The 115,269-nt window shown below is 44.8% G+C and overlaps 1 protein-coding gene and 1 long non-coding RNA gene across 7 annotated transcripts; one reads left to right on the forward strand and one right to left on the reverse strand.

The window, feature by feature from the left end:
* Window positions 1–15,857: 15,857 nt before the first annotated feature.
* On the reverse strand, window positions 15,858–105,507 carry HEG1 (heart development protein with EGF like domains 1). Of its 5 annotated transcripts, none has more exons than XM_010354814.2 (18): window positions 104,983–105,505; window positions 78,155–78,448; window positions 76,145–76,447; window positions 69,737–70,075; window positions 68,207–68,542; window positions 63,991–64,290; window positions 61,877–63,268; window positions 60,326–60,442; window positions 59,576–59,695; window positions 55,475–55,578; window positions 52,456–52,514; window positions 52,057–52,217; window positions 47,582–47,716; window positions 40,493–40,535; window positions 40,325–40,362; window positions 27,732–27,819; window positions 23,590–23,764; window positions 15,858–20,932 (listed from the first exon to the last, which is right to left on the reverse strand). In XM_010354814.2, exons 1-18 carry the CDS (start codon window positions 105,296–105,298, stop codon window positions 20,783–20,785), a joined length of 4,470 nt encoding a protein of 1,489 aa, XP_010353116.2. In that variant the 5' UTR covers window positions 105,299–105,505; the 3' UTR covers window positions 15,858–20,782. The 5 variants fall into 5 exon arrangements, with proteins under 5 accessions (XP_010353116.2, XP_030798182.1, XP_030798181.1 ...); XM_030942322.1 differs by lacking the exon at window positions 104,983–105,505 and adding an exon at window positions 81,453–81,642; XM_030942321.1 differs by lacking the exon at window positions 104,983–105,505 and adding an exon at window positions 79,403–79,569.
* On the forward strand, window positions 104,509–111,495 carry LOC115900734. Of its 2 annotated transcripts, XR_004060400.1 has the most exons (4): window positions 104,509–104,651; window positions 106,710–106,800; window positions 107,523–107,777; window positions 111,320–111,495. It is a non-coding gene; the product is annotated as an uncharacterized LOC115900734 (long non-coding RNA). The 2 variants fall into 2 exon arrangements; XR_004060399.1 differs by lacking the exon at window positions 111,320–111,495 and having other exon boundaries at window positions 107,523–109,969.
* The last annotated feature ends 3,774 nt before the right edge of the window (window positions 111,496–115,269 follow it).

Genomic DNA, 115,269 nt, shown 5'->3' on the forward strand with positions numbered 1-115,269 from the left:
TGGCAATGATGTGTGGGAAACAGGCCTCAAACACAGCAGTAGGGAAAGTATTTAAACAGCCTTCGGAAGAGGGAAATTCAGCAATATGTATCACAGACCTTTAAAATGGATATATCTCTTGATCAAGCAATTCCATTCTAGGAATTTATCCCAAGGAAATAGCCAGACATATGCTCAAATACATTTGTATAGATATATCATTATTGTTGTTGTTGTTTTGTTTGTTTTGTTTTGTTTTGAGATGGAGTTTCGCTCTTGTTGCCCAGGCTGGAGTGCAGTGGTGTGATCTTGGCTCACTGCAACCTCCGCCTCCCGGGTTCAAGAGAGTCTTCTGCCTCAGCCTTCCGAGTAGCTGGGATTACAGGCGTGTGCCACCACACCCGGCTAATTTTGTATTTTTAGTAGAAATGGGCTTTCTCCATGTTGGTCAGGCTGGTCTGGAACTCCTGACCTCAGGTGATCTGCCTGCCTCGGCCTCCCAAAGTGTTGAGATTACAGGTGTGAGCCACTGCGCCTCATTATTGTTTTTCAAAGAAAATTTTTTTTTTTTTTTTTTCAGAGACAAGGTCTCACCATGTTGCCCAGGCAGGTCTCAAACTCCTGGGCTCAAGTGATCCTCTCGCCTCAGCCTCCCAAAGTGCTGGGATTACAAGTGTGAGCCATCACGCCCAGCTAAAAAGTTGTAAAACTATGTAAATGTCTAAAAGTTGTGGCTTGATCAAGACAAATTTGGTGAGTTCATGAGAAGAGTGTTGTGTAGCCATTAAAACTCAGCTTATAGTTGATAGCAAAGGAAACTTGCAACAATATGTTGAATTTAGGTTTTTTTCCTTCATTCACCAAATACTTGAGAGTACCATGCCACTATCAGGGATAGACACTGTTCTAGGCTCTGGGGATACAGCAATGAACTAGAGCCATCATTCCTGCAGCAAGAACTGTGCAGGGTACTTTTATAAAGGACTCGTTCAGGATATGGTGGGAGCAGGTATAACAGGAAAACCTTACCTTGAAACACTGTGATGTTCACCGGTAAGAACAATACCCAGCAGAGGTAGGCATACAGTAGGTACTCAATAAATAGCCCTTGATTGAGTTTCTTTAGGGGCAAATATCCCAATCTCAGCACTACCCTGGTTAGCAGCTGCCATGCAGGTCAGGACCAGAAACCATCCTTCCCTCCGAGCTCCTGCCCTGATGATGGGCCTGACTCCCTCATGAGGTTCCTCCTTTCTTTATGGCAACTCCTCTCCAGAGGTCCTGGTTTCTCCTTTGCAATTTAGCCTTGGTCAGTGTTTGTATTTGTCTTAATATTGTTTGCAGAATTTAAGTCACCTCCTTCCTCAGAAAGATCCTTTAGTGTCTCTATAAATCACTAGAAGGAGGGTGAGAGGTGAGAGGTGGGGCTGGGGCAATACTGTCTACAGAACTCTCCAGAAGGGGTCACATCCTAGTGCCTGCTGTGTATTAAATAACCTGCCCTGCAAATATTTACAGTGCTCTGAAAAACATCTCCATAGTGCCAATAATGGCTTCCTAGAGGGTGACATAATATGTGGGTTTGTGAATTGAAAAACAAATTATTGGCCAGGCGTGGTAGCTCACGCCTGTAATCCCAACACTTTGGGAGGCCAAGGCAGATGGATCACTTGAGGCCAGGAGTTTGAGACCAGCCTGGCCAACATGGCAAAACCCCGTCACTACTTAAAAAAAAAAAAAAAAAAAAAAATAGAAAGGAAAAATTAGGCAGATGTGGTGGCACATGCCTGTAATCCCAGTTTCTTGGGAGGTTGAGGCACGAGAATCACTTGAATTCAGGAGGCGGAGGTTGCAGTGAGTTGAGATCGCGCCATAGCATTTCAGCCTGAAGGACAGAGTGAGACTCTGTCTCAAAAAAAAAAAAAGAAAAGAAAAGAAAAGAAAGGAAAAGAAAAACTAGTTACCAATAGGACATAATCTCTGGGATTCTTCCCTACCTTGAAAAAAACTTACATTTTCAATGGAAATGACCTGATGTTCTTACAGAGCTGAGCTCCCAGGGTGGTGTCCTCACATGGACCAAGTATGGAATAGTATGAATGATTGCTTTCCCCATTGCCCCAACTTGGAGAATTAAGAGTGAGCTGGATACCATTTCATAGTTGCTAGAATAACTATCAACAAAAAGGTAATTGCAAGTGTTGGTGGGTACGTGGTGAAATTGGAACTGTGATATACTGCTAGTAAGAATGTAAAATGGTTCAGCCAGTCTGGAAAACAGTATGACAGTTCCTCAAAAAGTTAGACATAGAGTTATCATTTTGATGCAATAATTCCATTCCTAAGTATATACTCAAGAGAAATGAAAATATGTCCACACAGAAAACTCATACATGAATGTACATAGCAGTATTATTCATGATAGCCAAAAGGTAGAAACAACCCAATGTACATCAATTGATGAACAGATAAACAAAATGTAGTATATCTATATAATGGAATACAGGTGCTCTTCAACTTACAATAGAGTTACATTCCAATAAACCCATTATAAGTTGAAAACATCATAAGTTGAAAATGCATTTAATACATCTAACCTACCACACATCATTACGTAATCTAGCCTACCTTACACATGCTCGGAACAGTTACATCAGTCTATGGTTGGGTAAAACCATCTAACACAAAGTCCATTTGATAAGAAGTTTTGAATATCTCATGTAATTTCTTGAATGCTGGTATTGAAAGTGAAAACAGTATGGGCACCACCGTAAAGTCAAAAGATCACAAGTCAAATGATTACAAGTCAAGGACCATCTATATTATTTGACCATAAAAAGGAATGAAGTAGTAACACAGGCTACAACATAGATGAACCTCAAAAATATTATGCTAAGTGAAAGGAGCCAGACAAAAAGACCACACATTGTATGATTCCTTTTATAATAAATGTTTAGTATAAGCAAATCCACAGAGGCCAAATGCAGTCTAGCAGTTGTCTAGGGATTGGGGGACATGGGAGGTTTGGAGTATGATGACTGAGAAGTTCAGGTTTCTTTTTGGAATGATGGAAATGTTTTAAAATTGATTGTGTTAATGATTGTGGTGATGCGCTGAATTTACTTTTTATTTTTATTTTTTAATTTTGAGATGGAGTCTCACTTTGTTGCTCAGACTGGAGTGCAGTGGCATGATGTTGGCTTACTACAACCTTGCCTCCTGAGCTCAAGTGATTCTCCTGCCTCAGCCTCCCGAGTAGCTGGGATTACAGGTTCTCACCACCACATCCTTCACCATGTTGGCCAGGCTGGTCTCAAACTCCTGACCTCAAGCGATCCTCCCGCCTTGGCGTCCCAAAGTGCAGTGTGAGCCACTGTACCTGGCTGATGCACTGAATTTAAATGAGTGAATTAAATTGTTTGGTGTGTGAATTATATCTAATAAAGCTGTTACCAAAAAAAAATAATAATAATTTTTTTCTTTTAATGAGTTAGGACTGATTAGATGGAAACCCCTCCAGGGCAATTTGAGAGAGGACTGTCTTAAAGGAAACTTTTACTCAGAAAAGGACTCCCTCTGCTACACATAATCTTTTGCAATGACCACAGAAAATAGATTTTGAGATATGGAAATTTCAAAAACTTTTCTTTGCACTTGCATTGGGGGCCAGAAAGCAGCTGTTGAGACGATAGTTTAACTTCATAAAATATGTCTGCTGCAAATTTGTGTGGGAAGGGAGATCTTGCTTCTCATTGTAACTTTTGACCACCTGTTAAGTACAGAAAACTGCTTTACATTACTTGTGAGTCATACAACATTAGTTGTTAAAATGACTTTACTGCAGGGTAAAATTTGCATGTAAGTGCTGTTTTGCCTTGTAATTGTAAGTTGAATTCATTAAGAAGCATTATTATCTGGTCAGGTGCAGTGGCTCATGCCTGTCATCCTAGCACTTTGGGAGGCTGAGGCGGGCAGATCACTTGACGTCAGGAGTTTGAGACCAGCCTGGCCAACATGGTGAAACCCCGTCGCTACTATAAATACAAAAATAGCCAGGTGTGGTGGCACACACATAGTCCCAGTTACTCAGAAGGCTGAGGCAGGAGAATCGCTTGAATCCAGGAGGCGGAGGTTGCGGTGAGCCAAGATCAGCCCACTGCACTCCAACCCGGGCGACAGCAAGACTCCATCTCAAGGGAAAAAAAAAAAAAAAAAAAAGAAGCATTATCTAACCTTCAACAAAAGATTATTTCAAAAGCCATCCAGTGTTTGATAATAGTGGTTGAAAGTGGTTCTTCTCACTCAAAATTTTAATCTTAGCCCTGTGCTCAAAAACTTGCAATAAAATCTTGCCACTACTAAGCCATGAAACTGCTGTACAGTAGGGTGAGTGAGAGTATTCAGCTTCTCTATCTGACAAAAATTCATGGAACCAATGATGGTTAAATCTACTTAGAGGGTATAAGGCTCACTCTTGACACTACTGGTTCAATAACACATGATATCTTCAAATATTTTCTGCAAAATACTTGCTCATGCGTGCAGTGAATAATCATATATTTTAAATGCCTCACAATTTTACAAGCTTTGCAAATGTGCCCAACTACAGATGGTTCTGTTCCAACATATTTCTACCACTGTCAATTGTCATACATCTTAGAGGATCCTACTTCAGTTTATACTGAAATATTGCATTTCTAAGTTCTTTGAAAATGTTCATTAAACAACAAAAAACCCAGCTTTATTGAGATTTAATCCACGTATTATAAAATTCACCCATTTAAACTGTATAATTTCATTAAAATTATTCTTGCCTATAGTTGTTCCACAGAAGTTATATAGGCTAATTCTTTAGTCACTTCGAACTTGTCATTGACTCAAATAAACAGCAGAGTAGTATTGGTAGCAACTGTCAGCTCATCAAGATTCAAAGAAAACCACTCAAAGGCACTTGCCTTGTTTTTAAGTTAACTATTGATACTGTTCCCAGTGATTTCAACTCTCCGAGCAACTATTCTTTCCAAAGCAGTCTTAAGCAAGTTTTGCATGGTCTTGAACAAGTTTCTTTCCTCTGGATACATTTCTTTGGCTGCTGCAATCAAACATAATATAATCAACTCATTCCTAAATGGCTTTCCTTGCTTGGCTTACAAATGAAACACTCAGAAACTTGCTTTGGTTGCAGCCTCATTTTCATTATTTAATTTTAAGAAGACATTCTGCTATGAAAAGACATTCCATTTTACATCTTCTGTTTTTTTCTATGGCTGCTTTTCTGTGACTTGGGAATATTGTGATATGTGCTTAGTGTAGTAATATTAACATGAACTATTATTTTAGCCTACCTATACTGTCATTGCATAGTACACGCAATGCTTTGCCATCTATTTTGATAATAAAATAATCCCTGTTCCACACTCCAAAATAATTCATACTGTGACTTAAATGCATGACATTTAAAGTCCCCTTTTCTCTTCTTTTCTTCTTTTGACACGATGGGTATGCATTGGTAATTTAATAAAAAGAAAAGAAAATGGGCTAGGCACTGTGGCTTATGCCTGTAATTCCAGCACTTTCAGAGGCCGAGGCGGGCAGATTGCTTGAGGCCAGGGGTTCGAGACCAGCCTGGTCAACATGGTGAAACCCTGTCTCTACAAAAAATACAAAAATTAGCTGGGTGTGGTGGCAGGCACTTGTAACCCCAGCTACTTGGGAGGCTGAGGCAGGAGAATCACTTGAACCCGGGAGGCAGAGGTTGCAGCAAGTCAAGATCATGTCACTACACTCCAGCCTCAGTGACAGAGTGAGACTTTGTCTTAAAAAAGAAAAAAAAGAAAGAAAGATAGAGAATGTCACAGTATGACCATATGCATGGCATTTGAAATATTGTTGAGCCATAGCTGCATCATGGGATGTGTGGTGTTCTGTTTCAGCATGCAGTGATGAGAGCATCACATACAATCTCTGTCATGACTACTATACTCTGCTATTATGGCACAAATGCAGCTACAGATTATATGCACACAAATGAGTGTGACTGTGCTCCAATAAAATTTTGTGGACACTAAAATTTAGATTCTATATAATTTTCACATTTTACAAATTATTACTTTAAAATTTTATTTTAGTGATTTAAAATGCAAAAATCATTCTTAGCTTGTGGATCCTAAAAAAATAGGCAGCTGACTGATTCTAACTCATGGCGTTATAGGTTGCCAACCCCTGATCTGGAGAGCTATCAGCTCAATGAGGATAGGTCCTCCCTCACCAACATAAGAGCTCATCATTGCCCAGCAGTGTCCCGAAGACTGACAGGGGAAATAGGCTCTCAATTTTAACCTCCTACAATGACCACAAGGCTTGACCTCCATTAGGATGTCAGAAACCACCATCTCTCAGAACTCTTTCCTGAGGCTAGGTTGAATATTATAAGACATCCATTGTCTCCTTTAACTCAACTCTGAGAAGTCAGTTTTATGGGCACACTTTTACTGATTAAAAAATTCAGCAATAGAAAAGTTAAGTAACAAAGGGATATGTGTCAGATCTGGGATTCCCAGGTTTCAAAGCCATGCTGTACTAACCAGGCCACACTACTACTATTCAATCTAGACACTTAATCTATGCCTGCCCCTCATCTCTGCCCATGTTCTCCAACCAGGCCTTCTTCTAGAATCACCGATGACATCTGCCTGTATCCTGCCTAGTCAGTCAACACAGCTGTGCTTGCAGGCCTGCCCTCTCCCATACACTTCTGTAGCTTACGTGCTTTTATGACACATACTTTCAATGACTACGTGTATCGCAGAAAGGATAATAAACTGGACTTTTATTCCAATCCTTCTATAAATCAGCTATGTAACCTGCAAAATACTTTGCCCTCTCTGATCTTTAGTTTTCTTGTCTGTAAAGGAGGACTGGGGAGTTGAATGATACCAACATTTCCTGAGCTCATTTCTAATTTTAGCCTTCCATGAGTCAATTGATTCCCTGTTTTATTACCCACATATTGCAACGTCACACTATTAGTAACTTACAGAAAGTTATTACCGCTGATAGACTAGAGTAGCATAGACCGTGAACCTTGTTTCAGGTATATGACACAATTGTCTATTAATAAACATACTACCCCTAAAATGTCAACTGGTTGGCACATTCACAAGGGTATTTAAGAATAAATTAACTGTGTTTCCTGTTGGGTGTCAAAAAAAAAAAAAAAAGAATAAATTAGTCAGAGGCCAACTTGATCTTTAATCTTTAGCCAAATACATGAACTAAAGAGGGTAGAGAATGGGGCATTATGGAATGGGGAGGGACTGAAATGAAAGCCAATTTTACAAGTACTTATTAAGCACCTACCATGTGTTAACAGCGGGGAGCAGGGGTTGATACCAAAACAAATAGGTAAGTAAGACTGAGGTCTTTATTCTTGAGGAGTCCACAGTCTAGTGGGTGATGACCAAGAAGCTAATAATAGAAATTTAAGAATAATACACATTTATGAATGAATAGCATTGATGTCAGTGAGTCTTTTGACCTATCTGCCACTGTAGAGAAGCAGGAGGAGAAAATTTGCTTTATTGTGATGCCTATTAACAAGGGGACAGAGAGAGGCTCAGTGAACATTCATGGCCTCGAAGTTCATTACCATTGAAGGTTACTCTGACTTAATTCTTTGGACACAAGCACAGTGTTGGGGGGCAAGAGAGTGAATAGGATGTGCTCCTTTCATTACAGTGTGCTTCTCAACTTGTTTCACAGTTAGGAGGTTGTTGAGAATATGCTAAAAAAAAAAAAAAAAAAAAAAAAAAGAAACACGTCATTATGTGAAATCAGCTACATAAATGGTGAAACCCAAGTCACAGTTCAGTTGATTGATTCACAGTGTGAACTACAAAATGTATTACATTTAACAAATAGGTACATTGTACATGTAATTTAATACATATGATTGTATTAGTAAATGCTGTATTTAGTGAATATTGACTCGTTCAATTCTCATAACTCCAACAGGTAGATTCTATTATTGTTAACATTTGAAGAAACTAAGGCACAAAGTGATGCAAAATAATGTGCCCAGGGTCACGGAGCTAGTAAGTGGGGGATGTGCACCCAGGAAGCCTGCATGAATGGCCTGTGACTTGGCACCGTAAGTCAGAGGCACCTGCCTAGGACTTGTATTTAGAAGAGAGAAATGGGCCGGATGCGGTGGCTCACGCCTGTAATCCCAGCACTTTGGGAGGATGAGGCAGGCAGATCACCTGAGGTCAGGAGTTTGAGATCAGCCTGGCCAACATAGTGAAACCCCATCTCTACTAAAAATACAAAAATTATCTGAGCATGGTGGTTCATGCCTATAATCCCAGCTACTCAGGTGGCTGAGGCAGGAGAATCACTTGAACTTGGGAGGCAGAGGTTGCAGTGAGCCAAGATCATGCCACTGCACTCCAGCCTCGGTGACAGAGTGAGCCTCTGTCTCAAAAAAAAAAAGGAAGGGACAAAGGAAGCAGACACAAACAGAGTCCTTTTTTTTTTTTTTTTTTTTTTTTTTGCCAGGGTCTGTGGTGGGTGCTGTGTGGTCCATGCCCTTTGGTGGTGGCAGTGGGGCTGTCTTCACTAGAGCCCTCCTGCAGAGTGATTTGACCCTTGCTCCTGTCTGCAGATCTTCCAAGACCCTCTGGAAATTCTGTGAGTCACCTGATATCCTTTAAATCAAACAGATTGGATGCTTACGTCTGCAACTAAGAACCCCAACTAATACAGGGGGGTATGATGGTTAGAATTTAAAGCTCTTATTTGCCTCCTCAAGAAAGCCATAATAATGGCCCTCAGCATCTATTGAGTGCCTACAATATGCCAGGAACTGTGCTAGGATATATATAGATATACACCAAAAATAAGCAGAAGAACATCGTATTCTTCTTTCCATACCTCCTGTTTTGTTGCCTATATTATTTTTACTCTATCAGGGTTTTATAACATATTCTATTTCCAAATCTTCATGCATTCAGTTTTTAGCATTAATTCTGTATCTAAACACATCCAATACTTATCCCTCATAGCTTTTTCATTCCCAAATTCTGCGTTTTGATTCCTCTCTTAGTTGGCAGATGTCCCCATGGAGTGGTTTTCCTTGCATGCCAGGTTCCCTAAAATCATTTCTATTGGACAAAATCTGCCTATTGCTTTCATTATTAAATTAATAACCTCATAGATGTTGACTCACTGCCTTCTGGCTTTGCATGCTGCTGTGAAGAAGTCTGATTCTGCCCTTTCAAAGGGCAGAGTTTTTTGAGACAGAGTTTTGCTCTTGTTGCCCAGGCTGGAATGCAGTAGCACGATTTTGGCTCACTGCAACCTCCGCCTCCCAGATTCAAGCGATTCTCCTGCCTCAGCCTAACGAGTAGCTGCAATTACAGGCACCTGCCACTACACCTGGCTAACTTTTTGTATTTTTGCAGAGACAGGGTTTCATGATGTTGGCCAGGCTGGTATCAAACTCCTGAACTCAGGTGATCCACCTGCCTCAGCCTCCCAAAGTGCTGGGATTACAGGCGTGAGCTACCATGCCCGGCCAGGACTTCCTTTTAATGCCTGGTTTTAAACTGTCCTGGTTTTAAAAGTAGCTAACAAAAGCAACAACTAAGATCTGAGAATTCCATGGCCTTGCCAAGGTCCTATCCTAGTAAATAGCTCATTTGAGCCCAGGATTTGCATCTAGATCTGTCTGTGAAGTCTGCTTTCTTCTATCCCACCATATGAGGATGTTTCTGTCCTGCTGGGGAAAATACAACCAGGACATTAGGAAACTTTGGATAAAGTCATTCAGCCTCACTGGGCCTGAAAATCCTCTTTTGTAACATGGCAGAACTGGACCACATTAGTGGCTCATAGATTTAAAGGCTTAGAAAAATTAGTGACATGTCAAAAAAAAAAAAAAAACTGATTGTGGAGGGGACTGACATGGAGCTGCTGACTAAGTGTAGATACAGAAAACTACCATCTTCTATCACCATTATAAGGGACATTTTTATTACCAAAAAAGTAGAAAGGATACTATCTCATATCAATGAGGTAGCATTTAAATTGAGTAAATATTGCTTTTAGAAAATCTCCCTACTTATTTTATGCATTTGACCTCTGCCCAGTGATAACGTCTTCCTGAATCAGCATCTGTCTCTCTCTCTATGAGCAGGATTTTTAAAGCCTTGGCCCACATGACCTCTCTAAAAAGTTGTCCAGGTCTCACATTCTGATACTTTGAGTAAAGGGGAAGCTGCTCCTATTTTGCAGGCTAAGATAGCTATAATCTGTCCCTTGATCTTTACAAAGGAATTAGCCTCAGTGCAAGATATGAAGCAACCAGAAAGGAAATGAGGGACAAGGGACTCCATATTGGGAGTGGTGGGTATGGACAGACAGGAAACTTGGACCTTGCTCCTGTTAACTTAATTATCACCAGGCTAAATATAGATTGAGTTCTACATGGATTATCAAATTATGACATATTGTCCAATACAGCTTTTGTCTTTTTTTTTTTCTTAAGACAGGTACTGACTCTGTTGCCCAGGCTAGAGTGCAGTGGCATGATCTTGGCTCACTGCACCCTCCACCTCCTGGGCTCAAGCGATTCTCCCACCTCAGCCTCCTGAGTAGCTGGAACTACAGGCGCACACCACCATGCCTGACTAACTTTTGTATTTTTTGTAGAGACAAGGTTTTGCCATGTTGGCCAGGCCGGTCTCGAACTCCTGGGCTCAAGCAATCCTCCCACCTGGGCCTCCCAAACTGCTGGAATTATAGGTGTGAGCCACCATGCCCAGCTGCTCTTATCTTATTGATGATAATAGTATCACAGTGATAATGCCTTACTTGTGCAACTGTGAAGTAAGCAGGAAGGAAGGGCAGAGGAATTAATATTTTAATTTTTTCTGTTATATAACAAGACAGCTACTTCAAGTGTGCCTACCACAGAGCCTAATACACAGTTCCTCACACCTGCTTCCTTTCAGGCCCAGAGCCTTAGATGCACCCATCATTTAGACACAATTTAGAGACATCCTATCATTTAATCCCTCAGCATACATCTAAATTCTCTAGTTTTCATTGCTTCTATATTATAGAGGAGGAAACGAATGACGAGTGATTAAGAAATTAATCAAGGTCTCATTGCAGTAGAGGGGAGTTTCAAATCTCGGTCCTTGTGGTTCAACAGCCCACTCACATCACAAAGCTTCACACAGCAGCTTTGGCAAATATTAGACATACAATAAGTGCTTCTGATTTAAATTTTTAAAAACAAATTAAAACAACTTGAAGAATGTTAATGATAATCATAAATGGAGCTGGGCATGGTGGCTCATGCCTATAATCTCAACACTTTGGGAGGCCAAGGCAGGAGGATCGCTCGAGGCCAGGAGTTCAAGACCAGCCTGGGCAATATGGCAAGATCTTATATCTATATATATATTTTTAATTAGGTGGGTATGGTGGTGCATGCCTGTAGTCTAAGCTACTCAGGAGGCTGTGGTGGGATAGGAGAACTGCTTGAGCCCAGGAGTTTGAGGCTACAGTGAGCTATGATTGCACTACTGCACTTCATCCTGGGCAATATAATAAGACCCTGTCTCAAAAAAAAAAAAAAAAAAAAAAATCTGTCTCAAAAAAAAAAAAAAAAAAAAGATAACATAAATGTCCCATGGCATTGAACTAGGAATCAAACAATCTGCATGAACTATAGTAACTAGGATTACTTTTGGAGAGCTGTACTCATCAGCACTCCAGCTAAGTAATGCTGCAGTAACAAGTCAAGTGATGCCTAAGTCTCAGTACCTTAACATAACAACATTTCTCATACCAGTCCCACTCTGGTCAGCAAGGCACTATGTTCGTCTGAGGCAGTCAGTGTCCTAGGCCACCAACGGCTCCATCCCAGCACATAGTTCCATGATTGCTGAAGCTAGAGAAGTGAACATCATACACAGGCTCTTAAAGCATCTTCTCGGGGTCGGGTGCAGTGGATCACGCCTGTAATCCCAGCACTTTGGGAGGCCGACGCTGGTGGATCACAAGGTCAGGAGTTCGAGACCAGCCTGGCCAATATGGTGAAACCTCGTCTCTACTAAAAAAATACAAAAAAAAAAAAAAAAAAAAAAAATAGCTGGGCATGGTGGCGCACACCTGTAATCCCAGCTACTCAGGAAGCTGAGGCAGGAGAATTGCTTGAACCTAGAAGGCAGAGGTTGCAATAAGCCAAGATCATGCCATTGCACTCCAGCCTGGGTGACAGAGATGCCGTCTCAAAAAAATAAAATAAAATAAAAATAAATAAAAAGCATCTTCCCAGAAGTGACACATTTCACTCCCATCTACATTTCTTTGGTCAAAGAGATTCACATGGCCACATTTCAAAGGGGTAGAAAAGTGTATCCTACCATGTGCCTGGAAGGAAGAAAGCTGGACATATTTGGTAAATAGCAGAAATCTCCTTCTCTACCTCCAGGCAATCAGTTCCTATAGTTTTATCTTTTCCAAAATGTAATGTAAATGGAAAAGCCTTTTGTGTCCTTTTTGTGTCCAGCTTTTTTCACTTAGCACACTGCTTTGAGACTTTTTGTGTCCAGCTTTTTTCACTTAGCACACTGCTTTGAGACTTTTTGTGTCCAGCTTTTTTCACTTAGCACACTGCTTTGAGACTTTTTGTGTCCAGCTTTTTTCACTTAGCACACTGCTTTGAGGCTTTTTGTGTCCAGCTTTTTTCACTTAGCACACTGCTTTGAGACTTTTTGTGTCCAGCTTTTTTCACTTAGCACAATACTTTGAGATTCATCTATGTCGTTGCCTATTGTAGTACTTTGTTCCTTCAAATTGCTGAGTGAGATTCTGTTGCACAGTTCCACAATTCCCCAGGGAAAGGACTTTCTAGTGTGTTTTAAAAGTCTTTCCTCCACAAATGTTTGCCTGGGCTTTGCTACAAGAGTGCTCCTGTTCAGTGATATGTCATAGCTATATATTTTTCCACCATCAGCCAGTCATCGGCCTGCAGCTACTAGAGGAGCTAGAACTCCAGAATCTTTAATTGTCATGATTTATTTATTTTGTTGGCTGATCAGTCTGCCCACTCACTCGTTCTTTGTTTTAGTGAATGCCAACTGAGAGCCAGGCACTGAGCAGATAGTATTTAACAAGGATAGGATTGGTTCCTATCCCCACAGGATTTATGATTTTGAGCTCATTAATCCCTTCATGACATAAGAAACAGGTTGGAGAAGGAGTAAAGGGGACATGATGAGAACACTTTGACCACAAGTCCAAGGTCTTCAGGGGCAGTTACTAGCATATCAGTATGGAGAGGACATTCAATTCTGCAACTGTCTTTCCTCTGTTTTGTTGTTGTTATTGTTTTGGTGGTGGTGGTGGTGGTGTCTTCCTCTGTCACCCAAGCTGGAGTACAGTGGCTTGATCCTAACTCACTGCAGCCTTGAACTCCTGGGCTCAAGCGATCCTCCAGCCTCAGACTCCTGAGTACTGAGACTACAGGCATGAGCCACCATGGCTGGTCAATTAAAAAAAAAAAATTGTAGAGACAGGGTCTTGCTTTGTTGTCTAGGCTGGTGTCTTGAACTCCGGGCTTCAAGCGATTCTCCCACTTCGGCTTCCCAAAGTGGCATCTTTTCTTCTTTTGGTAACAGGAGGGCCCTATTGAAGAGAACCAATGTGCTATTTCTTCGTAGTTTTCAATTCCTAGGGCTGGACTGTGGTAGCCACTTGGCACAATGAGCAGGAACTAGAGGTCAAAAAGATAAAAATATCCCAGGAGTAGATATTTATGTTGATTTGTATTGAAATCATAGGAGACACTCATAGTGTTTTCCTATGAATTCTCCCCTTTAACCCTCATGATAACTCTGTGAGGCAATGATTATTATCCCCACTTTACTGATCAGGACACTGAGGGTCAGAGAACTGGGCAGCCTCTTAGGCCTGATGTCATGATCTGGGAAAACAGCCACAAAATGGTTGGAGAGTGTCTCGTACCAGCTGATGGTGCTGCAAGTATGCATGGGGTCAATACACATCAACATAAATACCGTCATGCCTGGCATCTTTTTATCTTTCTGACCTGAAATTCCTGCTCACTGTGCCAAGTGGCTACCACAATCCAGCCCTAGGAACTGAAAGCTGCCACAGCCGTTCAATATCCAGTATGGGAGAGGACTCTGACCTGTATGATCTATGCATTGTGCCCCTTACCTTTGACTTCCCAAGCAACCAGAAAATGGCTCATTGCGCATTGCTGAGCTTTAGCCCAACAGTCTAAAACCACTTTTTAGCTCTTTATTTGCTGGCAATCAAAGCCTGAGGTGGAGGTTCTGTGTTGCCAGGTCAGTGGCACAAGCAGGATAAGCACTCAGGCCAGCTTATCGTGCACAGCAGAAGTTCCTTCCATTTTAGGTTCACAACAATTACCAGGGTGCAGCATTATTCACAATAGCCAAAATATGGAAACAACGTAAGTACCTATCAACAGATGAATGGATAAAGAAACTGTGGTGTACATTACCACATGTGGAATATTATTCAGTATTAAAAACAGAGATCCTGCCATTTGCAACAATGTGGGCAACAAGGAACCTGGAGGACATTATCAAGCGAAGTCAGCCAGGCTCAGAAAGACAAACAATGAATGATCTCACTTCCATGTGGAATCTAGAAACAAGTTGAACTCATAGAAACAGAGAGTAGAATGGTGGGAAAGTACAGAAATGGGGAGAAATAGATCAAAGAGTACATACGTGCAGTTATGTAAGATGAATCAGCCTCGAGATCTAATGTACGGTTTGAGTACCACAGTTAGTAATACTGTGTTGTATACTGAAAATTTGCTAAGAGAATAGATTTCAGGTGCTCTTAACACACACACACACACACACACACGAGATGATATAATAATTTGCTTGACTATAATAGCCATTTCACTGTGTATATTAAAACACCATGCTGTATACCTTAAATATATACAATTAAAAAAATAAAATACAAAAAAAAGCTAGTATGAGAGGAGAGAAAGTCTGAAAATGATGTGATGTTTATAAGTCTGCCTAAGCTGAGCGGGAGCAGTCCTGGGTTCCTGCTCAGACCTCAGTTGGGATTGTGAGCTGTGGGGCTTGGAGAGCTGAGTGGGTGGGGCTGGCTCAGGAGAGGAGAGTGCTACTGGCCACCTCCATTCATTTGGAAAGCGGTAGCCCTGATCCAACCTGCCAAAAGGTCACCTTCATGCCCCAAACTGCCATTATTGGCCTCCCCCAGTGCCAAGGTTTTTGCCATAAAGCATATGAGAGGCTCATCGTCCCCGACCTGCAAGGTATCCAAGGAAGCAATTCATTCACGAATGTGTATCTAGACAGGCAGCCACATTCCTTGGCCACCATGAGTGTAAGGTCCATGGCCCACCATCTTAAAGTTCTGCAGATTCTCCCCACCAGAGCACACAAAGGCTTACTTTCCCCTCTCCTCCAACCCATGAAGAGTTGGCATGGAAGGCATAGTGGGAGACATTGAGGAGGAAATTGTAAGTTTCTGAATTGGTCTCTTATGCTCTCCAATTCACATAAATAAAAGTAGATGTTATATCTAAGTTTGGCTTTCTGCCATTTAGGTCTGTTTGTCCCTCCCTCCCTCCCTCCCTCCATCCATCTATCCATCCATCACCAAAAGTGTACTTCCCCAGTACTGAGAATACAGAAATGGCTCAGCCTCCACATTTGCCATGTGGAAGTTCACTGTACAACTGTTCCATTGTTTAGGTGATGCCCTCCTGTAAAGTAACTTGTTGCATTCTAGTCTGGTTTTCTTGTTTGTAAGAGGAAAACACACAATGAAAATGATATTAATTTTATTGCATCATTTTGCTGACTAGAACGCCAGACTTATAGTGGATATAAGTATAAAAATAACCAAATTCTTACAAATAATATTTTACTGCTACAGTACTGAATAATTAGTGGAGGTTGCAATTATAATACAACTTTAAATAACATTCTCATAATAGGTTTAACACAATCAATCAGGGACTAAGGTTTAAAGGTTTACAAAGAGAAATCCAGGACAACATGAAAACTCCAAAAGTTCATATTCCAGCTACACGCTTCATTTAACCATCAATCCACCAACACAAACATTCACAAAACTCAGAGCAACTCATGATGAAATAGTCATTCTCTTTTTAGGACAGGGCAAGGTTAATAAAGAAAGGTAAATGAGTCGGATTAGTTTCCCAGGCAGAACTGATTCCATCCCATCCCTGGCCTATCCCATCCTCCCTACCCAAGAAATCTGTAATGAAGTATGGTTAAGTGCAATTTAAAAATCAGAATATGCAAATTCTTCAAAATGTCCCCTTTGAAAATGCCTAGGTGACAGACCCAGTCTCAGACCTGTCTCTTTTTAGACCTAAATGGTCCCCTTTGGTTTCACAGGGTTTCCTGCGAGCAGTTTACACCAGATATGATGGAGTATAATGCTACTGAGGATACTTTACTACAACAATTAATTGGCATTTAATACTTTCATGTTCCTACTATTTTAACCAGTTCTCTTCCTTGGAGATTTAAGAAAAAGAAAAAAGAAAACATACCCAAAGGCAAACTCTACAAAACCAGTATCTCTGTTTCCAAAAACACACATGAGAACCTCAGAATGACACTTTGTTAAGGGAGGAAATGAAATGTCCCTTCTCATCCACACAAATGCTTTCAGATAGGAAAAAAAAGATGATACTAAGGGTAATTTCAAGTAAAATACAAAATATTGAAATACTGAACTTTGCATTCTTCCTCTTTCCAAAGAAGTGCTGTAGTCTCAAAATTGGTGTTTTTTAGAACTATGGGTCAAAACCCTAGTTTTGGGTGTGTTAGGCTAAACTTAGCCAAGGGCAACTGGACTGGACAGCTCCTCTTCTTCAGGCAGAGTTAAATCGGCTTACAGGACACCTGGGTATTTCACCAGGGGGCAACACAGTTTCACACAGGCATCAAAAAGCCACGCGAGGTGGGTGACCCAAAGGTGCCCGCTCTGGGAACTTCCACATCTGAATAGGTGTTATCCTTCAACACCTTGGCTAGCCATCCAGCCTAGGAGTCCAAAGATGCTGCCTTCTCCCTTGGGCCCACTTTAAGAGTTACCTCTTCAAGAACTCAATCGTCACATCTTGAAGTTTTTGACCTCAGATGCCATCAGCCAGCTTGACTGAACCACCTATCAGCAATTTTGGCTCTAAATGACTTAGCTGCTTCTGAAAATATACTTCCCCTCAAAGGAGGAAGATGTGTCAGCGTTTAAGACATTCCACTGAATATGTTCCCAATTCTGAAAACAGTTCACAAAAATATGCTCCCAGTATGTGGGAGCTATGGCCTTACCATGGGAACAAGGCAAGCAGCTCTCAGATGGATGTGTACGTCTGACTGCGCTTGTCAGAAACCCAGGTCCTCGCCCTACACTTCCTATACCAAAGACACGTGCCGGTGTGCTTCTTGCTGAGCATAAGCCAGCCACTATTTTCTTAATGACAAGTGTCTAAGAAAGATATGTAAAAGCCAACCTGAAAGCACATTTTCAAAAGGGTATTCAGCATTTTTTTTTTTTTAATTTCATACCATTAGTTTGGTTACTCCTTAAAAATAATATGAAGGTTCCTTAAAAGAAACTTATTTTAAAAGCCCTTTCTCCCTTGCCCTCTTTGATATTTAAGGTACACAGGACGGTGATGGGTGTGCCAGGATAGTGAGGCAGGGGCTACAGTGGGCAGAGCAGCTGGGGGAGTCAGGCAGACAAGGATTTCAGTACTGCTTCTACAAGGCAAGCTATGTATCCTCTCTGAAGGTCTCTGTATCTGAGAAATGGGCACTTCCATGCCCACCTCTCGAGGATGCTGGAGCCTTTCCCAGAGCCTGGTCGTGGTAGGAGCATGACAGTTCATCTGCCTAAAGACACAGACTCCAGGGCCTTGGGCTGGCTCAAGGGGCAGAGGAAAAGACAATGCAATAAGACCCTCTGGAGCTTAAACCAAACCACTGATGCCAGGGAGCCAGCCAGCCACCCTTCCCTGCTGCAGTGTGTGACAGGACACACAGATGCCCTGCACCCGGCTCTTCTCTACAGAGGTTTAAGCATCTCTTGAGCTGTTACACATCACTTGCCCCTTCCTCTCACCTTCCCCCAGCTGTGGGACATTGCTGCAGGACTGTGGCATCTGTGAACGTGAATCACACACCCCAGCTGCAGGGGCTGACATGGAGCAGTGTCTGGGCGGAGAGCCTTGGTGTGCCAAGTGTGCATCCAGGCCTCTTCTGCTACCGGGTGTTTCCCCTCGGCCTAGGCAGGACCCTTCTGTAGCTAGGAACCCCATGCAGGAGTGCAGCTGGCCCTCCCTTCCTCACAGGCTCACAGCCATGCTTTATTCATGTCCCCTTAGAGCCTCATGCCCTGGAGGTGCCTTCCCCGCCCCCACACGCCTCCTGGAAACTGTGGAGACAGTGTGAACTCAACCTTGTGGGTGCCTCCTTTTTTTCTCAGTTAAAACAACAACAAAATAAATAATCCACTCCATACGGAAGAAACCCATGAAGAAGCAGCATTCTTGGAACTCACAGGACACCGTTTTCTGGATGTTGGGATTCTTCCCAAGAATGCTTTTGGGACAGAACACTTCATTTTGTGGAGCTGGCGGCTTCTGGCTCCAATAGAGATGATTTGTCAGCTGTGATGTCAGCTGAAGGCAGCAGAAGTGTGTGCCTGGGAATAGCCTCCCTGCATGGCTCTTCCCACAGCTGCGGGTCCTGGGGATGAGCAGGCATGCTGCGGAAGGAGCCAAGAAGCCAAGTCTGTGGGCTCAGGTGAGCTGCAGGAGCTCGGAGCTCTCCAGTTAGGTGCGAGGCCGTGAGCCACAAAGGGCCATTGGTTCTACAGAGAGAGGCAAGGCCCAAGATTTCAAAAAGGCAATACTTTGAAATTTTAGGTTAGCCTCCACTGATAAAAACAGTTCTCCTTTTATTTGTCTCATGGATGAGTACAATTTAACTACTAAAATGCACCTCCCCTAACTGGGGCTCTTGCTACAGCAGGGTGATGGTGAGTGGTGGAGACCACGGGACACTGGAGTTCATGCTTAAAACCATCAGGGCCAAGGATTATGTGAGAATAGGGATTATATTTAGAGGACCTTGAAGAAACCACCATGCCCGGGGCAGAACTGTCCCAGTGGCTGCACCATTTCCAGAAATGTGTGTGCTGCGGCGCTCCCCACTTCAGGGTGGAGACAATTCTTTTACCTCTGTATCCCTTCACTTCATCCAAAACCAGGATGCCCCAAAGCAGGCCAATAAACAGTTCCACAGGTGGTAATTAAAGACACCGAGTACTGGATGTCTCCCTGGCAGGACCCACGTCACAGGCATAATAAATAAGACGAGTGGAACTTCCTTCCGGAAGGTCAACCCTCAGTTCCTCGACCGACCGGAAGTCTTCAGTTCTCCCACACTGACTGGAAGTATAACCACATTTCTGGAGAGTGCGACATAGCCATATAAAGAGGTACAAATGACTGGGTAAGAAAAAAAAAGTTATTTCTTCAGCCGAATAAACAGCTTTGAGTGGTTGAAAGTTTACATGGGGTTTGTGGATGAGATTCTGCATACAAAGTGCTGCAGTAGCAGGTGAGCAAACTCACATGTGGCTCCATCTCGGCTCCCTGTTCTTCCTCAGGAATCCACGCAGCTTTCCAAAGCACTGTCGATGCAGGAAATCTAACCTGCCTATTCAGCCCATCCCTCTAAACACATCCAGCTGCAGGCGCTCATTAAGCTACTTTCGTAGAGTGGTGAAACCTGCATTCAGTTTGACATTTCTCCTCCTTACGCAGCTGCCTCTGGCCTCCACGATGGTGGTCAGAGTCCCAGGCCCCAGGCTGGACCCTCATGGATGAAAAATGCCCCCCTGCCTGTAATCGGCCTGCGGAGCCTCCAGCTGAAACCAAATGTAATTTGTTTTGCCTGATCCAGGCTTGTTTGAAAAAGTGAGATTTAACTGCAAAGAGATTAAAAAAAAATCTTAAATAAATGTGTCACCTTGACTTAAAAAAACACATTGCAATTGTGTGCTGTGCCTCACACATTTCCTCATTGTGGGGGTTGGCTTGGAAACTGTAGCATAAGACAACCTAGAAACATATGAAAACACTGTCCATTCAACGGCGACATCTTCAGACTTTAGTGGTACGCTCATCCTCATCTGTTGTTTAGCACACAGGCGCTGGGCAGGAAAATAATTAACAAGCCAGTATTTTGCTGCAAATGAATCACCAAATTGCTGCCTATGGAAGTGTCTCAGGAAAGGAAGCCTTCTTTCTGGAACAGTCTTGAAACAGATCCAAAAGGAAACCTCCCACCCAATTTACTAAAGTGCAAATGAAGGGAAAACCAGGTCCCTGCACTGATGTCTAGTGGTCTGCCCTGGCTAATAGTCGCCCTGGTGCCAGTGCCATGGTGCAGTCACTCAGAGAGACTCTCTTGATACTGGCCCACATTCACGTTCACAGTAACAACAAAGGTGCCAAATGAGCAGCCTGTGGTTCCACATCCACCTGTCCCCTCCACTGTGGTCACGCCCCGCATGCCTGTCCCTCTTCCTGCTTGCCACTCAGCGTGGCTCCGACAAATCCTGGGCGCAGCCTCCTGGTGCGGTCCTCTGAGTCAGAGGTCCCAGGCGACTGGCTCAGAGCAATGAGTCCCTCTCTCTCCTGGACTTAAAAGTAGTCTCTTCTTCTGCTTTCATCACTGATGAAAGACGGGTTATACTGTCCGGGGAAAATGCAAGAATGCCGTGATCCTGGCAGTCCAGTGTAGGCCGGGTAGAGTCCGTTTCGTTCAAGTTCTGGATTCCTTACACTTGTGGGCTGGTGGCCAAAGAGAAAAGAAGAAAAGTCAATTTATCTTTCTTGGGTTTAAATTACAGTGTTAAATCCCAATGATTTTAGACCAATGTAGGAAAAGATCTGGGTTTATCCCGTATGATGTGGTTCTACTGATTATTTCTAATTTTTTTAAAGTGTCTTTCTCTCTGGAGCACAACCCGCTTTAAATCTTTCCTGTCCCTGCCACCATGCAGAAGGCGACTAATGCAAATGGAGGAAATGACCTTTGTAAAGTCCTATGACCACCTAGTTGCAGGTGGAATTAGGACCCCAAACCAGGAGGCCAACAGCAATCCTCAAGTGACCAGTTTGATCTCAAAAAAAGGCTCTCTGGGAATAAGAGGGGCTACTTTGAGGAGGCCTTCATAGTAGCACCAAAGGTCAATTATTTTTTTTTTTTTTTTTTTGAGACCGAGTCTCACTCTGTCGCCAGGCTGGAGTGCAGTGGCGCGATCTCGGCTCACTGCAAGCTCCGCCTCCCGGGTTCGAGTGATTCTCCTGCCTCAGCCTCCCAAGTAGCTGGGACTACAGGCACACACTACCAAGCCCAGCTAGTTTTTTGTATTTTTTAGTAGAGACTGGGTTTCACCGTGTTAGCCAGGATGGTCTCGATCTCTTGACCTCATGATCAGCCTGCCTTGGCCTCCCAAAGTGCTGGGATTACAGGCATGAGCCACTGTGCCCAGCCTTTTTTTTTTTTCTTTGAGACAGGGTCTTGCTCTGTTGCCCAGCCTGGAGTGCGATGGCACAAACACTGTTCACTGTAGCCTTGACCTCCTGGGTTTAAGTGATCCTCCTGCCTTAGCCTCCTGAGTAGCTGGGACTACAGGGGTCCACCACCATGCCTGGCTAATTTAAACAACAACAAAAAAAATCTGTAGAGACAGGGTCTCACCATGTTGCCCAGGCTGGTCTTGAACTCCTGGAGTCAAGCAATCCCCATACCTTGGCCTCCCAAAGTGATTACAGGGATTACAGTCATGAGGCACCGTGCCTGGCTAGCCTGCTATTTTTGGAATAAAAATGGGGTTCATTTACATTCTTGACTATATTTATTTAAGGCAACTCTTTAATACCATGGAAACATGCAGTGAAGTTGGTTCCTATGATGCCACAGGCCTGTTTGTTGCTGGTTATTGTACCGTGCTGGGGCTGAGGGGTCCTGAGCAAAGGATGTCAGTGTGGGGACACACCAGGGTAAAATACCTGCTCAGTTATGGCTTCAGTTAGTAAAGGAAAAGGACTTTCCTGATAAACAGAGACACAAAGCCCTATGCAGAAATATTAATGGGAATATTTTCCCTAGAGCTAAGTTTGTATCTCTTTATGTTTTTATCCTCATTTGTAACTTTTTGTTCTTCCTTTAGGTTCAAAATTTTCAAAGAGAGTCCACGGAAATAAACAGCTCCTTAGCATGAATAAACTTGTCCCTCCCATCCAAAGTCTGAATCCTCATGGTTAATTCCTACAGCAACCCAGAGGGATTACGGTTTCTGTAACAAGATTGTCTAACACCATTAAGTCCCCATGGGGCAAGGTTTCACATTTATTGCTATTCCTTAAACAGCTCCACACGGCACGAGAAGTCACCTGATAACCATTTACTTTTCAGCTCAGATAAAGCTCGTGTTTGCTTTATGGTTGATACAGTGATATGAAATGAGCTGAACAGTTTACAGGAATATGACACAGGTTAAATTCAATGTGGGAGAGAAGCAGCAAGAGTTCAAGGTTGTCTCCTACCTTTCCATATGATGCAGTGCAGGCTGGACATAGCAAATTATTAAAGGCCTACTGAGTATACAATATTCTAAACCTGAGAAGTGCTTGTTGAGGATGACATTGAATTGTTGTTCTCTTTATACCTTTTCCCCATCCCCTAGTTGGTTTTTTTGGTTGTTTATTATTATTATTACCATTATTATTATTATTATTATTATTTTTTTTTTGAGATAGGATCTCACTCTGTTGCCCAGGCTGGAGTGCAGTGGTGCAATCTCAGCTCACTGCAACCTCTGCCTCCCCGACTCAAGCAATCCTCCCATCTTAGTTTCTCAAGTAGCTGGAACCACAGGCAAGCACCACCATGCCAGGCTAACTTCTTGTAGAGATGAGCGTGGTTTCTGTAGAGACATGGTTTCACCATGTTGCCCAGACTGGTCTCAAACTCCTGGACTCACAAGATGCTCCCACCTTGGCCTCCCAAAGTGCAGGGATTACAAGTGTGCGCCACTGTACCCAGCCATCAATCCCCTAGTTTTAAATACTTAACCACACAAGGTAAGCATGGCAGACAGGAGATAAAAATGAAAGGGCCAAAGCCTAAATATCACCAAATTCTTGCTCTACCTTTCAGTTTCCATTCCTATAACTTAAAAGCAAGTTTAGTAACAAGAAGGTTACTATTACAACCACATAAATATAATGTGCTTTATGGAAATATCCTTCATACCTCAATAGCAACACTGATAAGTACCATGCAAATAGACTGCAGGTAAACTGAATAGCAAATCAGAGGTTCACGCCACTACTCTTTAACCCTTAACTAACTGTAATGCTTTTACTACAACAAAACAGAATTACTTTACTTCTCAGAGGAACCAGGGGCCCTGGGGTCATCCTGACACAGGAATACACACCGAGTAGTACACATCCGTCATCTGGAGGAGGTTTTTGGTACTTCCATTCTCATGCATTTCAATAGCTTCTCGGCCCCATTCCTGTGAGCGAGGATTTTTGGGGTATTCAGCATATGGGGACATTTGGAAATCTCCACTTTTGAAGATGAGTTTGCTTATGTCGTTTTTATTCTTTCTGCGGGATACAAAAATATTTGTAAAGCTCAATTCTGTAAGGAAGTGATATCTGTGAAAGCACCAACTATGATTTTATAATGTAAATTCAACTGAAAGCTACCATTCCATTTCTTTGTAGCTGCCCACTGTGTATTATTAGTATTGTTTTATTTGGTATTTGCCTACAACAAGTAAATATGCAGTTAGGTGCAAAAAAAGATGCAAAAAGTCTTCCAACCCCAAAGGACCAGATTATCAGGGGTAGGGGGACAAAAACAGTGGCAACACAGCAGATCTAGACTCTTCTACAGGACAGAGATTACTGTGTCTTGGGGGTGGCCAGGAAAACGAGGGTCATAAATTCACAGAATGCTGGAGCCAGAGGGGCCCTTAGACTCATTCCAGTCCAGTGGATCCCGAGCTGCCCAAACATCAGAATTTACATGGGAAGAGTCTGAGTGTCCACCAGATTGACTGAATCAGGAGCTCTGGGGATAAGATACGGCAGCTCCAGCTCAGTAAAGAGACCTGACTTGTCCTCTTGGTCACCTTTTACTACTAGAAGGCTTGGAACTAGAATTCAGGCCTCCAACTCCCCGGGCAGTGCTCTTTCTACTACAAGAAGCAAATATTTCACAAGTCATAAAAACAGAATGGTTTATTTATGACAAAGCCCACCTATTTATAAACCTGTACAAATTCTCATTTCAGCAGGTTAGAGAAACGCTACTCATGAGATTTCCCTGATGGCGAATTGTTGGAATCTGCGTTCTTCACCTATCTAACCGGCCCAGGACCAGAAGTTTTAAATTATATTTGTCACGGATAGGATAATCCGAAGTCTTTTTCTTTCTACCTCACTTAATCTACAAATACGTTTTCTAGGGAAGGCATAAAGTGACTCGGGGTCATAAAACCGAATGCCCAGCATGTGGCTTAGGTGCTGGCTTTTTGTGGAAGCTGGGAATAGACCTGGCACTGTGTTGCTTCCTGGTGGGTGGGGTACCTGGGCTCAGACAAAGACATATTCATGCACAACTATCTTCTCTTCTCAGAAGCCAGCAGGCACAGGCTCCTTCCCCAAATGGGTACACCATATAGTACAGAACACGTAGCAAATATGAGGCTTCTGTCCCTTGAGTGCTCAGGTTATGTCCCTCTAGGTAACCATTCCTAGTCTCATCCCCTGAAGTTTATTTCCACTCATATGGTTTATCCTTGATGATTTGCTAGCAATTTGGAAAATGACAGGCAAAGGCTATACCATAAGGCCTGCATTGCTAGTTGGGTAGTTAGGGCACATTGCTCTCTGCTGCCTTTTTGGAGACAGAGGATATCTTAAAATGTCCTTTATATCAGCGGTAGAAAAGATAACTAGCTATTTTGGGAGGTTCCCCTCATCTGTTACATCTAGATAATTCCTGCCATTATTATCATCTAAGTCAGATGCAATAATTTTCCCTATCTGAATAGATCATCATGGAGAAGGGGAATCAATTTCCTCCTCTCCCTTCCTTTTCCAATAGCAACCCAATCTCAGTGGCTTCCAGGAAGCCCAAAGCATCCTGCACTGCTGCTACAACCTCTCTACTGCAAAAATATTTCATCTTTCTTTGTCTGCTTCTCTTTCTCTCTGTATATAGCTTTACAGAGAAACAGTTCACATGTCATACAATTCACTCATTTAATGGTTTCTAGCATATTCAGACTTGTGCAACCATCATCACAATTTTAGAACAGTTTCATCACCCCAAGAAGAAACTCCATAGCCCCTAGCCACCATCTTCCAATTCTTCCCTTTTTCCCACCACCCTGGCCCTAGACAACCATTAATCTACTTTCCAACTGTATTAGATTTGCCTATTTCAGATGAGTCATATAAATAGAATCACACAATAGGTGGTCTTTTGGGACTGGCTTATTTCACTTAGCATATTTTCAAGGTTCACCCCTGTTATAGTATGTATCAGTACTTCATTCATTTTATGCCGGAATCATATTCCATTGTAGAAATATACCGTATTTTGTTTATCTACTGACAAACATTGGTAGAGTTTTCACCTTTTGGCTATTGTAAATAATGTTTACATTATTGTAATGTTGCTGTGAACATTCATGTGAAGTTTTTGTGTGAGTACACCTTTTCACTTCTCTTGATATACCTAAGAGTGGAAGTGCTGGGTCAAATGGTAACTCTGTCTTTAACTTTCAGACTTTTTCAAAGCAGCTGCACCATTTGATATTCCCACCAGCAGTGTACGGGGGTTCTAATTTTTCCACATCCTCACCAGTGCTTGTTATTTTGGGTTTTTTTCTTTTTTTTTTTTTTGAGATGGAGTCTGGCTCTGTAGCCCAGGCTGGAGTGCAGTGGCGCGATCTCAGCTCACGGCAACCTCCGCCTCCCGGGTTCAAGCAATTCTCCTGCTTCAGCCTCCCGAGTAGCTGGGATTACAGGTGCCCACCACTATGCCTGGCTAATTTTTTATATTTTTGGTACAGACAGGGGTTTCACCATGTTGGCCAGGCTGGTCTCGGACTCCTGACCTGAAGTGATCCACCCGCCTCGACCTCCCAAAGTGCTGAGATTACAGGCTGAGCCACTGTGCCCAGCTGCTATTTTCTGGGGTTTTGTTTGTTTTTAATAGCCATCTTAGTGGGCGTGAAGTGGTGTCTCATGGTGGTTTCGATTTGCATTTCCTAGGTGACTAATGATGTTGACCATCCTTTTGTGTGTGCTATGATCAGGATATGGTTTGTCCCCACCCAGTCTCATGCTGAAATTTAATCCCCAGTGTGGAGGTGCTGGGGGATGGGGCCTACAGGGAGGTGTTCAGGCCACGAAGGCAGATCTCTCATGAAAGGACTAATGCCTTTCCTGGGACAGCTGGTTGTTCAAAAGAGCCTGATACCTCTCCCCCAGTCCCCCACCTCTTGCTTCCTTTCTCATCAGGCGGCTCTCTTCATCTTCCTTCAGGAGTTGAAGCAGCCTGAGGCCCTCACCAGATGTAGATGCCCAGTCTCAAACTTTCCAACCATCAGAATTGTGAGCCAACTAAACCTTTTTCTTGAGAAATTACCCAGTGATATGGTTTGGCTGTGTCCCCAACCAAATCTCATCTTGAATTCCCACGTGTTGCGGGAGGGACCTGGTGGGAGGTGGCTGAATCATGGGGGTGGGTCTTTCCCATGCTGTTCTCATGATAGTAAACGAGTCTCATGAGATCTGATGGTTCTATAAGGGGGAGATCCCCTGCACAAGTTCTCTCTCTTTGCCTGCTGCCATTCATGTAAGACGTATCTTGCTCCTCCTTGCCTTCCAGCATGATTGTGAGGCCTCCCGAGCCACGTGGAACTGTAAGTCCATTAAACCTCTTTCTTTTGCAAATTGCCCAGTCTTGGGTATGTCTTTATCAGCCGTATGAAAATGGACTAATATACCCAGCCTCAGGCATTCCTTTACAGCAACACAAAATGGATTAAGACAATGTGCTTACTGGCCATCTGTATATCTTCTTTGAAGAAATGTCTATTCGTTTTTTGTCCATTTTTAAAATTAGGTTGTTGAGTTATAAGAGTTCCTTCTATATTCTAGATACAAGTCCCTTATTAGACATATAATTTGCAAGTATTCTCTCATGCAATCCATATTTGCAAGTATGGGTTGTCTTTTCACTTTCTTGATAGTGTTCTTTGGAGTACAAAAGTTTTTAATTCTGATGAAGCCTAATTTATTTAATTTTTCATTTCCCGCTTGTGCTTTCAGCTATTCTTTTCTAATAAAGAGAATGAAGTTTCATTTACTCCCCTTCTTGTTCCTTACAGGCACCAACTATCGTGAATTCCCTTTTTCCTTTTATTAAAATGGGTTAGTCACATTATGATTTAATATTGTGAACCATCTCAAGTACTCTGTAAGAGAATAGAATCTGACCCTTGTATAGCACAGGCAAAGGAACAGGACTGGAATCTGAACTCTCATCACTTACCTGCAACAGGTAACAATCAGTGCGATGCCTAGGATGAGCAGGAGCCCACCTCCGGCAGCTGCGATCACCACAGTGATAAGCTGATAGGCTAAACGTAAAACAAACAAAAAAGCGGATTGGCTAGAGGTAATGAAGGAATGAGTGAGTTCTCAAGAATGGTCTCCCCTGACTCTATAGTCACCACCCTGCCTTGAGGAGTGCCCGCGCCTACAACTTCTTACTCTCTGGCAAGGGATCCTCAATGGCTATCTCCAAGCCTCTCCGTATTGAGAAAAGTTCTTTGTTTTTTTTGGAGAGAGTCTCACCCTGTCACCCAGGCTGGAGTGCAGTGATGCGATCTCTGCTCACTGCAACCTCCGCCTCCCAGGTTCAAGCGATTCTCCTGCCTCAGCCTCCCGAGTAGCTGGGACTACAGGCGCCTGCCACCATGCCTGGCGAATTTTTTGTATTTTTAGTAGAGACGGGGTTTCACTGTGTTAGCCAGCATGGTCTCAATCTCCTGACCTCGTGATCCACCCGCCTCAGCCTCCCAACGTGCTAGGATTACAGGCGTGAGCCACCGTGCCCGGCCAAAAAGCTCCCTTTTTTGGGTTGGCTGCAGTGGCTCACGCCTGTAATCCCAGCATGTTGGGAGGCTGAGGTGGGCGGATCACAAGGTCAGGAGATCGAGACTACGGTGAAATACCATCTCTACTAAAAATACAAAAACCACGGGCGCGGTGGCGGGCGCCTGTAGTCCCAAGCTACTTGGCAGGCTGAGGCAGGAGAATGGCGTGAACCCGGGAGGCGGAGCTTGCAGTGAGCCGAGATCCCGCCACTGCACTCCAGTCTGGGTGACACAGTGAGACTCTGTCTCAAAAAAATAAAAATAAATAAAAAAGTAATGCAGATAACGCAGAATCTTTTCTTGGCCACTTCCCACCCTTTGGTGTTGTTTAATTTTTTGAGTTAATGGTAATAGTAGATATAAAAATTCTTTTTTTTTTTTTTTTCCTAGATGGAGTCTTGCTCTTGTTGCCCAGGCTGGAGTGCAACGGTGCGATCCCAGTTCACTGAACCACCTCTGCCTCCCGGGTTCAAGCGATTCTTCTGCCTCAGCCTCCCAAGTAGCTTGGATTACAGACACATGCCACCGTGCCCTGCTAATTTTTTTTGTATTTTTAGTAGAGATGCGTTTTCACAATGTTGGCCAGGCTGATCTCGAACTCTTAACCTCAGAAGATCCGCCCGCCTTGGCTTCCCAAAGTGCTGGGATTACAGGCTTGAGCCACCATGCCTGGCCTAAAAATTCTTGATTCAGTTCTAGATTTTTACTTCATAAAATAAAAAGAAGGCAACCCTAGGTTAGACTCCCCAATTTTATAAGGAACATTACTGATCAGTTAAGTCTAGAGTCTGGGAATCACTGCATCAATCATACTAGGGACTGAGTAGCTCAATAAATACACATCAAATTTAATTACCAGAAATTAGCAGTGATTAAGCAAGTACATATCATATGTAGAAAGCAATATTAAAAGCTTTAGTTGCTTTTATATCTATGTATTTCTGGCAAAATCATATCTTCAATAAATTTTATTAAATATTCCGATTGATTTTTTGGTTGTGGAAATATAATGAAAATTGTGTTCTCTAGTTGTAGGATCCAGGATGAAACACCAGTAGCCGGATTCTCGATAGTAAGTTAAGATCGGAGCCATGCTGTCTAGGGTCTCATGCTCTCTTGTCCTTGTAAACAAGGTTGAGGTACAGGGCTGACACGCTCGTCCCCTCCTCACCAAGCTCCCAGAGCACTAGGTGCTGGTTGAGAGTGAAGACAGGCAGCAGGCAGACTTTGAGCAAATACAAGCCATGCAACAATTTACCTATCCTTTTATTTAAATAAATAGCATAGAAACCTGACTATTATGTAAAACCATCAGTATTAGGATACAAAAACTGTCAGTATTAAGATACACAGGAAACAAAGCCAAGCCACAGAATAAACACATTCTCTTCCTTACCTCCCAACACATGTATTTCAAAGTTTCTTTTTTAACAAAAGTGAAGACAGAAAACAAACCTCTTGAATTTATCCACTTTTCTTCATCTCCCCCAACATGGCTCTGAGCTACCATCATCCCTTGTCTGGACAACTGCAGCTGCTTCCCAATGCATCCACCTGTGCCCAGTCTTGTTCACTCACTACAGAAAGCAAATCTGATCTTGCCATTTCCCTGCTTTAAAAAACCCTCCGTGGCTCCCTTTTTTCCTAAAGACCAGAGTCTAGCTCCTGCTTATCCTTCCACACCAAGTTAAGTTTTCTCATTTCCAGCAAAAGAAGTAAGTATCCATTTTAGAAGTGACCCTTGCAAGTGGCTGCAGCTGTGGCAGGTTCCTGTTTGAAACAAGCAGTTTTGTCTAAAAAGAGACACAGATGGTGTAGAGCAGTGCTTCTCAAACTGTCTGTGGTCAAGGACCAGTTTTTTGGTTTTTTTATTTTTACAGAGGCTGGCTCCATCGCCCAGGCTGGAGTGCAGTGGTGTGATCTTGGCTCACTGCAACCTTTTTCTCCTAAGTTCAAGCAATCCTCATGCCTCAACCTCCTGAGTAGCTGGGATTACAGGCAGGTGCCACCATGCCCAGCTCATTTTTTGGTACTTTTAATAGAGATGAGGTTTCGCTATGTTGGCCAGGCTGGTCTCGAACTCTTGGCCTCCAGTGATCCGCTCACCTTGGCCTCCCATGGTGCTGGGATTACAGGTGTGAGCCACCGCGCCTGGCCTGGGGACCAGTTTTTGCTTGCTTGTTTGTGCTTCTGGTTATCCTTTTTTTTTTTTTTTTTATGAGACAGGTCTCACTATGTTGCCCACACTAGAGTGCAGTGGCACAATCACAGTTCACTGCAGCCTTCAACTCCTGGGCTCAAGCAATCCTTCTGTCTCAGTCTGCCAAGCAGCTGGGACCATGGACGCCTGCCAAGCAGCTGGGATCATGGGCGCAGCTAATTTTTGGTTTTTGTAGGGACAGGGTATCACTATGTTGTCCAGGCTGGTCTTGAACTCCTGGTCTCAAGTGGTCCTCTCACCCTGGCCTCCCAAAGTGCTGGGATTACAGGTGTGAGCCACTGCACCCAACCTGGATATTCTTTTTAAATAAAGAAAATAAAGTCCCATGTGCTCCTCCCCTCATCTGTCCCCACAGGTACCAACCATCATAAATTTAACTTTCTCATTTTTTTTTTAAAGGAGTTGACTGTGGACTGATATATTTGTAAAATATAATAAAACTCTTTTCCAAGGCTCCCATGCTTGGATGTCACAGTTATGTCAAGTTAATATAAACATTTCTAAGTGCTCACTCTCAACGTCTGTGTCATCTTGCCACAGTCCAGTAACACTTCACATGGCAGACTACAAGTTGCGTAGCACTGGCATAGATGAGGGCTTCTCAAACTCCCGTCTGCATCTCAGTCACCCACAAGCCTTGTTAAAACCCAGATTCCTGGTCCCTGCTCCAAGAGATTTGGTGCAGTCGTACTGGGCAGGGGCTCAGAACCTGCACTTCTAGGGGCTTCTATGGGATGGTGCTGCTGCCAGCCAATGGACCAGACCGTGGGTAGCACTGGTTTTGATTACACGGGAGAGGAAAGAGCACTGGGCTGAAAGCCAGGAGACCACCCAGCACACAAGCAGAGAGAAAGAGCCTGGGAGGGAGCTCACCAAAATGTCTGCACAAGTTAGTACTGCCTCGGGTAATGGTGGAGAACTTGCTTTCTTCTTTGTGCTTTTCTGCATTTCCCAAATTTTATTTGCATATTTACATACATGCACACGCACACACACACATACAAACACCCCTCCCTGAAATCTTGACATTGTGTATATATACACATACACATTTTTTAAAGAGTACATTTGAGGTTCTTTGGCAGTCATGTCACTGTAACCTTGTAATATCCCCCACAGATCTTCTTAAAATCACTCTACAAATGATCTTTTGGGGTTAAGTACTGATTTTAGATTTATGATGATGTAGAAGTGCACGGATTTGAATAAGTGCCAAATGAAGTGTTTCCTAGCTTCAGAGGTGCTCTGAATATTTATTTAGGTGAGACAGAGGCAGTGAATGTCATCTTAGGCTTGTCTGTCCTATCCTTTTTCTAGTGTGAAAAGATTTTCCAGAATGAAGAGCTTGGGATTCTTAGTCCTACTTTCTTCTTGGCATTTGTTGACATTTCAGTCTTTCTCAAGCAATGGCTCCATGTTTCCCTGATTCTTCACAGCTTGACATTGTTGTCATCACTGTTAGCATCTTTCATCAAACCAACAGCACATTCTGGGCCTTAGCCTTTCCTCAGAGCCGTATTTGTCTATGTTTATATGCTTATTTGGATGGGATCTACTGGACTATCTGCTTAGCCACCCCCCTTCTGAGAACTGTGCACCCCTTCCAACTGCAGCTGGGGGTGGGCACACTCTGACATGTAACACCATCCCCTGGACACAGCTGGCTGGTCCTGGAATAAACCCACCATCCAAACTGGATCCATTAGTTACTTCCCAGGAATGTGGGAAAGAGAGAGCCATCACTTTCAAAATTGTGAGCTAGTGACCTCCCCACCCCTGACCAAGAGCTGCTTGGTGACCCTATTTTCCATCATGTTGTCTGGGAAGGAGAGCCTGTGTACAGACACACGGCAAAGAGCGGAGACGAGACATGAGGATGCAGTCATGGCAACACGTGCTCTCATAGGAAGCCCCTTGCTACCCTCAGTTGCTGAGCTTCCTTCCCCCACTTCCTTGGTTCCTGCCACTCCTGATGCCAGGATCCTTCCAATAAACTCTCTTTGTCGCTTAGGCTAGCTAGGCTCACTTACTCCAGGAGAACCTTAGCCAACCTTCCTTTAAGATTCTTGAACACATTACAGAACTTTCTAGGTAGCCACATTAGTTTTTATCTTACAATGCATTCTGTTCTCTCCATATTTTTCCTCACCGAGCTCACTCATGATTTATAGTTAGAATTTTGCCTTTTATTTTTTAATCTTTTTTTGAGACAGGGTCTTGCTCTGTCACCCAGGCTGCAGTGCAGTGGGATGATCACAGCTCACTGCAACCTCAAACTCCCCAGCTCAAGTGATCCTCCCACCTCAGTTTCCCAAGTGGCTGGGACACGAAGCGCATGCCACCATGCCTGGCTGAATTTTTTTTTTTTTTTTTTTGGTCTCGCTGTGTTGTCCAGGTTGGTCTCAAATTTCTGGGTTCACGCAATCCTCCCTCCTCGGCCTCCTAAAGTGCTGGGATTACAGGTGTGAGCCACTGCACTCAGACAATTTTTGCCTTTAAAATCTTTCCATTCCTCTTCCATCTCTGTTCACAGCATTCTTATTTTCCCCTGTACCTTCTGAAATTCACCTTTTTCAAGTCTACAGGCATGGTATGAACATACCCAGTGCCCACCACTCTCCACTGTGACAGTGCCCCACATGATTCTGTCACTTTCTCCTGATGTTTTACACAACTCTATCCCTTCCACCTCACCAAACAGTTCTCACTAGTAGGAGGGTTGGGTACAGAACAGCAGTTCCTTCTCCCCAATCCCTGCCTTCCCCCATTTGAAGTGAAGGGAGGCCAGTCAAGACCGAATAAAATGACTGCTTTTAGCTGAATGAGACTTCCAGCTGCCTTCTGGGTAATATTAATAGATTCTCCCTCCTTCCTAAGCAGTTTAGTGCTGTCTTCCTGGATGTTTGTTCTGAGTGACTCCCACCAACACGCAGCACTTCTATTGGTTTAAGTCTTTTATAACACAAGGCAATGACTGGGTGAACACAACTAAAGACACCTTCTACACCTGCCATGAGACCGTGGGCTGGGCTGGGGAGACAGTGCAGAATGATATTTAAGCGGAATGTCTGACTTCACGGGAAGAGGGCTGTCAGCGCGGAAGGCAGACTCTCACTCCCTGCTGGCTATGCTGGGAGGCTGTGGGGAAGAGCTCTCCTCTGAAGAGGTGCAGACCATTGGAATGAAAAGGATGACCTACAAAAGAGACATGTGGCAAATATGACAGAGGGAAGAAAAAAGGTCTGTGGTCAGAAAAAAGTAATCTAGGAGAATTATGTGAGCTCTACAATCACAAAAAGACAAAAACCATGAAACAGAAAAATGGGGCCAGGTGCGGTGGCTCACGCCTGTAATCCCAGCACTTTAGGAGGCTGAGGCAGGTGGATCACCTGAGTTCAGGAGTTCGATACCAGCCTGGCCAACATGATAAAACCGTGTCTCTGCTAAAAATACAAAAAGTTAGCCAGGTGTGGTGGCGAGCGCCTGTAATTCCAGCTACTCGGGAGGCTGAGGCAGGAGAATCCCTTGAACCCCAGAGGTGGAGGTTGCAGTGAGCCGAGATCTTGCCATTGCACTCCAGCCTGGGTAACAAGAGTGAAACTCCATCTAAAAAAAAAAAAAAGAAATAGAAAGAAAAGAAAACCAAAAAATAAAACAAAAGCAAACAAAAAAAAGCAAAAAAAAAATGGCTTAGATGACAAGAATATTTTATTTTATTTCATTTTATTTTATTTTATTTTATTTATTTATTTTTTTTGAGACAGAGTCTCACTCTGTCTGTCACCCAGGCTGGAGTGCAGTGGCGCGATCTCGGCTCACTGCAAGCTCCGCCTCCCGGGTTTACGCCATTCTCCTGCCTCAGCCTCCCGAGTAGCTGGGACTACAGGCGCCCGCCATCTCGCCCGGCTAGTTTTTTTTTTTTTGTATTTTTTAGTAGAGACGGGGTTTCACCGTGTAGACCAGGATGGTCTTGATCTCCTGACCTCGTGATCCGCCCGTCTTGGCCTCCCAAAGTGCTGGGATTACAGGCTTGAGCCACCGCGCCCGGCCAAGAATATTTTAAAAAGAGACTTTTGAAAGGCAGTGAGAGGAATGGTTAAGCAAATTACAGTATGTCCATAGAGCAGAATTCCACAGGACTATCAAAAGTGACATTATAAAATCATGTAAGTGAAAACATTCCACAGTTTACTAGTTTTAAAAGCAGGTCACAGAACAGTATATTCAGTGAGATTCAATTTCTCTTAAAAAGACACACACATATGTATCTCTGGAAAAATATGTAATACCAGTGTTTCTCAAACTTTAATATGCATATGAATCTGCGTATTAACTACATTTATGGGCCTGGTGAAAATTCAGATTTGGATTCAGTGGGTCTGGAGTTGGGAGTCCGAAGCTGTGCATTTCCAACAAGCTCCAAGGTGACATGGATCCTGCTGGCCTATGCCCCACACTTAGTAGTAAGGAAATGTGGTGAACATAGTGTTTAACGGGTGGTGAGATTGTTTACTTTACTCTCCTCTTTCCTTAACTTCTATTTTCTAATTAATTTGGGTTAAAATAGGGGAAATCAATGGGCATGTGCTGCATTGTTATTTTTTTAAAAAGGAATTTATTTGAAAAACAGAAAAACAACCCAAAGTGTCATGAGAGCAATTATGAAACTGTGAGGAGGAACCAACGTCAGCTTCCAGCAACAGAGGAAATGTGCACGCCCTAAGAAAAGGGTGGAGGCAGGGGGAGAGAGAGACACGTCTGATGACACATTCCTAAAAGAATTCTGGGGCCATCTGGCAAATGGTATATTTGCTATTGGAACTGGTGGAATCTGGGATATAAACAGAGAGATATTTTACACGTTTAGAAAATTAAAAGGAGAGCAGTGATAAGAAAGGTGCAGACCTGCGCTGCCCAGGAACGGGCGCCCTGCTCCAGCAGAGCCTGCTCTTCCACAGGTGGTGAAGACTTGAGAGAAAGGCTTGTCCTGCCCTTTCCAGTTATTTATTCATTTATTTATTTTTTGAGACAGAGTCTCACTTTATCAGCCCAGGCTGGAGTGCAATGGTGCGATCTCAGCTCACTGTAGCCTCTGCCTCCCAGGTTCAAGTGATTCTCCTGCCTCAGCCTCCCGAGTAGCTGGGATTACAGGTGCATGCCACCATGCCCAGCTAATTTTTTTATTTTTAGTAGAGATGAGGTTTCACCATGTTGGCCAGTCTGGTCTCAAACTCCTGACCTCGAGCGACTCTCCTGCCTCAGCATCCCAAAGTGCTGGGATTACAGGCGTGAGCCACCGTGCCCTACCCTTTCCAGTTTCTCTGTAAGGAGTAAGGACTGAACCCTGGGCACAACTAGAAAGCGAACAGAAACTTCTACAGGAGTAGGACATAGGTTATGCCTAATGCCCAAATCTACTGGAGTTGGATGATTGCAAGGAATGTAGGAGCAAGAAAATCTTAAGACTGTGTGCTTGGCTGGAAAAAGCCAGCCTCCCCAGCCTCACTGGGCTTGGGTAGAGCACGTGCCCTAAGAAGTCTGCATGGAGAAGAAGCATTTCTTGCCTATGAAAAATCCAGCCTGAGTCACAGCCCCAGGAAGGCCCCTGCTGTCTTAGGTGGCAATAATGGGAGTAACAGCGGTGGGCGGTCAGAGCCCTGATATTTGGCACAAAACATTGAATGCTGAGTCACAGACTCCCAAGATGCTATCACCATAGAGAGGGATGAATTCCCAACTCCTTAACCAACACCCAGGTCTGGGCCCAGACCTCAGAGAAAGAGGCAGGTGGCAAGTGCTACTTATTATCAGCCACTATAATATTAACTGCCTTGCAACACTGAAACTAATAGAGATATCAAAATGATAAAGTGATATTTACATGCCATCGCAGAATAACAACAGTTACCACACTAATGATAAGCTGCCAGTTCCAAAAGGTGGCCAGGAGCAAACCATCCAGACAGGCCTCTGCCCTCTGCTGGACACAGTGACAGTGACTTGGACTAATGGGAAGGAAAAGGAAGTCTGAGGCATCAGAGAGAAATCTTGGCTACTTCCAGAACCCCACAAACATAATGGGGAGGGCTTGACTTTTTCCTGACTTAAGAATTTACAGACTAGTCAATGACATAGGGAAATAGCATCCCCAAACATGTATAGTACTTAATAATCTCCCAGAAAAATTACCAATGCCACTCAGAATAATGCCCTGCAGCTCACGCCCCTGCCCTGTAACTCTTTATAGACTCATGTTCCCTCAATGGATCACTCTTCCATTCGATGAGAAACATGAAACATTTTCTAATAAAACTTATTTAGGGGTCAGGTGCGGTGGCTCACGCCTGTAATCCTAACACTTTGGGAGACCAACGTGGGAGGATTGCTTGAGCCTGAGAGATTGAGGCTGCAGTGAGCCATGATCAGGCCTCTGAACTCCAGCCTGGGCAACAGAGAGAGATCTCATCCCTAAAAATAAAAAATAAAAACTAGGGAGCTGTCTGACCAAAGCAGGGTTAAAGCAGTAGCTCATTCTATGAGAGGCGTGTCAGGGATGAGAGGCCCCAAGAGGACTCAGCAGGTCATATCTCTTACCTCCTGCTCCCTGGCTCACCCGAGGGGCACACGTGGAGAACAGGGTGGCCACACCTCCATACCTCTCACCTGTCTCACTGGATCGCTCTTTCTCTGACATCAGGTGGATTGCATTCAGATGAGTTTCTTGCACATGTGATACAGGTCTGCTGCACCTTGAGCCTCCTTCCCTCACATTATTTTTAATCCATGCTGCATGAAATTGTCTAAGCTTCTCTGTTTCTAATACTTATAATATCTTAGGATCACGTCTGCAGGCTTGTGACGCAACCTCTACTCTTAGACTTGAAGCATCTCTTCTGAAAGACTATATATGTATACACACACACACACACACACACACACACACACACACACACACCCCATGTAGTTCCTGTATTCCAGCATTTGAGAAACAAGTCTCAAATATCTTAAACTTCTGTTCAGCCTCCTTTTTCCACATTGAAACGTTATAGATTTTCTCATCTATTTTTGTGCACAGGCTACTCCATTCTCTGATCAGTTTACGAGCTCTCTGTGACTCTGTTCTGGTTTCAAGTGAGAAATGAGATTCATACAAAAAAGTGAACACACACCACTCTGAAGACCAGGCAGCCCCTTTAAGGCACAGATAGCCTCCTAAACACCCTGAAAGCATAAAGACCCTGAGCCCAGCTGCGAAATTGACTTGCCTAAATGCTGATCTTTAGAAAAGGACATGTACTGCCATCCATACTGTTTTACATAGCCAAATCTCCAAAATACTCAAGCCTACCCTGTGAAGCATTGACACCTGGAAAGAATTCTGACTATTCTTTATTAAACACAAAAGCCTAAAATATGATAACTTCCTTGCCTTATTAAACTGAGTGTACCAAATACCATTTAGCGTGTGATAACTGGGGTCCATCGGAGTGAAGGGCCGTGCTCACGTGGTGCTATGGCCCCACAATGTCCTCTGGGACTTCTAAAGAGTACAGGCTTGTTTACTACACCACTTAGGGTTGCAGGTTGCTACTTAAAAAACAAACATCGGCGGGGCGCGGTGGCTCACACCTGTAATCCCAGCAGTTTGGGAGCCTGAGGTGGACAGATTACGAGGTCAAGAGATCGGGATCATCCTGGCCATCATGGTGAAACCCTGTCTCTAATAAAAATACAAAAATTAGCTGGGCGTGGTGGCGTATGCCTGTTTTCCCAGCTACTTGGGAGACTGAGGCAAGAAAATCGCTTGAACCCAGGAGGCGGAGGTTGCAGTGAGCCAAGATCACGCCACTGCACTCCAGCCTGGAGACAGAACAAGACTCCATCTCAAACAAACAAACAAACAAACAAAAAAACAAATATCAATTCTGTGGGCTCCTCCCTCTCTACTCAATAAGACTATACATATAATTGCTTCTAGAAGTGCCTCCCTAGTCTTCCTCTGAGACGATCTTCTGTAACCTCTTGCTAGTTTGCAGTCAAGATAAATCAGATGACCAAAGTCATCAGTAATCCTAAATGGATATGTAATTCTAAGTCTCCAGACTCTGGCCTGACAGTAGCTCCATGCTGGGTGCACCAAGAGAGTTTTATGTCAGTTTTATATTCAGCATTGAATGTGTTTGATTTTATTTCATTATTTTTATTTTTTAGTGATGCTCAAAGAAGGTCAATAATGAAACTTGCTAATAGAAAACCTTTACGAACAAAGAAAACACCACTGAAGAAATCAGATGTAAGGTATACCACTGGGGAATAGAAACAGGGGGCTTTTTTACACACATTCAATAAAATCATATCTACTTTCCTTCTAGTAAACTTAGAATACAGTCCACTGGCACATTTGTCTGTAGGATGAGAGACAAAGCTGTCCTAAACTAAAATCTTCATTGTTAGTATTTCTGTTACATCCTATGAAATGCTATATCCCCAAATTTAATTTTGCTGATAATTTCCATTTCTAATGTATCAATATAAGAAAATGTCAGTGCAAGCAATCTTAAATGAATCACAGTTGCTTTTCTCCAAGAACTGGATTAGGTGCAAAACACACCATGCTCACAGTCCCCACCAACACTCTTGGCTACTTGGAGTTCCACCCTCTACTTCCACTTGGAGCAGAGAGGATTCCTAAGTGTGTCTCTAGCATGCCTGGGGGGACTATGCTGGAAATCTCTAAGCTGCACCCCCACATTCTCCTCCGTACAGTCTGTTCTCAATGCAGCCCAAATTGCTTTCCTTGATCAAACTGCTTTCCTGCTCTAAGACTTTTGCCCTGCCTGACAGTTATTGGTTAGTCTACACTCCTCAGCCTGGTGATCTCAACGCCAACAGTTCAGACCCCATATACTTTGCCAACCCAAATCCTCTACTTTCTGCCTTCCTATCTTCCTATCCTCCAGCCACGTCCACTTACACACTGTCCCCAGAACACCAAGGGCCCATGGCTGCCTCAAGACCTTTGTCTAAGTTGCTCCCTCTGCCTGGGATGTCCTCCCCCCATACCCGCCAGTTTAACTCTTTCCAACTGTTCCTCTAATTCCACGCCCTCCAAGAAGTACTGTTGACTGTCCTCCCATTCTTTCTGTGTAGGGATGGGGCACAGTCCCTGCCTCCCCATCCCACACCCCATGTCTGGTTATCACAGTAACACTCAGCACACAGCAGGGCTATTTAGGAGTGAGTGTTTCTCTCCCTGCCCAGACCTTGAGCCCCTAAACAGCACCAGTCAAATCCTTCTCTCTCTCTTTTTTTTTTTTTCTGGTGGTTGTTGTTTTTTAAATGAAGTCTCGCTCTGTCGTCCAGGCTGAAGTGTCATGGCGTGATCTCGGCTCACTGCAACCTCCGCCTCAAAGGTTCAAGTGATTCTCTCACCTCAGTTTCCCAAGTAGCTAGGATTACAGGTACGTGCCATCACACCCAGCTAATTTTTTATTTTTACTAGAGATGGGGTTTCAACATGTTGGCCAAAATGGTCTCTAACTCCTGGCCTTAAGTGATCCTCCTGCCTCCGTCTTCCAAAGTGCTGGGATTACAGGCATGAGCCACAATGCCCAGCCTTTCTCTTTGTTGCCCCCATGCCATCGGCACAGAATCTAAGAAGACAGTGGGTATGAACTGAGGGAAGTGGGAGGAGACTGACACCTGTGCACTAACAACAGGGCCAGGCCCCTGCCCACGCATAATGGTCCACTTTTGTACACTTACGGTTTCCACAGTTGAGACCACCAAGGCCAAATGGGCAACTGCAAGCCAAGAAAGAAAAAAGGGTAAGAATTAGTTTCAAATCTCAAAAGAAATAAGTGAGGCAATTTACCTAAATAACTTCTAGATAAGATTTGTAACAAAACGAGACTAAATGAACTTTGAGCCTACCTCATGCAGGTTTCATTTTCAAGCCTATATCCATCTTCACATGCTGAAAAAGAAAAGGAAAATGCATGAGTGTGTCTGTTTACCTCTCCCAAACTCCCAGTTAATTAAATGCCAGCCACCCTAAAGTCCACAAGATTATTCTAGTACCAGAAGCCTGCAAATTGCTTTGGAATGATCCTCATTTAAATACTGTTGCCAGCGCAACTTTTTTTTTTTTTGAGACACAATCTCACTCTGTCGCCCAGGCTGGAGTGGGGTGGTGCCATCTTGGCTCACCGCAACCTCCACCTCCTGGATTCAAGGGATTCTCCAGGCTCAGCCTCCCAAGTAGCTGGGATTACCAGCATGTGCCATCATGCCCAGCTAATTTTTGTATTTTTAGTAGAGATGGGGTTTCACCCTGTTGCTCAGGCTTGTCTCGAACTCCTGAGTTCGAAGTGATCTGCCCGCCTCTGCCTCCCAAAGTGCTGGGATTACAGGCTTGAGTCACTGTGCCTGGCTTCAAATCTTAAACTTATCATGAAACTTTTCTTAACCTCTTTGTGGCTCTCAATCTCCAGCTATAAAAAGTATTTTATTGGAGGTGATTAAGTGAAATTAAGGCATTCAAATGGCTTAGTACAGGTCTGGTACACAGTAACCACTAAATCAATGTTTTGTAGTTGTAATTATTATTTTTTGAGATGGAGTCTTGTTTTGTCACCCAGGCTGGAGTGCAGTGGCACCATCTTGGCTCACTGCAACTTCCACCTCCTGGGTTCAAGCGATTCTCCTGCTTCAGCCTCCCAAGTAGCTGGGAATACAGGGGCCCACCATGAAGCCTGGCTTATTTTTGTATTTTTAGGAGAGATGAGGTTTCGCCATGTTGGCCAGGCTGCTCAAACTCCTGACCTCAGATGATCTGCCCACCTCCACCTCCCAAAGTACTAGGATTAAAGGCGTGAGCCACCGTGTCAGGCATGTAGTTGTAATTATTATATGACCAATGCAATTCATTTAGAAGTTCTCTATAGCTGAAGAATGTCCCCTGGGGAACCTCCTTCCATCGCAAAAACATATGGCTCACCTTCTTAATGTAAATCAAACCTGTAACCTGATAACGGCCCTGCTGACACCCTTCCATGAGAAGGGGGGAGCTGTGGGTGACATCTTCTGGGGCACAGTTCTGGTGTGTGCCCAGGTTTTCATAACAGAATGCTCACCCTGTAGTCTGTGTAGGGGATTTTGGACATATCTAGATGTGTGTTAATCGGCACCTTGCCCAAGAACAGAATTTTGAGCCCTTGGGTGGTGCGGCTCCTGGAACACCACTTCACTGAAGCAGTTGTGGCCCGGCCATTTCCCTGGATCAGCGCTTCCTGAATTTCTGTGATCACAGAACATTTTCAACACAACGATAAGATGACAGAACACCATGAGCTATGATGCATGCTTGAATGAAAGCAGACAATGAAAAACGGCCTCACAGACAAATTCTCTGCTGCAAGGAATGATAAAAATGTGATTCAGGGTTAATGTATGGGATACATCACATAAAAGATCCTGAATAAGAAAAGGTACAGAGTGGTAGAGCTGCAATACTTGATGGGATAGCAGACATGCTAATGGTGGGTTAGGGGGGCCAGCAGCATGCATGGCTAGGGGGTGAGAAGGGACAGGGGACTGGTGAGAGGGGCCCTGTGGGCTGGGTCCAGCATCCTTGTGCATGATAACTTTCCTCATGATGATGTGTTGAATGTTCTTCCTCCTCCTACTTTCTTTTTTTTTGAGACGGAGTCTCACTCTGTCGCCCAGGCTGGAGTGCAGTGGTGCGATCTCCGCTCACTGCAAGCTCTGTCGCCTCCCGAGTTCACGCCATTCTCCTGCCTTAGCCTCCCAAGAAGCTGGGACTACAGGTGCCCACCACCACGCCCGGCTAATTTTTTTTTTGTATTTTTAGTAGAGACGGGGTTTCACCGTGTTTGCCAGGATGGTCTCGATCTCCTGACCTCGTGATCCGCCTGCCTCGGCCTCCCAAAGGGCTGGGATTACAGGCATGAGCCACCGCGCCTGGCTCCTCCTCCTACTTTCTTAATGTTAGCAGCTGAACATCTCTGGCACCTGCTTTATTGTTACAGACTTTCTATTAACATATCACTAGAGGGTTGTGGAATACAGTTTCAAAAACAAAATCAATTGTAATATGTCTCACGGAAGATATTAGAGAGCTGTGCACCTGGACTGCACTGTTTTGGCCCCACAGAATCACTTTTCTGAGCTACAATCTCTTGTATTAAAAGCCTTTTTGTTACAAGCAGCAGCCATGGGAAAGTCCCTGTGGTATTTATTTGGGGATGTCATGGACTGCTTTGCTACAATACCACTCAGTAACCTCTTGATGAGGATGCCCCAGAGAAATTTCTCTTGGCCCCATTGTTTTAAAAGACAGGGATGCTCCTGAACAGCTGTTCTTTATTTTAGGGACCCTGACTCTTTTCAAAGTCATGTTTCTCTTTTTGCCTCAGTGTCCGGGAACCTCAGCACTTAAGTGAGGGGCCTTCTTTTACCAAGCGTGCAGGACCCTGCTGTGTCTCATTCTGCATATTCACTTTCCTTCTGGCTTCAACAAAACAGTCCGTTAATTTCCCTTTCAACCTGATTTACCTTTTACATATTTTTCAATCTTATTTTATCAAATCAATTTGCACTAGGTGCTTTCACTTTATGCCATGGGTAGAGCATAATTGCATCCCGTTTAGGGAAGGAGTAAGGAGGCCCCATCTCCCAATCTTTGATACCTGAGTTCTCGGCTGGCCTCACATAGGTGGGGTCTTCTCTAAGGAGGCAGCTGAGTGCTCCTGCCTCTCCCGTGTCCGGTGGCCCTCCTCCTGTGTGTGCCTCTGCCTCCTGCTGCAGCAGGTCGTGGGAGTGGGGGAAGCTGCCCTGGATGATCTGTGGATGGCTAAGGCTGCAGGGCAGCCACTGGGGATTGCTTACTTCTTAGTGACTCTTCCCCACCCATCTCGGCACTGAGGCAGGCTGACGTCACACCAGCCTGTTCTATTTTGAACACTTCTTCCTGGAAATGTTTTTACATCCAATCTCCCCACCCAACATTAGATTTCATCTGCTGGGTGGAGGCGGTCCACTCCATGGCTGTCATCCAGCCAGATGTAAGGTCCATCTGTTGTCCTGCCGCAAGCTGATGGGTTGGGCTGTTTTCATTTTGTTTCAGAAGTGACCTGGTTCCCTGATGTCATGATATTTCTCTATTTCAAATGGGCTCATTCCGTCATTCATCAGTGGTTGAGTGCTACTATGCCATGGAGCTGTTCTGGGGAAACTTGTCAGTGAGGTGCTACTGTGCTCCTTAGGACCCAGCTTCTCATCTCACTCACCCTAGAGCAGCAGTCCCCACATTTTTGGCACCAGTGACCAGTTTCATGGAAAACAATTTTTCCATGGACCAGCAAGGTAGCGGTCTCGGGGAGATGGTCTAGGAATGAAGCTGTTCCACCTCAGATCATCAGGCATTAGATTCTCATAAGGACCACGTAACCTAGATCCCTCACGTGTGCAGTTCACAATAGGGTCCATACTTCTATGAGAATCTAATGCCACCGCTGATGTGACATGAGGTGGAGCTCAGCTGTGCAGCCCGGTTCCTAACTGCACCTCCTGCTGTGCAGCCTGGTTCCTAACACACCACAAACCGGTAGGGTTGGAGACTCCTGCCCCAGAGGTATTCTGACACAGAGCACTGAAGATGAAATGAATGTGGCAACGGCTAGTATATATTCACAAACTGGGCTTCCCTTATTGCCATAAGGCACAAGTGAATTCAAGTCTTCTGGACTTAAAAATAGAAGTAAGTAAATAGTGACATCTTTTTTTTTTTCTTTTTGAGATGGAGTCTCGCTCTGTCACCCAGGCTGGAGTGCAGTGGCGGGATCTCGGCTCACTGCAACCTCTGCCTCCTGGGTTGAAGCGATTCTTCTGCTTCAGACTCCTGAGTAGCTGGGACTACAGGCGTGTACCACCACACCCAGCTAATTTTTGTATTTTTAGTAGAGACAGGGGTTTTACCATATTGGCCAAGCTGGCCTCGAACTCCTGACCTCGTGATCCTCCCGCCTTGGCCTCCCAAAGTGCGGGGATTATAGGCATGAGCCACTGTGCCCAGCTGACAGTGGCATCTTAAAAACTCTTGAGTTCCCTTGCAGGAAATTATATCTAGCCATGCCCATCTTTTCCTATCTTATTTGCTGCCTTATCCATTCATCTATTCAACAGACATTTGCTGAGCCCTGCACTGTTCAGGACACGGTTCTGGCACCTAAGGCACTGGCAGTCTGATTAAAGAAAGAGACATGCAAACAGGTTGTGAGAATTCATTGCCAGGTGTGGTGGCCCACGCCTGTAATCCTAGCACTTTGGGAGGCTGAAGTGGGTGGATTGCTTGAGCCTAGGAGTCTGAGACCAGCCTCGGCAACATGGCAAAAGTCCATCTCTACAAAGAATACAAAAATTAGCTGGACATAGTGGCAAGGACCTGTAGTCCCACCTACTTGGGAGACTGAGGTGGGAGGATCACTGGAGCCCAGGAGGTCAAGGCAGCAGTGAGACCTGATTGTACCACTGCACTCCAGCTTGAGTGACAGAGCAAGGCTTTGTCTCTAAAAAGAAAAAAAAAAAAAAAAGAATTAATCATGATGCCTGCATGATGGAAGGAAGCTAAGAAACCTACGAGAGGGATTAAGAGGGGTCTACTTTGATTTTATAGGTAGCTTTGAAAGCCTGGTAAAGACATTTTCTGTGAGACACCGAACACATTGTGTGTGTGTGTGTGTGTGTGTGTGTGTATGTGTATGCGTGCACACGCAGCAGAGAACATAGAGACTTTCTAATGTATAGCTTGAACTGCAGTGATTTAGAGAACACACACTCCTCTATCCTCTATTTATACACGGGATTGAGCCTTGATTTGAGGTGTCAGTGCTCCAGCACTGATGGCCAGAAGATGTCACTGCTAACCCATCAGAATCCAGCCTAAAGGGCTGTGGCCCAAGAAGCTCCGGGATCCACTCATCAGAGGCCTGATGGTGCAAATACTGCCAAGAAAGGGCTTCACTGGGTCTCAGCAACAAGCCCAAAAGCAAACCAAGGTTTCCTTATGCTGCTTCTTGGGTCCTTACTTGGTCAACATAAGGTGGCTGGTGCCTGTGTCAGCACCCTCGGTAAATCTTTAACAGCTATTGTTAATGCTAGCCTGTAAGTGAAACGATTATAAAATTGCTGACTTGGAAACAGAGGAAGTGGCGCAGGCCAGCCAGAAGCAAAGGTGATAGGGCCATTGTTGAGACACTCTTCACAGGGAACACCACAGCACCATGCCCATCCTCTGCCTACCTTGTGTCATCCCCTGTCAGCAGCACAGCACCCAACACACATGGATGTTAGCCCAGCCCCCTTCCCACGTGAAGATAGGCTCAACTCCCCATTTCTTTTTTTTTTTTTTTGAGACAGATGTTGCCCAGGCTGCAGTGGTATAATGGCGTGATCTCGGCTCACTGCAACCTCTGCTCCACCGAGTCAAGAGATTATCCTGCCTCAGCCTCCCAAATAGCTGGGATTACAGGCATGCGCCATCACACCCAGCTAATTTTGTATTTTTCGTAGAGACGGGGTTTCTCCGTGTTGGTCAGGCTGATCTTGAACTCCTGACCTCAGGTGATCTGCCCACCTCAGCCTCCCAAAGTGCTGAGATTACAGGCATGAGTCACAGCTCCCGGTTCAACTCCCCATTTCTAAGAGGTGCAAGGAACCCTCTGCATTAAAGCAGATAAGATGGCATGAGGAAGCATCATCTCTTTGTAGCAATGTGGCAGTCTGGCATGGCATTGAGACATGCTGTGTGCTAGTCACACATCAGGACCTAGGCCCAACAAGAGTTGGCCCTCCCCTTCAAAACCCATCACAGGTCTCACCTGGAGAGCTAATGATGAGCACTTGAGAACTCTGTATCCAAACCTAACAAAGTCAGAGGGTCTGAACCTCAGGATAAGAGTGCTGCCCTGAAATATATTTTTATCTGTGACGAACAAGTCCTCCAATGGCAAGTCCTGATAGAGAAAACTGGCATGTCACCTCGCCCCAGTATGTGATTTTTATTAGATTCCAGTAACATCCATTGACATCTATCACCAACAAGGTGTTGATTGAGTTAGGCAAACTGGCCATCCACGATGGCCTTTATATCATTAGTTTTTCTGGTGATTGCAAGTTGCAGCAGCCTTTTTGTAAGTCAGGGTGCGTGGTGCTCTGGACCTGAATTAATTTTATTTTAAAGCAGTATTCTTGGACTACATTCTTTGAGCAGTTTTTCCCTCAAACTAAATGAATTTAAGTCTCACCTTAAAGGTTAGTAGAATAGATTTCTGCTCTCAAACACTGCATGAGACCCTTAAAACCAGAACTCATTAATTCAACAACAACCTGGACCAAATACAAGAGCAGATGCTGATGGCTTACAAAGGGCCTCTATATCCACTGCTTTCCTTAACTCTTAGAATAAATAGCCAATAGAGGATCAGCATACCCATTTCTCAGAAGAGGAAACTGAGGCTCAGAGAAACAAAGTAACTTGCCCAAGGGGATACACGATCAGGGAGGCAGAGTCAGGCTTTGACTGTGGCCTCAGCTGCCTCTGAAAGATATAAGCCTGACTCTATGCCTGTACTTCCACTTTAAAAGATTAGCAGACAATAGATAAAGCTTTGGGAATTAAAACAATAATTTTTCTAACTTCCTTTAAGTGGAAAAAAAAAGAAAAGGCACTGCTACCACAGGCATTCCATTCTCTCTTCCTTTGAATTTAATTGGCCAGACCAGCATGCACCAGTCAAAGATAATGCTATTATTCCAAGGAGATAATGTATTCAATCCTGCCACGAGCAAAATAACAAGAACCAGTTACCCTCAGTTTAGAATGGTCACGCCTAAGCAGAGAGAGAGAGAGAGAGAGAGCAAGAGAGAGAGACAGAGAGAGAGACAGAGCACCAGGCAGAGTCCCAGGATGGGGCACAAAACCCCAGGCGAAGCTGTGTTTACCACGGCAGGAGTGGTCCATCTTGTTGAACTGAAAGTATCCCGACTTGCACTGGCACAGGGCAACGCCATCCAGGTCAGTGCAGATGGAGGTGTCTTTGTCACATTCGGGACTCTTCCGCTTACACAAGCTGCCCGCTGGAATGGAAAAACAAGACGATGAAACAAAACAAAACCTCCTCCACTTCAAACCTTAAAACCTCCTCCACTTCAAAGCTCATGCGTCTGCATGAACTTTCTATTTCAAGAGGCTGAGAACAGTTTTCCAAAAAGTCTCCACAGAGCAACACTCCTCTCAGGAGTCCATCTGCACTGCCTTCTGCCATTCCTTCTCTGATCAGCCGCAGGCTGTGTACCAGCCTTCGCCATTGAAAACACCCTCACAGCGTGCCACAGACCACCTGAAAAACCAAACTGGAATAAACAGGGCCCTGTTCCCTCCTCTGGTGCTCACTGCAAATACAACCCTTAATGACCTGGTATCTTCCAAAGGACTGCAGGGAAAGGATCAGCACAACCAGAAAATAAGGCCAAGTTCTTAGGAAGCCGAGACTCGGGCTAAGAACAGGAGTGCAGGCCAGACCTATCTCAAGTGGAAGTGCATGTCAGCTCTGTGTCTCTGCATGGCCTAAAAAGTGGCCCAGCACCACTCCCTGTGGCAGGGTGGCTTGCTGTCCTGACAGCGTGCTGCCTACATCACCCTGCCCACTGGTGAGGAGGAGGGGTCTGAAAGACAATCTACTTGCCCCGGGCTGCAGTGCAATTCTGTTTATCAGGCAGTCTGCCCCCACTCCACTGATGGGTTCTTGAGGCTTCTTCATCTCTGGGTCTTCAGTGCCTTGCACAGGGATTGGTTGGTACACAGTGGCAGCCTGTCACTGGCCAGGCAGAGAGAAACAGAGGCAGGCAGAGAAGGAGCCCATCTTTCAGGCTTGCTACAGTCATTCACTTTAGGGCCTTATTTATTTTATGGATGACAAAGAATCATTTCATTATTATCAGAAAGCATTTCCTATGGGGCATATGGCCCTCTGTGAAGTTGTCTACAGCAGACACAATAAGGGTGCATAGGCCTACTGTGTATATGGGGTACACAGAGAATGGAACAAAAATAGGAAACCAACTGGATAGTGGATAGTACCTTATTTACACCCATGTGCAGGGCAAGGCAAGCTAGATATTTGTTGTTGTTATTAGGGGGCAAGCTCAAGTTCAGAATGGGAAGAAAGATGCAAGAGGAAGGGCCATGTATCTATTGTGCAGGGAGGAATGGCTGCCAATTTTCTAGCCATGGTCTCCCATTTCCCACCCAAAGGAGGAAGCCAACCTATTCAGAAGCCAGGTACCCCTTTTAAAAGTGCAAAACTGCCCCTGCCCAGGCAGGTTTTGGTGACATGAGCTGCCACCCCACATGGGGTTCCTCACATCTGCCCCCTTTTGTGAGTCCTGAGAGCTCAGGGCCGGTGGACAGCCTGGTCACACGAGGTAAGCTTAGGACACAACTCCAGTTCTCAAAGCTGAATTTCCTGCCTTTATCAGTGGAAGCTGGCGTGCTCAATCAGAACCACATTTGTGTGTGTGATAGAATTTCCTTTGTTTATTGTAAAAAGTTTGTATTTAAGGGAGAAAAATTAAAAATGGAAAATCTCACCAGGCAAACACTGCAAAGCTGGCACCAGGGAGGTAATGAACTTCCACAATCCCTCATCTCAACTCTTTGAAGGCTTTGCCAGTCCTCAAGCCTTAATATAAACAAATTCCTCCAGGGCAGAAACCTGTCCAGGCTGACACTTGCCTTGTCCAGCGGCCAGCCAGAGTCGCCTGGCCTGATTAGATATTTTCTGGAAGCCAATGTTACGTTTTCCTTCTACCCTTCCCGTTAATCCAGCCCGTTGGCAAATCACTCTGCTGGAGCAACTGTACCCTGCACAGAAACAGATCTACGCAAAAGCATGGGACACAGGGCCCGCTTCTGCAGTGGAGGAGTCGCCACCCTACAAATTCTCAAAGAATATTCTACCATAAATCCATCCAATAGGACCACATAGAACCCCATTTTCATGTAAAGCCCGGCGATGTGACTTTGCTACATTCACAATTCCCATGGTCTTTCCTGGGCATAACATCCGCCACCACAGACAATGAGACTCTAAGTAAATCTAAAGCTGAGACATTCCATGGGGGATTTCCAAAGACTAAACCTCTGGAGACGACAAGGGCTACACTTCTTTGAAAGACAAGGAAGTGGATGTTTTATGAAGTGAAGACAGAAAATCCTCCTTTCCAATGGCAGTGTCCAGAGTAGCCCAGCACTGCCCTTATGCTGGAAACACCCAGCTATCAGAAGCTGTCAAGGCCACCTCTCTAGCACTCAGAAAGGTTAGCATGAGACCAGGCTGGTCTTGGCACAACCTGAAGAAGACCTGGGAGGAAAAACAGGGAAACAAGCCTGTTTTTTTCAGTCGATATGCATAGCTGTCTTTGTTCTCATGGGCTCTGAAAGGAGAAGTCAATAGGAACTGCAGCAAGGCAGCAAGGGTGAGAGGTACTTTCCCATAAACCATACACAAGCAGTTGGAAGAATGGGAGTCAGAGGGTGGGTAGGGCTGCCACGATCAGGCTCTTTCAAATCCAAATGACTGGCATTTGAATTGTAAAGGCAGGAATGCATTTATGGGGCACAAAAAGTAACCTGGTACAATGTTGATCACATAGAATGTACTCCATAAATATGTAGTGAACTGAAAGGTGACTCTCCTACTGCACTGGGGAGGACAGCTTGGTACCCTTGAATCCGTGGCAAGAGAAACAAAAAAGTAAAACCACAGAGTCTCAAAGTTTCGAGCATGATATAATGAGGCATGACCTTTCTTTTTTTTTTTTGAGACGGAGTCTCGCTCTGTCGCCCGGGCTGGAGTGCAGTGGCGGGATCTCAGCTCACTGCAAGCTCTGCCTCCCGGGTTCTCGCCATTCTCCTGCCTCAGCCTCCTGAGTAGCTGGGACTACAGGCGCTCGCCACCTCGCCCGGCTAGTTTTTTTTTTTGTATTTTTTAGTAGAGACGGGGTTTCACCGTGTTAGCCAGGATGGTCTCGATCTCCTGACCTCGTGATCCACCCGTCTCAGCCTCCCAAAGTGCTGGGATTACAGGCTTGAGCCACCGCGCCCGGCCGGGGCATGACCTTTCTACCTCACTCCCCCGTCAATAGTAACTTCAACTTCAGAGGTTTAGCTTTTTTTTTTTTTTTCAAATTAATAACTAGCCTTAAATGGGCCAAGCTCCAGCTCTTACCCTAGAATGAAGGGCTAACAATCTGGCTCCCAAGCTCTGTAATATACAGGCCCACTCCAGAAAGCTCTCTTGACCAGCAGTTACGGAACCCAGGCCCACTGGGAATGTCAATGTCATGGATCTACCAGCAGACTGTTACAATCTGATATCTTCTACTCATGTCCAGCATCTGGATGCCAGATGGGAGGTTTAGACTAGATTCTCCATCCTTTGCCAGCCCTACTTGTGTAGTAAAATGAGCTAACTTTGATCATATAGCATGTGGCAACAGGGACAAGACCCCTTTGCAAAGAAGTACTTTAGATTCCAGCTGAGTTTTCCTGTCCTGGAGGTGAAACTTCCCCTCCAAGACCCAAACTTCCCTTTTGAACTTGTCTCCAATTCTTTCTTCATTTGCCTCACACCAGAGGCACTATAGAAGCTTTTGACAAAACAGACAAAGCAAGAATGAGAAAAGGAAAATAATTGTTTATGGCGCCACTGTGGGCATTCTGGCCTCCATTCTTCTGGTCTCATTTCTGTGCATTTATAATGTGCAAACAAACACAAACAATGGGTAATAACGCACATGGGTTTGTTTTGTGTTTTTTTTTAAACCTAATAATGTATCACGATGAAGGTTTTGGTGGTGGTTGTTTATTTTGCTTTTTGAGGCAGGGTCTCACTCTGTGGCCAGGCTGGGGTGCAGCGGTGCAATCATAGCCTCGAACTCCTGGGCTTAAGGGCACCTCAGCCTCCCATAGTACTGGGATTACAGATGTGAGCCACTGCTTCTGGCCAGATGAAGGTTTTTTTGGATCATTGACAAGCATGTACATTCTATTTCCCCAAAGAGAGCTGGAACTTTTCAAGGGAAAAAGAGTGACTTCTGCTTTGTCACATCAGCTCCTATACCCCTCCCCTCCCACATCAACACTGGATAAAAGAAATAGAAGGAGCTGCATGCCAAGGACCAGGTGTCTTCAAGGCTTGTGTACAGGACTCTGGGTGTGTGTGTGCATGTGTTTGTACATGCATGCACACATAAAAGAAGATGCATGTGCACAAAGGTCTTTGACTTAACACCCATGCCAAAAATAGGCTCCGTGAGGGCCTTTCCTTGGTCTGAGCCCTGGATGCCTTGCATTTCCATCTTAGGTCTGTGCCTACCAATATGGGTAGGGTCCTCCCAGAGGGCTGCCCTCTTACCTCTGAAGATCCGCCTCTGAGATCCCAAGAGCTGGCAGACCTCGGCAGAGGACTTGCAGGAGTTGACGCATTTCTGCATCCTATCAGCCAGGTCAAACAGCGTCACATTGGAGGCCAGGGAAAAGGTTGTTTGCAGTGAGATCACCACCGCGCTGGACTCCCTATAGGCAAAGTTTGTGGGTTTTTAATAGCCCTGAAATGACACGTAGGTCCCAAGGCTTTTGGAAATGAGTGTCATCACCATTCTCCAGTGACGAAATGGGAAAGCATGAAGGTCAGTGACCTTGTCCCTGGGTTGCCCCATGGCTGGGTGAAAACAGCCCGGTTTTGTTGCTATCACCCATATTAGCCTTCCCTTTCTACAGACTAGTTCACAAGCAAATGTAATCTGTTACTTACCTAGAGGCGTGAACTGTAGATCGGATGTAACTAGGTAACGCTGAAAAACACATATTTAACTGAAAGGAAGAACAAGTCTGTCGTTAACTGTGAGTTAGACAAAAGCCTTAGACCTAGAACCAGTTTCCTATTTTCAGGATAAAACAGGCACTTTCCAGCCACCAAGTTATCAGCAGGCGGTTTTGCACAGAAGTGGTGTCCTTTTTTGTTCCCCTCTTAAATGCCTTTCTGTTGTTCCACGAGTACAAAGAGAAAGAGGCAGAGAGTAAATCAGTGGGGAAAATCTTGGCAGGAAATGATGTTCAGAATAGCACCCTTGGATGCAAAACATCTTCAAAGGAGCAGTTCTCTCCTAAGGCCCAGGGTTTCAAACAACTCAGAGGCAACTGTTTATTTGGACTTTGCATAGTGAACGAGCTCATTGGAAAGGCTCCTTTTAGCTACCCTAGCTCTGACAGGCCCTACATAGACGCCTTATAATCTACAATGAGTTGACCTAACTCAAAGACAAGTCTTCTTCAAAAAGGCTGTCCGTGAGAAATTACATTACGTGGGTCAAGAGCCCTTTTGTTGAGAGCAAATTAAGAGCTACTCTCCCTATGTTTGCCTTGTGCCCTTGGAGACAGTAGAAAATCCCTCTACAGCATGAAATATCAGGCCTGCTTCCCTGCTGCCCTGCACAATAGGAGCTATCGAGACTCCCTTCCCAGAGCGGAGGGTCTCAGTACTGGGCCCAGTGTAGGCCCACCTGTCTACATGCCACTCTACAGAAGATGGAGGCAAACATGGGACATTATCAAACCTTTTTGGCTTCCTATGACATCATTTTATAGCCTAATAGCAATGATTTATTATTGTTGTTTTATTATTAACCTGTTTTTCCAGGTTTGGTAAACAGAATAACATCTCGGGAAAGACCATTTGAGTGGCTTTCCCAGCCAATGATTCATTAATCTTCACTCTTTCTTAGGGACAGGTATGTCACATCACCAGTAAATTATACATTGACACTGGGCAAAAAATAGCAAGTCAAATAAGTCACTGAGCACCATGTAATGTGAAGGACTACCCTTCTGCATAGGGTTCTAAACCCTTAAACTATCTTAGCAGGAGATATCCACCTGCAGCACGACCAAGGGGCAGCTGCGGTGAAGGGACAAGGTGTAGGATCAGTAGACATAAAATTCTGCTGTGTAGTAAAGAATTTAACCTTGGCCCCAGGGAAGTCAGGCCTTTGCTCTTAGATCCTGGGAGGCCATCTCTAAGCCCTCGGAATGTGCTGTGTAATAAAAACTTCTTTGTTTACCTGGGGGTGCTGGGCCATGCCAGAGAGTCCAACAATGTGATTTATGGTGGGGTTGGGTAACATGGTATCAGCTCAACCTCTAGAGGGGCTAGAGATTGAGGTCAGCCACATGACAAAGCCCCAGTCAAGGCTCTGGAGAGCTTCCGTGGTTGGCAGTACTCCCTGCATACTGGACACACTGTTACCAGGAGGAGTTAACACTGTGCATGACTCCTCAGCGGGAGGACAGATGGAAGCTCTGTGTTTGGAACTCTCCCGGACTCTCTGCCCTCTCTGTCCTATGCATCTCTTTCCTTGGCTGATTTAAACCTGTTGACTTGCACTGTAATAAACTGTAGCTGCGAATATAATTGCTTTTAGTAAGCTCTGTGACTCCTCTAGTGAATAGAAACTGAGGGTGATCTTGGGGATGCCTGAACTTGAAGTTGGTATCAGTAGTAAGGGTGGTTTAGTGGACTGTTCCCCAACTTTGCACCTGCTGTGCATGGACTCAGGCAATGTCATTCACTTCCAGACCTCCCGGGTTTCTCTCTGCAGATGTGCTGGCAATGCCTGTTCCAGGAATGCGCCATCTGACATCGTCCCTATCATGAAGGGAATGCTCAGGAGACAGAGAAATAGAACTGGAGCTGCATTTTACACAAATAAAGTCAAAAGTCCCATAGAAATGTGTAATTCCTGGCTAATATACTAACTCTTATCCACAAAGAACAAGTAACATTGAGATTGGAAATCAATTCATCTCTAAAGTTTTTTAATGGTAAATTTCAATTTTCTGAACCTAGGGTTTAAAAACTCACTGTATAGACGAGTCAAATCTCTGACTCAGATAGCAGTTGAGAAGCAAAGTTTATTATATGAGCTTCATTTTCCTCTCTTCTTTCTTCCTCTCCATTTTCCTTTTTAGTTGTTGCTGTTTTGGGGGGTTTCTTTTGTTTCAGACACTGTCTCACTCTGTCACCCAGGCTGGAGTGCAGTGGTTCGATCACAGCTCACCACAGCCTCAACCTCCGGGGCTCACAAGGTCCTCCCACCTCAGTCTCCCGAGTAGCTGGGATCACACATGCATGCCACCAACCCTAGCTAATTTTTGTCTTTTTTGTAGAGATGGGGTCTTGCCATGCTGCCCAGGATGGCATTTTTCTTTTCTTTTCTTTTTTTTTTTTTTTGATTTCTGATAAAAAGCAGGCAAAGAGGGAAAGAAGCAGAACCAAAGGCCCCTCAGTCATCTACACAGTGAGTTCTCAAACCCTAGGGCATCAGGATTAACTGTTGCACCTTTGGCATTCCTTTGAGGAAAAAGAGTATCATTCCCCTGAGCGCCAAAATACAAGGGGAAAGTCACACAGCCTGTCAACAGCAGATGGGACCGTTAAGATTTTCTGGGCCCTTCTTCCTCACCAACAGCTCCTGCTGGTGCCTGTCATCTGCATGTCTGTGACTATGAGTTTGCACATGGAAAAGAAACACCAAGGTGCAGATAAAGGACATGACTGTGCATGAGGACACATCTGAAGAAACTCTTCTACTGGGCACCCACACCTCGCTTCCATTTCTGAAAGGCTTTTTAGTTTACCATGAAGTTTTCCTTCCAAATATAACAAAAGTGAAGAGCCCAGGAGACAGAGCTGACCCCTAGGCAGTTCCCTCTTGGAATAAAATCTGTTCTAGGAAACAAAAGACTAGTAGAAAGACGCCATTCAGGACACTTACCGTTTTGGTGATCTCATTTTCAACTTCTTGTAGGTCTGAATGTTTTTCCACAGTAGTATTAAGAAAAGTTCTCTTTAATTTAAACTCCGTCACAAAGGTTCTAACTGAAAATGAGAACATAACTTGTTAGATTACACAATAGAAGAACCTACACAAGGCTGTGTGTTTGCAAATCTCTGGGGTGTCTGGCTTTACTCTGCCTCACAGGATAATCTCTGTGCATTTCTTTCTCCTTATGGGTAGAGACCTCCTCTCCCTCTTCTAGGTTTTTCTCTAGCAAAGTGAGCATCTATTGGACTGTGCTAAAGGCTTAGATTGAGCAAACTTTTGAGAGAGAGAAATTCCAAAGAGCCTTCTGTGTATGTGCAAGGCTGCTAAGAGAAGGACCCTTTGCAATGTCCCTAGGATGGCCTCCCACATAATAGATGCCCAAGAAAGCTGCTACAAAGAAGAAAAACGAACAGGTCTAAACAATGTCATCCTAGGTGGAGGGAGGGAGATGTGTTAGACACTAAAAATGCTCCTCAGGCCTCATCAGGCTTTTGACAGAGGAAAGCTCTTGTCCTCCGAGGTCTCCAACTGAGTCATGCCCTCCACTTCAATGGGGTGCTTCAGGTTTCTCTTGTCCTTAGAGCCACCCCCATCCAAAACCCCATTCCACTTGGTCAGAGGAAATTCCCATTTTATCATTGATAAAGGGGGCTTTCAGAGGTCAGGCAACTTCCTAAGAAAGTTCACCCAGGCTCCCAAGGGCCACCACTGGCATTGGAGCATATGCGTGTCCATCTTCAAAGCTCTTCTTTCCCCTATAACCTCTGTGCCCTGAGGAATCTGATATCCTAAGGACACCCAAGGGGCTTGAGAGAAAGAAAGGTGCCAAGCATTTGTCTTGGGCCTATACTCCATGGGGCTGCCGACTCCATGATTAGAAGCCACATAATGAAAACAGCCCACATTCAAGACACTGTTGGGTTCGGAAATGAAAAAAAGCAGCCTCATTTTCAAGGCCCATTTCACTCATAAAATAAAATTCCAGTTAACATCAATTTGTGCTGATTGGGCCAGAGGGGAATGGGACTTACAAATGGGCAGGCAACCAAAATTTAGTATGGCGTGTTTTATCGCTGGCTCTTATCTTCCTTGATATTAAATGCTTATCTTTCCCTCCAGATGGAAAAAAAAAGTAACTCAAGACACAGAAGTCCATGAAGCTGCTCTTTCTCCAAAAGCTTGCATGCTGAATTGAGAAAAAGACCCACAAATGAGCCAGGGAAAACATTTAACATCTCACACTTACTGTCTAAAGCGCTTAATCCTTACTTAACATCTTTTTGCTTGTTCTACAGTTCAGTGAAGCCAGCTGCTTAGGACTCTTTCTGAGCAGCAGGGAGCTCTCTGAAAACATTCTTGGCCAAATGAAAGCATTTCAGCATGCTCTAATTTGCATGTTCCTCTGAGGTTTATGAACAATGAAGCTAAATGACTTGAAAAGGGAAAGATGATTCTGAATGCCATAGTGCTGTTCTCCTCCTCAGCCGTGCTACCTGTGGGACCCTCTGCACACAGGCTTCCAGAACTATGGTCCCGCTTCTTCACTTTTCCATCTCACATGTCTAGGCTGATACCCAGACTCTCTGTATAGAAATTCATATTGCAAATGTCAGGTTCATAGGTCTATTCTGAGTCAGGACAGTAAATGTGGCCTCTGCTTTCTGTGTGAATATAAAGATATATCAGTTTCATCCCAAACCCTGCACTCACTCCAGGCAGGGTTTTTATTGTTGTTGTTGTTGTTGTTTTTAAAGACACTTATTACACCTTTATGCCTGCAGTTACAGCACCTGGCTTTAAGTAGAATTTTTACTTACAATTTAAATGTTGATTTCCGTATGTTATCTAAATGATTTTTTTGGGAAAGAGCCATAATTATTACTTTGCACTCAGAGCAGTTTATTGTTTTCAATGCTTTCAATTCTGGTCCGAGAGTTTGAAGATTAAAGTTAAATGATACCTCCCATCTGGACAGCTCTTTACCATTTTCAAAGCTTGCTCAAATATATTACTTTATTTGATCTTCACAATAATCTTGAATGGGAAGCAGGACCGATGGTAATCTGATTTTACAGATGAGGAAATTAGGGCTCAGAAGCCATGTGCTATAGGTGGTGGCTCTGGAGCTGGAAGCAAATCATTTGAGTCTTGGGCAAATATACTTTCCTCACAATCCTTAAAAACAAAATCATTTCCAGCTTCTCTGTTCTTAAACTGAAAACTCCTGGCTATTTCTTAGGGTGTGGCTAAATAGTTTACTAAAACCCAAGTGCATTATTAGAATAAAATAAATTCTTTTTTTTTTTTAATTTTTATTTATTTATTTATTTTTGAGACTGAGTCTTGCTGTACAGCCCAGGCTGGAGTGCAGTGGTGCAAGCTCAACTCATCACAACCTTCGCCTCCCGGGTTCAAGCAATTCTCATGCCTCAGCCTCCCAAGTAGCTAGGACTACTTGGGTGTGTACTACCATGCCTGGCTAATTTTTGTAATTTTAGTAGAGTCAGAGTTTGACCATGTTGACCAGGCTGGTCTTGAATTCTCGATCTCAAGTGTTCAGCCCGCCTCGGCCTCCCAAAGTGTTGGGATTACAGGCATCAGCCACTGTGCCAGGCCAGAATGAGAGAAATTCTTAATTTTGACTGATGTCTCTATTTCTAGATCCTTCTTTTTGAAATAATGTTTTGACCCTGATCTTTGTGTTTTAAACAAATTTCAAAATCCTACCATGATTTTGGTAGGGTACTTCTTAAAAATTCCCTTCAGCCCACAGCTAATAGCACTTTCAAAGGATACAGGTATTTGCTCTCTCAAAAACACTGAGCACTTTTTGTGTGTTAAGTGTCACACTGGGCAATTTAAGACAATTGAAAGATGAGTTATTTTATCTGCCAGTTTCCTTACTGAGCTTAGAAATTCTGTATCTGGCCAGGCACAGTGGCTCACACCTGTAATCTCAGTACTTTGGGAGGTCAAGGCAGGCAGATCACTTGAGGTTAGGAGTTCAAGAGCATGGCCAATGTGGCGAAGCCCCTTCTATACTAAAAATATAAAAATCAGCCGGGCATGGTGGTGCACGCTTGTAACCCCAGGTACTCGGAGGCTGAGGCATGAAAATCGCTTGAACCTGGGAGGTGGAGGTTGCAGAGAGCTGAGATGGTGCCACTGCACTGCAGCCTGGGCAACAGAGTGAGACTCTGTCTCAAACAACTCTATCTTTCATTTCTAACTTCTTCAACAAGTTATGCATTAAACTTGATATTCTAACAAGGGTCACACCCTGCAAGCAAGAAAGCCTCTGAAATTAACACATTATGGTGTAATAGAAAGAGCTGTGGGCTGGAAACCAGGCTTCCCACCAACCCGTTAAGTAAGCTTGGCCACTTAGCACCTTGTGAGGGCCTTGGTTTTTGTTTGGTTTGTTTGTTTGCTTCTTAACTTGCAAAATGGAGATTATTTTCAAAATCCAACAGCTTCATGAATCTATCAAATTAGCGAACAAAATATGACAAATTGTGTGATACAATTAGGACAGCAGCTTTCTCAGAATGCATCTGCCTGTGAGCAAGAGCATGAAGGTCACTTTTAAAAACCGAAAGAATGTGTGAATGTGGTAGGACAATCAGAGTCTTACTCTCTTTTCTTTCTTTTTTTTTTTTTTTTTTTTTTGATTTTTTTTTTTTCCTAGCTCCAGGGTGGAGTGGTTAAGCAAATAATATTATACACAGATGATGGCATTATATGCATTCATTAAGATGTTTGTACAATGTTTTTAACAACATAGGAAAATGTTTAAGATATAAAGTTTATACAAATGTCCTATGATTTCAACTATGTAAAAATATACTGCACATCAAAAACATAACACAAAGTAGGGTGCTTTATCTCCACGTATTAGAATAACGGACAATAGCTTCCACTTTTTTCTATATTCCTTAAGTTTGTACCTTGGACAAATACTGATTTTGATTAGGAAGAAAAATAACAAACGTTACCTTGTAAAATATATTGTGGTACAGAATAAAGTCCGAAATAGACCAAGTCTCTTACCCAAATTGCATATCCCTTTTTCCAACTGGTACCCAACCAGGCATTTGCAGATAAAGGATCCCTGAGTATTGTTGCATGTGGCCGTGGATGGGCAGGGGTTTGACAGGCATTCATCCACATCTGTAGAGGAGAAAAAAGAAGACCATCTTAAATCTGTAGCAAACAGCAAAACCATAACCCCGTATAGCAAGTACTTAGTAAGGGCCAAATGTGCTAGGTGTTGTGAGACCCCAAAGGATGAATATGAGGACACCCTTGCCCTCAAGGGACTTGCCATCTATTGAGGGTGGAAGTGGCCATATAAACAACTAACTGTAAATACAAGATAAGATTTGCATATATGGGGAAAACAGCAAATTTTAATGGAGGGGAGAATTAAAGACTGTTTCACATAACATCTGGACTACAACTGGAAGGACTTTAATCAATAGATTAGGGTGGCAGCAGGGGGATTCTAGGCTGAGGCATCAGTACAGTAAAGTCCAGGGGCAGGAATAGGGTCCAGTGTGGCAGAAGTGTTGGGAACAGACACAGATCAGGAAGTCTGTCAGTGCCACGCTACAGTCCATGCCACACTACAGTTCCTGACATTCTCCTGCAGATCACAACCTACAAGCATGCTAACTCTCAAGTAAGCAGGGTATTAACTAAAACAGTGTATTCGTCCACATTTGGGAGGAAAAAGGAGTTTGTTGGGTAGCCTAATGTGGTACTATAGTGTACACCACTGGGCATTACTTTTTCTCTTACCTACACTGCAATCATCCCCTTGCCAGGAAGGCGGGCACCTGCAGTGGTAGCCACGGCTGGTGTTGTCTGCGATGCATTCGCCATCATGAAGACAAGGGTTCGTGGCACAGCTGTTGACTACAAACACATTCCAGGAGTAAAGCAGTTAACCACACAGGAAATGTAAAGGCGGCTCTAGGTAAATATTTAATTCTCCCAGCTAATATTTGATTCTTGCTTATTTCTGTTTACTTGCCCTGAAAGGCAACATTACAAAAGTAAAATGGGTTTCCCAGAGGTGCAGTGGGACAGCGTCCTGGTACTAGTTTGTGTTCAGATATAAATGTTAGACAATGGGATCTCTGAATGCAAGAACTGATTCTAATCAAATGCAGCTTACAGGTCATTCCATTCAGGATTGATGATTATATCACCTTGGTGACACTTAGAAAATTCTACTTGAATCAATGTCAATTGAAAGCACACTTTAGCGGGGAAAAGGATCTCTGATCAACTCATCCCCCTGCTAGAAGATTTACTCTGTGTGCGTGTGTGCGCACGTGCCCTGTCCTTTCTCTTGGGCTGGCACGGGAATGGTTTGCTTATGAGCCTCCAGCCCAGGTTGACTGTGGCTGACAGGTTGGAACTGTACTGCTCACTGAGCTTTCTGCTCCAGCCACTACAAAGCATCAACTCTTCTTTCCTTCTTCCCTAAGACGCCAGTTTCCATTTCACTCCTTCTCCAACAGCAGTTTTCCTTTCCCGTGTCTGGACAAGCCAAAAGTGTAATTTTGAACATGACATGAAAAGATGCATCATCCTACTTCCTTCTACTGTTCCTTAAATGACAAAGGATTATCTGGCTGACTTTACTTTCCTGGTACCAGCAACCTCAACATGGCTATAAAAACAACCCTAAGTGTGATATAAAGGAGCCCTGGCCGTGCAGTCATGGTGGGAAAAGGTTAGTTCACCATCTTTTCATTTACATGTCTCCCCACTCCCATTTATCAACTAGCCACACACTCTTTGGGAGACAAAGGAGCTTCGGCTTCCCTGGATCAAGAGAAACCCAGTGATGCCAAGAAGCCCCCTGGTGACTGGGGAGCCCTAACTCAGAGACTCTGAGATCTAATCCAGAAGCAGATACCCAGTTGATCCCTGTCTCAGCCAGGCCATCTAAGCTTCTTTACTTGAGTTTCTCCACCCTGCAATCCTGCTTCACTACCCTCCTCTGACCTCTGAGGAGTTAAAGTCATGCTTGAAAATCTCTTACAACTACAGGACACTAAAAGCTGCAATTGTACCATCTACTGATGTGACACATGGCCAATGCATCCTTTCCTCTTTATTCAGGAAGCATTATGCAACACAGGGGTGAGAAAATTAGGCCTACCCATGACCTTCTTTTACACTTTAAGAGTTTAAACAGGAAGCATTTTAGGTCACAAAACAGAGGCTATTTCAAATGCCAGCCATTTCTACAAATTCACATGAACCCCGAGCCCCATGTAGCTCTCAGTGCTGGACTGGGCCTTGCAGTTAACATGTGCTTGCATGACTGTGTTTTACCTGAGGCTGAAGAGGACAGTGTTGTTGGTGACCGTGTGCTGCTCTGAACAGCAAAGGTGGCAGATTTGGGAGCCAAGGCTTCAGCCGTGGAAACAACTGTGGTTTGGGGAGAAGGAGATGTTCTGAGGGAATGTGAAGCTGGGCTGTACTCTGCTGTAACGCCAAGTTTTGTGGTCAATTCTTTTGCTGATGTGGGTATACTGGTCAGAGGGATCAATCCAGTGGTAGCATCTACATTCACTTGGTTCCTTTCTGTGCTGATGCCACCTTCTGCTGAGATTTGAGGAACTAGAATTTCAGGATGGGTCAGCGAGAGCTGTTTTCCAGCTGTAGTCTGTACGGCTGTAGGACCAGTGACCAGAGATGCTGTGCTTGACAGGGTGCCAGGAGTGGTCATAAGAGGATGAGAGGTCTTCAGAATGGTGGTGGTGAAAGCTGGAGACATTTGTGCTAAGTTGGTGCTTGTGGCTGGAAGGGTTTGCTCTGTGGAGGACTCTGTTAAGGATGGAGGCAAAGGAGAGCTCGTTGTTATAGCTTTGGTGGACTCTGTGGGCAGAGACACCAGGCTTGGTGACTTTGATTCTGTAATGACTTTCTCTTGGTGTGGGGTGCTCTGGTTCTTAAGGTCTGCAGTTTGACTACTATGGAGCATTGTCATAAATGATGTCATTGTTGATGTCTGAACTGAAGTCACAGGAGTCTCCGTTACCCTGGGCAGGACTGGGGTAGAAGATGACTGTGGTAAGGTTGTTTGTGAGACAGAAAGTGGGGCAGATGTAGATGTTGTTAAGGATACTGGTAAAGGTGATGGTGAGGAAGACAATGGTGTGAATGCATCAGAGGTAGACTTTAGTAGATGCACAGAGGCCACAGTTGATGGTAAAATTGATGAAAATAAATGGTGGGATTGTGACACAGAGGGCAGAGGCAAAGGAGGTCCTGAAGAAGAAGAAGATGAGGAGGAGGAGGAGGAGGAAGAGGAGGAGGGGGAGGAAGAGGAGGAGGAGTCACTAACAAACTCAGCATCAGTGTCCAGGACAACCGAAGTGTTTGGCATATTAATGGTGGGTGTGTAGGATGGAAGGTTGGATGTATGCAGAACTGGCGACTCAGTAGAAGGCTGAGCATATTCCCCGTCATAGGATGAGATGTTACTTCTCTCAGTCTGAGCATGAGAAAAGGAGGAATAGTCTGAATGTGAAGAGTTTGAGATCTTAATATAAGAAGTTGAGCTCTCCACGACGTCTGAGGATGAACTGTTATCTGTAATGGACAGTAATGCCCGTTCTCCTTTGGTGAAAGTAGATGACAGGTAGGTGTGGTCTGTGTGGTCACTGGAAGTCCTTTGTTCAGTAGCTGTGCCACTCACTTGACCGTAGCTAATCCCAGTGACTGTAAAGGGAAAAGCCAAAGTTAGGTCAAATAAAAGAACAACAAATCTCTGAAATATACACTATCAAACAGACTTTCAGTGTCCTGGAACTCAATGAATTCAAGTGGGTGAAACACTTGCTTTGGAGAGGTGGTTTTCAATGGTGAGCACTCTGAACAAAGACATTGTGGGCAGGCAGGAGTGGTCAGTGTCTCCTCTGAGCAGACTGACCTTCTGACAGAAGCAGTGGTAGTGGCAGTGGAAATGGTAACAAAAGAGAAGTGGGGACTAAGAGTCTAAAAATGGAGAGGAGTTCCAAATTCCCTCCACATGCCTTTTTCGATAAAAGCAAACTGATATCTGAAAAGCTCTTAAGACCCCAAATAGAATAACTGTTATGCCTAAATGAGAAAAGTAAAACCTTCCCAACTTGCCATTCTGTAGAATGAGATATTTCTTTCCTAGGAGATTGACCTCAGCCACAAGTGGTTGGTCTCTTATTTTAAGTCTCCCAGCAGACACTATCCCAAATTCCCTAGGTGAGTGTGTGTGGAGGGCTAGGGGCGGGAATTGGGGAGGGGTGTTCACCTTCCTGACATGGGAGAACCTAGAAAGTTCTCTTCATAAAGAGCTTATAAGGCACTTTCTGGCTTGACAGCTAACCGAATCATCCCAGGACTGTGAGTAAATTAATAGATGAGCTGAAGGGATGTGTTAAAAGACACTGTGGAAGACACCCCACCTCCTAGGGCACTGGAGGCAGCCAGTGACCGTGAGACCAGGCCCATGTCGTCCGTCACGTTCACGTGCAGAGAGGCGCTCTCTGTTTCTTGGGGCATGGTCGCTGCATGGCTGCCCGCTTCCCCAGAAGTCATGCTCATGCTGGTGTTGGTGAGGGTGATAGACCGCAGTGTGCGTTCCCCATTTCCAGTTACAGTAGCCAAGGTGTGGGTGCCAAGAGAGGGCACCCCAGAAGTCCTGTCCTCTGCATTGGCGGAACTGTCACCAAGCGCTTGGCCCAGCTCTTGGCTGTCTTCCAAGGCTAAAAGTAGAGCGAAAGGGGATGGCTGAAAAATGCAGGGCTACAGCAACAGGATTGTGCACCAAGCCTCACTTCCTGGGCCGTGGGAGCCAAGACACTTCCCTGTACTCTTAGGGTCTTTATCTGAGATGTCTGTTGCTCTTGTAAACATGGCTCAGTGATTGAAACCTCAAGAGGAACTGTGGATCAGCACATCTGTTCAGGCACCCTGGATTTATAGGAGGGTATATTACTTTAGTAATAGGATCGATACTGGATTTTTGCTCAGTGATACATAATAAATAGAGTTTATGTCAGAGAAATTGGTAGTGGGGGTGACGAGGTAAACAGTGGGTGAAAGACTAATAACCCTACTGGGGCTTTAGACATTTGCACAAGGCCCAGGAGGGAGTCCATAGTCCTCCTTGGAAGGCTCTTCCTTCTGGAAGGACCAGGAATACATGAGTGGCCACAGGGCCAGTCATTCTAGAGCATTAGTACAATGGCAAAGAAATAGCCTGGGGTTGGGGGTGAAAGGCGGGCTTGTTTTTTGTCTTCTTTTATTTTTTAAAATGCATGTGTTTTATTCCATTGATGGGGATGGAATAGGGAAGATGACACATGAATAAATGTTCTTTTCATTCTCTTTTGGGTCTTTTGGAACCTAAAGGGTCTTAGAACTAATCTTAGATTGTTAGATTATCAGATAAACCCTTCTTTTCAGAAATGATGAAAATGAGGTCCAATTCTCCTTGGCCTAAATCCTTCCTAATCTGGCTGTACAAAAACAAAATGAAACAAAACAAGACAAACAAACAAACAAACAGGTTCTTTTCTGGTTCTTATTCACATTCCCAGCCCAGACTGGCTGTCAGTACCCCACGGCCATGCTTTGATGGAAAACAGTGTAAAGCTGAGTGTTGGCTAAATTCATTTTGGGATAGGTTTGAATTGACAAGAATGAGCACAGGCCATGAGCATCACTGAGAAAGCCAGAAGCCAGAGAGGGATGCAACTCAAACCAGGCTGAAGGGCTCGAGACCTGTGGAGAGCCAACCAGGACAGGCTCAAGAGCAGGATCTAACTGAGTATGATTTATCTGGGCAAAGAGAAAAAGGCCTTGGATAGGGAGATCCTAAACTCTCTGTTAAATGAAATTTAGGCCAATGACCACATCAGGGTTACAGGCTCAACAAAGTAGAGAAAGAGTCAGACGTGAAATGGAGGTGCTGAATCTGAATGCAGAAGAGGGAGCGGGTCAAGAACTCTAAAAGGCTGGAGTGCAGAACCCGTCAGCTTTGGGTGACTCTGAGGGAACAAGATAAAGCATTGTGTTAACCCACAGTGAGATGGTTTCAGGAATGTGGCTACTTTCTATCTAGCGCTTTATAACTGAACTCCAAGATCTAGATCACACTGAAATCATATATTCCTCTTGAACCAACTGAGCATTAATTGCAGAGAAGAGGGTACTGAAGAGACGTAAAAGGGAAAGGCTATGAAACTCAAGATCCTGGTTTGAGAAGGTAGAAGTCCTGACCCCCATAGTAGTGAGGGTGAAAAATGATTCCTTTTGCTTAGGAGATAGATAATGTGTTTTCCAGGCACAGACATAAAAGAGCATAAATATCCCCCGCTTGGATGTGTGGTATTCTTTCACGATAAATGCATGCTTTTCCACATCACATGAGTATTAATAAATGCTAATCTTCCTCATCAATTAGGATTCTCATATGGGGGAAATGAAGCTATTACTAGTGACTTGAGAAGTAAAAATTTAAACCTATTCAAAGATTAAATGATAAGCTAATACATTTTTGCTTTAGTCAGAATATACTTTACATTGATAAAAGACTTCTGAGAATTGTTTTAAAAAATTACCCCAAAGCATTATCAAAAAGAAACATCAAAAGAAAAATTTTCTCAAATTGACAAATTGGACTTCTTGAAATTTAAAAACTTTTATGCTACAAATGATTCCATCAAGAAAGAGAAAAGACAATCCACAGGAGAAATGTCTGCAAATTATATATTTGATAAAGGACTGTATCCAGAATACGCAAAGAACTTTTTTTTTTGAGACAGGGTGTCTCTGTCACCCAGGCTAGAGTGCAGTGACACGATCTCAGCTCACTGCAACCTCCGCCTCACAGGTTCAAGCAATTCTCCTGCCTCAGCCTCCGGAGTAGCTGGGATTATAGGCACGTGCCACTGTGTCTGGCTAATTTCTGTATTTTTAGTAGAGACAGGGTTTTGCCATGTTGGCCAGGCTGGTCTTGAACTTCTGACCTCAAGTGATTCGCCTGCTGCTGCCTGCCAAACTGCTGGAATTACAGGCATGAGCCACCACAGCCAGCCACAAAGAACTCTCACAATTTAATAATAAAAAGTCAAATAACCCAATTTTAATAGTCAAAAGATTGGAATAGACATATTCAAAGAAGACATACAAGTGGCCAAGAAGCACATGAAAAGATGCTCAGCATTATTAGTCAACTGGGAAATACAAGTCAAAACCACAATGAGATGCCTTCACCCCCACTCAGATGGCTATAATCAGAAAAGATGGATAATTACAAGTGTCGGTGAAGATGTAGCAACATTAGAACACTTGTACACTACTGGTGGGAAAATAAAATGATGCAGCCACTTTGGAAGAGAGTTCAGCAGTTCCTCAGAAGGTTAAAAATAGAACAGCCACAGCCACATAACCGGCCATTCCTAAAGAATTGAAAATTTACGACCACATACACACTTGCACCTGAATGTTCACCACAGCATTACTCATCACAGCCAAAAGGTGGGAACAACCCAAACATCCATCAGTTGATGACAACTGATAAACGAAGTGTGGCATATCCCTGCCATGGCATATTAGTAAGCCACGAAAAGGAACGAAGTTGTGATACAACATGGATGAACCTTGAAAACATGACACTAAGGGAAAGACACAAAGGACCACATATTGTACAATTTCATTTATAGGAAATGTCTCGAATGGACAAATCTACAGAGATAGAAAACACAGGAGTGATTGCCAGGGACTGGAAGAGGGGAGAATGGGAGGTGACTGCTGATGAGTTTGGAGTTTCTTTGTGGGGTGATGGAAATGTTCCAGAATTAGACAGTGGTGATGTTGCACAACTTTGTGACTACACTAAAAATCACTGAATTGTGTACTTTAAATGGGCAAATACTATGGAATGTGAAATACCTCAATAAAGCTGGTTTTTTAAAAACAGAGAATTTATTTGAATGAATGCGTCGACCACTACTAACGAGAAGGTGAGATTTTCACCTTCCAGAAGCTCTGTGACTGAGGCAGGTATAGAGTTATGGGTTGGCCACAGGGAATGAGAGGATGTGGACAGAGAAGTCCCTGAGCTGTGTGTGGGAAGAGGAAGTGGCAAGAATAGCTTCTCAGAGATGTACCAGAAAAAACTGGGGGATATATAGGTGTATCTGTATCAACCAGCCAGAATAAGGGCCTGGGAAATAAGGAAGGAAGTTGGAGGGGCCTGAGGAGTTATTTCATTCACTCATTTTTTTTTTTTTTTTTTATGGGAGAATTTCACTTTGATTGCCCAGGCTGGAGTGCAGTGGTGTGATCTCAGCTCACTGCAACCTCCACCTCCTGGGTTCAAACAATTCTCCTGCCTCAGCCTCCCAAGTAGCTGGGATTACAGATGCCCGCCACCACACCTGGCTAATTTTTTGTATTGTTAGTAGAGACGGGGTTTCATCAATTTGGTCAGTCTGGTCTCGAACTCCTGACCTCAGGTGATCCACCCGCCTCGACCTCCCAAAGTGCTGGGATTACAGGCGCGAGCCACCACCCCGGCCCTCATGCATGGTTTTAATATGCCACAGATTTCATAAGCATCGTGAGTCCCTCTCTCCTCCATGGGGCACAGTTGCACGCAAAGGAAAAACTCACTCGAACGTTCTCCACGTGGTGCTGATGAATTCAAGCTTTCCGAGGAAGATGTAGATGAAGACTCTGAATAATTCCTATCTCCCAACGCTGTGTGACTTCCTCCAGACTGTACAGTAGAGTCTGAGATCTGGGTCAACACTGATGCATTCACACCTTCAGGGTATGAAGCAGAGCTTCCTGTCACATCTGCAGATGTTGTGCTATTGGTCAAGAGCCAGTGTTCAGTGCTCACTCTACCTCTTGTGGGTGCGACTGACCTAGACACAGTCTCGGTCTGAGACATGGGACTTCCATTTTGCACCTCAGAGCTGCTGGCAAGCTGATGTTTTCCAAAGGCTGTAAGGTATCATAGGAAAAAAGGCCATTACATAGATACGAAAGAGATCCCTTGGCAACTAAGAAGTGAGACCTCTCTAGGGAAAGATTCTTTGCCAAGGAACCTGGCATGGTGTTTATTAAATGTATTATGCACTATCATATTCTAAATAATTATTTTAAAACTCTTGGGTGGCAGCAAGGTAGCAATACAAAAAAATATAACTTGCTGAATAGGGGACCTTTGAAACAGCATGTGCAAGTAGCAGAGTAACTTATAGGCTTGAGTGTTTCATTCTCTTTCCCATAAAAAGTGTTCCAGAGAGTGAGTGTGTGGTTACATACAACAAATACAATGCACATAAATATAGCGCACAGTCAGAGCACTTTCCTAAAGCAGTTCTCTTATGAATAAAGGTTATTCTAATACCAAAGTATAGCAAAAACAAAAATCAATTATAAGGATTAAGCTAAACCATGAATTTGGGAACAATATTTACATCTGCACATTTATGTGGAAAGACAATGTGTACACAAAATACCTGAAGCTAGTTTAAAGAGTGGGCCAGGCTGGGCACAGTGGCTCATGCCTGTAATCCCATCACTTTGGGAGGGCAAGGCGGGAGGATTGCTTAGGGCCAGAGCCCAAGGCCAGCCTGGGCAACATTGTAAGACCCCATCTCTACAAAAAACAGAAAAATTAGCTGGGTGGAGTGGCATGCACCTGTAGTCCTAGCTACTCCGGAGGCTGAGGTGGGAGATCACCTGAGCCTGGGGAGGTTGAGGCTGCAGTGCGCCGTGATCATGCCACTGCACTCTAGCCTGGGTGACAGAGCCAGACATTGTCTTCAAAACAAAATAAAACATAAAGAGCAGGCCAGCTCTCAGCTTGAAGACCATGCTGTAGAGTGAAAAGAAGATGGAACTGAGAACCCTGAGGCTAAGGTCTCAACTCTACTGAGTGAGCTAAATGGCCAGGCACCCATTATTTAAACCCTCAGAGCCATAGTTTTCTCATCTATAAGAAAGCAGGAGGAATGACACCTGTCTGACTAACTTCACAATGTTCTCGTAAGAGTGACCATGAAAATGCAATAGTGCCATTAAAAAGCATACTTTTCTCTGGAGATTACAAATGGTCTTGAAGAGATTCCCTAAGAAAATTCAACAATTTACAAACGTCCCTAATAGATCAAGTAAAGATGGAATACTTACTTGGGGAATCATTTTGCCAATGCAAAGATGTAAGTCCAAATTCATTTTCTGTAGATGGTTCAATGAATTCCCCATCCCCTGGATTCCCAGTTACTCTACTGTTTCTTCTCAATTCCACTGCAGAGGGTGAAAGATGGACTGAAGCTGAAGTCGTGGCAATTTTGGAGTCCTTGGGGAAGCCTTCTGTCTTGCTCACAGGTCCCAGACTGACCGTCAAAGATCGGAGTGTTCTCGGGCCACCATCAGTGAACACTGTGGCAACGTGCATTGTCTTTGTCTGACGGACTGAGGAGCTCTGGAGGTCAGTGGAGCTGTTAAGCTTCTCTGTACTTTCAGAAGCTACAACGGAAAAAGATATCCTTCAAAATTACTCAGGAGTGTAAGAAAATCACTATATTAGAGATACAAATGATGTTTCTTACATTTTGGTGGATACATCTAAATACCATGGACCTAATATAGATACAAACATATCTATACACACACATGCGACCAGGACACATGCCCGCACTCTCCCTTACTGGTTCTAATTCTCACAGAGGAAGGTGGAGAACACCGAGATCCCTCACCAGGCACAATGAGAAGCTTATATGTTATTTGCATTATTTGTTTTTTAAAAAGGAAGATGAAAATGTCTGCTGAATTTTACATTACAGCTTAAACAGGACTGGCCACTGTGATAAAGTTTTTGTTATTTTGCTCTGCTTTGCTTTAGCAATGTAATGCTTTTGTTCAAATGCTGTTATTGATTAAAATCTCATACATAAAATGAATAAAAGTGAAGCTGCTGCAAGGTGGCCCACCCCAGGTCACCACTAAGGAGGCCTAGGGTTTTGCAGAACACAGCTGGAACGCTCATGGCCTAGAGCAGTAATTCCCAGCCTTGTCACCATCAACTGGTTCTTTGTTATTCCCCACCTCATGGCCACCCTAAGCCTTATGTTTTGAAAGACTATTCACCAAACTGCATTTGTTAAATAACAGAATTTCTAATCAGCAGGAAATACTTATTATTACCCCACAAATTTAATTCCACCCAAAAGCAAACAGGCTTCATTATCATACTTCGCCCCATTAAGCTTTAGAGACCAGCTCTCAAATCTTCATACTACTCCAATGGGCCCCTCGGAGATCAAGGACTCCATGAGCAGTTTCTCTCGTTGATGGATGGCAGCCACGGGGAAACTGTCAAGAACCTCAAGGAGTGAATCAGACACTACTGGTCAAAAGGCGTAGTCTGCTCCACATAAGTACAGGTGGCTCCCTTCCATAAATAACTTTCTAAAGGATGCCCTGAGAACTGACCTCCAGAAAGGCTATTAAAATCTTCACTCCAAACGGGAATAAACTGCAGGAAAGCTTAGGGAATGGAAAGAAACATGGTGGGTAAGACTAAAGGCACAAAAAGAGAGTGTCTTTCTTCTTTTTAGGCTAAAAATAATAAAAAGTACTCTACACCTATATAATAAAAGGCTTTGAGCTGTTAATTATGGCCTAGAAAAGAGAAAAAGGAAGTTGTCATTACAAACAATTCCTTGAAGACCAGTCCTATGTGTAGTTGTGACTACAACCACAAATAAATTTTAAATATCACTACAGCAAGAGAGAGAGAAAGAGAGCGAGCAAGCATGGGAAACAAAAAGGTTGCTCTCGCTCTTGCGCAAAACCATAAAACTAGCTATATCTAGAACACAGCCAGCAGCTCTGGTTACCCCGCCTTAATGGAGACAAAATGAAGATGCAGGCAATCTATACAACTAGTAATGGAAACAAGAAACAGAGAGACCTGGACACAAAAATAGAGTCCCAGACCACCAAAATCCACCTCTACTTAAAAACATAAACCAAACCAAACCAACCAAACAAAACATACTTCAGTATTTAAAAAAAGAAAAGAAAAAAAGAAAAGAAAGCATAATAGACATGCCCCAAATCCTCATTCAACCACATGGCTTCTCAGCCCTAACTTCATTAGACTCATCATTTATATCCACCAAATTACAGCCTCATCAGCTTTCTGGAGGTTCTTTCGAAACACCTTTTATTCCCAGGAAACTGCATGAATTTCATCCATTCAACATTCCCATCAAAATCCAGTGATCGGCCTGGTGCAGTGGCTCATGCCTGTAATCCCAGCACTTTGGGAGGTTGAGGTGGGTGGATCACCTGAGGACAGGTGTTTGAGACCAGCCTGGCCAATATGGTGAAACACCATCTCTACTAAAAATACAAAAATTAGCTGGCTGTGGTGGTGGGTGCCTGTAATCCCAGCTACTCAGGAGGTTGAGGCAGGAGAATTGCTTGAACCCGGGAGGTGGAGGTTGCAGTGGCCTGAGATTGTGCCACTACACTCCAGCCTGAGCGACAGAGAGAGACTTGGTCTCAAACAAACAAACAAACCAAAACAAACAAACAAAAAACTCCAATGGTGATACTGAATTCAGCCTGAAAAACCCAGGCCTGTCCACCTCTAGTGGATTTAGCAAATCAATGGAAATGAAATATAATTACAAAAGTCACAAATGCTGAAAGTCAGGAAAGGAAAATGGCTCTGTTTTTCCCTGACTCTGAGAGCTCTGCAGAACATTGCTTCTTTATCTCATTATCTCATCATTATCATCATTATCAAAAACTACCATTCACTGACCAATTATGACTTGCAAGGAATTGGGCTAAGTACATTATATACAAATCTCATTTAGTCCTCATGGGAAAGCTATGAAATGTATGTGAATACTTTGACAGAGTTGGTGACTCTTTGTAAAAAGAGAAAATGTTTGGTCAAACTAATCTACAAACACCACTTATATTACTAAATGAGCACCTGTTAAATAAATCTAGGGGGAAATGTACCACATTTCTAATCAACAGGCTAGATTCTTGGTTATTTAATAATTGCCCTTCTTGCTCATTTCTACCCCTAAAGCAGCCATTCAAAGATGGAAAGACCATCCATCTGGGAGCAGAAACAAGCCAAATTCCTGATCTTTTTAATGGGAGGTTGCAAGAATGCCTGCTCGTCTGCTAAAAGTACATGGGTCTCTCTTCAATCACAGCACAAAACACTGGAACCTCAGGAACACGTCAGAATGCTCAACCTTGACCTGACTGCAATCCAGAACTTGTCAAAAGTGCAGCTGAAGCAGCTGATATTTGAGAAAGATACGCCAAATCTACAATCTTCAGAGTTATTTATGCTCTCTTTCTTTACAAAGTGAAATCACCACAAAGCAATTTACCTGGACCACAGTAGCTTAGCTACCCACAGAAATACTTTCATAAGTTGAGATCCATTATTATACCCTCAGTTCCTATTGAGAATCTATATAAAATATCACCTTTTAAAGAACATTAGCACAATTTCCACAAACAGCAATTGAAGGCATTTTGCATTATGATTCTCAATGTTTCTTATGTAAACAGTCCTCTTAAAATGTACTGCCCCCAAACACTTATGCCTATGGATGAAATTGTATGCTTACTTTATCTGAAAACAATCGCATGCCCCACCCGGTTTCCCTTTGTGCCCTGGTTTCCAGGAAGCTCAGTACTAAATTTAGTGCTCAATTGTAGCCACTCTCACACAATTCAACATACACATATCTCTTTCCACCTTCAAAAGGGAGCTTTTTTCCCGTTTGTTGCTTCGTTTGCTTTTCCCTCCGATGATCAAATAATACAATGGTCATTATTAAAAATTATGGAATGTATAGAAAGATATAAAGCAGCAAAAGATGTAAAGCAGCAAGAAAAACAACCTCCAATGGTTTCTGATCTCATTTTAAAAATTTGATTCCATTCCCTAGGCCTATACTTGCTTTAACACTGTAAAGCATACAATTTGGTTTTGGAAGCAGGTAACTCCTGGCTATCCCAGCCTCGGAAAAGGTTATGTTGCATGCGTGTTTCTGTGTAGCTGAGTGAAGAGTGAAACGAGGCACAGAATACAAAGGCTGGATACACGTGGAATCACAGATGCTGAAACTAGAAAGAATCTTTCAGATCATCTGCTCAAATCCCTTCATGTTCCAAATAAGGAGCCCCCTCCTCTCCGTGCCAGGCTCCTAGCTATCTTCCTTGTGTTCACCTAGTGAGGCGCATCACTCATCAGACTGGTGCAAGTGCCAGACTTTTCACAGGGTCATATTTCCTAGTGGGTGGAGTGGCCAAGTGTTCACAAGCCCCGCTGCATTCCCCCTTTGCTTTTGTTTTTCCAGAGCTGGCCAACCAGGCTGAGTCGACTCCAGGTCTGTCTGGCAGGTCCTGCTGGCTCTCTCTCAGCACTCTTGCCTGAGAGCCTAGAGCTCCTGTATCGTGTAGTCAGAAAGGGACAGTAATGTCTCAACAATTAGATTCAAGGGGAAGACTCTGGTTAGTGAGTTAGCAGATGCCAGCCCAGCTTTAAAAACAAAGCAGAACTTTGTTTCCCATGTAACTTCAGATCCTTGTGCATGTACCCTCTGCATCCCCACAGGGAGGAAGGGAGGTTGGCAGGATGGATTCAGACATACTTGGATGCCTGGTGAGAACCCCATTTAATAGCACCCAGAACCATCTCTAATATCTAAAAGGGTGGTGGGACTCTACCTCAAACTGAACACACAGTTCACTAAAAAGGAAGAGAAATGCTCAGTAAAAGACTCAAGAGATATGAAAGATATGATGAAACTCACCAGCAGTTAAAAGTATAAGCTTTTAAAAGGATGGATAGTAAAAGAATTTCAGGAACAACTATATTTTTTAGTGTTGAAAAACATAGGTGAAAAAAATATATAGGTGAATATAGAGTCATAGAGTCAAGTCCAGTAAAGTTGGAAACATAGGCTGATTTTTCAAATATACCACCAAAGTAGGTTGAATTTAAATTATAAATATTAAATGATCCTGATCAGAATCAAAGCATAGCTTCCTAGAAAATGCTTCCTTTCTACCGTTTAGTAAAGTTGCAAATCACTGAACCACAGAATTTTGAGGCTGGAAGAATTGCAGCTTTTATCCAATCCAACCAATGTTTATGAATAATCTTAAAAAGCAATCTTCTAAAAACATGAATCATAAATTACATCCAAATCCAGGCAGCAAGAAACTGTGTACAGGGTATGTGGAAGAGGAATTGGCTGCTTTAAACAGGCACTCCAGAAGGGACTTCTGGGTTTAGTTTTGGCTTTGATGACACAAACCCAAACTCCTAGTCTCGCAAGGTACTTCTAAAAACCTCTGACCTATAAAAATTTTGCAATGGCAATTTCGGAGGCAACCTAACCTCTATTTTCCAAGAATATTTCCAACCCTCTCTGTCCTGCTCCCTATGGTACAAGGACGAAAACACAAGCAGCACACACAAACACTGAATAAAACCTCAGAGAAGAAAAAAGATGGTCAGAGCTTCCAATATTCTCTTTGGCCCACGGCATGATGTGCCCTGTGAGGGTATCTGGGCACATGCTAATCCCTATGTCTTATCAGCTACACCTTGTTCTGGGGTGAGGGGGAATCTAAAAGAAGTAACCGACACAGCCCATGTCCTCAAGAGGATTACAGTCTCTCTGGGCAGAGAGGCATTAGATGACCTGCTATGACAAGGTGTACAGCACAGAGGACCAGATGGTTGAAGAAAGGCTTGGGAATCCCTGAGCTGAGACTTAACTGATGAGTAGTAATTGGAACAGCAGAGAGAGAGGCGAGCACTCCACAGCTGTAGTTACTAATACCACACCTTGCAAACTCCTGCGTTACATCTGTTTTTTTTTTTTTTTTCAAAATGGCACCTAGAAAAATGTACACTCATGTTTTCTTTACCACCAAAGGAAACATTTTTGCAATAATGAAGAAATAAAATCTCACTCCTAATCAAATGGTACAATGCTCACCATTTCATGCACCCCAAGGTAAGGTCTCTTGTTTGAGAATAGACACCAATAGCTGGGTGCGGTGGCTCACGGCTGTAATCCCAGCACTTTGGGAGGCCGAGGTGGGGGGGATTCCCTGAGGTCAGGAGTTCAAGACCAGCCTGGCCAACACGCTGAAACCTCATCTCTACTAAAAATACAAAAATTAGCCGGGCAAGCGGATGGGCGCCTGTAATCTCAGCTACTCAGGAGACTGAGGCAGGAGAATCACTTGAACCTGGAAGGCAGAGGTTGCAGTGAGCTGAGATCGCGTCACTGTACTCCAGCCTGGGCGACAAAAAAAGAAAAACTATGTTAAACATGGGCCTCAATACTGAGATAAACTGGGTAGGTTGTACCTACTTCCACCCCCAGTACCTGGCATTAGAGGAAGAGCATTTTGGCTTGATGTCTTTTCCCCTTACTCCCTATTATGAGTATGTAACCAGCTGGCTATGCACATTGATTTATGTCTACTTTGGGTGACTTCCGAGTGTTAAGCTGGGTATGTGGCACTCACATGAGGAATGGTCTGAGAGAGGAGAGGAAGCTGCTGTCCTGTAGAAATGCAGCCAGGAGAGATCTGGTCCTGAGGAATTTCTCTTCCTAGAGGGCATGGTCAGCTCTCCCATCTCCAAAGCAGGAAAAGAGGATGGGCTCCAAGCCGAAGTGGTGGCCCCTTGGCTGTGTACAGTCACTTCTTCTGACAGTCCCATCAACCTCTCTGTTCCCATCTCCGAGGTTGTTCCACTCTTTGTTTGAAAAGGGGCAATTCTTTCATCGAACTCTGAACTGCTGGATGGCAGGTGAAGACTTTCCGAGGCTGAAAACAGACAGCAACAATTAGAATTCCACCAGCAGACTTCAAAATGTCTTAATATGCTTTTAGGGGGCTTAGTTCTGACATCTGCAAAATATACACACATGAGAAGAAATTAGGAGAATAATTCATTCTACAAAAAATAAACTCCTGAAAGAGACCACAAACCAAGCCAGAGACTGTTATTAGATCTCACAAAGATTCTGTGTATTGTGGTAAAATTCTCAGAAAAGGGGCTCACTGGAGGTAAGTATGGAATCAGAGATCAGGGTTCTGATCATCAGGACCCAGCAACCACACTCCACCAAATTGGTCCCAGAATTTACCTGAATGCAATATAAACAAAATTCCCAATCTCTAGGTGACCAAGAAGACCAGGGAATATCATGTGCAGAGTTTCTAAGCTCTGTAGGAATCATTTATGAATACAAAAGCCTTTCGTATGCATCTTTACAGAATCGAGTCCCTCCCAACCAGATCTCCTGCCACTAGGACCTGAAACCATGGAATCATCCCTGACGGCTTCATCCTTTACTTTCAGGCCATCAACAGATCCTCTCACTTTTCCTTGGTGAAGTCTCTACCAATGCCCTCCTCTTCATCCCTGTGGCCACGAGGCCACATTGCAGCACCTGATGTCTGAATTTCTGTCTGCCTGGGTGGTCCCTTTGACTCCAGGTTCCCTCCATCCTGCCACTCCCATGCTAGACATCCTATACCTGCCTGCCTGGCGAATCCTCCTCAAATTCACTTTAGCTATGTCACTTACTTGCTCAGAAACCTTCACTGACTCTTCCTACCACACCAAATCTAAAGTGCCAGGTTTCTAAAGTCCTCTGTGATTGTCCCTAACCCCGTCCACACAATGTTCCCACCTGCTCCTCCTCTCCTCTGTGGGCAACTGATACCCTTCCCAAGGGAGGCTGCTGGCCTTGCCACCCTACAGACAGGCCACATCTGTCTTTCTCTCCTCTGCACTTCACTCTCGTTGTCCAGGCATTCCACACCTCAGCACCCCCACCACCTTGCTCAGATACACACACATAAGCTCTAATCCCAGTTTGGAAACCTGTTAACTGTTTGACCTACACGTATTGGGTCAACTAACTTCTCTGAGTTTCAGTTTCCAAATGCCTAAAAGGAGAATGACATGATCTAATGGGCTTGCTGGAAGGATTGAGAGAACATACATGGTGGTATGTAGTAGGTCCCTGATTAATGCCAGTTTTTCTTAGTCTTCTCTTCCTCGATGAAATCTTACCCACTGAGCCCCATCACCTTCTTGACATTCTTTGCCAAAAATAGCAAACCACCAGGCTGTGCACACCAGAGCAAGAATAACTGTTTGGGCCACATCAACACAAACCAAACCCAAGCCTGTCCCAGCTATGCATCCCACAAAATATACTGTCTCTGAGACCCTTGGGTGTGGCAGGCTCCCTGGAAAAGGCATGAAGTTTGGATTCCACTGGCCGTGGATCACAGATACCACAGGACCAGAGAGGCTGCTCAGCAAATCTGCATCCTTGTCTGGTCTGTATTGACAAGCGTAATACAAATGAGGCCTAAGTCACAGGTCTGACCCACCCCAGGCTAGGTACCTTGGAAGGGCACAATGGCTCAGAATGGGGGTTGTGGGGAATGGCAGAAACTTTGTTTTCCAGGACTGGACACGCATGCATGAAACGTGCATCATCAGCACAAGCTCACCTAAGGTGCTACTCTGGGAAGTCAGAGCTGTTTCTATCTCTAGCGAGTACCCAACAGGCAAATTGGTGAAGTCTGTTCTACTTGAAGAGCCATTCCTTCCTCTAGCATCTGCTGTTTCAGCAAGTAGAGTGAGGTTTTCTGGAGCATCCGAAGCAGCATAGCTCTTCCCGGAGGTCTGAACCATCACGTCCTCTTTGGAGGACACTGTTGAAAAGTCCTCTTGATTCTGATAGAAGGTGATGTTTTCTATGTGGGACTCAGTGTTACTTTCCGGCCAGTGTTTCCAGGCAGCATCTGAAAGAAGAAGAGGATGCATCAGGGAGAACTTGCTGGCTTCTGAAAAGAAAAGTAAACCTTCAGAAAAGACACTATGAGATACATCAGTAGAGAGGGAATGCAAATAAAAGAATTTTGGCCAGGTGCGGTGGCTCACGCCTGTAATCCCAGCACTTTGGGAGGCTGAGGCGGGAGGATCACCTGAAGTCAGGAGTTCAAGACCAGCCTGGCCAACATGGTGAAACCCTGTCTCTACTAAAAATACAAAAAAATTAGCCAGTCGTGATGGCAGGCACCTGTAATCCCAGCTACTAGGGAGGCTGAGGCAGGAGAATCACTTGAACCCGAGAGGTGGAGGTTGTGGTGAGCCAAGAATGTGCCATTGCACTCCAGCCTAGGCAACAAGAGTGAAACTCAATCTCAAAAAAATAATAATAATAATTTCACCTTTCTTTTTTTCCCATATTCATTATTCTTATAATCCAGAGGAAGGAATTATGAAACAACAATACAGGATTAAATTTCATTGTGCATAGAATAAATGATAAAAATTTATTGATAGAAAGAGATCAGCATGGGGCTCATGGAAGAGCAACTGAACCTCTGGCGCCTGTGCAGGTCAGAGAGGGCACTGGAGGAGGAAGATTGGGTGTAAGCATAAGGCAAGAAGCATCTCATATTTGCCAAAGTTGCTAACTCTGCCTCCTGTGGTGGTAGGAAGCTATTATACAAGCTGGCAGCCCTTGACCCTGACACCTACTCTTGCAGGTGGGAGGTGTAATGCACAATTCTGATAAAACATGAAGACTCTGGCAATATTACTAAAACTTGTGTGATATGAATGGGTTTGAGGCAGCAATTCCAAATTGAATTTATCTGAAGGAGATACTCAAGAATGTGGACAAAGATTTAGCTGCATAGGTGTTCATTACAGCATTGTTTACAATAGAAAAAGGAAAAGAAAGAACAAACCTAAAACTCCTTCAGCGGGGGAGGGTCATGCATCTTGCCCAAGTCTCACAGTCAAAAAGCAGGAGGGCCAGGCAGCCTGCTCCAAACCCAGGCCTCTCGCCCGCCAGCTGTGCTCAGCTGGAAGGGAAAATGGTGGAGAGGAGTATGGTTTCCAGCTGGGAGTGCTGAGGAAACAATGCTCTTGAGTATGGATTGTTACTTGAAGCCTGTATATTAGGAATGTATTTATATTAGTCAGAAAATACATTTAAATGATAGTTAACTTCCATAACGCCCAAGATGGTAGCAAAGAGGGTATTAGTTAAAAATGTTCTAAGGATAAAGTTAAAGTTGGGGGTTAAATTGGGCAAGAGTAAGTCATGTGTAGCATCAAATGCCATTTGTCAAGGCAGGAGGTTCAGGGTCAGAGCAGGTGTGTGGGATGCCCAAGTCCAGTGCAAGAAAGCTGCCCTGTTACTCTGGAAAAGTCTGCACCCAGCCTGGGCACTGCTCAGAAGCCAAAGCTGGGCCACTGCTGGGTGCTGGGCCCCTAAAAAATAGCACCAAAACCAAACAGGATTCTGAGAACACTCCTTTCCCCATACATCCAAAACAATATGGAATCCAATATCAAATATGGGTGCCAATTGAGGGACACTGAGAAAGGGTGAGGACGGGGCCACGTGACGTTGTCGCTGACTACGTGACTCCCTGAAACAACATTTAATTTTCCCCATTTGGAAATGGTATTTCTCTTTCTGCTTGGGAATGGGGACTGTGGGCACTGGTGAGAAACCTCTGTGGGGATGAATGGAATCACTTCTACTTATATGAATCAAACAAAAATGGCAAACCATTGGACAAGTAGAAGCTGCAGGCAGAACCTACAGTTTGTATCTAAATACCACACACACACACATACATACATACACACACACACACATACACCCACATATACCCCTCACACACATACACATGCACACACACACACATACACATGCACACATACACATATACACACACACCCACATATACCCCTCACACACACACACACACACACACACACATACACATGCACACATACACATACACACACACACACACACACACACGCACAGGCACGGAACAAGTTATCTCTCAGATCAGTGCTGCCTAAACGATACTGAGTCACAAACACAATCTACAAGTGTACACTTTAAATTTTCTAGTAGCTGCATTTTTAAAATTAAAAAATGTGAAATTAATTTCAATATTAATATTTTATTTCACTCAGCATATCCAAAATACTATCACTTCAATGTGTAATTGATATAAAAATATTGAGATATTTTATATTCTTTTTTTGGTATTAAACGTTTAAAATCCAGTGAATGTTTTGGGAACCACATCTCGAGTTCCATAGCCACACGTGGCTGGTGGCTGCATCACTTGCCAGTGCAGTTATAGATCAATGGTTCTGAACATTTCTCCACTCTGATTCACTCCTTCTAGAAGCAGTGGCTCACTTATTTGGGGTTAGGGGGTGATGATTGCAAAAAACTTCCAGAAGACATTCTGACAAACTTTCCTGAGAGAATCACTTCCTCCCCAAATCCTTTGAGAGTTACTGTTTTTATGCCTCTTGTTCTGTTTCCTGTGGGTGATAATTAACAGAGGCTTCCTGGAGGGGGAGGGAAGTTGCCATGCATCTGAGCTCCTCTGGGGCCCAGTTCCAGACAGGCAAGACCCACATGCAGCTAGAAATGGGATGTGGAAGGGCGTTTCCAGGGGTAGCCACAAGGCCTCCAAGTTCAACTTGAGAGCCTGGGGTTACAGACAGCAGTGGCCCACAGGGCACGCTCCCTTTGTTCTACCTCTGGGAGCTACAATGGCAAGCTGGTCTCCTGGGAGGAGGTGAAAGGTCTGAGGGTGCTTTCTCTCTCCTTTTGGTTAACTGTACACAATGAGAAATTATTCTCCAAGGAAGCCAGAGAGAAGCGATTGTGGGGAAGCAGAAGGGACTCAAAACCCATGCCCCAAAGCTGGCCAGCTGTGAGCAAAGGGAAGGCAATGAACTTGGCTCCATTACAACCTTCAGACAAGGTGAGACTCAGCCATTGGTGAGTGTGACGGGGCCTTTGAGGAGGCAGCTTTGTTCCCTTCCTCTCCAGGGACCAGGAGTGGAGGTCCCACAGCCCAGTCAGCTCAGGGAACTCCAGTGCAGTCTCCGAGGGGAAAAGAACGGCCACATGCAGACAGGGCAGGACCCACAATGACCTGCGCTCTCTTCCTGGAGGGGTGACTAAGGATGTAAGAAAGAAAAAATGCACGCTATAAACAAAACTAAAAGGCAGACAATAGTCCTGCAGTATCCTCAATGACCCTGCCACTATAAACAACTCAAAATGCTGAACAAACTATATTTTTTAAAAAATTTCTGAAAGCATTGCTGAGCTGGCAAGTAAGTAAAGAATCAAATCTTCTGAGGCCAAAAATGAACCATGACTAGGAATCCAGAGAAATGAGCTAATGTTGAGGCTGGCAGCTGCCCTGGAGGCACCTGTTCAACATTTGTGACCTTGAATTTCTGTTCTGATGGCTGCCGAGAATCAGGAGATGGGAGACACGATCTCAAGGAGGGAATCCAGCAGGAAACCACTGTGTAAAGCTGGGACTTTACACAGCTATGCCTTGGGTATAAGGCAAATAGAAACAAACCTGCCCCACAGAAGGGCACAGCAAAGAAACCTGGCCCGTCAATCTTGGTTTCAAGTGAAAGAAGAAATAAATCTCACCCAAGAATATATAACCATAAAGCTAGCCCTCGTATGGGTGTGCCGCATATCACATTACCTCTGTGGTCTAAACTAAGGATGTATTTGCGAGTGGTCCTGAATCCTGCGAATGTACTAAAAACCACTGAATTGTATACTTTCAAAGGGTCAACTTTATGGCATGTGAATCAGGGGCCTCCAAACCCAGGCCATGGACTGGTAGTGGTCCATGGGTTATTAGGAACCAGGCTGCACAGGAGGCGGTGAGCAGTGGGCGGGCGAGCATTGCCACCTTAGCTCCGCCTCCTGCCAGATAAGCAGTGGCATCAGATTCTCAAACGAGCAAGACCCTTATTGTGAACTATGCATGTCCGAAAGATCTAAGTTGCATGCTCCGTCTGAGAATCTAACGCCTGATATGATCTGAGGTGGAAGAGTTTCATCCCAACCCCCAGCCCACCCCACTCCACCCTATCTGTGGAAAAATTGTCTTCCACGAAACCAGTCTCTGGTGCCAAAAAGGTTGGGGACCACTGATGTAAATTATATCTCTAATACACACACATCCTGTTAATAATGGAGCAGGGGCGGTCCTGATGGATAGTGCCTCCAGGTACCTGTATTGTGTAGACACAAATACAAATGCTCTCCAGATAAACATATCTTCAAACCAATTTTTATCATTTATTAATAACATTCTAAGGAATAAGAGACCACACTCAAAAATCACAAAATACACGAGAAAATGAGGCATTCATGAGGAAACAAGACATCCAAACCTCTTTGTCTGGTAACTCTAGTATCTGAAGTATTTGCTTGTTAAACAATTGCCAACAAATTAGACAAGCAAAGACTTCAAATGCTAGAATTACCAGACAAAGAAGTACACAAAACTACATTAGAAAAAAATGTTTAAAAAAGAGACTATAAATAATAGCCCAAAATATTTGAAAGAAAGCTAGATGGAAATTCTAGAAATAAAAAAAGTAGTAATTGAAATTTTAAAAACTCAACAGCAGATTAGATATGACCAAAGTGAGAATTAGAAAATAATTATAATTCACTAGGCATGGTGGCTCACGCTTATAATTCTAGCACTTTGGGAGACCAAGGCAGGAGGATCACTTGAGCCCATGAGTTCAAGACCAGCCTGGGCAACATAGTGAGACCTTGTCTCTACAAATAATAAAATTAGCTGGGTATGGTGGTGCATACCCGTGGTCCCAGCTACTTGGAAGGCTGAGGTGGAAGGATCGCTTGAGCCTGGGAGATGAAGGTTGCAGTGAGCTGTGATTGTGCCACTATACTCCAGCTTGGACAACAGAGTGAGACCATATCGAAAGAAAAAAAAAAGAGTTAGAAAATAAATGATAATAGAATGCTCAAAATGAGATTTAAAAACAGAAAAATATGATAAAGAGGTTAAGAGAGAAAAAGAGTGAGAAAGTTCAACACACAACTGATTGGAGTTTAGGAGGAGAAAACGGAGAAAGTAGAAGTGAAAATATTTCTTTAATTTTTATTTTTTTATTTTTTATTTGAGACAGAGTCTCACTTTGTCACCCAGGTTGGGGTACATCTCAGCTCACTGCAGCCTCCACCTCCTGGGTTCAAGCAATTCTCATGCCCCAGCTTCCTGAGTAGCTGGGATTACAGGTGTGCCATACACCTGTTTAATTTTTTTGTATTTTTAGTAGAGATGGGGTTTCACCATGTTGGCCAGGCTGGTCTCAAACTCCTGACCTCAGGTGATCTGCCCACCTCAGCCTCCCAAAGTGTGGGGCTTATAGAAGTGGCAATATTTTAAAAGGTAATGGCTGGAAAATTTCCCAAACTAATGAGAACTATAAACCTTCATTTTAAGGCGGCTTCTTAGGAGACTAAATTGAAAAAGAAACATATACCTCTATCATAGCGAAACTGCACAAAAACCACAGACTAAGACTAGGTCTTAAAAGCAACCAGAGGGGAAAAAAATGATAAATCATCTATAGAAGGTGACAATTACAGCTGATTTCTCAGCAGTGACAATGGAAGCCAAAAGACAGTGGATAAATATTTTCAACGTGCTGAGAGAGAAAACTATAATTGTACATTCAGCAAGCTATCTTTCAGAAACATCTTCAGACTATCAAATAAAAACATGTTCAGTCAAAATTAAGCTTTTCAACCATTTATACTAAAGGAAATTATAACAAATTTCTTTCAAGCAGAAGAAAAACAATCCTTAATGAAAGATATCAGATGCAAGTCAATGTAATGAGCAAAGAAAACAACACATGTGTGAATAAATCTAAAGGAACACTGAATTTATGAAATAATAACAATAATTTCTCATTTGTGAAATTAATAAAACAAGATGGAACAAATCCTGCATAACAATAGCTCATAAGTCTGGCATGGGATAATTAGAATCATGTTGCGTAGGAGAAGGGTAACTTTGAGTTCTGTGAAAAATGCATTTAAAATACCTCTCTAAAGAATAGAAATAGGCCGGGCGCGGTGGCTCAAGTCTGTAATCCCAGCACTTTGGGAGGCCGAGACGGGCGGATCACGAGGTCAGGAGATCGAGACCATCCTGGCTAATACGGTGAAACCCTGTCTCTACTTAAAAATACAAAAAACTAGCCGGGCGACGAGGCGGGCGCCTGTAGTCCCAGCTACTCGGGAGGCTGAGGCAGGAGAATGGCGTAAACCCGGGAGGCGGAGCTTGCAGTGAGCTGAGATCCGGCCACTGCACTCCAGCCTGGGTGGCAGAGCAAGACTCCGTCTCAAAAAAAAAAAGAATAGAAATAGAGGCCTGGCATGGTGGCTCATGCACTTTGGGAGGCCGAGGTGGGAGGATTACTTGAGGCCAGGAGTTTGAAACCAGCCTGGGCCACATAGTGAGATTCTGTCTCTACCAAATAAAAAAAATTAACCAGGCATGGTGGTACATGCCTGTAGTTGCAGCTACTTGGGAGGCTAGGGTGGGAGGATCGCTTGAGCCCAGGAGGTCAAGGCTGCAGTGAGCTGTGATGGTGCCACTGCACTTCAGCCTGGATGATAGAGCAAGACCCTGTTTCAAAAAAAAAAAAAAAAGAATAGAAATAGAATGTGTCACTTCCAAATTGGTAGAGCTTGGAATGATATAAAATGAATACTGCCTAAAACCAAAAATTAAAAAAAATAAATAAATAATAGATAGCAACACAAGCAGGTTAGAGATATGGAAAAAAATACTAAGATAATCAGTTAAAAGGGTTGAGAATGTTTGATTCTGGGGAACAGAAAATGATGATGATAGGAGTAGTCAGAGTTTTATTACAGCCTTATACAATCTATTTGATCTTCAAACTATGTATAAGTCTGATAAAAATAAAAGCTATATTTGTAAAAAGTTGAATGACAAATAAGGGTAAATGTCTGCAGTGCCTGATAAAAATGTCTAGCATCCTTAACACACAAATAACTTTTTCAAATCCCTAAGATGTACCCCTCGTAGACAAAGAACATGAATGTGCAATTCACAAAAGGAAATATATAAGTGGAGAATAAATACATGAAAGCGTTGTTGAAAAGCAAGGTACAAACCCAAACTAGAAAGGACCTTTTACATTACTTGTTTATTTTTGCATATCAAATTGGCAAAGATTTAAGAATAATATCTAATGTCGTTACAGGTACTTTCATACGATATTGGTAAAAATACAATTAACATAGTCCTTTTGGTGAGGAATTTAGCAATCCATTGCAAAAGCATTAAAAATAGGCATATATTTTGGCCCAAGAATTCCATTTCTGGAAATTAGTTCTAAGGAAATGATTAGGAAGTGTGCAAAGTTTCAGGTATAAGGAAGTTTATCACAGAATTGTTTATAATAATGAAAAGTGGAAACAACCTAAATTTCTACAATAGGGAGTTAGTTAACTTAATTACGAGACAACAACATTTTAAAGGACTGACCAAAATATATTGTTGATACAGTTTTTCTTATGTATTATGCTCACACTATATTGTTAAATGCAAACACAAATTATAAAATAGTATGTATCATATTATTCCATGTTATTAAAAATATGTCTATGACAAATGTGTCTCCTAAGAAAAAGAACAAAAATGGTTGGTATCTTGATAAAAGGATCCCAGGTCTACGGACCTGGAGAAGCCACTTAGGAATGGGCTTTCTGGGATCCCCAGACTGCCTCTTAAGGTAGGTGAAGTCTGTAGACCTTTTATAGAAAATTGGCTCATGCAACTTGCTACTAACCAAGTGTGCAGGTAGGAGTTCCAGTGACATTTCTGAAACATAATATAAGCATGTGAGTGGCTTTTGATGGCATAGCTGAAAGACTGATGAGTTTCCTTGTGCCTTGGCTGCTCTGCCCCTGGATGCCTAACTACTCTCAGTAACAGTCCTGACCATAACTGGTGGCTCATGACCACTTCTCCAGAGCAGCCAGACACAAGATACACCCTTGGCCAGTGCAGCCACTGCTGGCCCCTGCTGGCCCCAAAGACCTGCCTTCTGTGGTTACACCTCCACTTCTTCTCCTTAGTCAGCGGGCACCAGAGTCGCCTGCACTGGTGAGAAGCTACTGCTTTCCGTGTCTCTAGAAATTCAATTCTTAATAAGAGAGGCAGTGGGGGAATGCACAGACTGTGGTTCAAGTCAGACCATGTAGGTTAGACTTCTGGCTCCACCTCTTTCACACCCTATGATCTTAAGTGAGATTCTTAATTTCTCCATGCCCCAGCTTGCCTTCTGTAAAATGAGGATATTAACAGTATCTCCCTCACTGGGTGGTTGTGAAAACCAGTGGAATGTAGACATGTAAGAGCATAGGAAGAGTACCTGGTACATAGTGAATGCTATATATGTCATAGCTATTAAATGGATTTAGGGTTGTCAACTTTTAAGAAATAGATTTGGGTAGATGACCTTGGCAGGCACTGCTAATCAATCAAAGCTCAGTGTCCCAATCCTTCTTCAGGTAGTGGACCAGAGCCCGTACCAGAGCAGCCCCAGGCTCCCAAGCCCTCTTGGAAGCTAGGAATCCACTCTGATAAAAGCACTGAGGCTAGACAAATGGCTGCAGGAACAGTCTGGGCCTCGCTGAATTCCACTCCATGACACCTCTCCTAGGAGGTATAGGGAGAGCTTAGGGCGCACAGGGTGAGACCTGGGACCACCTCCAGCACAGCAAGCTCTTGAAGTCACTGGCTCATGCAATTTGCTACTAACCAAGTGTGTAGGTAGGAGTTCCAGTGACATTTCTGAAACAAAATGTAAGCATGTGAGTGGCTTTTGATGGCATAGCTGAAAGACTGATGAGTTTCCTCACGGATCCTTGGGAAACAATACGAAACAATATGAAAGATATTCCACTGTCCCCTATTGAACTCCGGGTGCCCCTCTATATCTCTTATTGCCTACAAACTTTTCCTTAGGGAAGGGATTAATAAACCACACAGCTGGGGCAGGCAACACCCCCACTGCCACTGGAGGTCTTGTTTGTGAACATCCAAGTGCTTTACACCATTCCTGGCGCCATCTCAGCGGGGACAACGGGTCAAATGCTAAAATATGTACTGAAGTCCAATGACTGATCCTTTCTGAAGCCCTGAGTCAGTTAGGGCCGCTGTGGATGAATTCTGTTGAGGGCATGGCTCCCTATTCAGCACCTGTATAAACCCTGAATAGAGAGTAATTTGGAATAAATCTGCCACATGGGGGGGTGAGGTGTCCAAGAACCTGCTCTTATTCTTGGTGGAGAAGAGAAATGACCCTGGAGAAATGGAAAGGAGACAGGATTCCTCAAGCTTCAGAGTCTGTGCCCAATGAAGTCAGGAGTAAGGAGAAGAGGCTGTGTCCCCTCAGATATTCATGGGGTGGGGGGGGTACCCTGGAGGCTCAGTAGACTGGTGCTATGCATCTCACCCGGGCCAGCTTCGCAGATGGTCGGAGATGATCATTCAAACCCCATTCACACCAACCCTCTTCATATTGGAGATGAGACATCCCATTTCTCAGGTATCTTTTGAGCTGAAAATGCCATCCTTCCCTCTGTACTTAGCCCCCTGTGCTGGGCTGTAACTTTCCCTTGTACCATGAATGGAGATTAAATTAACAAGAGAGTTTTATTGCTTGCTTTGCCTGTTTTTTTTTTTTCCTCCTAATTGACAACTTCCACTTCTGTAGCGTCTTAATGTTCCAAAACATCTGTTTGTGAACCAGCATCATCAGGGATGCTAGCACAGCCCAAGAATAGAATTTCCTAATTAGCAGCTGCTACAGAGTCAACTCCTTGCCACCCTCCACTCCCTGCCCGTGATTTGGGGCTTTTCAACTTGCATTGTTTCGGAGCAGTGGAGTGAGTAGGAGCATACAGGGAGTGTGCTGTGTTATCCAAAAAGGCAATTTCCTCCTGGAGGGTCCACCCCACCCCCACACCTCGGCATCAACCCCCACAGCGGGCCAAATGACAAGCACTGCCAGCTACAAGCTTGTGTTTCTGAGGCACACAGTTGAAGAACAAGCCCTTTATTTTCTTTTCCCTCCATTTGGATTCAGATTTCACTAACATCTATTTAGGGCTTACCACGTGCTAAACATTTTCACATGCATTATCTCATTAATACCCTGTCAAGCGGGTATTATTATCCTCATACGGCACATGGGGAAACTGAGGGTCAGAAAGATTAAGTGATTGTTCCAGGTCACACACTCAATAGCAGTACAGACACAGTCTGAACCCAGGGCTCATTCCATCACACTCCAGCTTATTCCGTGAGGCTTTAAGGCACTGGCCAGAAGAGCAGAGCCAAAAAAAAAAAACCAAAAAAACAAAAAAAGCCCCCCACAAAAAGCCAAACTGCAGCTTGAAACACAACTGTGCTGACCTTGTTTCTCCCTAAGAGGAATGAAATGCTGCCTATCACATGGGCTTTGGAATCAGACTTGATTTGACAACAGCTGCACATTATTAGCTAGAAGACGGAGCAAGAGGACTTCAAAATCAGCTTCTAACTCAGGATTTTTATGCATAACGAAAGAATAAGAGAGAAAGAGTGGAGCCATAATGGAGAACGAGCTTGAGGAACAAGAAAAGTCTGTTTTTGAAATGTGACGTTTGGGGTGATGTTACAACTTCCAAGTGAAAACGTCTGGCAGACAGTTAAAGATTCAGGACTGCTGATTAGGAGAAGGCCAGGATATGACATACGAAGGGAAAAATCAAGGATCGAGGACTGATTTTGGGGAAAACTTGAATGTGGAGACAGAAGAGCCAGTGACAGAGACACAGACGACAAGGGAAGGATAGGATGAAATTAACGGTAGGAGCCAGGGAAGAGGAAGGCAGTGAGACCAGCCCTACAGAAAGTCCCTAGGCCTTTCTAGGGTGTGGCCTGGTAGAAGAAAGATGAAGGTCATGCTGCTTAAAAGGGAGAGGTTCCAGAACAGTAAGACACTGATCCCCAGCTGCGGAATTCCCTGTTCCTGCCTCCCCGGTAGAGCATTCCTGGGATCCTCAATTTGGGGTCTGGTGGACCACATTCAAATGAAAATATACCTACACTGTTGCAGATACCAGCAACAGATCCTTACACCCATGAGAGTGGGTTTCTTTGTCATTTTAAGACATTTTCCTAAAATTTAATTGTTCATACAGGGAGGGGAGAAAACAGACTCTTTTTTTTTTTAAAGGACTTTTAGCACCCTCCTTTAAAAATCCCCTTTGAGTATGATGGACGGCCACGGACTGAAGAGGGGCACAGCACTGTTCACAGGTCCTTTCCAGAAGAGTGAATCTGTGCTTCTCTTCCCACAGATCAAATTAGGAAAAAAATTCCCACGCATTTTACAATCGACAAAGTACTTTTCACAGGATAATTTCACGGCCTAAATTATCCCTTTAGATTCTGACCCTCTGAGTGGCAGGCAGGAGGGTAATTCTTGCCCTGTTTTACAGAAGTGGAGACTGAGGCTCAGTACAGAAGTCACCTGCCCAGGTTAACCCAGAAAATAGGTGGCAGAGCGGAGACTAGAGACCAGCTCCTTCATTCCAGTGTCTTTCCTAACTGACCACTTTCAAACGAAAACCAGTGAGGACTGAGCAGAGAGAAGCTCTTGCTAAACTGATTTCCAGCATGTGGCAAGCTCTACTAGCTAGCATCCACACTGCTTTACTTCCTCCATTCTGGCCAAAGTTACCTGGATTGTCTCTGGTGCCCCCATCCCTCTGCAAAGGTGACTACTACCCTTAGGGACCAAAGCAACCACTACTAGCCTGACCATCACAGGACTGAGGTCCGAGAGGAAGAGTAACAGTTTCAAATCTGCAATCCAACCAATGAGTAGCATTTATCAACTGAAAAAATACTTTCACACCCATTAGGAAGGCTATTATCAAAAAAGAAGAATGGAAAAGAAGTGCTGGCAAGGATATGGAGAACTCAGAACACTCCTGCATTGCTGGCGGGAATGTAAGATGGTGCAGCCACTGTAGAAAACAGTATGGCAGTTCCTCAAAACCTTAAGAGTTATGAGTTGATCCAGCAATCCGACTTCTGGGTCTATATCCAAAAGAATTGAAAGCAGGAACTCAAACAGACACTTATGCACCCATTTTCATAGCATTATTCACAACAGCTAAAGATGAAAGCAACCCAGCTATCTATCAGTAGATGAAAGGATAAACAAAATGTGGTATATATGTACAATGGGATATTATTCAGCCTTCAAAATGAGGGAAATTCTAACACATACTACATGAGTAAACCCCAAAAACATGATGGTAAGTGAAATAAGCCAGCCACAAAAGGACAAATATTACATGATTCCACTTTCATGAGGTATCAAGAATAGGCAAAATCATAGAGACAGAAAGCAGAATAAAGGTTTTCAGGGGCTGGGAGCAGGGATGAACAGGAAGTTATTATTTAATGAGTTTCTATTTGGGATGATGAAAAGTTTCAGTAAACAGATGGTGATGATGATTGCAACAACATTGTGATTGTACTCAATGCCACTGAACTGTATAGTTAAAAATTGTTAAAATGGTAAAGTTTATGTTGTACATATTTTACTACAATAAGAAATGTATGTATTTACTAGGCCAAGCACAGTGGCTCATGCCTATAATCCCAGCACTTTGGGAGGCCAAGGCGGGTGGATCACTTGAGGTCAGGAGTTCGAGACCAGCCTGGCCAACATGGCAAAACCCTGTCTCTACTAAAACTACAAAAGTTAGCTGGGCATGGTGGCACGTGCCTGTAATCTCAGCTACTCAGGAGGCTGAGGTACAAGAATTGCTTGAACCTGGGAGACAGAGGTTTCAGTAAGCCGAGAGCATACCACTGCACCCCAGCCTGGGTGACAGAGCAAGACCCTGTCTCCAAAAAAAAAAAAAGTATGTATTTACTGAACACCAACCATAAGCAAGACACTGTGAGGGTTACAAGGACGAATCAGGTATAGAATCTGCCTCCAGGAGTTCCAGGAGAGCTGGACCATGTTAATAAGTCCCTATGATGCTTCTGAGGTATGAGAAGGGGCCCCCCAGGGGTAGAGACTGAGACTGTGCCTGGGAGTTTGGAAGGGGCAAGGCTGGGACTACAAACCCATCCTCCCTTCCACGGCTGCCAGTCCCAGTCCCCTTCAGATAGCAGGAGCCCTTCCCCTGCAGGCCCTCTTGGCCTGATACCTTCCCCCAAGGGTCCTCCCAGTGAGGGGTATTTCAGGCCAGTGGCCAGCAGCAGGATATTCTGGGACATGCAAGAACCTTGGGGGCCTGTGGGAAGGTGGCTGCAGCCTCCCCAGAAAAGCAGCCACCCACTCAGCGAGGCCACTCTGGGCTGTGTTTTGAAACGCTGCTGCGGATGTAATGATTTTGGGTGGAGGACGTTTAGAAGCCAAATGAGTTCGTGTGAACAAAAGACTCAGCCCTCGATCTGGACTGTCCAGGGCTCTCGGGGAGTTTCGTTTCCTTCCTTGTTCTTGCCCTGAAAGAGGCAGCCCTAAGAAAAATCAAGCATGTTGGAAAGTGCTGGACTTGAGATTTGACGATCAGATTTTTAAAATGCTTCCCCTGCAAGCACTCTAGTGACGAAGAAAGTAAAATCTACCTCCCCTCCCTGTGAGGGGTCGACTCTTGTTCAGCTGAGCATTCTCTCCGGGTGACAGACGTCTGCTGGACTGAACCCAGACTCAGGGGAGGCCTGGCCTGGAGCTCCCAAGTCAGGGTCAGCCTTCCAGAAATAGAACCAGCTCTGAGGTGGCCTTGGGCATGAAGGAGGGATGCAGCCTATCCCAGCAGGAGTGAAAGATGAAGGACCTTGAGGTGACCTCAAGCTCTTTGCTTTAAAAAGAATTCTATAGGTTTTTTTTTCCTCCAAGGCCTTGAGAAAAAGTCCTAGGGTCAAAGGTCACAAGATTCCCATTTGGTTAAATAAGTGAACAAAAAGGCTTTCTGCAAGGAGGAAAGGGGGTCTACCTTGTTTGTAGGGGCACCTTCCTTGCTGCCTCCATTTTCTTTGCCCCTCTCATCCTTTGACAAATAAATATCCAACAGAGTGGCTGAAGAGGAGGCTCTTTGGTAAAGGGGGAGTTTCTAGAAAGAAGCTGAAGCCGGTAGCTCCCAGTCCCCGCTGGATGCAAAGGCCAAGGGCGCCAGTGGGGTGGTGCAGGCCTCCGGGTCTCCTGTGTTGTCACCGTCACATTCGATCACACCCAGAGAGGAAGCTGGGTGGCAGGGCTCCACCAAAGGAGACCTGCCAGGTTAGCGAAACAATAAAAGGCAAGGAAAAACATCCTGGTTCCGAGGAGGAAGAGCGGGGGAGAGGCAGGCGCAGGAGGGGCGGGAGGAAACGGGCCTGCTCCCGGGGGTGTGCGCACTGGGCAGCCCGGCCTGGGCCCGGCCCCGGAGGCCACACGGCTGAAGGCTGACTTTCAGAAGCTCTGCAGTTAATTTACTCGACAGACCTCTGTGAAGTGGCCCAGGACTCTGAGGAAATCATAGAAATAATTTGTCTGGAGCGTTGACGATTGCTAGAAAATGGAGCCGTGGAGTGATGTTTCAGCACAAAGGGCTCTGAGGCCCGTGCTGGCTGAGGGGAGGGAGCGTCAGTGTCCTCCGAGGGGAGAGGCTAAAATCTAGTTAAGGGAGAAATGTAAAGTCTGCGAATGCGTTTTGTAAATCACGATTGAGAAACCTGACATTCTGTTCAAATATAACCAGTATTTTAAAAAATCAGTTGTATACCATAGCCAGTTAAGAAAGAGATAAAACAGAGAAAGAGGAAGAAAGGAAGGGGGCTGAAAAGAGAAATAAGACAAAAAGAAATAAAGCTAAGGAATTTTTTCAAAACACATACCAGAGCAGGACAATAATAATGATTATTATCATTATATTGCAGCCAAAACGTAGGTAGCATCCACTCCATGCCAGCCACTGTGCTAAGCATTTCACATGGACTGTCTCAATCCGTCCTCACGACAGCCTTATGAGGTCCTCCCGTTATTACCCCTGCTTTTCTGGTAAGGAAACTGAGGTGTAGTGAGATTAAGTAATTTGTCTAAGGTTACACAGCAAATAGTAAAACTGGATCCAAACCCAGGTCCGTCTGACTGCAATGAAAATCTAGTTTAAAAAAATACAGAAATAGAGAAAGAATGAAATAAGAAAGAACAAAACTAAGACTGAGCGCTCCAGAGAAAGAGTAACATGGACTGAAAGCAAAAGCCAGAAAGGACAGAGCCAGGCTTCCTCCTTGTGGGCTTCGGGGATGTCTCACTAACGACACTGGGATCCAAATTGCAATTTCCTGACACAAACAGGGATATGACATCTTGATGTCCTATGTAACTCACTGTCCAAATGGAATTCAGCACTCTGATATGATTTAGAAGAAAGGGAAGAAGCAAGGATGGGAGGAAGGGAGAGCGAGGAGTCCATGCTGATTACATGCAAGTAAGAAAAGGCGGCAAAGGACGAAGATGATGGGTTTGAGTGCATTATTGGGAGATTATTGGGACCATTAGCAAGCAAAGGGAGGTCAGATTGTGGAGGAGGAAGGGATGATGTGTTTGCATGTATAACTGTTACCTGTTGGTTTAAAGTGAAGCTCACCAAATCTGTGTGAATGCTGGCAGATGGCTGAAGACGCAGACCTGGATTATAGTTGGAAGTGCTCAAACAGGTGAAGCCACACTGTGTTTTCTCTCCAAGCCTTTGTCCCGCAGTTCTCTCTACCTAGACTGTCCTACTTCCTTCCCCTTGGCCTCCCAGCAAAATCAGCTCAGAGATCACCCCTACCAAGAAGTCTTCCCCAGAGACAACTCTCTCCCTCTGGACTATTTTATCGTGTTACACAATTCTAGCTTATTCTCTCGCAATCCTAGGTCTCTTATGAGAGACTGTGGCTCATAGCAGGCACTCCGTAAATGTTCACTGAACCAAGGGGGAGGCAGAAGGTCAAGGGTAGAGTTGTGAAGGACATCCCATCTGGTGGGAGGCAGAAGAGATGGGAAAGCGTTAGCCATGGCAATCACAGACAGATGACAGGACAGAGACGAACAACTGAAAAGGCTATTGAGATTTCCCAGAAATGTTCTCCCTTTCTCCAACTCCTCTCCAACTTTCCACTCATCCTTCCATGTCTACCTCTTCCTGATGCCTGCCTCTCTTAAAGACATAACGCCTGATGTGTTCCCGGGAAGCGTTCATAACTAACACGTACACAGCATATGAATGTTTACAAAGCGTGTCCCCGTGGATCAGTTCCATTCATCCTTCCAACAACACTGTGAAGTCAACCAAACAGTTATTGTCTCCATTTTACAGATATGGAAGCAGGTACAAAAGTTAAATGACTTGCCCAAGGTCATAGCCAGTTCACTATATCACAACTAAAACATCGTTCTGTCCAGTTACAAGTGCTTTCACAGCCATAATTGTATTCGCTTCTCCTCAAAAATCTTGTTAGGAGCAGGAAAGTCTTTACTATCCCCAATTTTAATATGAGGAAATTAAGGCCTAGAGACATTAGGCAGCTATCCAATGCCACAGAGGCGGAAAGCGGAAGAGGTTAAGCACAGGTCCTCCAACCCCCGCCAGAGCTCCATGGCATCTCTCCCCAACTCTGCCAGCAGCTACAGCCAGTAGCACTCCATTACCATAAAGCATGACTGTACTAGAAATAATTCCTAACAAACCACAAGAATTCCCCTACCCAAGTGGACATGGTCCTCTTCAAAGAGGTCCCAATAAGACAATACTTAGTCCATCAATGCTGTTATTGCTCAAACCATTTTCTAAAATTTGCTACTTTTCTTTTTTCATATATATGTATGTGCATATATATATATACACACATATACACATACACACACACACACATATATATATATAAATAAATTATAGAGATGAGGTCTCACTATGTTGCCCAGGCTGGTCTTGAACGCCTGGCCTCAAGCAATTCTCCCGCCTCAGCTCCCAAAGTGCTGGGTTTACAGGTGTGAGCCACTGTGCCCAACCCAATTGGCTAATTTTCAATAGAGCCTGCAGAATATTATTCTCTTGAGTTTCCTGAATAATGATACATTTCCATCCCTTGATAATGATGTTGGATTATTTTGGAAACACAAAACTTCAAAGACGATCTGAGGAAAGATGCAGGAGATGGAGATCTGCGACCCCATTTTCAATCCAGGAGGTTTGCTGCAAGAAACAACAGGGAGTTGCCTGTGTGGTTCACACACACTCTGAAGGTGGCTCTCAACTCCTTCAAACACTTGTGAAGCACGTGTTGATAACCCCCAAAGGTTATGATCTGAAGAATATTCATTGACCACAGAGGTCCAAGTGGGACTGATTTTCAAAGGCTTCTTATTTTGTGGTCACACCTGGCATACTGCCTTTATTTAATCCTGGTTACCTTCTATATGGTCATCTGATCTCCTCAGATGACCATAGGTGAGGGCTGTTGCACTTCGTTTTTCTGACTTCAAATCATGAAAGTTGGCTCTTTCCTCTTCATGTTTAAGGCTAAGAAGCAAGAGAGAGTTCTAGGGATACCAAAGGGTGAGGTTGGCAGGGGTCCAACGAGGGGAAGACCAGGTAACAGAGGTCTTTGGAACATGGACTTGAACCCTAGGCAGGGAGCTTGCCCGCTGTCCAATAAAATACCTGGAGGGCAAGGTGCGGGGGGTGGGGGTGTTGCTGTCAACACAATGACCAGTGTAAACGGGCACTGGTTTCAGTAGCATTTCTAGAGCTCTCCTGCCCAGGCATCAAGCTGTCTGCTTTATAGGTGTTATACTGCACTTATCCATTCTGAGCAGGGCTCTTTCTATTAATAGCCCATTTGACAGATGAGAAACTGACCGCACAGAGAGGCTAAATAACCTACCACAGTCCTACAGCTGGCAAGTGGCACTGCTGGGGTTTGAATTGAGACTGTCTGATCCTTCCAAGCCGGGACCTCTGTGGCCTGTGACTGCAACACCAGCAGGGCTCTCATCCACACCCTGGCAAAAGATGACCCCTGAAAAAGTCTCACCACATGGCCGTAATAAAGGTCCTGGTGGCCAGGGAGGTGGCAGGAATGAAACCCGTCCCTAAGTTGAAGTGTTTCCATCTCCTATCACCCAGAAAAGGAAAATGGAGTGGTTTTCAATTCTAGCCCAACATATGATAATCACTAGTCACAGCCCTGCACAAGGAACATCCCTCCAGGTGACAAGCAGGCATCTCTCTCCTGACTCTTGCTACTCCTTCCTCCAATTTAATTCTTCAGTTCCCAGGTGGAACTGCAGAGCCACCTGAAGAGCTTGACCTTGGCCTCTGCCCTCTTCTTGTCACTTTTCTTCTTCTCCCATCTTCATTTCCCAGCCTATCAGAGACATTAAGGAGAAACTTGCCAACTTATCAAATCCATCTTTGCCTTCAGCACCTTCTCTGCACAGATAGATGGGGGCTCCTGTTATTCAGGGTCTTCAGTGAGGTCAGATCCTCCCTCAAGTCCCCCAAGACATTCCAGGAGTTGGGAACACGGTCTTGCCTCCCTGCCATACCATCTGACCTGTAAACTTTCCTCAAAAATGTTTACATGACAGGAAAGCTAGAATGAAGTTCAAGTACCTCAGAGCTAAAATATTAAGCAAAAGGAAACTGTCCATTTTTAATAGCCTCTGTAGACTTTGCAGATGGTCCTTCCAGCTCCTTAAGAATCCTTGCAACTAGGGCCCCACACCACGTGGTGGTACAGACCCTGCTGCATGACCCTCCATGGCACCTAGAGGAAAATCGACCTCCTTACCATGGTTCTCACGGCCCTGGGTGATCCAGGCACCCTGGCCTTCCTTCTTGCCAATCCTGAGACAAGGCAAACTTAGTCCTGTCTTAGATCATCTGCCCTGACTGCTCCCCCTGCCCGGAAGGCTCTTGCTGCTATAGGCAGGGGGACGCCATGTGCCAAGTCTCTAAGACAGGAATGAGTTTGGCATGTATTAACAGTTGTCTGGTGTAAGTGGGGAGCAGAGCAAGAGAGGGTGAGAGAGGTGGCCGGTCAGATCCTGCAGGCCTCATATTCCAATTTAGGGGGTCTGGATTTTATTCTAAGTACAATGCAAAGCTCTTGGAGGGTGTTAAGCCTCCAAGTAAGGTTGACCTGAATTACATTTTAAGAAGATCACTCTGGCTTCTCTGAGTATAGATTAGAGAGACAGCATAAGTGGATGCAGAGAACAGAAAAGAGCAGTGGGGAGGAAGAGAGCAGATTCACCATGTATTCTGGAAACAGAATCACTTGGAGTTGCCAAAGAAAGAATCACAGTAGTGGGTGAGGAAAGGAGAGGAATGGAGGGTGACTTCTAGGCTTCTAGCTTAAGGAACTAGGTGCACGGTGTTGCTAACTCCCGACACGGGAAGAGGCAGGAGTTGACGCAGGATTAGGGGGTGAGAATCAAAGATTCTGATTCTCTCTGATTTTCCTATTCTTTTTCACCGTCAAACTTTGTCACAGGCAGGCCTTCCATGCCTATCATACAGTAGGCAGGCTTCTTCCTGCACTTTTAGGAGTCCCACTAAACAGCTCAGAATGGAGGCCAGTGGCCTTTCCCCAGACCTCATTCTCCCCAGTCTCCCTCTGCCTTTTAACTCGGATAGTTTCCAGATGAGAAGACAAGTCAAAGCAGAAAGCAGAAATATGTTAACTTACATGGACCTTCACAGACCTCCACATTTGATGCATAAACCGTGCTACATTCAGATTATCTGCCAATCCACAGCCAGCCTGCAAGTCACCCCCACCTCTCATTGTGCCCTCATGCTGGGCTGGCGTCCCTTCCTCCCCACCATCCACACTGGATGTTCTCCACCCGACTGGAGCTGATTTCCTCTTCCTCTGTGGCTTTAACTACTGCCCCTCAGGGCTGAATCTGGTCCTGGCCTCCCTCTAGTTCAGTTCCACATTCTCAGCCATCCACAGAACACTTCCAAGGGGACATGCAATCTTTACACTGAAAGGCTGAAACTGAAGGAGCCTCTTTAACAGCAAAGAGCTCCTCTCCATTCTTTCCCGTCATCCCCATGGCCAGGCAGTCTAGTACTCCAGCCTTACTCTTTTAAGTGGCACTTGCATCTCTCCCTTTCAATTTCCACTACCTCCACTCTAACCCATGCTCTGTCCTCAGTCTTTCCTCCCAACACATCAATACGAGGCCCAGCAGCATTCCAGTGTCTCTTAAACAACTACGGGGCTGTAGTGAGGGCAGATATGCATGTGGTTCATCTATGAGACCCCAGGTCCAAGCAGAAATGAACAAGCAAACTATGCTCTCCCTGTTCAAAAGCCATCCGGGGCTCCTTGGTGTGGATGGGATGAAGACAAACACCTTAACAGGCCTCTAAAGCCCTCCACAATCAGGTCTAATCCTCCTTTCCAGTCTTGTCTTCAATGATTGGTTGATCTGGGAGCCTAACTGGCCTCTTCAAGTCCTTTTCTCCAGCCTTACTGGCTGTTGATCACCTCCATTTTGAAAAGTCTTGAACTTTTCAACACTTGGGATCTTGCAGATGCCATTCATCCTCCATCTCTTTTATTTATTTATTTATTTATTTATTTATTTATTTATTTTGAGATGAAGTCTCACTTTGTTGCCCAAGATAGAGTGCAGTGGGGCATTCTCGGCTAACTGCAACCGCTGGCTCCCAGGTTCAAGCAATTCTCATGCCTCAGCCTCCTGAGTAGCTGGGATTACAGGCACGTGCCACCATGCTCAGCTAATTTTTGTATTTTGAGTAGCAACAGGGTTTTACCATGTTGGTCAGGCTGATCTCGAACTCCTGACCTCAAGTGATCCACCCACCTTGGCCTCCCAAAGTGCTGGGATTACACGCATAAGCCATCGTGCTCAGTCCATCCTTCACCTCTCTGTCTATCCACATCCCAGTCAACTTTTTTTTTTTTTTTTTCTTTGAGACAGAGTCTCGCTCTGTCGCCTAGGCTGGAGTGCAGTGGCGCGATCTTGGCTCACTGCAAGCTCCGCCTCCCGGGTTCACGCCATTCTCCTGCCTCAGCCTCCCGAGTAGCTGGGACTACAGGTGCCCGCCACCTTGCCCGGCTAGTTTTTTTGTATTTTTTAGTAGAGACGGGGTTTCACGGTGTTAGCCAGGATGGTCTCGATCTCCTGACCTCGTGATCTGCCTATCTCGGCCTCCCAAAGTGGTGAGATTACAGGCTTGAGCCACCGTGCCCGGCCCCAGTCAACTTTCAAAGTTAAATCAACTCCCCCCTTTCCCACTGAAGTCTCCCTGGACTATCCAGCCCCCAGTGGTTTCCACGTCTGCATGCCCATCTCCACCCTCACCATTCCTTTGGTCAGTATGATCTCCCGTGGCATTTCTTCAACTGTGAATCACTCATGCATCGTTAGTTCGCTTTTTACAATCTTGATGTGTGTGCTCCAACAAGACTGAATGTTCCCTGGGGGCATCACAGACATGCAATACAACCTTATCACCTGGCACGACTCTTCCACATAGCAAGGCTTCCATAAACATTTCCTGATTTACAAATCAGTCCAATTTGACACAAACAGAGACATCTGCCACACTCCAACAAAAGAAGAGTGAAAAACCAGGATAGAAACGTCTTTGTTTCTGTCTATGCCTGATGAATGGTGAGTGGGTAGAAAAGAGCATACATAGATGTTCAAATGAAAGCCATTTGACAGCATCTGCATGGAGCACCATTTAACCTCACCTCCTACTGGGCAGGTATTCATAACAACTGCCTCACAACGTCAGCCACTGCTCCACATTCCCAGGAGAGGGCCTATTAAGAAAGTCACCAATTCATTTCAGCTTGGCTTATAATTAATGCAACAACCTCTAGCATCAATAACCTATGGATTGGCATATGAGTAGGGTATAATTTACAATCTCTATATAAAATGTCATTTTAAAGACTTGTGGCCTTGTCTCAGGCAATTTCAAACAAAATTTTTAAAACATTTTTACTCAATAGGTGTAAAAACTCATTGCCACTGCCATCTCCTCATATTTTCCCCACCCCAACGCTGGCCCCTAATCTCTACAAAAAGGCAAGGCAAGGAATGGAGGGAGGGAGGAAGAAGAATGATGAGCGGGAGAGGATCTTAGAGATCGAGGACAACTGGCACCCCATTTTACAGATGAGAAAACTGAGACCTCCTGATATTGTGGGACAAGTAAATGGATTTGGTCAAAATCTATTTAAATCCTGCCGTCTCCATTTACTGTGTGATCTAACCTCTCCAGGCTACTGTTTCCAGAACTGTAAAAGGCAAATAACATCCCTCACAGGCTTGTTTTGGGGTTAAATGGACAAGGAGTGTGAAGGCACTGACCACACATAGGTGCTCAAAGGCCAGGGAGTCAAAAGTCAGACCCCAACTAGTTTCCTTCCTTGTTGCCTCCCCAGGATTCTTGGAAGAGAACATTTACTGCAGCTGAAACCTCCCATTCACACAAAAAGGACGCTGGAGACAGAGGGAAGCCACTGAAGAAGGCAGTAAGTGGCTAACAAAACCGCAACTGCCATGTGTTCTTTGCTTTCTTTCTGAGTGTCTCTGGACAAGGACAAGTTAAACTTCAGGAACACTGTTTTCAGCCAGCTGGGCAGGGCTGCTGGAAGGTAGGAGGGATCACTAGGAGGGCAGAGGCTCCTTCCCCAGCCTCCAGGACAAGGATGCAGAAACTGCCCACCTGGGCAGCAAATACATTTCAGTCTCCCTCAGTCCACACCATTCGGGTCTCTGGCAAAAAAATAACAGTTCAGCCTGTGCACACAGGCTGAGGAAAGCAATAAAAGGGTTCTTGCAAAGTAAAAAGGATGTGGCTTTTAAACACTCATGCACCACAGAGAGTCCCTTGCCCCCTCCCGCCTTCCCCCTTCTATTTGGGACACCCTCCATCAAAGCAAATAGGCTTCTCAGGAATCCCCACTACCACCCGCCGGCAAGCCTCTGCGAGGAGTGAGGTAGCGGCTTTCTGGAGGAAAGCCACTCTCCCTTCCCTGAGGGGCTGCCTCTTGCCCGCTGCACCTTGTAATGGTTCTCCCAGCAGCCAAGCTAAATGACGAAGTTGGCCCACAAAGTTAGAGCAATTCAGGCGACAGCTATTTAACAGTTCAGAAGGGGCTCAGCTCAAAGCACTTCCTTTCCTCTAGGGAGCTGCATTTTTCTAAGATTATTATTTCTTGGGCTGGCTGCTCAGCTACTCAGCGTCATTTCCCCTTTGGGTGGGAAAGTTCTTTCCTTCTGCACTGATTTTCATTATGATTTAAGCCTTCTCTCCCTCTCATCTGCAGATCTCACAATTAAAGCATAGCATATGGATCACAGAATCAAGGCATATAAACTTTGCATTCAGCTTAGAACTGTGGCTCGGAAGTCCTGAGTGGTAGAAAAACACACGCATAAAAAGAAAACCTCTAGGTCTCAGCATCTTGTCACCACTGGCTGAAACATCAGCAATAAACATCAACTGAACAGCCAGCAGGGTGACAGGTGGGCGCAAAAGCTTAACAATGGCTATATAAACAGGGAGCTGCTCTCCAGGGACTTACAGTCTAATACAGGCAAACAACCCACATAATAGAATGCAAATGTGGTCACTCAGCAATGAGAAGTTGAACTCTGCCAGGAGGAGAAGAGCTGGGAATGGCCCACAGGGAAGAAAAGGCCATCTGTGGCCCTTGCTGCTGACACGAGTGTATTTGGAAGTCCCATGGGCCAGGCCCTGACTACCAGCATCCCCATGGCATGAAGGGGCTGCAGGCAGCTTCCCCAGCAACCAAATGGAGCACGTTACTTGTGAGACTCAGGGCTTGTTAGCAGCAGTAGCATGGCGCCTCCCCAAACACAAAAATGCTGAGGGAGAGCTGGGATGACCATCTGTCAGGGGTGCTGCAGGGGCAGACATCTGCTGCAACAGTGTGGACTGGAGGACCTGTGGAGGCCCTCTCAGCATCGAGACCTTGCTGCCTTGTGAAATAAGTGATAGCATCTAGTGAAACATGAGGGCCAATCCAAAAGGCCCCCAATCCTGGTTATCAGAAAACTCAGACTCACTGAAATCACTGAACACTGGTTTTCTTATGTGTTGTTTCTTTTTTATCCCTAAATGACACTGTTTGAGCCACTACCAGAAAAACAAGCACAAGTCATGCCTAGATCCTTGGCCATATGAGTAGCTTCTAGCAGCTTCAACAGGTGTTCATCTCTTCTAATCGCACCTTTCCAACATCTCTTCAGAGATTGGGCCTTCGAGCCACTGAAGAGGAGGCACTCCTTGGGTGGTGTCTGTGGGACACCAGGAGACCAGGAGAGCCTACTTAGGTAAGGGAAGGTGTGCACTATTTCAACTACTCTCTCGCTGCTTTCTGGGACTCTCACACGTATTCCTTCCAGTACCTCATATACCTGAAGACCCCATCACTCACCTCTGCAAAGGAATCAAACTGGGAAAGCCACAAAGCCAAGACTAGCAGTGCTACCTGCCACACCTGTGAGGGATGTTTGGGTCACATAAGGCCCCAATTCTTACCACCTGAGTCCTGTAAGCTAGCTGCCTCCACTGTCCCTATCTCTGTAATACCTACCTCTCTACGGTCTCTGGAGAGATCCCACCCCTAAGAGAAGGAAAGAGACTCATGTGCCAGCCCCATCCAGCCAGGGCTCCTGCAAGTCAGTGTCCCTCCCACCTATCCCCTAACAATAAGATGTGGGCCATTCAGCTAAGAAAGCCTGACTACTACCCAGAGAAATCTGCCTTCAGCTCTTGGGTGTCTCCTCTGAAATGTTCTCAATTCTCTGCACTCTATCTTCTGTTTAGAAAAACTCACAAAATACTACACAGTGTTCCTCAGTTACTTTTCTAGTTGGAGAAAGTCGGGAAATGTGCTCTTTTATGTTCTTGATTCCTTCCCGTGGAACTTAGCAAAACAGTGTATGCTGTAAGTTATCTAAAGTCAGGGTCACTCTGGGATGTGTCTCTTACAAGTCTTCAGAAGCTTATCTCTCCTCTCCCTTTTCTTACTGTTCCTCGGTTTCTCAATCTTATGCCAGTGATTTAAAAATTCACAAAATAAGGCATTTTGCCATAATGGGAATACTGTTGAATATGAAATTGAGTTTTTACAGGAGAACTTGATTTTTAAAAATCCAAACTTTTTCTTATTTAACTCTAAGAAGCACCTCTAGGTTGGAGGAAGCAAGCTAATTCATGTGCCAGAAAGTCTGCATGATATGAGAAACTTAAATGAATTGTCAATTACGCGTACAAAAACCTCAACTTTCAGGGAAACTCCAAATCAATGTCCAGTGTTGCAAGCAACCCAGCTTCTTTGAATAGCCGGGACAGAGCATATGCCCTGTGTCACTCACAGGAAGGCAAAGGCTAACACCACCACGTTGCTGACTTTGTTCAAAGCACTTTCCATTTATTTTTACTTTCATTTTGTCACATCATCACTAGGAGGCTAGAAGGAACAGGCATCATCACTTCCATTTCACAGATGGAGAAAGTGAGCTCAAAGAGACAACATTCCCAAGGTCATAATGGTATTATGGTTAGAATTCCACTCAGTCTGTGACATATTTTTCCAGATCATAAGAAAGAACTGGACACAAAGGTAGCAGGGAGGAGAGGTCAGTTCCTTCTCTCTGCGTGGAATGGGCAGTGGCTATCACGGAGCAACAGTTCATTGGAAAGGAAAGGGGAGGCAGGAGGCTCAGGGATGGTCCTGTATCAGCCTGTGCCTTGTAGGGGTTCAACCATGCAACCCCAACCGGGGTTCCTTTGCTTTCAAGTTGAACCAGTAGAGCGTTTTGTTTCAAACTACGTACATCCTTTGTCCTTTACAATATCGCGTGCTAGAACCCCTTAGAAAATCAGTTATTTAGATGAGAAAGTCCAGCCCTGTACCTGAAGAGGCCAGTTCTGTATAGCGGAAAAAATGAAACTGGGGACAGGCTGACCAGATATCAGAGGTGAGAGATGCTTTGGAGCCTTTTTCCCTTTTGCTTTCCTTTCCTTTCCATTTTCTTAAAGTGGGGTGGAAGAGATACAGGGTACCCCACAGGAAATAAGTTTTCTTCCAAAGGGTTGAGGAAGAACGGGATGGTCACACCCCTCAGTCCAGCCAACGGCGAAAGCGTCCCTCCCTACCCGCCGACCCTCAAGGTCCAGCACACGCCGGGCGAGGAGCCCCCACCCTGGGTCGCGCGGCGCGGAGGGGCCTACGGCTGGGGATACGGCCCGGGGCGCGCCCACGTCCGCAGCCCAGGCTGGCCCGGCGCCAGGTTCCCGGCTCTCACTCACCCGCGCTCCCGCCTCTGGGGGCCCGGCCGGAGGGTCCCCGCTGTGTCGCGGCGCCCGGCTCCGGTGCCCTGTGGCTGGGGCCGGGGGTCGCGGGCCCGCGGCGCTCCCGGGGCGGCGTGGGCGGCGGCGGCGGCGGCGGCTCGCGCTCCGGGCGGCGCTCCAGCTGCAGCTCCAGCCCCGCGCCCGCGAGGGGCGCGCGGCGGACCGGGGAAGGCGGCGGGTCCCGCGTCCCGGGGGCCGCCGGCGGCAGCAGCAACAGCGGCAGCAACAGCAGTAGGAGCAGCGGCGGCCACCGCGAGGCGCGCGGTGAGGCCATGGTGACGGCGCCCGCCCGCGCTCACATGCCCGGCGCGCGGGGCGGGCGCGGGGCTGCCGCGGGGCGAGGGCAGCGGGCAGCGGGCGGCGGGGGCCGCGCGGGGCCGGGGAAGTGAGCAGAGTGAGGCTGCGAGAGCGCTCCCCCGCCTCAAAAGTTGTCGGGAGCCGCGGGAGGGCTGCCGGGGGCCGGGCGGGCTGGGCGGAGGCGGCCCGCGGCGCCGCTACATGCTAATTAGCCCGGGCGGGTCGCTGGCGGGCGGGCGGGCGGCTCCTCCTCGGTTGACATCACCGGCCCCGCGCGGCGGGCCCGGGGGCGGGGAGAGGGCAGGAAGGGGGCTGGGGCCCGGCGCCTGGAGAGCGGCCCGGCCCGGGACAGCGGGATGAGGTCAGCGGAGCCACGGTGCTGCAACTTTTGTCACACACATGCTCCACATAGAGTCTTCTGAATCGGGCACCACTTTCCCAACTCCTTAAACGCACAAGAAGTAGGTGAAAAGCAGGTCCTGGGTAATGTGATTAGCACCAGACTAGATTATCCCAAGTGCTTTGATAGGAGAGAGAAAGGGAACGGTCCCCTGGTCCCCAGCCCGCGCTGTCACCGCCCTTACTTGATTTGAAGTGTCCCCACTCCCACCCCCACTTCCCCTTCTTCAGGCCCCAGGGCTGGTGATGAGCTCGTGTTTGCCAAACCTAACACCTCACCCTCCGGCCAACGCGAGCATCCGAGTATCCCCCACGCCCTCTCAAGCTTGGATGCTGTTCCCATCCGACCACTGCCTTTGGCTCACACCAGAGTTCTGCAGAGATGTCACCGCGAGGACACCCAAACAGGCTGCAGGGAAAAGAAAACTGTGAATTCAGGCAGGCTAGGGCAAACTCATCATCAGGAAAAGAGCTGCAGATCGCAAATTAAACTAAATGATGCCCAGAGATCACAGAATTTTAAATGGAAACCTTTGGGGAAAGATTCAAAGATTTCATGTGAACAAATTTTCTTGGTAAATAAAGTTCCATTTGTTTCCATAACCCCTCCCTCCCCAGTAAATGAATAATAAAATGTCTAAAGTTTAGGACTGTAAGCCTCCTCAGTAAGTGAAGAAAGAGGGGCTCAAATGGGAAAATAACTTGCTCAAGATTCTGAAGGTAGACCCGAAGACGAAATGATTGATCCGTGAATGACCATGTGATATTGTTAATTCTGGTCTCCTAATTCACACTTTGCAATAATTTGCAAACAGAAACAAATAGTATTGCAACAGAAACAAATGTTGCAGCTCCTTGGGGATGTTGCCGGTTCTGTTGGGGGCCCCTGTCTGACAACCAAATGCTCATGAAAATATGAGTATGCACCTCACTTTCAGGCCTGGCTCTCCATCCCATTTCTCTGCTCTTCTCTGTTTCTCTGTCTCCAGATCTCCATGACCCACCTCCAGGAGAATGAGATCGTGGTGTTCAGGGCAGCTGCAGATGGGCCTAGGCCCACTTTCTGGTGACTCAGTACAAGTGAGTCATTTGGCAAAAAAAACATAAAGGAGGTTGTGTATAAACAAACTCACCTTAAATGAGGGAATGAGGAGTAAAGATTTGGTTTTATTTTGTTTTGTTTTTAAACAAACTAGTTTTCCAGGGCTCTCACACAGAACTTCCAGGTCTCTCCAAGAAAGTACCAAACAATAACCCCCCTGAAACTGACTTGGTTTGCTCTCATGGCCTGAGCTCAACTTCTCTGGATGCTGCTCTCACAATAACAGGCAGGACTGCACAGCTGCCCAGACCCAGTCACACAAGCCCCAACAGACTAGGACTGTGCTCAGAGGTTCTATTCACTGCCACTCCCTTCCCTCCAAGGAGACCATGTCACGTAGTATTGGTTGCACTCCCAGGCAAGCAGGAAGGTTTAAGGGTAGAATGGCCCTTACAGGCTTCTGGTGTGGATTCAGGGATCCTATGAGAGAATCTGCCTTCTCTACTAAGACCCAAGGAGTAAACATGTACCTGCCACCTCCCCGCAATCCTCCCCCACTCCCCCAATCCCTCCCCACTTTAAGTACCACAGGTTTATCTCTCTAATCTTCTCTCTGCCTTCTAAGAGAAATGACCAAGTTCAGGGTAATTACCAACTAGAAAGGGCTTAACCAGCAGATTAGGGGAGGGACACACAAGGAGAACTTGGAAAGATTGATCATGGTGTAGATGGATTCCAGCTCTTTTTCTTCTCCTCCTAGGGCAGAACAAGAGAAAACAGCAAAACAGCAAGAGAGCTGGAGGCAGTAGAGAACCTTGGAAAGAACAGACGACTTGGTGCTAGAGCCCTTGCTTCTTTTCTGCCCTTTACCGCTGTTTAATTGTGTGATCTGGGCCACAGTTTCCAATCTCTAAAACAAAGATGGTCCTAGATGATTGCTAAGGAGAGTTCTAGCTCTGATGTTTTAGAGTTCAGTAAAGAACTTCCGGCACAGTAGCAAGGACGTATGAAATAGGTATCTCCCATCCAAGTACTGACCAGACTCAAGCCTGCTTAGTTTCTAAGATCAGAAAAGATCAGGCACTGCAGGGTGGTACGGCCATAGACTAAAACAATTATCTAAGAACATTTGTAGTGTTTCCTTCCCAGGGATGTGAAAACCCAGACAAGATTCTTGATCATCTCAGATAGCTTGAGAGGTCCTATCTGGAGCCAGGGTCATAAATCAGATGACTTCTCAGACCCATTCCAGCCCTGGGAATCTGTTGATCTAGGATAAAACAGCTGGGAAGACAGCTCAGAACAAATTCAAGGACTGAGTGAGTTAACAGGCATTCCTGACCTCTCCACAGGTAGGAGTGGGGGCACCCCAATGTAATTGACAGTGAAATCAGCAGGGAGCCCAGTGTCTTTGCCACCTGAAACTTCATGTAGTCAGAGCTTTTGCCAGGGCTTTCCTGCCTCTGCTTGTGTTAGTCGGACTAGGCTAGGCTGTAGTAATAAATAGGCCACCCAGATGCAGCAGCTTAACACCATATGTGTTTCATTCTTGTTCCCTTGACGGCCTTAGACACTGATGTTCAGCTCAATAGGCTGCATGAAGAAGCTGTCCCATTGAGCTGATCATCAGTGTGTAAGGCTGTTAAAGGAATAGGAATCCACATTATGAATCCACGTTATGGTGGGTCTGCCATACCCTACTATGGCTTCCAAAGTTGCTCTGGGAATTGGATCCCAGTCAGCCAGAGGTGAAAAGAACGTGGTGGTGTGAGCAGAGGAGGTTTTGGTGGGCCCGGTCTGGAAGTACCTCATCTCCTCTTACATTCCACTGGAGAGAGCATGGACACATGGCTCACCCAACTGCACAGGAGGCTGGGAAATGTAGTCTAACCACAGAGGCAAAGAAGGGGAGAAGGGATTTGGGTAGACCACTAACAATCTCTGCCCTACCTCTAGATATCAGTAGAGCAGGTAAAGAAAGGGAGAGTAAAAAGATTCATCTTTTGGTCTCCGTTTCCTTCTTTATGAGGATGTTGAATCAAATGATCTCTCAAGGCCACCTAATCTAACATTCAGTGGTATGAAGGGGCCATGAAATGTCCTTCCACACCAAAGTGAACAAACTATACAGGTTCCTGCCACAGCGGATCTGCGGCTTGACTGGTAGACTGAACAGAGAGGACCTTGGGTTCTCTCTAAGTTCTGTTCCGAAGCTATTCTCATTCCTTGGCCAAGTCGGGTGATCTCTATTGATCTGTCTCCTTAGCTGCCCAGTGGGGAGAAAAATCATTTCCCTCTGCTGCCTCTTGGGGTTGGTCTGAGGATATGATGAGATCACTGCCCAGAAGGCACCAGGAACTCTTCTGACTAAAGTGGTCTGCATGGTGCCCTTATTGTAGCCAGAGCCTTTTCTAACACTACATTCTAACCTGGCCCCACGGTGTGCCCAGTTCCTGAGGATGGTGCCTGTGCAGGATTTGTGGTCACATAGGTTGGCATTGCCATGGCTGGGATGCAGAGGCAGATGCACAGCAGTAATGTCCCAGGGACACTCAGGACTCTGGTGCCTGAGGGTACCTGAGGGCTGACAGATCAGTTAATAGACACCTGGATTGAGCTCCACCTAGGGACAGGTAGGTTGGGCCCAGGGATCAGTATCTCCACTAGAGCATCTGGTGGCTTCTCTGTTATCTGCTCATCATCCTATTAAACCCTGAGTCTGTTTACTTATCCTCTCATCTGCTTGTTCCCTCCCACTCTTAATCTACAAGGTGCTTTCTGGGATGCTCTGTGCTTTATTCATCTTTATATCCTCAGAATCCAACATAAGACTTTCTTTTATTTAGTCATTCAACAAATACTTACTGAGTGACTGCACTGTGCCCGGCACTGTGCTGAGTGCTGGGCAAGTCTGTGACATCATAGAGCTTAAGGGTTTGAAGGAGACAGACAGTAATTAGAAGAGTATAAATGTAAACTTGTCATGTGTAAGTGCCTGAAGGAGAGCACTCAGGAGGGTGTGTTGGGTTTTCCCATGGACATGAAATCCCATGGACATGAAATTGAACCCTGATCTGAAAGCTGTGTAGGCTGTTAACCAGGCAAAGCAGACTGGGGAGAGGATGTACAAGGCCCCTGAGACAGGAGGAAGTAGGATACATGCAAAGGACTGGAAGAAAGCTATTGTGACTGAGATAGAGAGTGAGGAAGAGCATGGAAGGAGGTAAGCCTGGAGATTTGATAGGAACTAAATCAGGGAGACCTAACAGTTCATTTTACGGATTTGTTTATTTATTTTAAGAGTTTAAGGAAGTCATTATAAAGTGTTAAGTAGAGAAGGTAGAGTACGGTGAAGGTGGAGGAGAGGAGGGGGAGATAAGGGATGAGGGGTGACATGATTTGGGATTGGAAATCGTCATTCTAAGATGATAAGAGGATAATGATAAGAGGAATAATATGATAAGAGGAATAATTTAGAAAGAAACAAGAACTGATGCCTGGAGTCTTGAAGTCCAAGAGGAAAGTGATAATTCTTGGATAAGGGTAATAGAAGTGAATTCAGAGGAAAATATGGATTTGAGAGATTGCAGTAGGTAAAATCCACCAGACATGTTGATGGACATGGAGGATAAGGGAGAGAGAGAGTGGCAAGGTTTCTCAGGTTTCTGGTTTGCATGATTGGATGGATGGTGGTACCATTCACAAGGAGAGGGAACGGTGGACAAGAACTATTTGAATCTGCAGAGTTGGAGCTGAGGGGAGAGGTCCCAGTTTAAGGTTTGTAGTACAAGGGGATGGGATTACATAGGGAAGAGAGTACCATAGTCAGAGAAGACAGGCTGAAAATGAGTCCTGGGGAACACAACATGAAATGGCTGAGAGAGGAGGCTGAGCCAGAAAAAAAGACTGGAAAGGAGCCACTGAGAGATAGGAGAAAACCCAGGAGAAGGTGACATCACCCCAGCAAAGGGAAGGAGATCCTGGCTCACAGTGTGCAACGCTGCCGAAAGGTCAAGTGAGGTGAAGACTGAAAATAGCCATTCATTTTAGCAACATGGAAATCACTGGTGATCCTAAGAAAAGTGACTTCAGAGTGTTCAGAGCACAATCCACACGGAGAACAGTGGGAGGAGTGAGAGCCGAAGAAGTCGAACTGGTGGAGATAACATTTCAAGAGAGTTTGGCTCTGAAGTGGGAGAGTGAGCTGGGACAGTAACTACAGGGGAATGAGTAGAGGGGAGTTCTTGTTTTTAGGGGGAACATTTGGACGTGGAAATGGTCTGTGTGGGAGGGAGAAAGTCAAAGGTGATGGGATAAGGTTTCTGAGAAGCAGGACGGGATGGAATCCTAGCCCAGGTGAACGGACTGGCCTGGGAAGAGGAAAAGAGGAGAGCATGGGGTACTGCAGGGCCTGGACTTCCCTCTGAGACTTCCGTTTTCTTGGTAAAGTAGGAGACTTGACTTGTAAGAGAGGCTACTTGCTGTAAGTGGAGGGAACAAAGGGGCAGGCATGAGGGATTTAATATTCTGAGAAACACCAACGTGTTCTTTTCCTAGGGCTGCTGTAACAAAGTCCCACAAACTGGGTGGCCTAAAACAACAGAAATGTATCCTCTCACTGTTGCGGAGGCTGGAATTCTGAAATCAAGATGTCAACGGACCCGTCCTCCCTCTGAAGGCTCCAGGAGAGAGCTCTTTTCTGCCTCTTCCTAGCTTTGGCGGTGGTTGGCAATGCTTGCTGTTCCTTGGCTTGTGGCCCCTGCCTCCATCATCATATGGTCTTCTTCCCACTGTGTGCGTCTGTCTTCACATGGTCTTCTTAGAAGACACTGTTACTGGATTTAGGACCCCCTATAATCCAGTCTGATCTCATTTTATTCACATCTGCAAAGACGCTATTTTCAAATAAGGTCACATTCACGGATACCAGAAGTTAGGGCTTGAACATATCTTTTGGGGAGACATAATTCTATCCATTATCATTAAGACATTTAGAAACAGTTGTAGAGAGGGAGAGAAATGTCCCAGCATGCCCAGCCCTGTCACAGGCCCGTGGGGACTGGTGAAGATAAACCAATAATGAGAGTACGCTGCAGCATCAGCTGCTCTCCCACTTGCTCCTCTCTGCTCACTGGCATCCTTGGGCAGAGCTGGGACACCCCAGCTCTCTCTTGCTGCAGGGCAGGTTTCCCTCCCACAAGAATGGAACCTTCTGACCTCTCTTGACTCCTCCTCCCTTCCTGCCTCAGCCTCCATCTCTACCTCCCGTTCAGTCCCTTTCTCTGCCCCAAGGTACATGAAGAACTCTTGCAGACAGGAGCTGCAGAGCTGGCCCCACAGCACCAGAGATGTCATAGAAGAGCAGAATTCCAACCCTCCATGGCACATGGGCTACATCTACACTATTTTGTTCAGAGCTCCAAGAAGCAGGTGCGTTGGGATTTTCACCAAAGAATGAAAGGAATAAACCCATCTCCTTATTTTTTAACCCCCTAGAAGAAGACTTATTCTCTCCTTTCTGGAATGTCAGAAACAGTGTCATTTTGTCCAGGCTGCATTGACCTCTTTGCTGGACCCTGAGCATAGGGAGCCCTTGCTGCTTCTCCACCCACCAGTGCTGAGCTCCAGGGGAGTTTGCCTTGCAGGTCCAAGGTGAGACTATAAACACTGCAATCCCTCTGAAAACTGGCTGGAACCTCCTCCAGGGAGGAAGGGTTGCTCATGGGCTGGCCAGGCTCCCAAACATCATACGCAGCAACTCGGAGCTCCAACTTAACACAGCTTGGGGCAGGTCCTCAAATGACCTTCCGTTTCTTGTCTGCCCATCTGAGAGGACCATTCCATTCCAAACAACATTCCTTTGATAAAAATTGGTTACACACCGTAAACATCAATGAGCCAGGAACATTCTCCAGTGCAACAGGATTCTGATAAAGCAGTCCTATTTTGCAAAACCTTCCAGTGTGAAACATCCTCCCCACAGCAAGCAGGGAAATTCCTGGGATGCCACAACACTGGGCAGAGTGTCCAGGGCCCCAGGGAAGGAGCAGAACGTCTAGAGGTGGAGCTCCCATTGTGGGCAGAGGGACCTGGTTTTCAATCATCTGTTCATCAATCACTCACTCAACAAATATTTGCCAAACACGTCCCAAGCGCCAGGCTCTGGTGGAGTCACTGGAAACACGGTGTTTCCACATGACTGCAAAAAGCAGCGATGATTTCCTCTCCTCACACAGTCCAGGTTGACAGTCGGGGGCAATATCCACACGCCTCTCTACCTCACTCACTCTGTGAGTCTGGATGTATTCTTTCCCTCCAGCCCCCTCGGCCCTCATTCTGTTGGCTTTTCTGTTGTCGCTTTCTGTTTGCAGGTGTCTCTTCTTGAGCCTGTTTCTGGGTCTCTCAGTCTCTATTCTTCAAGTCTCCCTTTGTGTCACCAAGTGCCTCCCGGCCCAGCCACTCCTCTACCTCTCCATCAGTCTGCCTTTCTTCCAATCAAGTCATCCCCATTTTTTTTCTCCTTCCCTCTTCTGTTTCTTCTCCTTAAGTGACTGTTGACACAGAACTAAATACATTTTTCTTAGGTTTGTGGAATATACTTTCACATTCTCTGGTGTTTAGTTCTAAAATTGATTGAAAAATGTTTGTATTCTTCAGTGTTGTCTGATTTTCTTATAACAGTATGTGTAATTCTCTAAAACTGTTCTTTAAAATATGATGCCTGTATTAGTCCATTTTCATCCTGTTGTGAAGAAGTACATGAGACAGGGTAATTTATAAAGAAAAAGAGGTTTAATGAACTCATAGTTCCACATGGCTAGGGAGGCCTCACAGTCATGGCAGAAGGCAAAGGAGGAGCAAAGTCACGTCTTACAAAGTCACGTCTTACATGGTGTCAGGCAAAAGAGCGTGTGCAGGAGAACTGCCCTTTATAAAGCCATCAGATCTTGTGAGACTTACTCACTATCATGAGGACAGAAAAACCCACCCCCATTATTCAGTTGCCTCCCACTGGGTCCCTCCCATGACACACAGGGATTATGGGAGCTACAATTCAAGCAGAGATTTGGGGGGGGACAAAGCCAAACCATATCAATGCCTGTGGGAAAAAGTGCCCATGAAATGCCAAAAACATGCAGAGCTCCAAGAATCTCACTTACTGAATACACTTGTGTAGCCACATCTCGGACTAAAAGATGCTTATGTTGCCTTTCAATATTCTCCTCCACATGTGTCACCACTGCCCTGATTTCTCTCAGCATGGATTCCTGTCTTTGATAAAAGACCAAATCCCTGGTTTTGTATTTTATGGAAGTGAAATGCAGTCATATGGATTAGTTGGGTCTAGCTTCTACTGTCCAGGGCTTCACTCACTTTGTTGCATGTAGGCATGGACTCTTCGTTGTCCTTGTGAGGTGGTGGCCATTGTGGGGCTATCCTGTAATTTACTTTCTCTTCTATTTTTAATAGGTATTAGGGTAGTTTCCATTTGCAGCTGTTACAAAAACGCTGTGGTTAAAATTCATGTACATGTCTTTTAATGGCATGTGTTACTGTTATAATCAGGAAAGAAAAAAGAAAACTATTTCTATTTGGAAAGTTGGGGATGGCCAAGTGGAATGTTTTCATAAAAGGACTCTGGAGTAGGAGACAGAACACAAGTCTTCATTCTGGCTTCTCCATTCTCGATTCTACAACTTTGGGCCAATCAGTCAACCTCAGTGAATTTCAGTTTTCTTATCTGTAAAATATGAACAGTAATGCCTGTCATTGGTAGGCATTACTACCTCACAGGGTAACTGTAACAATCAAATGAGATGATGGACATGAGGAAAAAAAATTTTTAAGGTATCATGCAAAAAATAATGGCCAGGTGTGGTGACTCATGCCTGTAATCCTAATGCTTTGGGAGGCTGAAGCAGGAGGATTTCTTGAGCCCAGGAGTTCAAGACTAGCCTGGGCAACATAGTGAGACTCTGTCTCTATAAAACTAAAATGAAATAAAAATTAGTCAGGCATGATGGCATGCACCTGTAGTCTCAACTACTTTGGAGGCTGAGGCAGGAGGATCGCTTGAGTTCAAAAGTTCAAGGTTACCGTGAGCCATGATCATGCAACTGCACTTCAGCCTGGGCAACAGAGCAAGACCCTGTTTAATAATAATAATAACAATAATAATAATGTATTTATTTCTCTTATTAAAGAAAAATTTGACAGCAACAATGTGATGCTCTTGATTTATCTGTTTTAAATTTTGAACTTGTGACTTTCATTAGACATGAGAGCTCCTGAATCCCTGATCCACTGTGGGCCACGAAAGAGAAATGTCTCAAAATGTCCAATCTCCAAAGGTCTATGTTTAGCATGAGCAAGTGGGAACATGTGGCCTGTGCCATGTTTTTCCCCTTCCAGGTGGTCCTTGTCTCGCATTAGCTGGGGACTCCTGGTCTAGATGAGCAACGGAAAAACCGACTGAATGAGCTGTAAAGGACCTTAGGGGTAGACTC

This window comes from Rhinopithecus roxellana, chromosome 1 (genome assembly GCF_007565055.1).
Source record: "Rhinopithecus roxellana isolate Shanxi Qingling chromosome 1, ASM756505v1, whole genome shotgun sequence".
NCBI lineage: Eukaryota > Metazoa > Chordata > Mammalia > Primates > Cercopithecidae > Rhinopithecus > Rhinopithecus roxellana.

Coding starts and splice junctions, on each gene's coding strand:
- HEG1 (XM_010354814.2), bottom strand. CDS start 105,298: ATGGCCTCACCGCGCGCCTCGCGGTGGCCGCCGCTGCTCCTACTGCTG. Junction 40,363..40,492: donor GAAAATGAAACCTGCATGAG/GTAGGCTCAAAG, acceptor CTTGGCTTGCAG/TTGCCCATTTGGCCTTGGTG. Junction 20,933..23,589: donor TGACGGATGTGTACTACTCG/GTGTGTATTCCT, acceptor TTTGGCCACCAG/CCCACAAGTGTAAGGAATCC.